Source organism: Macaca fascicularis, chromosome 10 (assembly GCF_037993035.2).
Source record: "Macaca fascicularis isolate 582-1 chromosome 10, T2T-MFA8v1.1".
NCBI classification, from domain to species: domain Eukaryota; kingdom Metazoa; phylum Chordata; class Mammalia; order Primates; family Cercopithecidae; genus Macaca; species Macaca fascicularis.
In genome coordinates this window covers 32077279-32192714 of record NC_088384.1, presented here as the reverse complement: position 1 = coordinate 32192714, position 115436 = coordinate 32077279, and the positions used below count along the sequence as shown (strand labels likewise).

The 115436-nt window shown below is 47.0% G+C and overlaps 1 protein-coding gene, 2 long non-coding RNA genes and 2 pseudogenes across 13 annotated transcripts; 3 read left to right on the top strand and 2 right to left on the bottom strand.

Annotated features, from left to right (window-relative positions):
- Positions 1–1132: 1132 nt before the first annotated feature.
- Positions 1133–21768, bottom strand: LOC102133897 (sphingomyelin phosphodiesterase 4-like). 7 transcript variants are annotated; one of them, XM_074004343.1, is made up of 8 exons: positions 21542–21768; positions 5926–6024; positions 5009–5172; positions 4210–4416; positions 3628–3861; positions 3291–3379; positions 1723–1847; positions 1133–1334 (listed from the first exon to the last, which is right to left on the bottom strand). In XM_074004343.1, exons 4-8 carry the CDS (start codon positions 4234–4236, stop codon positions 1291–1293), a joined length of 519 nt encoding a protein of 172 aa, XP_073860444.1. In that variant the 5' UTR covers positions 4237–4416; positions 5009–5172; positions 5926–6024; positions 21542–21768; the 3' UTR covers positions 1133–1290. The 7 variants fall into 7 exon arrangements, with proteins under 7 accessions (XP_073860444.1, XP_073860446.1, XP_073860445.1 ...); XM_074004345.1 differs by having other exon boundaries at positions 4247–4416; XM_074004344.1 differs by lacking the exon at positions 1723–1847.
- Positions 10290–18497, top strand: LOC107130961 (sodium/hydrogen exchanger 3 pseudogene; annotated as a pseudogene).
- A 287-nt stretch (positions 21769–22055) lies between the features above and the next one.
- Positions 22056–107574, top strand: LOC102131081 (uncharacterized). 3 transcript variants are annotated; one of them, XR_012418983.1, is made up of 3 exons: positions 22056–22214; positions 86910–87176; positions 107405–107574. It is a non-coding gene; the product is annotated as an uncharacterized lncRNA (long non-coding RNA). The 3 variants fall into 3 exon arrangements; XR_012418984.1 differs by lacking the exon at positions 107405–107574 and adding an exon at positions 90082–90562; XR_010578448.2 differs by lacking the exon at positions 107405–107574 and having other exon boundaries at positions 86910–87901.
- LOC141407866 (transmembrane emp24 domain-containing protein 2 pseudogene) lies at positions 63084–63974 on the top strand (annotated as a pseudogene).
- LOC123567218 (uncharacterized) lies at positions 103282–114254 on the bottom strand. Of its 3 annotated transcripts, XR_012418981.1 has the most exons (4): positions 113951–114254; positions 107413–107536; positions 105281–105409; positions 103282–104730 (listed from the first exon to the last, which is right to left on the bottom strand). It is a non-coding gene; the product is annotated as an uncharacterized lncRNA (long non-coding RNA). The 3 variants fall into 3 exon arrangements; XR_012418982.1 differs by lacking the exon at positions 103282–104730 and having other exon boundaries at positions 105331–105463; XR_010578447.2 differs by lacking the exon at positions 103282–104730 and having other exon boundaries at positions 105335–105466.
- Positions 114255–115436: the final 1182 nt, after the last annotated feature.

The window sequence follows — 115436 nt, the reverse complement described above, 5'->3', positions numbered from 1 at the left end:
TGCACCTTGGTTTTGCTGCTGCCATGTCTACTGTGCTCCTGGGCAAGGAAAGCAAAGGAAACCAGAGGGCCAGGCCCATGGACACTGGGGTGAGGGGCCAACCTGGGTGAGGGTGCCCAGCAGCTGTTTCTGCAGCCCCTGCGTGTTCAGGGACCCTGTGTGGGTGAACCGCCTGGATACTGAGCCTAGGCGGTGGAAAACTCAAAAACAAGGGCAGGTTTATTCAGATCCCTGGTGGAGTTACAAACTTGGTTTGGTTTTTGGTCACAGGCCCTAAAATGCCATTATTCTGAGTTTACATAAAAATACAAAGCACTGGCCGGGCGCAGTGGCTCACACTTTGGGAAGCTGAGGTGGGTGGCTCACATGAGGTCAGGAGTTTGAGACCAGCCTGACCAACATGGTGAAACCCCATCTGTACCAAAACTACAAAAATTAGCTGGGCATGGTGGCACATGCCTGTAATCCCAGCTACTCGGGAGGCTGAGGCAGGAGAATTGCTTGAACCTGGGAGGAGGAGCTTGCAGTGAGCCGAGATCGCACCACTGCACTCCAGCCTGGGCGACAGAGCGAGACTCCGTCTCAAAAAACAAAACAAAACAAAAACCAAAATACAAATTACAACATTTAAATTTGAAAATCATTAAAAAGAACCCCACATCAAAAACAAAGGCTTGGTTTGAAAATCACCACTGAGGCCGGGTGCGATGGCTCATGCCTGTAATCCCAGCACTTTGGGAGGCTGAAGCAGGCGGATCACGAGGTTAGGAGATCGAGACCATCCTGGCTAACATGGGGAAAACCCATCTCTACTAAAAATATAAAAAATTAGTCGGGCATGGTGGCACGAGCCTGTAGTCCCAGTTACTTAGGAGGCTGAGGCAGGAGAATCGCTTGAACCTGGGAGGTGGAGGTTGCAGTGAGCCGAGATGGTGCTGCTGCACTCCAGCCTGGGTGACAGAGCAAGACTCCGTCTCAAAAAAAAAAAGAAAAAATCACCACTGAGATGCTGTTCTCCCTGGTGTGTCGTCTGTGGGGTGAATGAAGGTGTGAGAGATCCCATGGTGGCTTCTGTCAGTCAGTCTGTAGTTGTCATTATTTTGAATACTTAAGTATCATCAAACGGTTGCTGTGTCTTTGAGCACTTGATTTTATTGAAGCTACCTTCCCTCCCTTCTCAGTCCCGTTTCCCCCAGATGCCTCCACGACTGCAGGAATCCCCCTGCTCCCAACCAGGAGCCCAAAGATAACCGTGTTCCCACCTGGAGTGGCCTCCCACGTCCAATGCCATTAGGGCTGGTGCAGCTTCCCCAGCTTGGTCAGCAGCGTCCTGGCTGAGGAGTAGAGGACATAGCCCAGAGTAAACAGCAGTGCACAGGTGAGGGGCCCGACGCAGAACAGAGAAGCCACGAAGAAAGCCAGCAGCAGCCAGGGCAGTGTCAGGTAGCTGCCCAGAAAGCACAGGCTGAGCCTGGGGCCGCTGGCCAGCGTGGGCTCTGTGAGGCGGTAGCGACAGAAGCTGCCAAGGGAGTCATCTCAGGAACACAGAGCCGCCATCTGGTCTGCAAACTGAAGCGCAGACAGTGGCACGGGGGTATGGGGTGGTGGCACCACAGGCCTCAGGTGCACCCCACCCCCATAGGCCACCCTGGGACTGCACCCCAGGCAGGAGCACCCAGAACCCTCTCTGAAGAGGCCAGGCCGGCCCTCCTGCCCACTCACTCTGTTTGATGGCACATGACAGCCGGAAGGGTGCTCGAACCAAGCTGGTAATCTCATAGCCCCAGAGGGGACCCCAGCTCCAGGTCCCCCCGATACTCAATTTCAAACCTTTGCAGCCTGTTGATCTAGAAACCCAGGTCGTAGGGTTGGGTCAGAAAACATGGCCCTGACCAGGCGCAGTGGCTCACGCCTATAATCCCAGCACTTTAGGAGGCCCAGACAGGTGAATCACGAGGTCTAGAGTTAGAGACCAGCCTGACGAATATGATGAAACCCTGTCTCTGTTAAAAATACAAAAATTGGCCAGGTGCCGTGGCTCACACCTGTAATCTCAGCACTTTGTGAGGCCGAGGAAGGTGGATCACGAGGTCAGGAGATGGAGACCATCCTGGCTAACACGGTGAAACGCTGTCTCTACTAAAAAATACAAAAAATTGGGCCGGGCGCGGTGGCTCAAGCCTGTAATCCCAGCACTTTGGGAGGCCGAGACGGGCAGATCACGAAGTCAGGAGATCAAGACCATCCTGGCTAACACGGTGAAACCCCGTCTCTACTAAAAAATACAAAAAACTAGCCAGGCGAGGTGGCGGGCGCCTGTAGTCCCAGCTACTCGGGAGGCTGAGGCAGGAGAATGGCGGGAACCCGGGAGGCGGAGCTTGCAGTGAGCTGAGATCCGGCCACAGCACTCCAGCCTGGGCGACAGAGCGAGACTCCGTCTCAAAAAAAAAAAAAAACAAAAAACAAAAAATTGGCTGGGCGTGGTGGCGGGTGCCTATAGTCCCAGCTACTCCAGAGGCAGGAGAATGGCGTGAACCCAGCAGGCTGAGCTTGCAGTGAGCCGAGATTGTGCCACTGCACTCCAGCCTGGGCGACAGAGCGAGACTCTGTCTCAAAAAAAAAAAAAAAAAAAAAAAAAAAGCAGGCCGGGCGCGGTGGCTCAAGCCTGTAATCCCAGCACTTTGGGAGGCCGAGACGGGCGGATCACAAGGTCAAAAGATCGAGACCATCCTGGCTAACACGGCGAAACCCCGTCTCTACTAAAAACACAAAAAATTAGCCGGGCGAGGTGGCGGCGCCTGTGGTCCCAGCTACTCGGGAGGCTGAGGCAGGAGAATGGCGTGAACCCGGGAGGCGGAGCTTGCAGTGAGCTGAGATCTGGCCACTGCACTCCAGCCTGGGTGACAGAGCGAGACTCCGTCTCAAAAAAAAAAAAAAAAAAAAAAAAAAAAAAAAAAAAAAAAGCCAGGCACAGTGGCATGCGCCTATAATCCCAGCTACTTACTCAAGAGGCTGAGGTGGGAAAATCGCTTGAACCCGGGAGGCGGAGGTTGCAGTGAGCTGAGATCTTGCCACTGCACTCCAGCCTGGGCGACAGAGGGAGACTTTGTTTCAAAAAAAAGAAAGAAAAGAAAACATGGCCCCTGCACACAATTCAGAAGAGCCAAGCCATCTCTGCTCACAGCAGAGGAGGGAGCTGGGGACAGGTCAGGGCCCAGCCCATGCAACTCTGGGACTTGGGCCTCTCACCTGGTACTGGCCCAGGGACGTAGGGATGAGTCCATCCTCACCTGCAATGCAGTCGGAGCTGCTGCTTTCCATTCTCATCCTGGATGGTGTCCAAGGCAAGTGTGAACTGTGTGAGCTGCGCTTCACTGAGCTGCCAGAGAGAGAGAAGCGCCTCTGTCCTCAGTGTCAAGGTGAAGGAAGGGACCAGTCTTCACCCCACCAGCTTCTAACGGTGGCGACGAGGGCACCCAGACTCGGGGTGTGGGCCTGCCTCCCACAACACTGGGTTCATCTGCATGGGGCCTGGGACAGGTGCGTGGCAGACCACAGGCTAAGGGGGAGTGGACCCTTCGGGGAAGGGGACCCTAATGGCCGTGGGGTAGGCCCCATTGCTCATACCTGGAATATCTGGCACAGATACTCCAGGGCCTCCTCCAGGCACTCGTCTGTCTTCCGGACGCTGTCCTGCCCCATCTCGTCCAGGTCATTGGCTGAAGAGGAGCCGTTGGTGTCCGTGGGGCCAAAGCCCGGCCACAATAGGAAGGAGCAGCCGGCCGGACTCTCCACACACGGGTCTGAGATGGACTTGGCCATGTGCTTGGCCTGCGTGATGAGCTGAGTGAGGTGCAGGACCTGCAAGGGAGGCAAGAGCAGGTCACTGGCAGGAGAGGCCTGTGCTGCCACCAAGGCAGGCTGACTAGGGGCCCTAAGATGGATGCACAGCCAGATCACTGAGTGACGGGAGGAGCAGCTTCTGCTGGAGGACTTTTAAAGACTAAAGGATGATCTTCTAAATGTGAAATTTCCCAACACTGCCTTCGTTATCAGAAACAAATCAGACTTTACTGAAACAGGGGAAGGAGAAGTGCGTCAACTCTACGCCCAACCTCCCTCCTTCCAGCCAGAACACAGCACTTTCCTGCCTCTGCTCAGCCCCGTGGCTCCAGGGGCCCTGTGGATGGGCACCACCAACCCACTCACCAGGGTGTGGGCCTCAGGCCTGAACATCAGGGTGTACTTGCAGTCCTGGCCCTCCAGGCTGTAGACGTGGCTCTTCACCTTGAAGGAGGTATCAGTGACCACTGGTGGCCACGATGACAGGGAGCCGCTGGCAAATGTGCAGGCTGTGAAGAGTCGGTGCTGGCAGTGGGGGATGACGAGCTCCGGCTCCAGGAACAGCTGCTCAAACTGGAAGGCAGGAGACAAACCTAGCGCCCACTTCCGGAGGCACAGAGTACCTGGTTACTGCCCACAGGTTTTCAGGATGCCTCCGAGGTATCTGGGGAGCCATGACCCAGGGGTGTCCTCCTGAGGCCCTGCCTGGCAGTGTCTCCCATTTAGTAGGTGGCTGACATGGGGAGGGCAAATGAGGGAGCTAGTGGCTCACAGAGCCCCCAGCAGTATCTACAGGAGGGCAAACACCGGGAGGAGCAACAGAAGCCAATGTCCAACCCAGCCAAGACAAACGCACGCCAGAGACCAAGACAGCCTCCCAAGGCTGCTGCCACGAGTTGCCAGGGAGAAATTGTGGTGCCATGGGGCGGCAGCTTGGTCTGTGCAGCCCCCTCTGTGGGTATACCTCCACCCAGTGCCTGGTGCCTGCCAGCCGGTCCCAGCCTTAACTGCGCAGATGTGTCCCAGGAGTCTCCACAGCAACCTTTGCCGAGGCCCACTCTGGACACATGGGTCCCTCTTGAAGAGGTGTCACCCACCAGCTAAGGGCCTGGCTCTGGTCTGGCTGGGTCGGGGTCTGCCAGGCTGGCCTGGGCCGAGGACTTACCGTTCTGGATCATCTTGGCTAGGTTGGACTGGGCAAACACTCTGGCCATTCAGAACACCATGAGCACGTGCTTGGGGCTGACCAGGTCTGTGTGGAGCACGTGGTTCAGGAAGCCCACGAACAGCTTGGTGTACATCAGCAGGTTCTCCTGGACAAAGGGCACCCTGGGGACCGAGGTGGCAGGTTGGGGCCAGCCTTCCCACTGGAGGTGGAGGTGGGGGCTGCGCCCGTCCATGCCCCTAATACCCCTGCTTGTTCCCAGGCTTTCAGACTCTCCCTGGCCAAGGTGACAAAGTGTCATGGATGACAGCTCAGAGGACTGTTGGCAGGCAGGGAGGGCAGGACACAGGCAGGTGAGACCCAGGCCCTCTGAGGATGCTGAATCCTTAGCAGGGCTGAGGCCCCTTTCCAAGAGGACTGAAGCCACCATGGCAGAGGCTGGCCCAGAGCCTGAGGGGGCTGAGGGAGGATCCCCCAGAGGGTCCAAAGGGGAAGGCCTCGGGCAAGGAAGGGAGAGGTCAGTGGCTATGCCAGGTGCCACGGACGCCTGGGAGGTCTGCTGTGAGGATGAAGCAGGAGATAAGGGGAAGGCAGCCACTGGTTTGCTCTGTGCTGGTAAGGAAGGGTCAAGGCACAGTTTGCAGGTCACTATGAAAATCTGTCTGGGCCAGAAGGGAGAGGGGACAGGTCAACCACTGCTTCCATGAGAAACCCATTCTAGGACCTGCAAAGTTGAGCCTAGGAAGGGCTGGTCTGTGCGCCACTCAGCAGGGGCTGGGAGAGGAGCCCAGGAGGCTGCCAGAGCCAGGGCCAGGCTGACCCCAGCATAGGCCGCTGTCCTGGCCTCCACCCACTGGAGCAACATCTGCCCAGGGGAGCCAGTGGCATGGCTGTGAGGAGAGGGGGCCAGGGCTTACCGTTTCTCAGGCACACCAGGGCTGGGAGTCGCTGCTGGGAGCCTGCTTGTCAGCCGCACATCGCCACGGCTGCAGGTAGCTCAGCCACACCTCTAGGACCTGTCGGGGAGGTGTGTGCTGAAGGCCCAGTGGCTGGGGCCAAATCCTCCCGTGGTCTGGAGGCCAGGTCCCCAGGCGGCAGCTACACTGACTCTTCCCACATCCCCCAGAGGGCGCAGGAGAGACACGCACAGCCCTGTGAGGTTTGGCGCTCTCACTGTCGCTTCAGAAGCCAGGGTCATGGGCGGGCTTTTCCCAGCCCACAGGACCCAGTGCTCCCTGGTTGTGTAAGAGTAGAAACCCGTTTGACACCAGACAGATGGCACGGGGCAGGGCTTTGCTGTACCTGAGGGTTGGCTTTGGAAACTGAAACAGAAAGAACAATGTGACCTCCAAGGCCCCTCCTCTCCAAGGTCTCTGTGACAACATTTGTTCTCCTCCTTCATCCACCCCAGGGGACCTCCCTCACTGGGGCACACAGAGGACTCAAGCCCGCATGAGATGGAGCCGACACTCCTAGCTCCAAACAATGGGTCCAGGGGCCAGTGGCCAAAGTAATGCTGCAGAACAGGTAGAGTTTCTGCTGGACGAACCTCGGGACAGCGGCCTGCAGGGGAGGGGAGGGTCCCACTGCTTGCACAGTAAGGTGGCCCTGCCTGGGGCTCCCATTAGCAAGGGTTGGCTCTGCCAGGGGAGAGCACTGGGCACCTCTGAGAGGTAAGAGCTTGTTTCAGCCCCATTTTTCAGAGGAAGAAACCAAGGTTAGGGAACATCCCAAGGACACACCCAGCATGCAGGCGGCCAAGCCATTGCATCCCCTGCACACAGCTTACCTCAGCCCCACACAAAACAGCCCACTCTGCCAGCCCCAGTGGGCCTGGGAGTCAGGACCACCCCAGCCCTTCTCCTGACAGGCGTGGGGAGGAGCAAGTGACGGCAGCGTGATGGGGCCTCTTTGGCCAGTCTGGAGAGAGAGGCTCTGGGAGCCAGAGACCAGCCGGCAGCCCCACCAGGCTAGCTGAGAAGGCACCTGTGTCAACCTCCAGAGGCCTCACAGTGAGCAGGGAAGGATTCCCCTCACCCTGCCCCCCATGCCCTGGGGAGAGGTCGCTGTGGGCAACACCAGAGTGGGGGAAAGAGGACGAGACACTGAACGCCTCCAGGGGGCTGCTGGTATGGGAGTGGCCAAAAGGTGAGGTCTGCTCTGGCTTCAGGCTGTTGGCAAAGGTGTGCAGGTGCTTCAGTGGCAGGCGCACCACCATTATGTGCTCCTTGGTGGGCATGAACGATTCCTCGGTGGAGGAGGAGGGGTCAGGGCCTGGGAAGGGCTGCAGCACGTGGCCTCCAGGTCTGACCACATCCTGCCCTGGGGCAGTTGATCTGCCTCCACACAGGAGGCACGAGCCAGGCAAAGAGTGGGGCCACCACTGTGCCTGGCACCCAGCGGATGTGCCTCGCACTGCTTGGTCTGAACTGCGGCCAGCTTGTGGTAGGGAAGTGCTTGGCCCAGCGCCCGCACAGCCCACCTGAAGAGGACTCGCTGAGACAGACACATCTGCTTCTGCATCGCTGCATACCCGCAGTGGGTGGCACAGGGCCATGGCCCGCCACATTGTGCCCTTGGCCATTGCTGCCTATCTTGATCCTCAGGGCAGGAGGAGGCGGGTGTCACCCCCAAGCTCTGGGTCCAGGGTCTCCCAGGTAAGATGGCTGAGGCCAGGAATTCGAGATTAGCTTGGGCAACATAGGGAGGCTCTGTCTCTACAAAACTTAAAAAGTTAGCTGGGCATGGTGGTGTGTGCCTGTAGTTCTAATTACTCAAGAGGCTAGGGTGGGAGGATCACTTGAGCCCAGGAGTTCTTGGCACAGTGAGCTAGGATCGTGCCACTGCACTCTAGCCTGGGTGACAGAGTAGTACCTTCGCTTTCCTCCCCAATTCCTTCCAACTGCTCCTCATTCTGGACACAGCTAGGTAAGGGCTCAGCCCAGGAGAATCCCTGGATATCAATTCCTCTGTTGCCCACAGACTTGTGGTCAGGAAAATCCCAAGACAAGAACACAGTCAAGCTAACAGGCCAAGCTTTAGATTTACAATGTACAAGCAGGATCCTGGAGACCTACACCCGTGAGGAAAGCCTTTTTGCTGGCCGTGGGCTTTCTCTGGTTGCTCAGCATTGGGAGGGCAGGTGGGAGCATCAAGAGTGGATGAGGACAGGGGAACGGGGCACTGAGTCCGAGTGGACATGCTCACCTCTCCATGCTTACACCCAGCCCTTTGGGCCTCAACCCATCTGTGATGCTGAGGCTGGTGCAGGGCCCGGCCTCTGGGTATATCCTGGGATGCTGCAGACCCCGCATGGACCACTGCTCACATCATTGCCCACTCAAGTCTCCCCGTCAGGAAAATGTCCCCACAGGTCCAGGTGACACACCCCACAGATCAGTGATTGAGGCTGAGAATGGAGCTATAGGGTGGGAGGTATTTTCTTTTTTTTTTTTGAGACAGAGTCTCACTCTGTCACCCAGGCTGGAGTGCAACAGCATGATGTCGGTTCACTGCAACCTCTGCCTCCTGGGCTCAAGGGATCCTCCCATTTCAGCCTCCCGAGTAGCTGAGACCACAGGCACACACCACCACACCCAGCTAATTTTTCTTTTCTTTTTTTGTAGAGGCAGGGGTCTTGCCATGTTTCCCAGGCTGGTCTCAAACTCCTGAGCTCAAGCAGTCTGCATGCCTTGGCCTCCCAAAGTTCTGGGATTACAAGTTTGAGCCACTGTGCCCGGCTATTTTCTTCTATCTAGCTGTATCTTTAAGTCTTTGGGCAATGAATTTGCATTGCCTTGGAAGGAAGGAGAAAACCAGTCCCTATACTACCTGACTAGAAGGGCACCAGCGGGTGGGAAGTCAGACCAGCGTCCTTCTCCTCCAGTCTCACCCCGGCCCTCCCTCCCATCCTGGCCTGGGATCCTGAGCCATGACATGCTCCCTCAACTCACGGGAAGGGACGGCATCCACATGGGAACTGGGAACCTGCCTTCCCTGCGGGTGCACTTACCCAGCCTCACCTGGTCCTTCCAGAGGGTCTGGAGGGGCTGGTGTCGGGCCCTGTCCCTGGCAGTCACATGAAAGCCTCAGGCTATTTTCCCACAGGTTTGCGGAGCCACAGATTTCTCTCAGCTCTGCACCCCTCCTGGGCCACAGTCCCACGTGGAGTCCCTGGCCACAGTCGTACCTGCTTGCTTCTTAAAGATGTGTCCCCAAAGCCCCACATTTCCCACTGGGCCCAGCCTCACAACACCTCAGCTCACCCCTCCAGGACCTCCCTGGTCACCCCTACTGCCATGGGGGTTACTAGATGCTTCCTGGACACTGCCCTCCCTCCCTGACCCAAGTCTTCTCCAGTGGCTTCCGCAGAACAGGGATGCCACCACATGCTGTGGTTGCCACTCATCCCACCGGCACTCAGGCCCCCCATGTTTATCCATCCTGTGCTCAAATTCCCATTCAATCACGTGTGCTCCTTTGCAGGGTGAACGGGGAAGGCCCCTGGCTGTGGGCACGGCTCATCCCCCGGGTTCTCACAGACTCGCTAACTCTGTCGTCTCCGAAATCCCCCATGGGCCTGAACTCTGCTTCACTGACCTCAAATCCATCCATACACTTGTCATTTGTGCCTAGGCAGACCATGACCTCTATGAGGTCGCTACCTATTCTCATCCCCCTCTGGAGGTGTCTACGAGTGGCCGAGGCTCCCTAGGTGAAGGCGGGGCCCAGGCCGGGCCATCAAGGACTGACAGCCTCTGTGGGCTATAGGGCCAAGCTCCAGGTCCTCGCCAACCCCCTGCCTCACACACAGAGTCTCACAGAACCTCCAGCGTGGGTGACAGTTCTGAACAGGGCAGCACCCACATTACTGCAAGTCCCAGGCCTCTGTGTCTTCAGCTCCTTCCTGAGCACCAGGCCCTGCAGAGTGGGGGTGAACTGGGCCACTGCAGAGGCCTCACGACTCCAGCTCTTCAAACCAGGGCCAAGCAAGGAGTCTCAACACCAGAGACCTTGGGACTCCTCCACTGGTGGGGAGCTGGCCAGTCCGGGCCACGTGCCTTGTTCTTCCACACAGCCACACCCCACCCCCACAAACCGGGCCAGTCTGCAAAGCCAAGGGCCAGGCCAGGCTGGAGGCTGATCTCTGCCTCCCGCAACACAGGGGCTTCGCTCTGCCTGAAAGTAGCTTCTGTTACCCGCGGCTGAGCCCAGCCAGCCCCTTGCTTTGCCAGGCACGGACACGCACTCTGGGCAGGGGAAGGGAATCAAGGAGCGCAGCATGTTCTTGGTAGGTGTGGAGGGCCTGGAGGCTGGGCTGCAGGGGGCTGTGGTGGGCACTGGAGACAGAGTCGGTAGTGCAGAACCTCCACCTGAGACGGTGAACAGAGAGAAGCCGGAAGAGGCAGAAGAGGAGAGCATGAGAGGACAGGGTGGGGAAGGGGAAACATGGGACCGGACATAGGAGGGGGAAGTGGAGAAAGCAAGCAATGAGAACGAGCCCAGAAGTGAGGAGAAAAACGACAACAAAAGCGTGGTCAGTGACCATCCAAACAATTGCAGTCCCAGCAGCCGCGGCCAGCGCAGCACCCTCCTCGGCAGCCAGGCCAGGGCTGTGGCGGCACTCTCCTCAGCCTTGGAGGCTGGGGGTGGATTAGACCCTCCAGCTCACCAGGGTGGCCTCTCAGTGTCGCTGAGGCCTAAAGGCCTCACTAGCTCATTGGAAGGGCCCAACTCACCGCCCTTCCAGATAGGACCCGCTCTCCCCAGTGACTCTGAGGCCACACTGTGTGTGCCATGTGCACACCACAGCCCTTCAAGTGCTCAGGGTCTTCTCTGGGACATGCTGTCAGCCACCAAGGCCTCAAGATCCCAAGGCCCAGAAAAGAAACTGTCAAAGCATGTTCCAGCAGAGGGACTCTGCCCAGAGAAGACACATATGTAATTGACTGGATTTCCCTGGGTTGTTTTGAGAAATTTATCAAATTTGCGTATGACATGATCAATTCCTATGTGTCTAAAACCCAAGCAATGTCCCCTCCCTGAGTGGATCTCTCTGAGAGCTGAGGATGACGACAGGTCCCCAAGGGTAGCACAGACAGGAGCACAGGCTCAGGCCCCCAGGTCCTGCCCTCCACACCCCCAAGTCTGGAGGTCAGCCGAGGTGGTGTGTGCATCAGCTCTGACTCTAGGAGGCAGCCTCTCCTAATGCACCAGGAACTCCCACCCTCCAGATATGGAGGGCTCCCAAGGGCAGGAGCCCCCGAGGACCTGGCCACAGCCACACAGACTCAGAGGCAGCAGGAAACAAGCTAAGCTGGCCCCCAGCCAGGACCCTCCAATCTACCGCCCCGCAGCGCTGCAGCATCCAAAGCACCCCTTCAGCCCAGCACAGCCAGAGCTGGCCTGGCGCATATCCTGCCTCATGAGCGCCATGCCTCCTGCCCAAGCAGCACGGCCACTGGGCTCCACACAGGAGAGATCAGGACACACCTGCTAGATGCCACAGCACGCAGAGCAGAGCGGGAAGGAGCAGGGCAGGAAGGTGTCGCCTTCACAGCCTTCCTCTATGCCAGATCTGGGGCTCAGGCAGGAATCAGACACAGTTCTCCAGTGTGTCTCTGTCCTCGCTTAAAGGAACACAGTGGCCTGTGGGGCCGTTGGCCATCTTTACGGCCCACAGGGCCACCAGGGAACAAGCACGCACCTTGGATTCAACTAGTGAGAGCAGGGCAACCCCGGGAGCCTCACTTCCTGCATCTGGAAATAAGGGCTAGCAGGGACGGGCAGGGATTTCTGTATGGCAGGTGCAGCATAGGCCTGGGCAAGCGGCAAGGGGCCTTGGGGGACACGGACCTCCACAGCTGCCTTTCTCTGACTCCTACCCACTCAGTTTTCTCACATTTTGTTTTTTGTCTCAACTGGAAGAGGCAAAAAGTGGAGCATCTCTGGGCACTTCGTCCCACCACTGCAAGTCATTCTGAGCAGGGCTCACCCGACCCAAGGTCTGGCCAAGAGGAAGTGAACATTGGGAAGAAGGGAAAGGCACCTCCTGCCCTCTGCAGGGACAACCCCCTGCCAGTTCCCTTGGCCCGTGAGGACACAGAATCCTCACAGGCAACAGCCCAGAAAAGCCTTTCTGGCTGGCCCTTGAAAGTAGGTGTATTTCCACTCACTCAGTAGGCAGAACCAGCAGACAAGAAGGTGACACAGTGCAGCGGCCCCTGCCCCTGCCAGGTCAAGCCACATGCAAGAGCGCTGAGCAAGCGCCCTAGGGCCCCAGGGAGAAGCGGGGCCCTGGGAACAAACCAGGCCCCCAGGCACCAGCTAGGCACACGCAGCAAGTCTGCTCTGGAAGCAGGAAGGGCACTGCAGGCTCTGTGACTCAGGAGGCCCAAGATGGGGTCCCCAGCTTTTCCTCGTTCTCCTTCCAGGTGATGCCGAGGGTGAGGATTTGGGGGAACCTATGCTCTGAGAGATCCTTCACATGGCAAAGCATGGGGCCACAGAACTGGCTGCAGAGACTGTGGCAGAGGCAGGCCCACAGCTTTTCCCCAGAACCAAAGAAAAAGTGACAGGAGGCTCTTCTGTAGTTTAACTCCATCACCCACAGTTCCTTCATTCTGGAGAAAGCCCTCAAGAATTTTGTCAGCAACAAAGCCAAAGTCTCCCAAGCACACTGATGCACAGACGCCATGGGCACCAGACTACAGGTTGTGTGCCTAGGGCACACTGCCCAGAGAGGGAGCGGGGAGAGGCGAGGCGGAAGGGGAGGAAACAGGCCAGGCTGCATGTAGGAGGGCGCCAGGCCCCCACACACCATGAGTACAGCTGCTTGCTCATGCTCTGGAGGAGGTGGGGGAGTGGGGGGCGGACAGGAGGCTAACTATGGTGCCACTATGCTGGGCATGGGTCTGCCCCGGGCCATCACTTCATGGCAAAACACAAAGGCACTGCTGATGGTGGAGGAGACACCACTATTGTTTAATTGTTCAGTTTCTTTTTTTTATTAAAAGAGATGGGGGGGCTGGGCACAGTGGCTCACGCCTGTAATCCCAGCACTTTGGGAGGCCGAGGCAGGTGCATCATGAAGTCAGAAGTTCAAGACCAGCCTGGCCAAGATGGAGAAGCCCAACTCTACTAAAAATACAAAAATTAGCCAGGTGCAGTGGCAGGTGCCTGTAACCCTAGCTACTCGGGAGGCTGAGGCAGCAGAATCGCTTGAACCTGGGGGACAGAGGTTGCAGTGAGCCGAGATCACATCATTGCACTCCAGCCTGGGCGACAGAACGACACTCTGTTTAAAAAAAGAGAGAGAGAGACAGGGTCTCACTATATTGGCGAGGCTGGTCTCAAACTCCTGGCCTCAAGCAATCTTTCCCACCTCGGCCTCCCAAAGTGCTAGGATTACAGGAGTGAGTTCCCACGCCTCGTCCGGTTCAGATTCAGTTTTGCAAGATTCTGGAGATTGGATGCACAACAACGTGAATGTATTTAACACTACTGACTGTACACTTGGAAATGGTTAAGACAGTACATTTTATGTTATGTATATTTTACAATTACAATTTTTTTCTTAATTAAAAAAACAAGAAGCATTAATGCTTTGGTCCAGGAAACAGCAGAACCTTCCAGTTCTGTCCTGTAAGCCTGTGTCATGGTCTCCTGTCCTCTTCATGGCCAGCACATCCCACTGTCCACACAGCCAAGAGCTGTCTGGGTATCATGGTCCCCTCTGTGAACAGGGGCAATGGTTCCTACCATTCTAGCACCTGAGGCTGCTGTGAAATGGTTTGGAGGCTTCAAAAAGCACAGTACTCCACATACTAGGAGTTATGTCTGAGGTCGGAGACAGAATCCTGTCTTATCTACATACCAGGCATCAACAGCAAGGCTGTGGCTACCAGATCAGTCCTAGGATCCAGTATCAGAAGCAGCACCTGCCAGATCTCTCCAAGGTGTGCTCAGAAGACACAGCCAGGACTCAGGGAGGGAGCCAGCCCACACCGTTGAGAGAGACTGGAGCCTCCTGGGAAAACAAAAGATTCTGTCACCTACTATTTAGATCCCCTGAATCAACAGAAGGCCTGTGGAGGCTGCACAAACCCCTCACCATTCCATGTCACAAAAGTGCTACTGGGGCAGTGCTGAATATCCACATGATGGTAATCATAGGAAACATCTCCAACACCACGAGAGAGGGACACCGAGAGACTCTGCAATGATTATATCACCATGAGCAAAATGAAACAACTCCGACGGAGGGGGGGTCCTGGGATGAAAAACACCATCCATGGCATGTAAGTTAGGTGGGTAGGCAGATTTATTTTCATGTTTTCTAAATGTCATTGCAGAAAAATACCAACAATTTAGAATCAGCCCCAGGCTGAGGGGCCACCTCTGGGACTCTGCCCCACATGGTAGAAGGTGGCTGAATAGTTTCTTTTGAAACAGAAGCTGAGACCAGCTCAGCTCTCACCTGGAGCAGAGTTTCTGACCTCCAGACCTCCTGGGAGGCAGGGTCTGCACTCACAGACGTCTGATGAGAGACGTGTCGCTTCAGGAGGCTAGTGTGTGGAGGCTGTAGGAAGCAAAGGACATGGCTGGTGTCCTGAGGGAGATACGGAAACAGGCCCAAGTTAGGGGCTCCCACTGGCCAAGCCAGAGGCAGTCTGGACATCAAAATCAATGACAGCAGGGACGTATCACAACTTGTTCAATTGCACAATGTGCAAACTTTGCCGCCGCCCCCGATCCACACGGATATACCTCAATAAACAAACATCAAAGAGAAAAGTCTTCCCTACCACAGAATGACCACTGACCCAGTAATCAATACAGGAAGAATGAAGTTAGAGAACCACCACTTGGCAACTGCCCTATTAATAGGTTATTTGGTCAAGAATTAAGTGAGGCCAGGCATGGGACCTGCATGAGGCCAGGTGTGAGATGCCTGAAATCTCAGCACTTTGGGAAACCAAGACAGAAGGATCTCTTGAGGCCAGGCATTTGAGACCAGCCTGGGCAACACAGTGACGCCCCCATCTCTACAAAAACATTAAAACATGAAATAGCTGGGCATGGTGGGGTGTGCCTATGGTCCTAGCTACTTAGAAGGCTGAGGTTGGAGAATGGCTCCCTCCTTGGGCCTGGGAGTTGAGGCTACAGTGACCTATGATGGCGGCACCATCTGCACTCCAGCCTGGGGTGACAGAGCGAGACTCTTTTTCTAAAAAAATAAGATGTCCAGCCTGGGCAGCATGGCAAAACCCTGTCTCTAAAAAAAAAAAAAAAAAAAGTATTCAGGTGTGGTGGTGCACCCCTATAGTCCCAGATACTTGGGGGGGCTGAGGCACGAGGGTCACTTGAGCCTAGGAGATTGAGGCTGTCATGAGCCTAGATCATGCCACTGCACTTCAGTCTTGAGTGAGAGAACAAGATCGTGTCTTTTTTTTTTTTTTTTTTTTTGAGGCGGAGTCTCGCTCTGTCGCCCAGGCTGGAGTGCAGTGGCGCGATCTCGGCTCACTGCAAGCTCCGCCTCCCGGGTTCCCGCCATTCTCCTGCCTCAGCCTCCCGAGTAGCTGGGACTACAGGCGCCGCCACCACGCCCGGCTAATTTTTTTGTATTTTTAGTGGAGACGGGGTTTCATTGTGTTAGCCAGGATGGTCTCGATCTCCTGACCTCGTGATCCGCCGTCTCGGCCTCCCAAAGTGCTGGGATTACAGGCTTGAGCCACCGCACCCGGCCTTTTTTTTTTTTTTTTTTTTTTTTTTGAGACGGAGTCTCACTCTGTCGCCCAGGCTGCCAGGCTGGAGTGCAGTGGCGCAATCTCGGCTCACTGCAAGCTCCGCTTCCCGGGTTCATGCCATTCTCCTGCCTCAGCTTCCCGAGTAGCTGGGACTACAGGCGCCCGCCACCACGCGTGGCTATTTTTTTTTTTTTTTTTAATATTTTTAGTAGAGACGGGGTTTCACCTTGTAAGCCAGGATGGTCTCAATCTCCTGACCCCGTGATCCGTCTGCCTCAGCCTCCCAAAGTGCTGGGATTACAGGCATGAGCCACGGCGCCCGGCCCCAACAAAACTTTATTTGCAAAAATGAGTGGAGCACCACATCTGGCTCATGGGTGGTAGTTTGTTGTCCCTTTCTCTTGATGGAACAGAAAACAATGTGGGAAAACGAGGGCACTGATGACTTTAAGTCAAAAGTGATACAGAAGAACTTTGAACTAAAAAAAAGTTTTAAGAATATCTTACTTTGATGATATTTTATCTGTGTGTACTTATAAAAGTGACATCTGATTAAAAAACAAAACAAGGGGACTGCCATCAGCAACAGCCCCAAAGCCCCGTGGGCTCCTTGCTGGGTTGTGAGTTCAGCAGCCCCAGCGGGGTGCATCAGTCAAGCACAGCTGGGACTCCCCACAACATGTGTGTCCCAGGCTGGCATTGAGACACAGCAGTGATGTTGCTGCGGGGGGCTGCCGATGGCACTGGTGCTGGTGCTGGGGTGGCTGCTATGGGTGAGGGGGTGTCAAGGAGGACCACAGTAGTGTGCATGATGTGAGCCAGAGCTCCCAGGTGGTCGCCTTTGAACGGGCCAATGGCCAAGACCTGTATATGATTGTGCTCTGCATCCTTGAGGCCAACCTGGCCAGGACTGGTTCTACCTGTCCCACAAGGTCACCAGCATGGTCCCTGAGAGCGCCCTGCTCATCATCCTGGGCCTGGTGCCGGGCAGCCCATCTGGGTGGCCAAACACATAGCATCCTTCATGCTGATGTCCCCCATCATGTTAGACACCAGCTACTTCATCCCCAACAGGCTCTTCTTTGGAAACCTGGGCACCATCCTGCTGTACAAGGTCATCAGCACCATGTGGAATACAGCCACCACCATCCTGTCCCTCTATGGCATCTCCCTTAGCAGGCTCATGGGCAACCTGCAGATAGGGCTGCTGGACTGCCTCCTGTTCAGCAGCCTGATCACCACTGTTGACCCGGCAGCTGTCCTGGTTGCATGTGAGGAGGTTCATGTCAATGAGGTCATGTTCACCATCATCTTCAGGGAGTAGCTACTGAATGACTCTATCATTGTGTTTCTGTACAATATGTTTCAATCTTTTGTGACACTGGGTGGTGACAACGTGACCAGCATGGACTCTATGGAAGGTGTAGTCTGTGGTGAGCCTGGGGGGCCCGCTGATGGGGGTGGTCTTTGCCTTTCCGCTGTCACTGGTGACCCACCTCACCAAGCACGTGCACATCATTGAGCCTGGCTTCATGTTCGTCATCTCCTACCTGTCCATCCTGATGTCTGTGAAGCTGTTGCTGGAGGCCATCCTGGCCATCATCTTCTGTGGCATCTGCTGCCATAAGTATGTGAAGGCCAACATCTAGGAGCAGTTGGCCACCACCATGTGCTACACCATTAAGATGCTGGCCAGTGGCACCAATCCCATCTTCATGTCCCTGGGCATCTTAGCCATGCACCTGCTCATCTGGATGTGGAACAGGGCCTTTCTCCTCCTGCACTGCCCTTCACCTTCATGTGCCGACGCCATCAGTGTCATCCAGTCCTGGCTCCTGGACTGCTATTGGACGGTGCGGCTGGAGATCATAGACCAGGTGGTCATGTCCTATGGAGGCCTGCATGGGGCCATGGCCTTTATCCTGGTCATGCTTCTGAATGGAAACAAGGTCAAGGAAAATAACCTGTTTGTCGGCACCACCGTCATCATCTTCAGGGTCATCTTCTGGGGTCTGACCATCAAGCCCCTGGTGCAGTGGCTGAAGGTGAAGAGGAGTGAACATCGGGAGCCCATGCTCCATGAGAAGCTGCACTGCCACGCCTTCGACCACATCCTCTTGGCCATCAAGGACATATCCAGGCATATCAGGCACAATTATCTCAGAGAGATGTGGTCCCACTTTGACAAGAATTTCCTCAGCGGAGTCCTCATGAGAAGGCTGGCCCAGAAGTCTCCAGATGGGATCCTCAATGTCTTCCACAAGCTGAACCTGAAGGATGCCATCAGCTAAGTGACCAAGGGAGAGTGCCTGAGGTCCCTGGCCTTCATCATCTCCCCAAGTGCTAATAATGTGGTAAACGTGGACTTCACACCACGATTGTCCACTATGGTGGCCTCTGTCTCCTACCTCCTGAGGGAGAACATCAGCGCCGTCTGTCTGGACATTCAGTCCCTGGGGCGGCATGGCAGAGCATCTGGTACGGGGAGCACACGGTCATGCACCACATGCTGCAGCAGTACCTGTGCAAGCCGGGGAAGGAGTACATGCATCGCTACAGCCACACCAGCTGAGGACAAGAAGCAGGACTGGGATATCTTCCACAAGTCCATGAGGAAGTGCTTGGAATCCTTCAAGTAGACCAAGCTCGGGATCACCCAGAACAAGAAGGCAGCCAAGCTGTACAAGCCAAAACACGACCAGAAGTGGGGAACTCCCAAAGCTCTGCGCCCACTCCAGTAGAGCCGCACTAATGCCAACCCAGGCCAGGGCCCGGGCCTCAGCGGCCATCCTGTGCTGCTGAACAAAATGAATTTGCAAAAGTGATACCCTAGACAAGGCTCCAGGCCCCTCCCAGCCCAGCGCTTCTCCCCGGGGACGGTGGGGTGCGTCCGCAGTGCCAGGACTCCGGGCGTGACCCTAGAGTGGATGCAGGCCCAGCAAGTAGCCCAGGCTTAAGTGCTATTTTCAGGTCCTTAGCAGTTTGTTGAACTACTGGGTCACCTCGTGGGCTGCAGGTAAACTTGCAGCCCAGCAAGTTTGCTCAGCACTTGTGGGTTTAGACTCCTTGAACCAGCATCTGCCCCCTTTCCCTCCCAGTTTCCATCCTGCCCTCGCCAGCTCTGGAGGTGGCAGCTCTGGGTGGCTGCCATGCAAATGCCTCTTCTGGATCTGGTAGCTCAAGCGGGGATGGAGGGATGAGGCCTGAAGTGACCTTGAGGTCATTTAAATTTTCTAAATTAGACAAAACAATTTTTTTAAAAACCCATATTCCCATGCCTTTTTTTTTTTTTTGAGACAGAGTCTTGCTCTGTCGCCCAGGCTGGAGTGCAGTGGCCGGATCTCAGCTCACTGCAAGCTCCGCCTCCTGGGTCTACGCCATTCTCCTGCCTCAGCCTCCTGAGTAGCCGGGACTACAGGCGCCTGCCACCTCGCCCGGCTAGTTTTTTTTTTTTTTGAGATGGAGTCTCGCTCTGTCGCCCAGGCTGGGGTGCAGTGGCCAGATCTCAGCTCACTGCAAGCTCTGCCTCCCGGGTTCCCGCCATTCTCCTGCCTCAGCCTCCCAAGTAGCTGGGACTACAGGCGCCCGCCACCTCGCCCGGCTAGTTTTTTGTACTTTTTAGTAGAGATGGGGTTTCACCGTGTTAGCCAGGATGGTCTCGATCTCCTGACCTCGTGATCCGCCCGTCTCGGCCTCCCAAAGTGCTAGGATTACAGGCTTGAGCCACTGCGCCCGGCCTCCCATGCCTTTTAAAAATCAAAAACACGTACTGTTTCTTTTCAGTGTAAGCAGTTTTAATTACGTACCAGGGGCAGAGTCTACGATACAAGACAGAACTGCAGATAAAGTCTCTTTCCAACATAGTTAGGAGACATGGCTCACTCCACCTGTTCCAGGTGTCACTTAGAAATCTAATGAATGGCTCTAAACCAGGTAAACTAAACAATTTTCCAAAGTCAAAGAAGCAGTTTATGACATTAAAGCACTTAGCCAATTTAACCTCTGACTTAATTTAGAACAAATGTCTAAACTTTAAAGACTTTTTTTTTACCAATAATTTTAAAACTGTATTTCCCAAAGAATACTTAAGTCATGTGAAATAAAAGGCATGAGAGTGTCTATTTTTCTTTTTTCTTTTTTTTTTTTTTTTGAGACGGAGTCTCGCTCTGTCACCCAGGCTGGAGTGCGGTGGCCGGATCTCTGCTCACTGCAAGCTCCGCCTCCCGGGTTTACGCCATTCTCCTGCCTCAGCCTCCCGAGTAGCTGGGACTACAGGTGCTCACCACCTCGCCCGGCTAGTTTTTTGTATTTTTTAGTAGAGACGGGGTTTCACCGTGTTAGCCAGGATGGTCTCGATCTCCTGACCTCGTGATCCGCCCGTCTCGGCCTCCCAAAGTGCTGGGATTACAGGCTTGAGCCACTGCGCCCGGCCGAGAGTGTCTATTTTTCTGACAAAATATTTAAGAGCTTTCATTTTCCTTTAATCCAATTAATTAGAGCTCCTTCATATACGCATCACACACACTTCTAGACAGGAAAAGATCTAGCAGTTGTAAGTTTTTCTTTCCCATCTTATGACTTTCTGACTTGTCCTGTATTTCTCTCTTTCCTAGTCATTCTACTTTAGGACAAGAATTTGCCATACAAGATGCTCTCTCACATAAAATGTCTTTCCTTCATAACCTATCTTATCATAAATATATCTTCATATCCACAACTTTTTCTTTTTCTTTTTTTCTTTTTTGAGATGGAGTTTTGCTCTTGTTGCCCAGACTGGAGTGCAATGGTGTGATCTCTGCTCACTGCAACCTCTGCCTCCCGGGTTCAAGTAATTCTCCTGCCTCAGCCTCCTGAGTAGCTGGGATTACAGGCATGTGCCACAACACCTGGCTAATTTTGTATTTTTAGTAGAGATGGGGTTTCTCCATGTTGGTCAGGCTGCTCTCGAACTCCTGACCTCAGGTGATTTGCCTACCTCAGCCTCCCAAAGTGCTGGAATTACAGCGCTGTTTCCACAAGTTTCTTTAGATCTCTCTCCTCTACTAATTTCTGATGGCCCCCCAAATCAAAAAGGTCAGATAAGGCAAGGCAAAACAGAGTAGAGCCTTAGATTTTTTTTTCTCTTTTTTTTTTTTTTTTGAGACTGAGTTTCACTCTTGTTGCCCAGGCCACAGTGCAATGGCACCATCTCGTCTCACTGCAACCTCTGCCTCCCAGGTTCAAGCGATTTTCCTGCCTCAGCTTCCCCAGTAGCTGGGATTACAGGCACGCACCACCAAGCCCGGCTAATTTTTTTGTATTTTTAGTACAGACCGGGTTTCACCATGGCCAGGCTGGTCTTGAACTCCTGACCTCAGGTGATCCGCACCCCGGCCTCCCACAGTGCTGGGATTACAGGCATGAGCCACAGGGCCCAGCGGAGCCTCAGATTTTGAGAGGGACCTTTCTGCTTACAGTTCTTGGGGTTCCATGAGGAAAACAGAGAAACAGAGGTTTCTCCTAAAATGGAGTCTGCAGCACCTTCTGTTTTTCCCAGGAGTCCCAGGTTGTCAGAAACTACCTTAGGTCCTCTCATATGAGCATCAAGAGTGGCAAGAAGACAGACTAGGGAAATAATTCAGTCAACTGAGAAGAAAAAGAAAACCTTAGTACTGCTCCCATTGTAAAGATGGATAAACTCAGGCACCATGCATACTGTATGGAACCCGCCCAGGCAATGCAACCCGGGATAGCGTGCCCAACCTGCCCCCGCAGCGAGCAGTGCACTCCCAGATACCACACCTACCCTGCTGCCTTTTCTACCACTCTGGCCACACTCCCGCTGTGGGCTGCCTTCCCAGGCTCTCGCGGCTGCAGTCTCCACGGCCACCACAAACCACAGCAAAGCCAGCCACGCTGTCACAGACTCAAGTCTCCAGCATCCAGCAGGTGTCTTCCTCTTCCCCTTCCCCTTCTCTAAGCTGAGCACCAAGCAGCAGGGCACGAAGACACAGAAGAGCCTGGTAATAGCCTGTCTCCTGACCCCCTCAGCCGGCTTTATATAGGGAGGTTTTGCAACTGAATTCCCAGACTACATGTTCTGATTGGATGAGAGAAAACCTCTAGGCCTACTCTGATTGGACTTTATTATCATGTTCTGATTGGTTGGCTAAAGAATTGCTCTCATCCAATCAGAACGTGATAATAAAGTCCAATCAGAGTAGGCCTAGAGGTTTTTCTCCCATCCAATCAGAACATGTAGTTCAGGACACAGTGGTATAACTTCCGTATATAAAGCATGCTGAGGGGGCGGTCAGGCCATTCCGGATTCTTCTGTGTCTGACGCTCCAGTAGCTCCCGCCTGGCTTAGAGGAAGAAGAGGCCAAAGGAGAGACACCTGCCTTATGCCCGTTTGTGGCAGCGCGGCTCGCCTCGCTGTGATTGGTGGCCACAATGAAGACTGCAACCTGGCCTGAGCGGTAAGGAGAAAACAGTTTTTGGGTAAATAGAGGGGGAAAAGAGGGTGGCAAGTGGAAGGAGTAAAGAGAGTGGTAAAGGGGGTAAAACGGCGGCGAGCGAGAGGGAAAGGTTTTGTGAAAAGACAGTGGGGAGGGAGAAAAGTTTTTGGGTGGATGTAAGGAGAAAAGAGGGTAGCAAGCAGGAGCCGTAAAAGATGGTGGGGAAAAGAGTAGGGGAAAAGTTTTTGGGTAGATGGAGGGGGAAAAGAGGGTGACAAGCAGGAAGGGGGGAAAGGAGGGTTGGGAAAACGACAATGGAAAAATAGTTTTGGGGGTAGATGGAGGGTGAAAAGAGGGTGGTGTGTGGGAGAGGGGCGGGAGTGGGGAAAAGAGGTTGGTGAGCAGGAGCGGGGAGAAGGCTTTGTGAAAAGATGGTTAGGGGGAAAGAAAGTGAGGAAAAATGTTTTTGGGTAGATGGAGGGGGAAAAGAGGGTGGTGAGTAGGAGGGGACAAGAGTGGTGAGCGAGGGAGACAAGGTTTTCCAAAAAGACTGTGGGGGAAAATGTTTTTGGGTAGATGGAGGGGGAAAAGAGAGTGACAAGCGGGAGAAGCAAAAAGAGGGTGGTGAGTGGGAGGGAGAGAAGGTTTTGCGAAAAGATGGAGGGCAGAAAAGAAAGATGGTGCAGAAAGAAAAAAGGTGGGTAAAAAGCTTTTGGGTAGATGGAGGGGGAAAAGAGTGGCAAGTGGGAGGAGAAGAAAGGGTGGTGAGAGGGATGTAGGAAAGAGGATTGGGAAAAAGATGATGGGGAAAATAGTTTTGGGGTAGATGGAGGGCAAAAAAAGGGTGGCAAGCAGGATAGGGGAAAGAAGAGGGCGAGCGGGAAGTGGGAAGGGCTTTGAAAAGACGGAGGGGAAAAATGGGGGTGGATGGAGGGGGAAAGAGGGTGGCGAGAAAAGTGTGGAGAAGGCTTTATGAAAAGACAGTGGGGAAACGTTTTTGGATAGATGAGGAAGGAATAGAGGGTAGCAAGGAGGAGGGTAAAAAAAACGATGGGGAAACAGGTTTTGGGTAGATGGAGGGGGAAAGGGTGGTTAGCAGCAGGAGTAGGAATAGGGCTTTGGGAAATAATGGAGGGAAATGTTTTTGGGATTATGGAGGAGCAAAAGGCTAATGAGAGCGGAAGGGGGTAAAAAGAGGATAGATGAAAACAGTGGGGAAAGTTTTTGGGTAGATGGATAGGGAAGAGAGTTGTGAGCGGGAGAGTAGAGAAGGTGTTAGGAAAAGACGGTGGGTAAAAAGTGGTGGGGAAGAAGTTTTGAGGTAGATGGAGGAAGAAAAAGGATGGCGAGAGGGAGGGGTCTGAAGGGGGTCAGGAAAAGAAGGCGGGGAAATAAATGGTAGGGGACAAACGTTTTGGGTAGATTTTTTTTAATTTTTAAATCAGATTATTTGTATTTTTGCTTTTGAGTAGTTTTTGAGTTCTTTATATATTTTGTATATTAATCCCTTGCTTGATGCATAGTTTGCAGATACTTCCACTCTCTGGATTGTTTCTTCGTTCTATGGATTGCGTCCTCTGCTTTGCAGAAGTTTTGAAGTTTAATGTAATTCCATTTGTCTATTTTTGCCTTTTTTGCTTGTGCTTTTGGTGTCTATTTGAAAATTCCTTGTCCTAACCAATTTCATAAAGCATTTTTCCTATGTTTTCTAATCTAATATTTTCATAGTTTCAGATCCTATATTTAAACCTTTATTTTAAGTTGATTTTCTTACATGGTAAGATAACAGTCTAGATTTATTCTTCTACCTGTGGGTGTTGGGTTTTCCTAGCGCAGTTTATTGAAGAGATTGTCTTTCCCGAATGTGTGTTCTTGGTGCCTTTGTTAAAAATGAGGTGACTGTAAATGTATGGATTCATTTCTCAGTTCTCTATTCTGTTTCAATTGTCTGTGTGTCTGTCATTTGTGTCTCTCTGTCTCTTTGTCTCTCCCTGCCCCCCCCCTTTTTTTTTGCCAGTACCATGCTGTTTTGGTTGCTATAGATTGTAGTGTATTTTGAAATCAGGTAGTGTTATGCCTCCGGCTTTTTTCTTTTTATTCGACATTCTTTTGTCTATCTGAAGATATTTTGCATTTCCATGTGAATTTTAGGATTTTCTTTTTTGTATTTCTATGAAGAACATCTTTTGTAATTTAACATGGATTGCATTGATTTTGTAAATCATATATTGGGTGACATAGATATTCTAACAATATTCTTTCTAGCGCGTGGACATTGGATAACTTTCTTTTGCGTCTTCTTTAATATCTTTTATCAATGTGTTTTATAGTTTTCATTGTGGGATCTTTTGCCTTTTTGGTTAAGTTTATCCCTAGGTATCTTTTTTTGGTGAGTACTGTTAATTAAATAGCTTTCTTGATTTTTCTTAGGTGTTTCACTATTGGCTCATGGGTGTGCTACTCGTTTTTGTATATTGATATTGTGTCTTGCAGTTTTACTAAATTTATTATTTCTAGTAAGATTTTTGTGGAATCTTTAAGGTTCTCTTTTATAGGATCATGTCACCTGAAGACAGAGAAAACTTGACTCCTTTTTTCCCAGTTTGGATGCCCTTTATTGCATTCTCCTGCCTAATTGCTCTAGCTAGGACTTACAATACTATGATGAATAAAAGTGGTAAAAGTAGCCACGCTTGTTCCAGATCTTAGAGGAAGAGCTTTTAAATTTTCCTCATTGATTATGTTAGCGGTGGGTTTGTCATATATGGCCTTTATTGTGCTGAGTAATGTTCCTTTTGTATTCATTTTGTTGAGTTTTTATCACGAAGGAATGTTGAATTTTATTTTTTTCAGCATCCACTGAAATGATTATATGGTTTTTGTTGTTGATTTGCTGAATATGATGTATCACATTTATTTGTGTTTATTGAATCATCCTCATTTTCCTCAGATGAATCTCACTTGATCATAGCAGATTATCTTTTTATTGTATTGTCAAATGCAATTTTCAAGTATTTTGTTGAGGTTTTTTTACATCTGTGTTCATCAGGGATATTTGTGTGTGGTTTTCTTTTTGTGTTGTGTCCTGGTCTAGCTTTTGTGCCAGGGTAATGCTCGCCTTATAGAACAAGTTTGAAAGTATTCCTTCCTGTTCATTTTTTGGGGAATATTTTGAGCAAAATTGGTATTTGTTGTTTTAAAAACGTTTAGTAGAATTCAGCAGTAAGACCATGATTTGTGTGTTTTTCTTCAATTGACAGGAGACTCTTTATTACTGCTTTAATTGCATTACTCATTATTCGTTTGTTCAGGTTTTTTATTTCTCTATCATTCTATCTTGGGACTTGGTTATATGTCCAGAAATTTATTCATTTCTCCTAGATTTTTCAATTTGTATATAGGTGTTTTTAGTAATCTCTTACAATCCTTTGTATTTTTGTGTAATCAACTGAATGTCTCCTTTTTCATCTCTCATTTTATTTCAGTTTCTTTTAGTCTAGTTAAAGCTCGTCAATTTTGACTTTCAAAAAAACCCCAGCTCTTGGTTCCATTTGACTTTTTGTATTTTTTTTAGTTTCTATTTTTTAAATTTTTTATCTAATCTTTATTTTTTTTCTACTAATTTGATTTTTCTTGTTTTTCTCATTACTTAGTGTATTGTCAGGTTGGATATTTGAGATCTTTCTACTTTTATACTGCTGTGTTGACTTGTTTACCCTTATATAATTATCTTTCTAGTTTTTCTTTTTTTGATTTAAAGTCTATTTTATCAGATACAAGTATAGCTACTCCTGCTTTTTTTGTTTCCATTTGTGTGGGATATCTTTTATCATCCCTTCACTTTCAGTCTAGGTATGTCTTTATCGGTGAACTGAGTGTCTTAGGCAGTGTCTAGTTGGGTCTCGTCTTTTAATCCATTCAGCCATTCTGTCTTAGTCGGAGAATTTAATTTATATACAAGGTTATTACTAACAGGTAAAAACATACTATTGCCATTTTTTACTTGTTTTCTGATTGTTTTGCTACGCTTTTTCTTTTGTTCTCTCTTCTTTCTTCTCTCTCTCTCCTTCTTTCTTCCTTTCTTTTCCTTGCTCTTTCCCTTCCTTCCTGTCTTTATTTGTAGTGAGGTAATTTTCTCTGGTAGTGTGTGTTAATTCCTTGCTTTTTATTTTGAGGGTGTCTATTACTGATTTTTGTTTTCTTTTCACCATGAGGCTAAACATAATTATAACAAGTTATTTTTAACTGAAGAAAACTTAACCTTGATTGCAAAGAACAAAAAAGAAACAAAAAAACATTTACCTTGTAACTCTATCCCCCGAAACACACACACGTTTTGTATTTGGATGTCTTTCAGTATGTTTTTATATTCTGTAAACCTTGAAAAATTGTTGGGTTATATTATTATTTTTAACAATTTTGTATTCTAGCCTTTATATGAAAGATACAGGTTGCTTACACATCACAACTACAGTATTATTTTAAATTTATCTGTGTACTTAATTTTATTAAGGAGATTTATACCTTCAGATGGTTTCTTGTTACATGTTAGCATCATTTTCTTTCAGACTGAAGAACTCCATTTAGCATTTCTTTTTTTTTTTTTTTTTTGAGACGGAGTCTCGCTCTGTCACCCAGGCTGGAGTGCAGTGGCCGGATCTCAGCTCACTGCAAGCTCCGCCTCCCGGGTTCACGCCATTCTCCTGGCTCAGCCTCCCGAGTAGCTGGGACTACAGGCGCCCGCCACCTCGCCCGGCTAGTTTTTTTTTTTGTATTTTTAGTAGAAACGGGGTTTCACCGTGTTAGCCAGGATGGTCTCGATCTCCTGACCTCGTGATCCACCCGTCTCGGCCTCCCAAAGTGCTGGGATTACAGGCTTGAGCCACCGTGCCCGGCCTAGCATTTCTTGTAAAACAGGTTTGGTAGTGATGCATTTCCTCAGCTTTTGTCTGGGAAAGTATCTCTTCTTCATTTTTGGAGGATGTATATTTGTTGGGTGTGGTTTTTTTCATTGGTATTGTTTTTCTTAAGCACACTGAATATGTCATCCCACTTCCCCCATGGGAGGGAGGCCCCCAGCCTGTTTAATTTTTGCTGAGAACTCTGTTTCCTGACATATCAAAGGTTCTCCATATGTTGTTTGATTCACTTCTCTTGTTGTTTACAGTATCCTCTTTGTCCTTGACATTTGGAGTTGGATTATTATATGCCTTGGCATAATCTTTTTTTTTTTTTTTTTTTGAGACAGAGTCTCTCACTCTTGTTGCCCAGGCTGGAGTACAGTGGCATGGTCTTGGCTCAGTGCAACCTCAGACCTCCTGGGTTCAAGCGATCCTCTTGCCTCAGCCTCCCAAGTAGCTGGGATTACAGGCACCCACCACCACACCCAGCTAATTTTTGTATTTTAGTAGAGATGGGGTTTCACCATGTTGGCCGGGCTGGTCTCGAACTCCTGACCTCAGTTGATCCGCCCACCTCAGCCTCCCAAAGTGCTTGGGATTACAGGTGTGAGCCACCAAACCTGGCCACCTGGGCATAGTCTTGTTTGGCTTGAATCTACTTGATGATCTTTGGTCTTCATGTACCTGGATATTTATGTATTTCTCTTGAATTGGAAAGCTTTCTGTTATGATCTTTTTGAATAAGCTTTTTTATCTTTCTCTGCTTTCTCTTGAAGACCAATGACTCTTAAATTTGTTCTTCTGATGCTGTCCCATAGATTTCCTAAGTCTTTTTCATTCTTTTTATTCTTTTCTTTTTTCTCCTATTGTGTATTTCAAACGGCCTGGGTGACCTTACTGATTCTTTCTTCTGTTGGATCAGTTCTGCCATTGAGGCCCTCTCATGCATTTTTCAGTTCATCCATTATATTTTTTCAGCTTTGAGGTTTCTGTGGTCTTTTAAAATTATTTCAATCTCTTTGTTAAATGTTTTTGATAAATTTCTGAACTACTTTTTTATATTTTTAAAATTTCATTGAGTTTCCTCAAAACAGCTATTTGTTACTTCCCTCTCTGAAGAGTTTCACATCTTTCTCTCTCCTAAGTCACTGGTGACTTGTTAATTGTTTGGTGCAGTCATACTTCCCTGAATATTTTTAATGCTTTTGGGCCTATGTTCCTGCTTGGGAATTGAGTAAGTCGGTATTTATTCCTGTCTTTGTACTCTGGTCTTGTTTGTACCTGTCCTCCTTTAGATGGTCATCCAGAAATTCCAAGGGTACTGACTGTTGAGTTCCCTAAGCCTGTGGTCACTGAAGCTGTTTCAGCATCAGGGTGCCCTAAGCTCAGGTTCACTGTGACTCTTGCAAGATTGAGGTCCCGGAGGCGCCTAATGGACTTGGAGAAGATAAGAGAGGGGTTCCCTGGGTTCCCAGCCAAAGTGTTTCATTCACTTCCCTCTTCTTCCCATTGGAAGGAGTCTGGGTATTGAACTTTGTGGATCTGGGAGAAGGGTGGTTTGGGTACTCCCATGGCCACTGCAACTGGCACCACATACCCAAAGCCCACAGCCTCTCGGACCAGAGCAGCACTGGGGCTTGTCTGAGTCCTGTGGCCACTATTGCCTGACGGCTGCTGACTTATTTAGGCCATATTAGTCTACTGGTGGTGAAGCTGGCCAGTGTTCAGGCCCATCCCACCAGGGCAGCAGATTCCCTTCTGCCTCCAGGTGGGTCTAGAGGTGCCTGGGAGCTCCTGCCTGGGATCAGGACCACAGTGTTCTGTCTGATACTGTGTCCACTGTGGTGGAGCTGGGACTGGGTTCTCCTCTTTCCTGCATAGGAAGGGAGTTCTCTCTGCACTGCACTACACTGCCTGGAGTTGGGATTAGGGTAACACAGGCAGCCCTGTGCCCACTGTAGCTGATGTCACATATGAAGCCCACAGCCTCCCAGACCATCATTGGTTGCTGGGGCTCACCCAAGGACCACAGTGGCTACGGCCTGCCTGCCACTGAAGTTTATTCAGAGCCTGAGGCCACTTTAATCAGCTGGTGTTGAAGCAAGTTAGGACTCAGGTTTGTCCCACGGGGCCGTGGATTCCCTCCTAGCCCAGGTCATATCTAAATGCTCTGTCTGTGGGCACTGGCCGAATCAAGGACAATGGAGTTCTGTCCAGTGCTGTGTTTTACTGTAGCAGAGATGGTACTGGGCTCCAAGGCAAAGTTTCATGCACGCTTTCTTCTCCCTCCTAGAAGTGGACACATTCTCTCTCTGCACTGCCTGGGGTTGAGGGAGGGCTGGTATAGGCACCGCAAGACTGTCTTCTCCACCCTCTTTAATGTGTCTTTTTTTGTTTCTAGGCTAAAACCAGGTTCTGTGATCTGTCACCTGATTTCTTTGGTTTTTGTGAAGGTATTCATTTGCTTAGATCGTTGGATGGTGGTTCAATTTGATGTTCCTACAGGGAGACAATCACGGAGCGTTCTCTTCTGCCATCTCGCTCCACCTCTTCTCATTTATTTAGTTCTTCTTCAACTTACTTTAACAATATTTTGCAGGTTTCAAAGTATGAGTTTTGCACTGCTCTTGTTAATTTCTAAATTTATTACCTGTTTTGTTGGTATTATACATGGTTTTGTTTCCTTAATACCATTTTAAAACAGTTCATTGATAGTATATAGAAATAAAATTCATTTTGTAGTATTGTATCTATATCTTGAAACTATGTTAAATTTATTTCTAATAGTATTTTACTGAATTTCTTAGAATTATATGAGATCGTGTGATGTGTAAATATTTAAAAATTTATTTTCTTTCCAATAAGAATGTGTTAAATTTTCCGTTCTTCACTACACCTCACTAGAATCTACAGTATAATGTTGAATAGAATTTGTAAGAGTGGACATTCTTGTAACTGATGAGTCATTTACCCTCTCATTGCTGAGTATAATGATAGCTGTGGGTTTCGTAGATAAAATTTTCTTCACTAGTTTCAGGAAGTTATTTTATTGTCCATACATTTGGAGCGTTTTTATGATGAAAAATGTGTGATATTTTCTCAAATGCTTTCTGTCTGAGATGCTCATATATTTTTGTCTTTTATTCTGTTAATGCAGCATTCGCATGCACTAATTTTCAAATAGTAAATCAATGGTGCATTCCTGGGGTAAATCACATCTGCATGTAGCGCATAATCTATCTTATATGTTTCTGGATTCAGTTTGGCAGTATTTTGTTGAAGATTTTCGATTTTATAAAACAATGGGCTGGGTGTGGCGGCTCACGCCTGTGGAATCCCAGCACTTTGGGAGGCCTAGGTGGGCAGATCACCTGAGGTCAGGAGTTCAAGACCAGACTGCCCAACATGGTGAAACCCTTTCTATACTAAAAACACAAAAACTAGCCAGGTGTGGTGCTGCACGCCTGTAATCCCAGCTACTTGGGAGGCTGAGGCAGGAGAATCGCTTGAACCTGGAAGGTGGAGGTCTCAGTGAGTTGAGATTGCACCACTGCACTCCAGCCTGGGCGACAGAGTGAGACTCCATCACACACACACACACACACACACACACACACACACACAAAATGAAAGATACTGGCCTATATTGTTTTGTGATAAAGTTTTTGTGTCAGTAATCCTAGCTTTATAAAATGAGAAGTGTTCTCTTTTATTTTCTGCAACAGTTGGTGAACAATTGACACTAATTTCTCAAGAGTGTTTGATAGATTTCACCTGAGAAGCTACTTGAGATTTTTTATTGTAAGTTTTCAAAATTACAATCCAATCTTTTTACCTTCTTAGATCTATGTAGATTTTCTATTTCTCCTTAGTCGTTTCATCTGTTTTAGTTTGTGTCTTTCTAGGAATTCATCCCTTCTATCTAGGCTATCTAATTTTTTTAGCCTAAGATTTTCATTGCATTGTCTTTTATTTTTATTTTGTAATACTGGCAGTGATGAGTTCTCTTTTATTGCCGATTCCAGCAATGTGAGTCTCTTCTTTTTCTTGCTTAACCTAAGTAAACATTTGCCAACGTTGGTATCTTTTCTTTTTTTTTTTTTTTTTTTTTTGAGACGGAGTCTCGCTCTGTCGCCCAGGCTGGAGTGCAGTGGCCGGATCTCAGCTCACTGCAAGCTCCGCCTCCCGGGTTCACGCCATTCTCCGGCCTCAGCCTCCCGAGTAGCTGGGACTACAGGCGCCCGCCACCTCGCCCGGCTAGTTTTTTGTATTTCTTAATAGAGACGGGGTTTCACCGTGTTAGCCAGGATGGTTTCGATCTCGTGACCTCGTGATCCGCCCGTCTCGGCCTCCCAAAGTGCTGGGATTACAGGCTTGAGCCACCGCGCCCGGCCGCGGTATCTTTTCAAACATCTAATTTTGGTTTATTGATTTTCTGTTTTGTATTCCCTATCTTTCTGTTGGCTTAACTCTTACTATGAATTTTTTTTGTCTTTAAAAACATTGTATTTGGTTAATTAAAATTTAAGTTGATTTTGGAGTATCAGCTGTTCTCTTATATGAAAATAAGAGCATAAATCGGGAAATAATGGGTTCCCAAATATTACAGTGGAAACACATTTTTGGCGGGGGGTACAAAACAAGTATCCATGTACATGCAGTCCTTGGTTCCCCAAGTCATTGAAGTCAACTTTGTCAAAATAAGTAGCCTCTCATTTCTTATCTCATGAGAGTGGTTTTGCCTTGCTTGGAGACATTATAATGAATTTACTTGATGTCGTTACTTTTAAGCATACCAGTTTACTTCATGTCCCGTTTTCAGCCAGTTATCGTACCTGGAATAATTGCTAGTGATTCCATCTCGCACAGGTAAATAAGTAAATTCTGTCATTTACTATCTAAATTAGATATATAATTATTTACACATACATATATTTTACTTGTAATTCAATGAACATAAGGCTTTGTATGCTCTGTGTAAAATATGCTGTCTATATTCTCATAGTAAAGAATAGAATGATGGAATGTATTTACATTTTACTTGTATCTTCCATTTAGTAGCAGAAATAAAATCTTGGTACTTGATTTAGTAAATTTCTCCATTTAAATTAAGATGTTACTTCCCCGAAACAAAATTTATCTTAATGGGATAATTCACTAGTTTACCTCTCATGAGTCTCAGCTAGTATTTAATCTGTTATGAAATTATGCAGCACCAGAATAAAATTAGTTAAAATATATGTCTTGATTTAGACATCAGATGTTTACATTATGAAATCAAGGTATTTTTTGGGTTTTATTTTGTTTTTAGAATATTAGCAAATATTACCAAACGCGAACCATAGTAAAAGTTCTTCAGTAACACTTTACCATTCCATTTTCAAATAACCTGTATTTACATGTCAGGTTGAAAAGCTTTTAGATGAGTGACTTATATTTCTATCTGTATCCAAATATTTGTATATCATGTAGACAAGCCAAGAAAATATGCAGATATGTAAGCCATTGCATAGAATAGTAAAGAATACATTCTTAGAAGAAGGAAGAGAATAAGATGCATTCCCTTAATGCTCCAAATAGGTCTCTAGTATCTCAAATGCAGCATTCACCCACTACTTTCAAACATTATATCAGGGCCGGATGCCATGGCTCATGCACGTAATCTTGGTACTTTGGGAAGTTGAGGTGGGTGGATCACTTGAGGCCAGAAGTTCCAGACCAACCTGGCCAACATAGCAAACCGCTATCTTTACTAAAACTACAAAAAATAAAAATAGCCACAGTGGCACACTGCTATAATCCCAGCTACTCGGGAGACTGAGATACAAGAATCATGTGAACAACACGGGAGGCAGGGGTTGCGGTGAGCCAAGATCATGCCACTGTACACCAGCCTGGGCAACGGAGGGAGACTGTCTCAAAAAAACAAAACCAAAAACATTATATCATGACATGTGATTAATCTGAATTTAAAACATTGTAACATAAACTAGATGAAAAATACTATACAAAATTTTCTTTGTATTTCTGTTTTGAATTTACCAACAATTCAAATCTTGCTGAGAATATTTGCACTATAAATATTTCTGTGATTATTGGTTAATATTCAGATTCACTCTCATTTTCAAAGCAATCTGTATGAAATTATTAAAATTGTACATAGCTTGAAATAATAGTGTGTTGAATATAATTGCTATGTGATACATTTATATTTAATAATTAAAAGCACATTAAAACACTTACACCTAATCTTATTATTACTTAACCCCAGAAACACAGAGTAAATGATAGGAATAATATGGGAGACAAACTGTGAAAAGCCACATATTCTATGTCTCTGTTGTTTTTATTAAACTTTTTTTCCCGCTGCACTTAAAACTAAATTTGTCATGGATCATTATTATAGTAATTATTAATGTAATCTTACTGCACGTATATTCTCTACCATCTTAGGTGAAATAAAATACGTGATTAAAGGCAAAAATGTATGCAAGGAAAATGTAGAATATTTAAGTTACAAAAAGCTATTCTTACTGAATCTCTTGAATTATTGTCTATAGCTAAAGTGTAAAAAGTATTGTAAAAGTTTTCTCCATTTGTAAGTAATTACACATATAAAGGGTCTCCCCATTCAGTAGATCTTATATTTCTTTCAGAAACATATATTAAATATAAAACATTCCGAATTCTAAATTGCACTTAAAATTATTCATCATTGGTTATATTATGTAACTATAAGCAAGTACATTTAATGACTACATACTGCAAACTTTCTTTACCATGTGGCACAAATAGTTAATTTACCTTTTCTTTCTATCTCTGTCTTCTATGTCCTAGGCTATTTCAGTTTTCTCACAAGTAGCCATTATTTTCAGTGAACTACCAAAAATTTATAAGGCAGTCATGCTCAAACAAAGATGTTAGTAATGTAGTATAAAGGTTTTTTTCATTTCTTTATATTCCAAATTGTTAAATAATTGTATTATCCAGTCTTGATGTCTGGAAACATCTTAAAATAGAGAAGTTCACAATATTAGATGCTGTATCTTTCTTCATATAATGACAATAGACTTTAGTTCCTTTCTCAATTTTAGGAAAAGTTTTGCTTTAAGACCAATAAAAACACAAGTTTACATAAGCTGAGAGCATGTGTGTATAGCTACTCTGTGGAAAACATTCTGTTTTAAGAGCTATTAGAAACATCTGAGAATATTCAGGCTATATATGATGCCGTAAATTTATTTTCATGGTTGCTATAACTGGCAAAGCAAGCATATGATATGCTTGAAGCTATCTCGTGATGAGCACATCTCAGGGAATAAAGAAGGGCCTTAACAAGAAGAGGGAGGCACCTGGTACAGTAATGCATCATGAACACCAATGCAGTGGCTCCTGAGAAAGAGTCATTATAACACCTGCATTCTTTGTTTCTATCTCATACGTAATCCAATTTCAAGGAAGTATCAAAGTGTCAGGGATGGGGAGAGTAGATGAACCATTAGCACGAAATCTAAAAAAGTGCAGGCATCCAGCTGCCTGGTGTCTTCTGAGGTCATTCACCCGGATTAACAATACAGGTTAACACAGATACTTAGTTAAATTCTGAGCTGCAGATAATGGGAAAATAAGATCGTGGAAATCAGCTCCGTCTGAATTATTACTCAGGTCTCCCACCTCCTCCTCTTCCAGATGCTGTTCCTACAGTATATTCAAGGTGTCTGATGGCATTGATGAGTAACTGAGGAATCAATTAATCACCAAGTTCTTCATCCTTACTTAAAAATGTAGAGTCACAAAATCATATATGAAAACACACTTTTTTTTTTTTTTTTTTTTTTTTTTTGGAGACAGTCTCGCTCTGTCGCCAGGCTGGAGATACTCTTTTTAATAGAGTATGGAATTCTGTCCACTGTCCTCTTATTCTTTCCAGAGTAGCAAGGTGTCCTTACAGCATACATTTAGCATAAAATTAGATGGGTTCCATTATAAAATAAAATGGAGACAGAATAAAGCAATACTGAATTCTTTGGTAAATCAAGCAAAGTCTTTAAAAATGTTTCTAGAAAATTGATTTATTTTTGTTTTTAGTGTTTTTTTAGTTTTTTTGTTTGCTTTTGCCTCATTGTTCTGCATTGCTAACTCATTAAAATCACAAACTATCTTACTGTATATTGAGTGTGTTTGCAAGAGCTGTTTAGTGTTTTCTTCCCTAGTGAACCAACATAACCGTGATTCTGCTATGAGTCTATGTTACGAAATATGTCTATGTCCTGCTATTCTCAGGCTTCATTTTTGCCTCTAAATCCTCCAGGTACTGTTCTTTTGGGCAATGTAATGGATATTACTTCTTTTGTTCTTTCTGTGCAAGTGTCTTTTTCATATAACTTCTTTTTATCTGGGTATATAAGCAGTAGTGGAATTGCGGATGAAATAGTATTTCTATTTTTAGATCTTTAAGGAATCTCCATACTGTTTTCCATAGTGGTTGTACTAGTTTACATTCCCACCAGCAGTGTAAAAATGTTCCCCTTTACACCATATTCATGCCAACATCTGTTATTTTATTTTATTAATTGTGGCTATTCTTGCAGGAGTAAGGTGATATCTCATTGTGGTTTTGATGTGCATTTCCCTGATAATTAGTGATATTGAGCATGTTTTCATTTGTTTCTTGGCCATTTGTATATCTTCTTTTGAGAATTGTCTAGTCATGTCCTTTGCCCACTTTTTGATGGGATTATTTTTTTTTTTTTTTTTTTTTTTTTTGAGATGGAGTCTCACGCTGTTGCCCAGGCTGGAGTGCAGTGGCGCGATCTCGGCTCACTGCAAGCTCCGCCTCCCGGGTTCCCACCATTCTCCTGCCTCAGCCTCCTGAGTAGCTGGGACTACAGGCGCCCGCCACCGCGCCCGGCTAATTTTTTGTATTTTTAGTAGAGACGGGGTTTCACTGTGGTCTCGATCTCCTGACCTTGTGATCCGCCCGCCTCGGCCTCCCAAAGTGCTGGGATTACAGGCTTGAGCCACCGCGCCCGGCCGGGATTATTTGTTTATTCTTGCTAATTTGTTTGAGTTCCATATAGATTCTGGGTATTAGTCCTTTGTCAGATGCATAGTTTGCAAAATATTTTCTCCTAATCTGTGGGTTGTCTGTTTACTCTGCTGATTATTTCTTTTTCTGTGAAGAAACTTTCCAGCTTAATTTGGTCCTAGCTACTTATCTTTGTTTTTGTTCCATTTGCTTTTGAGTTCTTGGTCATGAAGTCTTTGCCTAAGCCAATGTCTAGAATAGCTTTTTTAATGTTATATTCTAGAATTTTTGTGGTCTCAGGTCTTAGATTTAAGTCTTTCATCCATCTCAATTTTTGTAAAAAGTGAGAGATGAGGATCCAGTTCTTCCTTCTAAACGTGGTTTTCAAATTATCCTAGCACCATTTGTTGAATAGAGTATCCTTTCCCCACTTTGTATTTGCTCTGTCAAAGGTCAGTTGACTATAAGTATTTGGTTTTATTTTTGATTCTCTATTCTGTTCCATTTGTCTATGTGCCTATTTTTATACCAGTACCATGCTGTTTTGGTAACTCTAGGCTTGTCATATAGTTTAAAGTTGGGTAATGTGATGCCCCTAGTTGTTTTTTTTTTTTTTTCCTTAGTCTTACTTTGGCTTTGAGGGCTTTTTTTTTTTTTTTTTTTTTTGGTTCCATATGAATTTTAGGATTTGTTTTGTTTGAGACGGAGTCTTGATCCATTGCCCAGGCTGGAGTGCAGTGGCACTATCTTTGGCTCACTGCAAGCTCTGCCTCCTGGGTTCATGCCGTTCTCCTGCCTCAGCGTCCTGCGTAGCTGGGACTACAGGCGCCTACCACCACGCCCGGCTAATTTTTTGTATTTTTAGTAGAGACTGGGTTTCACCATGTTAGCCAGGATGGTTGTGATCCCCTGACCTTGTGTCTTAATTGTGTGACAAGTGGATCAGGGTAGTTGTCGTCTTTGTCTTCGTAAACTGTCATGGATTTCTCTTGATCTGGATAACAAACCACACATTTGCAATCTTGACTCAACCAGGAGATCAGGAAAACAGTCCTAAGTACTCAGGTGCACAGACACAAGTAGGGCTGGTTTGTTTCTTTTCACAGGGTTTTCTGTGCATGGACAGTCTTAAAATCTGCCCTCACTTGTGTTAGATCCCCCTGAAGCACTTCCTCTGTCCTATTGAGAGGTTCTCTGTCCTATTGAGGGACTCAACCCAGAGCCCAGATTGAGTGGAGAAAGCTCCCGGACCCTGGGTGTCCAGAAGAAAGAGTCAGAGGAAGGGGGGAGGAGGGTGGGAGCCTGAGTCTGGCCCAGCAAAGCTCAGCAGTGACGTTACTGCCATCTTCTGGTGGCTTCAAGGCTTAGTCATCCCTCAGTCCTTCCTGTCTTGCCAGCATTATGTTAAGAGACACTGTTCAGGACAGGTACACATCTATGGGAGAGGATCTCAGTGGAACCGTGATCCTGTGGAACAATCTGTGATTAGAGGTGGAGGATGGGGAAGGCTGAGCCCTGTGTCCTACAAAGACCCTGAGAGCCAGAGCCACAGGTAGGTGAGCTCAGTGGGAGGGAGAAGGGATTCTGGAAGCCAGTCCTCCATGGGATGGTTTTCAGTAACAGATATTCATATGGACCACTAAATATACCCTAAGGAAACATATTTTTGGAAATTCCTGAAGGGACTTACATCTTTTTCTTTCTTTCTTTCATGGCGGAGTCTTGCTATGTGGAAGACACTGGCCTCATCCTGGCTTCAAGCAGTCCTCTTGCCTCAGCCTCAGCCTCCCAAAGTATTGTGATTATAGGCATGAATCACCACACCTGGCACCTAAGAACTTACGCTTTTAGAAATTCCTCCCAAGTCTGTCTGCATAAATCAAGTTATAATTTTTGCTGTGGCTTGAGATTTAAAATCTGTTTCTGAGTATTTGGGGGGTTTTGAATGGGAATTTAGGAGAGTAGGATTATGGAATATTAACCTGACATTATTTTAAACAGAGATCCCTGTGAATAATTTTATAATAATAAAAGTAGGCTCTTCCCAAACATTAACACTAATGAAAAATTTCGTGTACAACTTGTTAAGTACAGGTTATCTGGCACCAACCCAAGATTCAGACTTAGGTGGTTTAGGTTGGAGAACTGCATTTTTAACAAGCTCCCTGAAAATGCTCCCACTTCGGTGATAAATAAAATATTAAGTCAGCCTTCGTGGTCAAATTAATGAATGAGCATATGCCTGTTAATTCTCTTTGAGTAAGAAGTGTCTTCCTGGAGCACGGGGGTCTCTGTGACTCACTGTGAGCTTATATATTTTGTAGATAATTCTCCCTCCACATTATTCTCAGTGGAGAGGAAGCACAGCCATGGAACAGTCACACTGGGGAGGTGAACACACCCGGGGAGAGATTGGGAGAGGCACCTGGCAGTGAACCCCTGCATCAGAGACTGGGGCAAGGAGACTCCTCACCGTGTTGACCATTTCCATCCTCTCACTTTCCCTCCCATTTGTAAGGGCTGAACTGTTGTGAGTATATAAAGAGGTTTTGGTTGCACTTCCTCATAGGTTTAAATCACCGTGGAAATGCCACTACCCATGTAGAGCATACAGTAATAATCAGATTTATCGTCTGTCTGAGCCCCCGTGATGGTGAGGGCAGCTTTGTTCCCAAGGATGGAGCCAGAGAAGCGATCCGGGGACCCCGGAAGGGCGAGTGTTTGTGCTGTAGATGAGCGTGCGTGGAGCCTGGCCTGGGGTCTGCTGGTACCAGCTGGGGTAGTTACTGGTAGAGACTAGGCCAGAGCTCAGGCCACAGGTGAGTGTGACTGTTCCTCCAGAGGACACTGACAATGATGGCTCCTGGGTCACCACAGTCTGAGAATCCACCCCTAAAACCAGCAGGAGAGACAGTTATGATCATGAGGATGAGAGTAACCTGGACCCTGTTTTGTGTGGGCTCCCCCCCCCGCCAAGGATAGAGCCCCTTCCCTAGATAGCCAAAAGGAAAGAAACAAAAGGGAAATGTAGGAAGAAGAAATGCACAGAAAATGCGATCTTGTTTCCTTTTTTTGTGACGGGACACCAAAATAACCATGTACACATGCAAGTAGAAACACGTAGGACTATGGAAAGCTTTAGAGATGTTCCATGGGAATGAAACCAGTGAATCAAAAGAGAAGGTGTCCTGCAGATTTGGAGACAGATCTGAAAAACTATCTATGAAAGCGGTTGTTATCTAACATGTCCAAGAAACTAACACCACTGTGTTTGGAAAAAAAAAAAAAAGACAACAACTCCACCACCACTAATGTCAAAGCTAAAACTGGGTAAAGGCCCTTAATAGACATCTCTAAAAAGATGGCATGAATTGACTAATGAGTCAAAAAGAAGTTGCTCAACTTTATGACTTCTCCCACGAAGGTAAGTACAAACCACAGATCCTCCGGGCTCCTGGAGAATGTGAATTCTGACTCAGTAGGTCTGGAGTGAGCCTGAGATTCTGCATTTCTGAAAGGTTCTTTTCTCCGCAAATCCACATATATGTATTAATATTACCAAGTTAAGAATGGTCAAAAATTATAGGGGAAGCCATTAGCAGATAACTTCAGTCTTCCTCCTCATCCTTCTCCTCCACTGCATGGATTAGAATAGTCCTCAGTGGGCCGGGTGCAGTGGCTCACGCCTGTAATCCCAACACTCTGGGAGGCCGAGGTGGGCAGATCACAAGGTCAGGAGATCACGACCATCCTGACTAACATAGTGAAACCCTGTCTCTACTAAAAATACAAAAAATTAGCTGGGCGTGGTGGTAGGCGCCTGTAGTCCCAGATACTCAGGAGGCTGAGGCAGGAGAACGGTGTGAACCCAGGAGGCAGAGCTTGCAGTGAGCCAAAGATAGTGCCACTGCGCTCCAGCCTGGGTGATGGAGCAAAACTCCGTCTCAAAAAAAAAAGAATAATCCTCGGTGGCCAGGCACGGGGGCTCACGCCTGTAATCCCAGCACTTCAGGAGGCTGAGGCAGGCAGATCACCTGAGGTCGGGAGTTTGAGACTAGCCTGACCAACATGGAGAAACCCCCCTGTCTGTACTAAAAATACGAAATTATCTGTTCTTTGCATAGTCATCACTGTTCTGAGTGGTGTAGGATGGTATCTCGACCTGCTCTTGATTGGCATTTCTCTGTTGATGAGTGGATTTGAGCATGTTTCCCTCTTTGCTGGTCACTTGCACATTGTCCTTTGAGAAGTGTGTGTTCACATCCCTTGCCCATATATTAATGGGATTTTTTGTTTTTTGCTGAATGATTGGCTTACGGTCCTTGAAGATTCTGGACATGAGACCTTGATCAGACGCAGTTTGGGAGCATGTTCTCCCACTCTGCAGGCTGACTGTTATTCTGTCACTAATTTATTTTGTTCTTTGGCAGTTCTTTAGAGTACTAAGTCTGACTTGTCAACTTTTTTGTCATTTCCTTTGGGGACAAAGCCACATAGATTCTTTGCCAAAGCCTATGTGTAGAGAGGTATTTCGTATGTTTTCTTGCAGGATTTTAATAGTTTGAGGTTTTCCATTTAAACCTTTAATTCAGGCCAGGAGTGGTGGCTCACGCCTGTAGTCCTAGCACTTTGGGAGGCCAAGGCAGGCAGATCACAAGGTCAGGAGTTCAAGATCAGCCTGACCAACGTGGTGAAACCCTGTCTCTACTAAAAATACAAAAATTAGCCGGGCGTGATGGTGCATGCCTGTAATCCCAGCTACTTAGGAGGCTGAGGCAGAAGAATCGCTTGAACCTGGGAGGCGGAGGTTGCAGTGAGCTGAGACTGCACCACTGCACCCCAGTCTGGGTGACAGAGCGAGAGTCCGTCTCCAAAAAAAAGAAAAAAAAAAACTTTCATTCATCTGGGGTTTCTTTTTGTGTCTGGTTAGAGGTAGGGGCCCAGTGTTACTCTTCCGCACGTGGCTAGCCACTTATCCCAGCACCGTTGATTGAATAGGGCATCCTTTCCCCCTTGCTTATTTTTGTGGATTCTGTCGAGGGTCAGACGGTTTTTGGTGTGTGGGTTTACTTCTGGGTCCTCCCTTGTGTTCCACTGTGCTATGTGGAAGCAGGTACTCAGTTTTTCCATGAAATTTGAAATCAGTGGGTGAGATGCATCTGATGTGGTCTGGATGTCTCAGGATTGCTTTGGAAGAAATTCAGGGTGATTCATGGTTCCATATGAGTTTTAACATCATGTATTTATATTTATTTAAACAAATTCGCCGAATAGTAAAGGAATACAATGAGAGAGTAGAGTGCGACATTTTGGTCTTTGCATACATTGTGGAATGACGAAATCAGGGTATTTAGCGTCTCTGTTATTTCGTACCATTGTTTATTCTTTTGTAACTAGAAGCTTCTGTATCCTCCTTTCAAGCTATCTAATGCCGTTAACCCTGGTCACCCTGCTGTGAAATAGAAAAACAGGATTTCCTTCCTCTCGTCTGGAACTTTGTACACCTTTCCAATCCCTGCCCATTCCCCTTCTTCCTCCCAACCTCTGGTAACCATGATTATGCTTTCTAGGTCTTTGAGACAGAGTTTCTCAGCTTCTGCGTGAGTGAGAGGATGCAAAGTTTGTTTGTGTCTGCCTGGCTCATTTCATTTACCACCATGTTCTCCAGGTGCAACCGTGTGACTTCCGTGATGGGATTTCGTTGTATTTTTCTGGCTGAAGAGTATTCCAATGTCTACGCAGGGGACAGTTTCCTTATCCCTTCATCTGCGGATGGACAGGCAGGCTGATTTCTCATCTTGGCCATTCTGCATAGTGCTGGATTCCACCTGGGAACGCAGATAATCTCTTCCGTGGCTTGATTTCATGTGCTCTGTGTATACACCTAGTAGTAGAATTGCTGGATGAAATGGTAGTTGTAGTTTTAAGGTTTGGAGGAAACTCCAAGTGGTTTCTTTAGTGTGTATGCTAGTTGATGTTTCCATGAATTGTGGAGGCAAGTTCCCTTTCTGTGGAAATCCACACCATCATTTTTTGTCTTTTAATATTTTTCACCTTTTTTTTTTTTTTGGTATCCATTCCATCTAGCGTGAGATGGAATCTGAGTGGTGGTTTTGATTTTGTGTGTTTGCATGATTAGTTATATTTGCCAAGTTATTGTTAATTTGTTTTTAATTTGATGTGTAAAAGTGGGCAGAGGACCAGAAAACATGAGGTTGATGCACAGGTAAAAGATAAGATTATCAACGTGGCTGATTCACACCAAAACATAAATGAAACCACACTCAGATTCTATCTCACTCCAGTTAGAATGAATTCTCCCAACAGTTGATGGCAGTTTCATTGCTATAGAGTGTATGTATGTAACCAGAGGGTGCAAGGGACGTTTTGATATATACGTAGCATCATGATCAAATCTGGCATCTCTGTGACCTTCCATCGTGATTATTTCTCTGTGGAGAGAACATTCAGAACCATCCTTTCCAGCTGATTTTGAAAAATTCCCTCAGAGGTTGTTGACCCTGGGCACCCTGCTGTGGACTAGAACACCAGAATGGATTCCTCACCTCTGAGTGTCACTCTGTACCCGTTACCAATCCCTGCCCATGCTCCCTCCTCTCTCCAGCCTCTAGTAACACCTATTGAAAGTTCTGCTTCTAGGAGACAGTGTTCTTGGGATTCCATTTGCCTAATGTCATGCAGTGTGTGTGTCTCTCATTTCATTTCACCTAATTGTCTTCAAGGTTTCTCCAGGTGGCTGTGGATCACGTGATTTCCTGGAGTGTTGTGGCTGAAGGCTGAAGTGCGTTCCATCGTGTATATCCAGTTCATTTATCTCTTCATCTGTGGATGGACAGTTAGGTTGATTCCATATCTTGGCTATTGTGACTAGTGCTTCAGGACACATGGGAAGGCAGATACCTCTTCAACACAGGGATTTCGTTTCCTCTAAATGTGTACCCAGTGGTGGGGTTGCTACCTAGAGTGGTAGTTGTACTTTGACCTTTTACTTTTTTAAGAAACCTCCAACAGTTTTGCATAGCGTGTATACTAATTTACATTCCCACAAAGAGCATACAAGCGTTTTCCTTCCTGCAAGTCTACACCAGCCATCACCTTCAACAATTTTGATTTTTGTCTGTTGTCTTTTGTAATATTCATTCTAACTGGAATTATATGGTACCTGACTACAGTTTTGATTGACATTTTTGTGAGGATTAGTGATACTGAGAAACTGTTACCTGTGAGTCAATTTCCTGTCTTCTTTACACACACGTCTATTCATCCTCTTAGCTTGGGTATTTGTTGTTGTTTTTCACTTAATTTATGGTAGGTGTTAAATAACAACTTATTTCAGAGGTAGGACTTTCCATAATTCGCTCCCAGTCTTTAGGATGCATTTTTTGTTTGTTTGTTTCATTGTTTCCTTCCCCCTGTAGAAGTTCTAAAGTGTCACTAGTGTCATATTTGCATATGTTAGCAGTAATTTTTGTATCAAGCCTCTACCCCACAAAACACACACACACACACACACAGAGCCAAGCCATTGCGTTATCTGTGGGGGTATTTCCCCTAATTTTTCCTTTAATGTTATGATCATTTTTTACTTTTTGCAACCTGTGTGCGTGGATACAGGTTTCCCAAAATAAACGCCCAACCTATGTTTTCTTATAGGACCTTTGCAGTTTCAAGATTGAGTTTAGGTCCTTAATTCATTTTGTGTTGATTTTTGTGTACCGTGCAATGTAAAGGTCTTATTTCAGTATTTTGCATGTGAATATTGAGTTTTCTCAAAATCACTTCTTGAACCAGACTCTCTCCCATTGTGTCTTTTTGGTGTTTTGAAAAATATTTCCCTACATACCATGTTGGGTTGAGTATTTGACTGCCTCATTCTGTCCATTGGGTCCTCGTTCTGTGTTTGTGACAGTTGTGGATTGTTTGGATAACTATAGATTGTGTTTTTTCATTTATTATTTTCTTCGCTTCTTTCAATACTCTTTACTCTTATTATTATAGATTAAAGGGTACACATGCAGGTTAGTTACATCTGTTGATTGCATGACACTGAGGCTTGGGGGTGGGGTCCCAGCAACTTCATGACCCAGGCAGTGAGCGGAGGACCTGCAGAGCGGGTCCCTCTCCCTTTTTTGGGTGGGGCATCTGGTAGTCATTCCCAGTGTCTGTTGTTCCCTTCATGTTCAGGTGTATTGGTAGTTTAGCTCCCACTTGTAAATGAGAACATGCGGCATTTGGTTTTCTGTTCGGGGCTTAGTTTGCTTATGATCATGGCCTGCAGCTCCATCCACATTGCTGCCAAGGATGTGACTTTTCTTTTACGGCTGCATGGTGTATAATACATTTTTGTTATCTCATCCACTGTTTTATTTATTTATTTTCTTAAGTTTTTGAGACAGCCTCCCACTCTGTCATCCAGGCTGGAGTGCAAGGGCACAATCATAGCTCACTGCTGTTTCAACCTCCTGGGCTCCGGCGATCCTCCCACCTCAGCCTCCTGATTAGGCAGAACTACAGCCTGGCACTGCATTTGGCTAATTTTTGTATTTTTTATAGAAATGAGATTTTACAAACACTTTGCTCAGGCTGATCTCGAACTTCTGGACTCAAGGGATTCACCTGCCTTGGCCTCCCAAAGTGCTTGGATTGCAGTGTGAGCCACTGTCCCAGCCTCGTGGGGTATCACTTCTATAGCACACTATTAACCACACAAGTCACAGACCTGGCCCGGATTCAGGAGGAGGGGAAATAGACTCTCCCTCTCAGTGACATCTCAGTGGGACCCGTAGCAAAGTATCTTTAGCCATATTTAATTTACCACAGGTACTATTTTCCAGGGCAGAGTATACACCTTAAATCAATGATTGTTATGTAACACCGCTGTGTCTTCACTTGGTGTAAGGGATGGAAAATAGAGATGGCGCCACCTTCCTCATAACTCTCTGTGACTCACTTGAAATTTATGCTCTGGTCCCTGCAACTTCAAGCTCTACAAGTTAAGAAGTCCTGACTTCCAGAAGGAAATTATTTCCATCAGTGGGCATAAGAGTCTCGCTGAACTTTCAGCTACGGCTGCTGCTTGATCACTTTTAGCGCTGGTGCCAAGAAACCATCCAGAAGAGAAAAAAGTCACAACCTGCAGGGAAAATTGACTCTGATTATCAGCGGGAGGTCGGCCTGCTGCCACGTAATACAGCATAGGGAAGAATCTCTTTTGTGCTCATTATCCCAGTGCTTTTCTCAAATGAAACAAACTTCATGTAAAAAGCAAGTTGATCTGTGCAGTGGAAGGAATTTTTATACTGTGGTGCTTTGCCAGCATCCTTTCTTAGAAATGATTTGCCCATAGCCTGACTGCTGGTGGCTCCCAGTTGCACCCCATTCTGTCATCATTGTTCACCATGTTGATGAAGGAAGAATGCCCCACCCTAAATAGCACAAGGTAGCTGAACACATGACACCTTGCGCTGGACAGATGTGATCGACAGCAGCTTATGAGTTACATATACTCATGGCCTGGAGAAGAGGACGCCACGCACCAGGCAGGGCCACACGAGGGGTGCACTCAGGAATAGAGTGAAGCAGAGGGGCGTAGAGGCAGGCTTTGTAGGAACAAGGGGGTGTGGTGGCCTCTGGTGCCTGTGGGAGGATGTGGTTGGCTTGTTTAATGGGCTCACAGGAGATGGAGACACATGAGGTTGAGGATTGATGGGGGACACCAGTTCAGCCAACAGGGGAACAAGCCAGGCAGGGAGCAGGGGAACTCACGTGGCTCCTTTGGGGCCTAGAAGCCTCAAAGATGTTGAAGCACACTGGACAATTTTTCTTGTTCACATTTGAGTTTTGTATGTGGGTGTTTTTAGTATTCACATCCACTCTAATTAAAGGAAGCTTTGCCATTCCAATAAATGCACTCCACAGGGCAGTTCTGGGGAGGAGACCCCTAAAATGAAATGAGCATTGTATTCTTTCTTTAGAGAACTGTAGTTAAAAAGCCACAAAATTGGCTGGGCATGGCAGCTCATGCCTGTAATCCCAGCACTTTGGGAAGCCGAGGTGGGTGGATGAGGTCAGGAGTTCGAGACCAGCCTGGTCATTATGGTGAAACCCTATTTCTACTAAAAATACCAAAAAAAAAAAAAAAAAAAACTAGCTGGGTGTGGTGGTGGATGTCTGTAATTCCAGCTACTCAGGAGGCTGAAGCAGGAGAATCGCTTGAACCTGGGAGGCAGAGGTTGCAGTGAGCCAAGATCTTGCCACTTGCACTCCAGCCTGGGTGACAAAGCAAGACTCCATCTCAAAAAAGAAACATAAATGAAACAAAAAAAAAACTCTCAAAACCAAAAGGAATCTTTCTAGCATGTCACTTTATAACCAGGAAGGAGATTTGGGGTTATGACTATTTAGAAGATGAAGATACATGCAGTAGAAATAGTATTAAAATAATTCATTAAAACCACCTTTACACATTTATCAAGTTCAAAGTTACATTACAGATCGGAATTGGTGAGTTTTGTTTTTTTAAATAATTTTTGGCTTTGGCTGGGCACGGTGGCTCATGCCTGTAATCCCAGCATTTTGAGAGCCAAAGCAGGCAGATCATGAGGTCAAGAGATCGAGACCATCCTGGCCAACATGATGAAACCCTGTCTCTACTAAAAATACAAAAAAGTGTCCAGGTGTGGTCTTGTGCACCTGTAGTCCCAACTACTCGGGAGGCTGAGGCAGGATAATCGCTTGAACCCGAGAGGCGGAGGTTGCAGTAAGCTGAGATCGTGTCCACCGTGGCGACAGAGCAAGACCCCGTCTCAAACAAAACAAAACAACTTCAGGCTTTGTGGGCCATGTGGTCTTTGATTACTCAGTTTTGCTGCTGCTGTTGCACAAAAGCAGCCATGGACAATAGTAAACAAACGGGCATGGTTGTGCTTTAACAAGACTTTATCTACAAAAGCTGATGGCAGGCTGCACTGGGCCCACTGGTATAGTTTGTCAACCGCTGTTACAAAGTATCTGTCCTCAAAAACATATTTCTTAGGTCTGTATATTGCCTTATTTTTTAACCTTCCTTAAGCTGAAATGATCAGCTTATGAGGTATCCAGGCAATATTCTCTCATTTTACAGACAAGAAGCCTGAGGCACAGTAACTTTCCTGGGAATCGCAGTGATGAGCAGCAAGCCAAAATCAGATTTCCCTACTCTTCTCCCACACCCTGTGGCTCAACCCAGCTGATTCACTGGACTCCAGTCACCAACACCAAGTTGCTACCAGATGAGCCAGTTTTAAATCACAGGAAAAAAAACAGAAAAGAAAATTAGGTAACTACTTTGTAGCAAGCTGGATTTTATTCATTGTCAGGTTTACCTTTTCTATGTGTTTATGTCTGTGAATTCTGTTTCAGTAGAAGCTACATTAAGTAAAAACCTACCTTAAGCTTTGACCTGGTGTCTTGGTAATTGACCTATTGATATTTGGATTTGACTGGGAGATTAGATGCTCCAGTAAACACGATGAACAAATAAGGGTAACTTTTTCTCTTCCTGAAAACTTTAAAAACTATTTCCTCACTCAATTCTTTCTTCTTCTGTTCTCATGTTTCATTCACCGTATGAAAGGCTGTGGCCCTGTGTTCCGAGAAGCCCCTTGTCTGAAGCAGCTGCTGCTCCCGAACAGGCAGATCTCATCACAGGAGCCTTGTTTCTAGAGCGCAGCCTTGTCACTGCTGTGAAGGAGAATGTTTAATGCTCAAACCGGGGCCTACTTAGGCTTTCCCAGACTTGGCTTTTCTGAGATACTGTAATTAAATTGAAGAGGTAGTTATTCTGGGATTAAACTAGGAAATCGCATCTTCTTATCTGTATCTGACTTCATTGGGTCCTGCTGTTATTGATCTACATTAATATGGTCTTTCTGCTAAAGCATAGTTTCCCTGGATGCTGAATGTGGAGCCTTACAGTTTTGGGAATGGCTCGGCAGAATTCTTCTTTGGAAATTGGTGAAGATAGGTGAAGTATATATAGATCTAGAAAGGTGGAGGGTTCCCGCAAAAAAAAAAAAAAAATGCCCTCACAGAGAACTATGCACTTAGTGTCATCATATACAATGGGCAGCACACGCAGGCCCCTACTTTTCCTTCATGAAGGACAGGTGGGGAGGATCTCTGGAGGCGGTGCTTGCTCATCCACCGGCCAGCAGCCTCTCCGCTGTCCTCTCCGCCTCCCTTATCATCCACACTCACCTTTGTGGTGCAGGACACGCTGGCTTGCTGGCTTTGTTCTTTGACCTCATTTCATTCTGAATTTTTAAAGCTTGATGTAACTGGTTTTACCCCTTCAATTCGAAAAGTTTATTTTATAAATTGAAATATTTGTTGCCACATTTTTCTCAGATGTTTAAAATGTAGCTGCTTTATTTGTAGACAGTGCATAGAGATAAATGCTGGGGATAAGGATGTTTGTTTTTAACCTTGTGTTTGATCTCTGGGTTCTAGGGGGTGTGGAAAAGGAAAGTGGTATAAATTTAATGACAAGGTTACAGAAGACTTAGACCTAAATGATGAGCCCTGGAGTGCAAATGCTTTGGTGAAGCACATTTTAAATTTAGTTTTCTATAAAATTGGAAGTAGGATTATTTACATTAAAAATAGAATAGGCTATTTTTTTTCTAGTACTGCTGCTCTGGCTATATATAGAACCACGAGTAGGTGGGGGAGGGGAAGCATGCTGTTGAAATGAGTATCAAAGAGAAAGTGATAAATCTAACCTTAAAAGTTTCAGGAGAAGTAGTTGTCCGTTAAAATTTTCAAATTTCCTTTTCACTTACATAGGAGCATAACTAGAGAACATTTTTTTAGCACCTGTACTTTTACCATATTCATGAGTCAGCGTGGCAAAGCAGTCTCTACCTCCAAACCCCCACTCCCAGGACAAAAAATGTATGAGGGAAACTACATCAAAAAACCCAATCACAGTTAGCTGTTTGAAAACCATTTAGCAGAGATCTTAGCATTTCTGAAACCTAATTTTGAAATATTCTAGGGGCATTTCCAAATTTCTGCCTGTACTAGATAAACTATATTCAAGTTCCAGATCATGCCACTGTAGTCATGCGTACAATGGTGGTTAAATAGAGTATCATTGCCAGAAATTATCTAGATTTGGCCAGTCTGCAGAAATTGCCAAACGAAGCCAGGGATGATCCCACCCTGTGCCACAGAACATACTTTTAAATGTTACTTGCCATTTGCTTAAATTTGTCTTCCCTAGGATATTTATCCTCTTTCCCTTACTCTGTTACCAAACAGCTCTTATTTCCTGCCCGTCCTCGCTTATTTCCTGCCCTATCACCCTCCAAATGAGGGATCGATTTTGGTGCCAAACTGAGGTCCCCTGACTTCCAGTCTAAGTGATACCCCAAAAAGATCCTCGTTTTACTTATGCTTTGCATTCAACACATTTAGTGAGTAGTTACTTGCTGGAGTCATGGGCCCTTTGTTTTAGATTGTCAAGACAAGAAAATTTTATTTAGATTTCTCAATGCAGTGCTGTAAAGCAAACACACACTTGTGTACACCAAAGATACGGAATGCCCACGTGCTCTTCCACCAGAGGGGGTGTGATGAGAACTCCCTGGGATCACCAAAGAAGATTCGAGTCAGCTCTGTGTAGCAGAAAGCTGAGGGCCACTCTGTTCCATTGTGAACCCAAAATATGTGAGACAGGTCTCAATAAATTTGGAGACTTTACTTTGCCAAGGTTGTGGATGTGACACACTCAGGAAGTTTTGAGGACGTGCCGAAGGTGGTTGGCTACAGCTTGCTTTTAGACATTTTAGAGAGATGTGAGAGATCAACCAATATATGTAAGATGTCCGTTGATTTTGTCCAGAAAGGCGGTACAACTTGAAGCATGGGAGGGGGCTTCCAGGTCATAAGTAGGTAAGACAAATGGCTGCATTCTTTTGAGTCTCTGATTTGCCTTTTTCTGATTACACAATTTATATGTGAGAGGAGGGGAGAGTAATCTTCACTTACGCCTTAGTCTGGCTTAAGGAAATTCCTTGTGGGCAAATGGTGAGAGGGGAGGTATGGGAGGTATGTAGCCTCTTTGTCTTTGTAGCTATCTTAGTTAGGAATAAACTGGGAGCGGGTTTGCCTGATGCAGTTCCCAGCTTCACTTGCCTTTGGGTTAGTGATTTGGGAGTCCCGAGATTTCTTTCTTTTCACACCACATAACTTGTTTTATGATGTAGTAGGTGATAGTGTGATCTTTGAGAGTGTAGTATTTGGGATTTGAAGATAATTAGCTAAGCTAGGGAGAAATTCTTAAAATAATCCTAAAAAGAAAATAAATCCCTTTTCTTGCTTATTGCTTCCTGGTCTTTAATTCCTTGGCAATAACATACTTTGCATTTAGAAACATGCATGTAAGTTATTTCCTTCTAGAATTGAGATTTTTTAAAATTTACACTTGAGATTCTTTGAAAAATGTTGGCAGCATTTATTGAATTACACTTCACGTCCGAAACAGTACTATGTCAACACTTTCAGAATGTTGTTGCTTTTTTTTTTTTTTGAAACGGAGTCTTGCTCTGTCTCCCATGCTAGAGTGCAATGGTGCAGTCTTGGCTCACTACAACCTCCGCCTCCCAGGTTCAAGCAATTCTCCTGCCTCAGCTTCCCTAGTAGCTGGACTACAGGTGCGTGCCGCCACGCCCGGCTAATTCTTTTTTTTTTTTTTTTTGTATTTTTACTAGAGACGGAGTTTCATCATGTTAGTCAGGATGGTCTCGCTCTCTTGACCTCATGATCCGCCCACCTCGGCCTCCCAAAGTGCTGGGATCACAGGTGTGAGCCACCGCGCCCGGCTAGAATGTTGTCACTTTTTCAAGGTCTTGTCAGTGAATTTGCCTTTAATATATTAAATAAGGAAAGTATATAATTTATTTTTCATGTGAAAAATGTGATTAAATATGGTTTATTAAGTTTGAAAACTTGGTTCAATACTTCACTGTTATAAGACCTTGAATGTGTGGCTCTAAGATGAGTTTATTTCACTATTTAATGGTCGTAATGGTGGAAACAATACCTCACAGTAACACGTAGGAAGAATTCATTTTCCTGCTTACTAAGTTACGGTACTTTTAAATCCCATGTGCCGGCCGGGCGCGGTGGCTCAAGCCTGTAATCCCAGAACTTTGGGAGGCCGAGACGGGCGGATCACGAGGTCAGGAGATCGAGACCATCCTGGCTAACACCGTGAAACCCCGTCTCTACTAAAAATACAAAAAACTAGCTGGGCGAGGTGGCGGGCGCCTGTAGTCCCAGCTACTCCGGAGGCTGAGGCAGGAGAATGGCGTAAACCCGGGAGGCGGAGCTTGCAGTGAGCTGAGATCCGGCCACTGCACTCCAGCCTGGGCTACAGAGCAAGACTCCGTCTCAAAAAAAAAAAAAAAAAAAAAAAAAAATCCCATGTGCCAATTAAGTAAAAATTTGTGTTAAAATTTGTCCTGCAATTTTTAATTTTTTATGTTACTCAGTTCTCCAAACTAATTGGAAGATACTGAATTTTAAAAATTACGTAATTAAAACATTATAATTGTATATACTTAATGAGGCCCAGTTTGATGTTTTGGTACACATACACATTGTATAATGATCAAGCAATTTAAGTCTAACACCCTGTTCATTTGAGTTTGGCAAGTTTTAAAGTTACTAAAACAATAGTCACTTTCTACTAGACAAAGTTTTCTAGTCCTCTTAGGTCAGTTCCATCTTCACCAGCAATTTCATGTCAGTCGTCCCCTTGGTCCCGTGGACCTAATAATGCCCAGCTGTCCATTCTAACCAAGCTGGCTTAAAAAGAAAAGACTATTTGGAGAAAATGCCTGTTTAAATATACCAGTTAAGAACCATGTGAGAAATCCTAAAAGGGAGAATCCAAGTAGACGTCAGAGTGTACCTGGTAGGTCCAGAAGCACTCCCAGTGGCCTTTATCTGGATTAGTTATGCCTCTGGGGCCACATCTTTTCACCCACCTTATCTTACGAATCTTTTATGCCAGGCCACAGAGGTGGCTGCAGAGCTAGTACCATGGAGTGCTAAGGACACAGATGTGAATGTACACTCAAGATTGGCCAGCACCATCACTGAGCTGCTGTATGATGTGAGATGACACCAGACAAGAGAGGCATGGGGAGTGGGGAGTAAGGAAATACATGGCTGAAATTAACTTATTTTACCTGGAGACAAGTGAAGGCTCATAATCATTGGGTAATGACTAATAGAGCAATGATGGCCATTCTTTATTGTGTACCTACTCTGAGCTACGAGCTTTAAACAAGTCTTCAACTCTTAAAATAAAACACTCTCAGAGGGTGACAGGTTGCATTTCCATTTTTTCAGATGAAAAAACAAGTCCAGAAAAGGAAAAGTGAGCATCCAGTGTCACAGAGCACGGATTTAAATTCAGAACTTCTAGCCAGTCTAGGCTTCTTACACTAATCAAAAATGACAAGCAAAGAATATATATATATATATATATATATATATATATATATATATATATATATATGGCTGGATGCAGGGGCTCACACCTGTAATCCCAACACTTTGGGAGGCTGAGGCTGAGGGGGGAGGATTGCTAGAGGCCAGGAGCTGATCAGCCTGGGCAACATAGTAAGGTCCTGTCTGTACAGAAAAAAAAGCCAGTTGTGGTGGAGTGCACCTATACCACCAGCTGCTCCACAGGCTGAGGCAGGCAGGAGTTCAAGGCTGCAGTGAGCTGTGGTCACAACACCACTGCAATCCAGCCTTGAGTGACAGAGTGCGACGCCTCTCAAAAATTTATAGGCGGGGCCCAGTGGCTCACGCCTGTAATCCCAGCACTTTGGCAGGCCAAGGCAGCTAGATCACGAGGTCAGGAGATTGAGACCATCCTGGCTAACATGGTGAAACCCCGTATCTACTAAAAATACAAAAAATTAGCCAGGTGTGGTGGCATGTACCTGTAGTCCCGGCTGCTTGGGAGGCTGAGGCAGGACAATCGCTTCAACCCGGGAGGCGGAGGTTGCAGTGAACTGAGACCACGCCACTGCACCCCAGCCTGGTGACAGAATGAGACTGCATCTCAAATAATAATAACAATTTATATAAAGAAATACAGATGTGGGTGGAGAGGTGGAAGGGAGTATGGGCTGAATCTAGGCAGGAACCAGAACCAAAGGGGCCATGTGTGCTGATTTATTTAAGCTCAGGAGCTGTGAGGGCCACTGAAAGACCTTGTGTGGAGACTGATGTGATCTAATTGGCCTCCTAGCAAAGCCCTAGCTAGCAGGGGTGGAGGGGGATGGGTGGGAGGGAAAGAGAGTAGTTGGAAAACCCATTAGAACAATCTAGGCAGGAGATAGCATGGCCTTGCTGAGGCTTCCGGAGTGAGGATGGAGAAACAGGCAGATTGGGGTGCTGTTTAGAAGGTGAAAAGTGGTGTGAATGCAGACACGCAGTCTTTCGCTGAGGTGGGAACAGGTGGATCAGGTGAGAGAAATGTGAAGAAACCAATAGGACTCGTGTCTCCCTATGCGTGTGGAGTGAGGGAGAGACCCTGGGGATGACTCCTGGGCTTCTGACAGGGAGAGTGGATGACTGATGCCTTTGGCTGAGACACAGGACCTTCTGGAGGAGTAGCAGAGGGTGGGGAAGAAGAGGCAGGGTGAGCCTGGCTTTCTACCTGGTGAGTTCGGTACCTGTGGGTTGTCCAGGGAAGAGAGCTGGGAGGTGGTTTTGTACGTGGACCTGAAGCTCCATCTAAGGCCCAGCAGCCTAGGGGGAACTGATGTGACAGGCCGATGGAGTGTGCACAGTGATGAGAGTGGAGCGCAGGGCTGCTTCATCGGGGAGCACCGTAGCCCAGAGGCTCCTACCTCTGAGCTTTCTGAAGGTCTGAGAGAAGATCAGAAACCTGAGTAGAAACCTCTAGCTTATTAGAAAGAAACCAAAATACCAAGAAAACCAAAATGTAACAATCTTGCAAAATATATTTCAAAAGCAAAATTAGAGAAAGGTATTCAGTCTCTCATCTCCACAGTGAAAATGTTTCGTGGGATGTGGATGCGTTTTAGTATATTTAATACATCTGATGTGATGTAGGCGAGGCGTCTTCCAAAGATTTCGCTCCTAACATCTATGAAAGGAGGTGGGGTGCGAGAAGGCATCTGTTCCTTCACTGGGACCCACACCCTTCATTCCACAGCCACCAGGATGCTCTCCTTTTTTCCGGGGGAGAACTCCCCGTTCTGGCCTTTCCTCCATCCTACCAGGCCCATCACCCTTGCAGAGGGCATACATGTGATGCTGCGTATCAAGTTTGTGGGTTCATAACTGAAGAGCAGTTCCCACAAGATCTGCTCCTGATGAACCCTATCTGGGGTCACCTGCTCCCTCGGGTGTCCCGTTGTGGCCTCCACATGGCTTGATCTGCTCACACAGTCCCACAAGATCTGATGAACCTCATCTGGGGTTGCCTGCTCCCTCGGGTATCCCGCCGTGGCCTGCAAAAGGCTTGATCTGCTCACGCAGTCCCCACAAGATATGATAAAACTCATCTGGGGTCGCCTGCTCCGTCGGATGTCCCACCCTAGCCTCCACACAGCTTGATCTGGTCATGCGGTCCCCACAAGATCTGACGAACCTCACTTGGGGTCGCCTGCTCCCTCGGCTGTCCCACCGTGGCCTCCACACGCCTTGATCTGGTCAGGCGGTCCCTACAAGATCTGGTCACGATGAACCTCATCTGCAGTCACCTGCTCCTTCGAGTGTCCCACCGTGGCCTCCACACGGCTTGATATGGTCACGTGGTCCCAAGATCTGGTCCCGATGACCCTCATCTGGGGTTGCCTGCTCCCTCAAGTATCCCACGGTGGACTGCACACGGCTTGATCTGGTCACGCTGTCCCCACAAGATCTGATGTCAACAAACCTCATCTGGGGTCGCCTGCTCCCTCGGGTGGCCCACCATGGCCTGCACACAGCTTGATCTGCTCATGCGGTCCCCACAAGATCTGACGAACCTCATGTGGGGTCACCTGCTCCCTTGGGTGTCCCACCGTCGCCTCCACACTGCTTGATGTGGTCACGTAGTCCCCACAAGATCTGGTCCTGTGAACCTCATCTGGGGTCGCCTGCTGCTTCGGGTGTCCCACCATGGCCTCCACACAGCTTGATCTGGTCACGCTGTCCCCACAAGACCTAGTCTCAAACCTCATCTGGGGTCTTCAGATGGCCCACCATGGCCTCCACACAGCTTGATCTGCCCAAGCGGTCTCTGCAAGATCTGATGAACCTCATCTGGGGTTGCCTGCTCCCTCGGGTGCCCTATCTTGGCCTCCACACAGCTTGATCTGATCATGCGGTCCCCACAAGATCTGATGAACCTCATCTGGGGTCGCCTGCTCCATCGGGTGTCCCATCATGGCCTCCACACACTTGGTCTGCTCAGGCGGACCCCACAAGATCTGACGAACCTCATCTGGGGTTGCTTGTTCCCTTAGGTGTCCCACCGTGGCCTCCACACGGCTTGATCTGGTCAGGCGGTCCCCACAAGATCTGATGAACCTCATCTGGGGTCTCCTGTTCCATCGGGTGTCCCACCGTGGACTCCACACGGCTTGGTCTGCTCAGGCAGACCCCACAAGATCTGACGAGCCTGAACTGGGGTCACCTGCTCCCTCAAGTGTCCCACCGTGGCCTCCACACGGCTTGATTTGGTCAGGTGGTCCCCACAAGATCTGGTTCGGTAAAACCTCATCTGGGGTCGCCCGCTCCCTTGGGTGTCCCACCGTGGCCTCCACACAGGTTGATCTGCTCATGCAATCCCCACAAGATGTAATAAATCTCATGTGGGGTCACCTGCTCCCTTGGGTGCCCCACTGTGGCCTCCACACGGCGTGATGTGGTCATACAGTCCCCAGAAGATCTGGTCCTGACATACCTCATCTGCGGTCGCCTGTTGCGTTGGGTGTCCCACCTTGAGACACGGCGTGATGTGGTCACACAGTCCCCACAAGATCTGGTCCTGACAAACCTCATCTGCAGTCGCCTGCTACCTCGGGTGTCCCACCTTGGCCTCCACACGGCTTCATCTGGTCAGGCGGTCCCCACAAGATCTGATTGGGTAGAACCTCATCTGGGGTCGCCTGCTGCCTCGGGTGTCCCACTGTGGCCTCCACATGGCTTGATATGGTCAGGCGGTCCCCACAAAATCTGATGAACTTCATCTGGGGTCGCCTGCTCCCTCGGGTGTCCTACCATGGCCTCCACACATCTTCATCTGCTCATGCGGTCCCCACGAGATCTGATGAACCTCATCTGGGGTCACCTGCTCCGTCGAGTGACCCACCATGGCCTCCACGTGGCGTGGTCTGCTCAGGCAGACCCCACAAGATCTGACGAACCTCATCTAGGGTCGTTTGTTCCCTCGGGTGTCCCACCGTGGCCTCCACACGGCGTGATCTGGTCAGGCGGTCCCCACAAGATCTGGTCCAGGTGAACCTCATCTGGGGTCGCTTGCTCCCTCAGGTGTCCCACTGTAGACGCCACATGGCTTGATCTGGTCACACTGTCCCCATAAAATCTGGTCTCAACAAACGTCATCTGGAGTCATCTGCTCCCTCGGGTGGCCCACTGTGGCCTCCATATGGCTTGATGTGGTCACCCAGTCCCCACAAGATCGGATGAGCCTCATGTAGGGTCACCTGCTCCCTCGGGTGTCCCACCTTGGCCTCCACACGGCTTCATCTGGTCAGGCGGTCCCCACAAGATCTGATTGGGTAGAACCTCATTTGGGGTCGCCTGCTGCCTCGGGTGTCCCACCGTGGCCCCCACATGGCTTGATATGGTCAGGCGGTCCCCACAAAATCTGATGGAATTTCATCTGGGTCGCCTGCTCCCTCGGGTGTCCTACCATGGCCTCCACACATCTTCATCTGCTCATGCGGTCCCCACGAGATCTGATGAACCTCATCTGGGGTCGCCTGCTCCGTCGGGTGACCCACCATGGCCTCCACATGGCGTGGTCTGCTCAGGCAGACCCCACAAGATCTGACGAACCTCATCTGGGGTCATTTGTTCCCTCGGGTGTCCCACCGTGGCCTCCACACGGCGTGATCTGGTCTGGCGGTCCCCACAAGATCTGGTGCAGATGAACCTCATCTGGGGTCGCCTGCTCCCTCGGGTGTCCCACTGTGGACTCCACACGGCTTGATCTGGTCACACTGTCCCCACAAGATCTGGTATCAACAAACGTCATCTGGAGTCGTCTGCTCCCTCGGGTGGCCCACTGTGGCCACCACATGACTTGATGTGGTCACGCAGTCCCCACAAGATCTGATGAACCCATGTAGGGTCACCTGCTCCCTCGGGTGTCCCACCGTGGCCTCCACACGGCTTGATCTGCTCAGGCGGTCCCCACAAGATCTGGTACCGATGAATCTCATCTGGGGTCACCTGCTCCCTCGGGTGTCCCACCGTGGCCTCCACACGGTGTGATCTGGTCAGGCGGTTCCCACAATATCTGGTACCAATGAACCTCATGTGGGGTCACCTACTCCCTCGGGTGTCCTACCGTGGACTCCACACGGCTTGATCTGGTCATGCTGTCCCCACAAGATCTGGTCTCAACAAACCTCATCTGGGGTCGCCTGCTCCCTCGGGTGGCCCACCGTGGCCTCCAAACGACTTGATCTGCTCGTGCGGTCCCCACAAGATCTGATGAACCTCATGTGGGGTCACCTGGTCCCTCGGGTATCCCACCATGGCCTCCACATGGCTTGATATGGTCACGCAGTCCCCACAAGATCTGGTCCCGACAAACCGTATCTGGGGTCGCCTGCTACCTCGGGTGTCCCGCCACGGACGCCACACATCTTGATCTGCTCCTGCGGTCCGCACAAGATCTGATGAACCTCATCTGGGGTCGCCTGCTCCATCGGGTGGCCCATCGTGGCCTCCACACGCTTCGTCTGCTCAGGCGGACCCCACAAGATCTGACGAACCTCATCTGGGGTCGCCTGCTCCCTCAGGTGTCCCACCGTGGCCTCCACATGGCTTGATCTGCTCAGGTGGTCCCCATAAGATTTGGTCCTGATGAACTTCATCTGGGATCACCTCCTCCCTCAGATTTCCTACCATGGACTCCACACTGCTTCATCTGGTCACGCAGTCCCCACAAGATCTGGTCCCGATGAACCTCATCTGGAGTCGCCTGCTCGGGTGTCCTACCCTGGCCTTCAAACAGCTTGATCTGCTCATGCGGTCCCCACAAGATCTGATGAACCTCATCCGGGGTCTCTTGTTCCGTCAAGTGTCTCACCGTGGCCTCCACACGGCTTGGTCTGCTCAGGCGGACCCCACAAGATCTGACGAACCTGAACTGGGGTCGCCTGCTCCCTTGAGTGTCCCACCGTGGCCTCCACACGGCTTGATCTGGTCAGGCGGTCCCCACAAGATTTGGTTCAGATGAACCTCATCTGGGGTCACCTGCTCCCTCGGGTGTCCCACCGTGGTCTCCACACGGTGTGATCTGGTCAGGCGGTTCCCACAAGATCTGGTCCTGATGAACCTCATTTGGGGTCACCTATTTCCTCAGGTGTCCCACCGTGGCCTCCACATGGCGTGATCTGATCATGCTGTCCCCACAAGATCTGGTCTCAACAAACCTCATCTGGGGTCGCCTGCTCCCTCAGGTGGCCCACTGTGGCCTCCACACAGCTTGATCTGCTCATACAGTCCCTACAAGATCTGACGAACCTCATGTGGGGTCACCTGCTCCCTCAGGTGTCTCACCATGGGCTCCACACGGCTTGATGTGGTCACACAGTCCCCACAAGATCTGGTCTTGGCGAACCTCATCTGGGTCGCCTGCTGCCTCGGGTGTCCCACCGTGGCCTCCACATGGCTTGATAGTCCCCACAAAATCTGATGAACCTCATCTGGGATCGCCTGCTCCCTCAGGTGTCCCACCGTGGCCTCCACATGGCTTGGTCTTCTCAGGTGGACTCCACAAGATCTGACGAACCTCATGTGGGGTTGCCTATTCCCTCGGGTGTCCCACTGTGGCCTCTACACATGTAATCTGGTCAGACGGTCCCCACAAGATCTGGTCCCAATGAACTTCATGTGGGGTCACCTGCTCCCTCGGGTGTCCTACCACACAGAGCGTGATCTGAGCATGTGGTCCCCACAAGATCTGATGAACCGCATCTGGGGTCGCATGCTCCATCGGGTGTCCCACTGTGGCCTCCACATGGCTTGGTCTGCTCAGGCGGACCCCACAAGATCTGACGAACCTGATGTAGGGTCGCTTGTTCTCTCGGGTGTCCCATTGTGACCTCCACATGGCGTGATCTGGTCAGGAGGTCCCCACAAGATCTGGTCCTGATGAACTTCATCTGGGATCGCCTGCTCCCTTGGATTTCCTGCCATAGACTCCACACTACTTGATCTGGTCATGCGGTCCCCACAACATCTGATGAACCTCATGTGGGGTCACCTGCTCCCTTGGGTGTCCCACCATAGCCTCCACACGGCTTGGTCTGGTCAGGCGGTCCCCACAAGATCTGGTTCGGATGAACTTCATCTGGGGTTGCCTGCTTCCTCAGGTATCCCACCGTGGCCTCCACACGGCGTGATCTGGTCAGGCGGTCCCCACAAGATCTGGTCCCAATGAACCTCATCTGAGGTCGCCTACTCCCTCGGGTGTCCTACTGTGGACTCCACACGGCTTGATCTGGTCATGCTGTCCCCACAAGATTTGGTCTCAACTAACCTCATCTGAGGTTGCCTGCTCCCTCGGGTGGCCCACCGTGGCCTCCAAACGACTTGATCTGCTCATGCGGTAAACACAAGATCTGGTCCCAACGAACCTCATCTGGGGTCGCCGGCTCCCTCAGGTGTCCCACTGTGGCCTCCACATGGCTTGATATAGTCAAGCGGTCCCCACAAGATCTGATGAACCTCATCTGGGATCACCTGCTCCCTTGAGTGTCCCACCGTGGCCTTCACACGGATTGATCCGGTCAGGCGGTCCCCACTAGATCTGGCCCCGATGAACCTCATGTGGGGTCACCTGCTCCCTTGGGTGTCCCACCGTGGCTTCCACACAGCTTGATCTGATCATGCGGTCCCCAGAATATCTGATGAACCTCATCTGGGTTTGCCTGCTCTGTCAGTGTCCCACCGTGGTCTCCACACAGCTTGGCCTGCTCAGGCGGACCCCATAAGATCTTATGAACCTCATGTGGGGTCGCCTGGTCTCTCGGGTGTCCCACCGTGGTCTCCACACAACTTGATCTGGTCAGGCAGTCCCCACAAGATCTGGTCCCAATGAACCTCATGTGGGGTCGCCTGCTCCCTCAGGTGTCCCACCATGGTCTTCTCATGGCTTGATCTGGTCACGTGGTCCCTGCAAGATCTGGTCCCAATGAACGTCATCTGGTGTCGCCTGCTCCCTCACGTGTCCCCTGTGGCCTCCCCACGGCTTGATCTGGTCAGGCGGTCCCCAGAAGATCTGGTCCCAATGAACCTCATCTGGGGTCGCTTGCTCCTTCGGGTGTCCCACCATGGCCTCCACACGGCTTGATCTTGTCACGCGGTCCCCACAAGATCTGGTCCTGATGAACCTCATGTGGCGTCACCTCCTGTCTTGGATGTCCCACCATGGCCTCCACGTGGCTTGATACGGTCACGCGGACCCCACAAAATCTGGTCCCGATGAACCTCATCTGGGTTCGCCTGCCCCCTCGGGTGTCCCACCATCGCCTCCATGCTGCTTGGTCTGGTCTGGAGCACTCTGGGTGCCCTCTTGCTCCCTACCTGCTCCACGCCTTCTGCCGACTCCAGGCAACTGCATCCTTTTCCATCTCCAGGCAACTGTCCTGTGGTACCACCCTTCTGGAGTAGGTCTTGTTTTTATTGCCCATCCACCTCAACCCGCTCCCACTTCTCAGGGTCTTACTTCACACCCCGCCTGCTTCCAGCACTCAACTCACCTGCCTGGGGCTTCTCAGCTCCTGCCTGGTTACTGGAACTGCCCCTGCACATGGCCTGGAAAGGACTCACCACCAAGTGGATGACCCAGGAGGTAATGGACATATGATTGGATCTCATCTTGGCCAATCATTCTCTAAAAGAAATTTTGTAAGGAGTCAGAAATCTCTTCCACTTAAAAGCAGATGTCAAGAATCCAAACTCTGTGTCTGCCTCAAAAAACTGGAGATTTTCTATATGAAAAACATTCTGGTCAATGTGACCAGTATCACCAACACGATAATATAGACAGAATAACTCTTTCCGATTCTAAGTAACGTGGTGACTTTAGAGGTTTTTTAAATATTTATTTGTAAAATACACATAATATAAAACTTAGCATCTTAGGCATTTTTTTTTTTTTTTTTTTTTTTTTTTTTTGGAAACAGAGTCTAGTCTAGCTCTGTCATCCAGGCTGGAGTGCAATGGTGCAATCTCCACTCACTGCAACCTCCGCCTCCTGGGTTCAAGCAATTCTCCTGCCTCAGCCTCCCAAGTAGGTGGGACTACAGGCGTGCACCACCACGCCCAGCTAACAGTTTTGTATTGTTGTAAAGATGGGGTTTCACCATATTGGCCAGGCTGGTCTCGAACTCCTGACTTGTGATCTACCCGCCTCAGCCTTCCCATCTTAGGCATTTTTAAGTACACAAAAGTATATTCACATTGCATGAAACCAGTCTCCAGAACATCTTTGCACGCATGAAACAACTCTGCATTTCCCCGTCCCTCCAGCCTTAGTAGTCCCTATCTTAAGTTTTGTTTTTATGAATGACTGGATACTTCATATAATATCCTTTACTTTAAAAGATTCAAAGGTATCCCTAGGATGGGTGAATTAGCCACCCGATTTAGTGTGCGCGTAAACACTCTTCCCCGCCATACATTCATTCTGACACCATGTGCTGCGGGATGCGTTTGGGTGTTCGGGAGACTGTTGAACGTGTTTTTCTATTGGATTGGTTGCCTATTTATTAGCTTGTTGAAGTTCTTTACTGAGAATCATGTGTGCTACAAATACATTTTCTCTGTTTGTAGCTTGCCTCTTTAGTCTCTTAATGCTGTCTTTTGACACCAAAACTTTAAATGTGGTCAAATATATTAGTGTTTCCCTTTATGGTTATTGCTTCTTAATTGCCATTTATGGCATCTTTTCCTAATTTGATGTCCTGAAGATATATTTCTGTTATCTTCTAGATCAGTGCCATGCAATAAAAATATGAAGTGAGACACATATTGCCTATCTAGACTAAATATTGTCTATCTAGGCTAAATATCTAGTGTCCACATCAGAGAGAAAAAGGAACCTGATAAAGCTAATGTTATATCCAAATTATTTTACTTTCAAAGTTTCAATATAAAAATTGACACATGGCTGGTTATGGTGGCTCATGCCTGTAATCCCAGAACTTTGGGAGGCTGAGGCAGGTAGATCACATGAGGTCAGCAGTTGGAGATCAGCCTGACCAACATGGTGAGACTCTGTCTCTACTAAATACAAAAAATTAGCCTGTCATGGTGGAGCATGTCTGTAATCCCAGCTACTTGGGAGGATGAGGCAGGAGAACTGCTTAAACCCAGGAGGTGGAGGTTGCAGTGAGCCAAGATTGCGTTACTACACTCCAGCCTGGGCAACAAGAGTGAAACTCTGTCTCAAGGAAAAAAAAAAAATTGAGACATTTGACATTGTTCTTTCTACTTAATTTATTTATTTTCTCCTGCCTCAGCCTCCTGAGTAGCTGGGATTACAGGCGCCTGCCACTGCTCCTGGCTAATTTTTTTTTTTTGTGTATTTTTAATAGAGATGGGGTTTCACTGTCTTGGCCAGGCTGGTCTCGAACTCCTGACCTCGTGATCCACCCACCTTGGCCTCCCAAAGTGCTGGGATTACAGGCGTGAACCACCGTACGCAGCCCGTTTTTCCTACTGTTTAAAATTCTAGCGGGGCGGCAGCAGGAGCACCTCTGGAGGCCGCAGTCCAGGTCCTGGCTTCCGCCCCAGCCCCACCATGGTGACCCTTGCTGACCTGCTGGTGCTCCTAGCCGCGCTCCTGGCCATGGTCTCAGGCTACTTTATTAGCATCAACCCACATGCCGAGGAGTGCTTCTTTGAGTGGGTCGCCTCGGGTACCAAGATGGGCCTCATCTCTGAGGTGGTGGAGGGCGGCTTCCTGGACATTAATGTGGAGATAATAGGACCAGATAATAAAGGGATTTACAGAGGAGACGGAGAATCCAGTGGGAAATACACATTTGCTGCTCACATGGATTCCGAAGTTTGTTTTAGTAACCGGATGTCTACCATGACTCCAAAAATAGTGATGTTCACCATTGATACTGGGGAGGCTCCAAAAGGACAAGACATGGAAAAAGCAGCTCACCAGAACAACTTAGAAGAAATGATCAGTGACCTAGCAGTGGCGATGACAGCTGGAAAGCACAAACAGGAATACATGGAAATCGGGAGAGGATACATGGAGCCATCAACAACAACACAAACAGCAGAGTGGTTCTTTGGTCCTTCTTTGAAGCTCTTGTTCTAGTTGCCATGACATTGGGACAGATCTACTACCTGAAGAGCTTTTTTGAAGTCCAGAGGCTTATTTAAGAAGCCTCTTCCTGGCTGGTCATGGTGGCTTACGCCTGTGATCCCAGCGGATCACGAGGTCAGGAGTTCAAGACCAGCCTGACCAACATGGTGAAACCCTGTCTCTACTAAAAATACAAAAATTAGCTGGGCGTGGTGGTGTGAGCCTGTAATCTCAGCTACTCAGGAGGCTGGGGAAAGAGAATCCCTTGAACCCAGGAGGTGGAGGTTGCAGTGAGCCAAGATCACACCACTGTACTCCAGTCTAGGTGACAGAGACTCTGTCTCAAAAAAAAAAAAAAAGCCTCTTCCTGATGATCCTAAACTCTGAATTCACTGTTTGCCATACATCTTGGTCATAATAATATCATTAGTTTCTCCATTTTTATTTTCTGAACTATACATTCACAACTTATATTTCTTTGTGATTAATAGATACTGGGATATTGGGGGGAAAATACCTTTTCAGGAAAGTTATAGTGGAAATTTGACAGTTGATTGGCATAATTTCTTATTTGAATGCTCCCTCCATTAAGTGAAATATGGGGTATAGTTTTTTATTATTTCTTCTTTTTGTTTTCACAATAAAATGCAGTTTGTTCAGGAAGTCAGCACAAAGCCTGTACTGTACTAAAATGACTGCATTCTTTGGACTCCCTCAATTTGTGGTTCAGGTCACTAAGATTTTGTTGAGTCCTTACGAGAAACAACAGTATGAATCTTGATGGTTTCTGCCCATCCTAATGGCAGAGCTCTCTGACTTGGGCGTATGCTGCCAGGCTGGGTACTTTTCTACTTTGTTTTCTTGTTTTGCTTTAAAGCTACAACTCAGCATATATTTTGCCCCATACATTTTTACATTGAACCTTAGGACTCAGTCACCTCCAGTTAAATTGATGACACAAGTAGCTAATAATCATTTTTGGGTTTCTGCCTGACCTTCTAATTGTCTGTTAAAGCTAGTTCCCTGGGTGAGAGAATCGAAATGACTTTCTCTTGTTCTCTGATGATGGGTTTAAAATTGCCAGTGAGTGGTGGCTCTTTTTCTTTCCACACTGGCACATCCACTTCCCTCACTCTTGGCACATAAGAAACATGCATTTACATAATTGGAAAAATCTGGATTTCTGATGCCAAAGGGTTGAAGCCTCTTGGATTTCATTGCAGTGATATATAGCCACCATTTTATTTTTGATCAGCGGTCTTTGTTTCGGGCATCAGTGTCCGCCCCAGGGTTTTTGTTTCGGTCTTTCTTTAGGTCTTTCTTTTTCAGCACATGTAAATTTTGCTTTGTGTAAAATGAAATGACTTTCTCTTGTTCTCCGATGATGGGTTTAAAATTAGAAGAGCCTCTGGTTTTGGTATGGGGACGATCCAGGATTACATTATGACTCATATATATTAGTTGGACATTTTTTTTTTTATCTTTGCAACGGGAAAACTACAAGTAATGACTTTTACATAATTAAGTTTGTTACAGGTTTTCATGTTCAGGATAAACAATTTTTCAACCTTGGGTGAGAACACTTGCAACAGTTTATTGAGAAAGGTGACTTTCACCTCAGGACAACTGTTGTATGCGTGTGTGTGTGTGTGTGTGTGTGTGTGTGTGTGTGTGTGTGTGTGTGTAACACTTCAAAATTGATTTAAAATATGTAAACTTAAAATTGGTTGTATCTAACATGTCTCAGATTTGGTAAATAAATAATTCTTTTTAAAAACAACAACAAAATTCCAGTGTAAGTTCTACACTTAATAGCACGTCTCAAGTGTTCAGTAGCCATGCATGGGCAGAGCAGTGTGGCAGTCCTTCTGCTCTGGATCTGTGGCATTTGTCTGCTTGTCTGTGTTTTCCCCACTCCTACACTATCTTAATTACTATAATTTTCATGATGAGTTCTGATATCTGGTAGGCAAAAATGTCTTAGGAGAATGTGGACTAACCTTGGCTTTTTGCATTTCTGTATAAATTTTAGTTGTCAAATTCTCAAAAATATAGTGAGATTTTAATTGAGATTCTGTTGAATCTAGATATCTAAAGTCCCTGCCATGGTTCTGGAATCCTAGGGTGAATACAAATAAATTCTGGAATAAACAAGACCCGAAAAACATGAACAAAATCAAAACTGAGTCTCGCTCTGTCTCTAGCAGGGGCCTTGTGCCCTGTGAGCTCACAGGGGTAATGGTTCTTGCCCTTACTTTAACCCAGGGCAGGACTTACCCTCCTTGAGAACAGATGAGGTGCTCCCCACTCCTCATTCACCTCTACTTTCTCTGTCTCTGGCCCTGTGGTTTGTTCTGTGGCTACAGACTGAGTTCCATGGAGAAGCCAGGGACAAATGTAGAAGCTTAGGCCATCTGGCTGATCAGGCAGGGAAGGAAAGGAGCAGACTGTTTAGAGAAAGAAAATCAAAGAGGATTAACAAGATGGGAGTGAAGGCAAAATACAGATAGCCGTAGGTGACCAGGACCTGGCCATGGAAAGGGCTCCCGTGACTTACTGAGGCTGAATGCAGGTTTGCCGTTGTCTTGCTTCTCTTTGTCCACCAGGTCAGGCTGCTGAAGCCATGGTCCTGGCCATTCTGAACTGCACCAAAACTGCTCCAGGAGCAGGAAAAACATCTCCAAGATGAGATCTTTGAATCGCCAGCTCTGGTTGCAGGTGGCAGGGCTGGAGGCTGAGTTTTAGAAAGAAGGGCTACGAGGAGGAGTAGGGGGATCGATAGGGGAGTGACAGGAAAAAGTTCAGGGACCACAGCATTCGCAAACAGAGCTAGAAGTAGTAGAGGAATAGATAGAGGAGTCACAGGAAAGAGTTCTGGGACTAGAGTATTGGGAAGTAGTAGGGCTAGGATGAGGAGTACGGGGATAGACAGGGGAGTGACAGGAAGGAATTCTGGGACCACAGCATTGGCAAGCAGGGCTAGGAGGAGGAGTAGGTGGATAGATAGGGGAGTCACAGGAAAGAGCTCTGGAACCACAGCTTTGGCAAGCAGGGCTAAGAGGGCTAGAGGCATAGATAGGGAAGTTGCCAGAAAGAGTTGTGCGACCACGGCATTGGCAAATAGATAGTCTGTGATGAACAGCAGAAGAGCAGGGCAGGAAGAGTTTTAGGGTAGGGTAGTGGGGAGGGCAGGCATGAGCCACAGTGGGATAACAGTGAGAGCAGAAAACTGAAAAATCCACATACTTCTGGAGAGGAGAAAGAGTCTTGGCAGATTGAGGATAAAGCGGGGGTAAGTGGGTTGCCTTAGGAGAGCGGGTTGGATTACAAGGGTGGCGTGGATTAGGAGGGTGCGGAATCAAACTGGGTATCGGGCGGGGTGGAAATTGAGAAATTGGAGGGAGCCTTCTTGTCATTTCTTCATTGAGAATTCTAGTTAATCACTTGTCCCAGTGAGTCCAAATGAGTAACTGGGGTGTTGCCCAGACCTACTCCAGCATTTATCTCATGCCCACCCCTCGCATCATACCATGTCTGAATGCCCATTATGATGCCTATGTGCCCCTCCCTTTTGGCCTAGGGAGAGGATCCCAGTCTCTAGGTTTAAGAGTATCATGGCAAATAGCAAAGAGAAGAAATGGGGGCTGTAATATTAGTCCCCGTTCTGGGGATACCATATAGTTATGCCCCTCAGTAGGCAAAGTTTGATTAAACGGCCAAGAAGGAGTTAGGGGCTTGGGGCCTAGGAGAGTGGTTCTGAAGCAGGACTTGGGAAAATGGGAAGAAGTCAGTGCCCCAGTCTTTCACTTACATTTTTCAAAGTACTTTCACATCATTTATTTACTGTATGAATATATGTGATTAGAGGAGAGATGCTATGTTCACTGTATCAACGAGGACACTGAAGACCAGAGAGGAAGCTGCCATAGGAGGGGGTGACAAAGCAAGTGGGACTAGAACTTGGGCCAAAAGGAGGAGCAGGTGGGAGGGAGCACAAAATAGCCCAGAGTGCTGACCAGCAGCCTCAACTGCTGCTGTCTCTCTGGACAGGGTCCTGCAGGGGGCGCTTCAGAGCACAACTTGACTTTCTGTAGTAACCTCTTGGTCCCTGTTCCCCTGTCCTCTTAACAGGAACCATAAACATAGGGCCAATGCTAGCAGGAGGACTGCCCACTCCTGGACACGTAATGACTAGATTTAGACTTTCTTGCTGAGATATCTGATTCCATGTGGGATGGCTAAGAAGGCCCCTGCACACTTCTCCATTCTTTTGTCTGATGGAGCAACCCTCTCTGCTGAACATTCCTGGTTTCTGTGCTCACTATCCAAACCCTAAGCCCCTTTGTTCTCCCATTCTCTCCTGCACTCTTACCACTATATTCTGAATTCTCTCCCTTGGTCCAGCACCCCTTTCCTCCCACACTGCACAAAACATTCAGTTGTCGTCTCTGGAAGTCCAGCTGTATGACAAGCCAATGTCCTGATTTCCTTTGGCTGCTCTATCTTTGACAGTTCCTTGCATCTCCTGGCTGTAACTGTAACCTGGATTTCCCTTGAGGGCATTGCTTCCCTTGGATGTCAAGTAGAGATTACACATTCTCTCAAACTCCAAAGTACTTAAAGTACTTCAGGTGGGAATGTGGTTTATAGAGTCTCTTTGCTCCTTCCAATTCCTTGGGAATCATTATTTCTCTCCTCCTATTAGAAAATCTCTTGCTCTTAGAAACATGTGCTACCCACCCCCACTGCTAGTTCCCTGGCACTGCCACCTTCAGATCTCTTGGAAATTTTCAGTGAAAACTTTCACACTTTTCCTAAAGTCTTATACTTGAGTTCATCCTGACTGACTTGAATGTCCTTATGGCCTGATTTAATTCTATGGCCTCTGCTTTTCCTAATTTTTGTTTGTTTGTTTACTTTTAAGAAGTTTTCCATATTTTAGAAGTTTTATTTTAATTGATATGTGATAATTGTGGATATTTATAGGATACAGTGTGATGTTTCTGTACATGTGTGCATTGAGCAATAGTCAAATCAGGGTATTTAGAAGATCTATCACCTCAGCACTTAGCATTTCTTTGTAGTGAAAACCTAAGTTTTTCCTTGGAGTTACTGTGAAAGTTTTTTCACATATTCTGAACATTAACTCTCTTTGTTGTATGCATAGTTTGCATTTTGTCACCAAAGTCCATCACCTGCATTCTAGTCCTTTTCATTACCCAAGAATTATCCCACTTACATGCTGTTCTGGCCACTGCCTCCTGTCCTTTTTTTCTTTTCTTTTCTTTTCTTTTCTTTTTTCTTTCATAACAGGGTCTCACTTTGTCACCCAGGCTGGAGTGCACTAGTGCAATTTCAGCTCACTGTAGCTTCGACCTCCTGGGCTCAAGTGATCCCCTCCCACCTCAGCCCTCCAAGTAGCTGGGTCTACAGGCCCCTGCCACCACACCTGGCTAATTTTTGTATTTTTAGTAGAGACGGGGTTTCACCATATTTCCTAGGCTGGTTTCAAACTCCTGAGCTCAAGCAATCTTCCTGCCTCAGTCTCCCAAAGTGCTGGGATTACAGGCATGAGCCACCACACCGAGCCTAACCACACTGACTCTTTCCTTTATTTTACTCTTCTGAAGAGAAAAACCCAACCTGGTTGATTCCAAGTATTTGCCTTCCCTGTGGTGCTGAATGCTGCTGGACAAAATTTCATACAACCTGAAAATTTTCACAGGTACTGGAAGATTGATACTAGATTAGTTATCTAACCTTTATACTCTATCCTAAATAATATCCACAATACTCAATACCTATGAGAATTTTCATAGAAATACTGTGTATTAAAATAGAAAAAACAATCCGAAAGCTTATAAATAAGGGTTTAAGTAAATTATCATGCAGCCATACCATACAATGTGAAAAGAAAATTTACAAATACAAAAAATAAATAGAAGTAGATAGTTGAGGTGATATTGTGGCAGTCGAGGATGGGGGTGGGTGAATTATTAAAGTTGATAGTTGCTAGCAGCTTAAGTTTTTCTGCCTATCTAGATGCAACTAAAAAACTATTCTCACAGAAGAGGTCTCTAGAATCTGGATTTTTCTTAAATTAAAGTTTATCTTACCAAATTGAAACCCTGGAAATACATCTTGCCATGGTTTTGAGTCCAAAATTTAAATTACTTAGTGTGGAAAACTACAGGTGACAATTTAAATTGGTTCCAGGACAGTGTCAACTCAGGTGTTAGGAGGATGCACAGTGTATCACTCTGTAGGAGCATAGCTATAACCTAGGCCCCACAACTTCCCACAGAAAAGCCCCACTTAAGATGACTTCACAATCCACAATTACAAAACACATGAGTAAACAAGTCCCATGAGGGATGGTCAGCGGATACACAAAAGAACAGATTGACACATAACCCACCAAGAGTGTTATATAAGTAAAGGCAAATATAAGGATTTAAAGTTAAAAAAAAAAAAAAAAAGATTCTGAAGAACAGATGGCAAAAAAAAAAATGCAGAATGAGCCGGGCGCGGTGGCTCACGCCTGTAATCCCAGCATTTTGGGAGGCTGAGGCAGGCAGGTCACCTGAGGTCAGGAGTTCGAGACCAGCCTGACCAACATGGAGAAACCCTGTCTCTACTAAAAATTCAAAATTAGCTGGGCGTGGTGGCACATGCCTGTAATTCCAGCTACTCAGGAGGCTGAGGCAGGAGAATCACTTGAACCCAGGAGGCAGAGGTTGTGGTGAGCTGAGATCGCACCATTACACTCCAGCCTGGGCAATAAGAGCAAAACTCCATCTAAAAAAATAATAATAATAATAACCCACACAATAGAAGAAAGAGAAGAAATTTGATCCCAGGAAGAAGAAAATGCAAGAAGCAAGGCTAGAGAGCAAGGGATTCTGAGCTCACATTGGTAAGTAGAAAGCCCCACTCCAGAGTGTCAGCAAAACTTGTTGCGGGGTGCATGCACACTGCTGCCAATAGGACTAAGAAGACAAGAATGGGAGAACACAGGAACCGGAAAGAGAAGCCACTTTCCTCTGCAGTGAACCTGTTTCCCCTTCCTGACCTAGTATAACGTGGCATTGTATCAGCTGGTAAAGGAGAAATCCAAGTACACAGGATCCAGCTCCAGTATCACTACACAAGACAACCAAGCTGAGTTTGGGAGCTGAGAGGCAGTAAATTCATAACTGGCATAGCAGTGGGTAAAGAAACTGGTAAACACAGGTAAATCTGAATAAGCACCTTAGGAGTATAACCAACTTGGGCAATAGATAACCAACTTGGGCAATAGAAAAACTGAGGTGAAAATAAAATGCTGGACAATAGTAACAGGAAAGAGGAGGAGGTGATTAGTGGTAAATTACTCTTTCTGGCTGGGCATGGTGACTCACACCTGTAATCACAGTACTTGGGAAGGCTGAGGCAGGAGGACTGCTTGAGGCCAGGAGTTTGAGACCAGCCTGAGCAACACGGAAAAACCCTGTCCCTACTAAAAATAAAAAAATAAAATAAAATAAAAAAAGTAACCATGCGGCCGGGTGCGGTGGCTCAAGCCTGTAATCCCAGCACTTTGGGAGGCCGAGGCGGGCGGATCACGAGGTCAGGAGATCGAGACCATCCTGGCTGACACGGTGAAACCCCGTCTCTACTAAAAAATACAAAAAAAACTAGCCGGGCGAGGTGGCGGGCGCCTGTAGTCCCAGCTACTGGGGAGGCTGAGGCAGGAGAATTGCGTGAACCCGGGAGGCGGAGCCTGCAGTGAGCTGAGATCCGGCCACTGCACTCCAGCCTGGGCGGCAGAGCGAGACTCCGTCTCAAAAAAAAAAAAAAAAAAGTAACCATGCATGGTGGCACATGCCTGTAATCCCAGCTTCTTGGGAGGCTGAGGCATGAGAATTGCTTGAACCTGGGAGGCAGAGGTTGCAGTGAGCCAAGATCATCACACTACTGCACTCCAGCTTGAGCCCCCGAGCAAAACTCTGTGTCAAAAAAAAAAAAAAATACTTTGAAAATTTCTTACACTTTGCTATAAGTGAATCAGCTTCCAAGATGCCTCATCCCATGGCCATTGGTGAGAAGACTCAGCTCGTTGTTGATTGGTTGTGGAAGACCTCACTCTCTTACTATGTGGACCTCTTTCCAATTATTTTTAAAAAGCCATAACAGGCTGGGCACGGTGGCTCATGCCTGTAATCCCAGCACTTTGGGAGGCCAAGGCGGGCGGATCACGAGGTCAGCAGATCGAGACCATCCTGGCTAACACGGTGAAACCCCATCTCTTCTAAAAATAGAAAAAATTAACCGGGCATGGTGGCACCTGTAGTCCCAGCTACTCTGGAGGCTGAGGCAGGAGAATCACTTGAACCAGAGAGGCAGAGGTTGCAGTGAGCTGAGATCGTGCCATTGCACTACAGGCTGGTCGAAAGAGCGAGACTTTGTCTCAAAATAAAGAAAATGAACCCTTCAGTCTTCCCAATGAGCCATGGAAGCTGACATGGAGCGGAGGCAAATTTGCCCCACCTAGCTCTACCCAGTCTTAGGACAAAAATTTTACTAAAATATGGGTAAATTTTCTAACAAGAGCCATGGACTTCAGACAATCTATGCAATAAAGTAAGGGTAGGTTCTTTTTTTGATGATAAACATTATCCTTGGATAAAATGAATGCCCTCTTTCAAAAATGCAGTACCAAAGATACAGTAATCAAGATATGCCCAAGTAATTAAATGTGAGAATCAGGCAAGTGCTTGGGCATGGGACCAGGATTTTCTTGGGAAAAATCTTGCATTTACCTTAACACATGAACAAATAATCAGTGTGTGGCTCAGGGCTCTATAAAGCATAATATTAACATATTGTCACTGGAAATCAAGTTTGGTTTGGGGCATGTAAAAGGGCTTCATAAACAAACTCTATACTAATGCAGAGTGATGTCATTGCCATTACTTTTAATATGATCATTATTCTCTTGGAGATTGGCTGGGGTTTACAAAATCATTTCACTTGTCCTGCTTCCTTGTACAAGTATTTTCAAATGAGGGGTTTATCATTATTAATAATAGTATGAAAATCAGGAGTAAAAATATTAAGAACTGCACTAGGAGTCTTCTTGAGATCTTCCCTTAATTATGGCCTGCCTTCTAATAGTTTTGCTTTAAGTAATTGGTAGAAATGACTAACACATGAACAATAATCATTTTATGTAGTATTCTTTTTTCCTATAGAATTCACTGTATTGAGAATTTCAATTCACTGTTTAGAAGTTAAAGTCTATTAAAAAGTTCATACGCTAAGAATAGGGAATAAATTCAAGTTAGAAAAGAGTATATACATTCATTTAAGCAAAAACATGTTTTCGTTTTTACAAAATGTACCTTTTTTTTTTTTTTGAGACGGAGTCTCGCTCTGTCACCCAGGCTGGAGTGCAGTGGCGTGATCTCCACTCACTGCAAGCTCCGCCTCCCGGGTTTACGCCATTCTCCTGCCTCAGCCTCTCGAGTAGCTGGGACTACAGGCGCCTGCCACCTCGCCCGGCTAGTTTTTTGTATTTTTTAGTAGAGACAGGGTTTCACCGTGTTAGCCAGGGTGGTCTCAATCTCCTGACCTAGTGATCCGCCCGTCTCAGCCTCCCAAAGTGCTGGGATTACAGGCTTGAGCCACCGCACCCAGCCTTTGTTTTTTTGTTTTTTTGTTTTTATTTTTATTTTTATTTTTTTTTTTGAGACGGAGTCTCGCTCTGTCGCCCAGGCTGGAGTGCAGTGGCGGGATCTCGGCTCACTGCAAGCTCCGCCTCCCGGGTTCACGCCATTCTCCTGCCTCAGCCTCCCGAGTAGCTGGGACTACAGGCGCCCACAACCGCGCCCGGCTAATTTTTTGTATTTTTAGTAGAGACGGGGTTTCACCGTGGTCTCCATCTCCTGACCTTGTGATCCGCCCGCCTCGGCCTCCCAAAGTGCTGGGATTACAGGCGTGAGCCACCGCGCCCTGCCTGTTTTTTTGTTTTTAAAGACTGAGTCTGCTCTGTTGTCCAGGCTGGAGTGCAGTGGCACGATCTCGGCTAACTGCAACCTCTGCCTCCCAGGTTCAAGAGATTCTCCTACCTCAGCCTCCCAAGTAGCTAGGATTACAGGCACCTGCCACCAGGCCCAGCTAATTTTTGTACTTTTAGTAGAGACGGGGTTTCACCATGTTGGCCAGGCTGATCTTGAACTCCTGACCTTAGGTGATCTGCCCACCTGGGCCTCCCACAGTGCTGGGATTGCAGGTTTGAGCCACTGCACCTAGCCTGAGATGTACTAACTTTTTATGTTTAACTTGCCAGAGTAGAAACTCAGTTTCTGGGCCGGGCATAGCTGGCCATGCCTGTAATCCCAGCACTTTGGGAGGCTGAGGCGGGCGGATCACGAGGTCAGGAGTTCAAGACCAGCCTGGCCAACATAGCAAAACCCTGTCTCTGCTAAAAATACAAAAATTAGCCTGGCATGGTGGTGTGCACCTGTAGTCCCAGCTACTCGGGAGGCTGAGGCAGGACAATCGCTTGAACCTGGGAGGTGGAAGTTGTGGTGAGCCGAGATCGTGCCACTGCACTCCAGTGGGACTCCGTCTCAAAAAAAAAAAAAAAAAGAAAAAAAGAAAAGAAAAAAAAAACTCAGTTTCTGGTTACATCTGAGCTTCATTTTTTTATATATCACCTAAGCTATAAAGTTACATTCCTTCTTTGTGATCTTAAAAGAAGGACTCCAGGAAACTTGAAATATTCATATATCTAAACTGGGACATATGTTTATATTTTTAAAAGTAGCCTGAGGGCTTGGCAACTAAAGTTGTATGTTGAATGATAATTTCTCAGAGTTCCATTTTATGGTCTTTCTGTTGTTCCGTAAAATGAGGGCATGGATAGATACAAAGTGCCTGGTGTCCATGATTTTGTGAAATCCCTTCCTCTTCAATGTGAGTGGGACCTGTGACTTTCTTCTAACCCAGAGAATACAGCAAAAGTGATGTGATTCCTCTGATTCCATTGATTATATTGTCTAAGACTCCCTTGACCACATTATTTAGGACTGCATCGTAGGAGACTGGGGCACATATCCTCTTTGCTGGCTTGATGTAGTAAACTGCTAAGTTGAGGATGCCCACGTGGCAAGGAACTGTGGGCAGCTTTCAGCCAACAGGCAGCAAAAGCTGAGCTGCTTGGAACTACAGCCTCAAGGAAGTTACTTCTGCTAACAACCTGAAAAAGCCTGGAAGTGAGTTTCTCTCTAGTAGAATTTTCAGGGAAGAGCATGGCCCAGGCAAGATCTTTTTTTTTTTTTTTTTTTTTTTTTTTTTTTTTTTTTGAGACGGAGTCTCGCTCTGCCGCCCAGGCTGGAGTGCAGTGGCCGGATCTCAGCTCACTGCAAGCTCCGCCTCCCGGGTTCACGCCATTCTCCTGCCTCAGCCTCCCAAGTAGTTGGGACTACAGGCGCCTGCCACCGCGCCCGGCTAGTTTTTTGTATTTTTTAGTAGAGACGGGGTTTCACCGTATTAGCCAGGATGGTCTCGATCTCCTGACCTTGTGATCCTCCCGTCTCGGCCTCCCAAAGTGCTGGGATTACAGGTTTGAGCCACCGCGCCCGGCCCCAGGCAAGATCTTGACTGAGCCTTGCGAGACCCTGAGTGTAGGACACACGAAACTGTGCCACACAGGAACTGAGAGATCATAAATACTTGTTGTTTAAGCCAGTACATTTGTGGTGGTTACACATCCACAGAAAACTAATACAGGGTACAGTCTCTCCTATGATTTCTGAGATAAATAATGTAAGTGGAAAAACCTGTCAACAATAAAGGTTTTAAAAGAAAAAAAACTTAAAATGTAGAAAGTAACTACCAGGACAAAAACAAAAAAGAATATAAGGCCTCAGGAAGGTAAAGATTGACATTTACTCCCAAACTATTCATATATGTCCACCCACCTTTCTTGTAGCAAAATCTTAACTTGATGTTTGTTTCAAATAGTTATTAAATTTAGTTATAATGTCCTGGCCCAAAATATAGTAGAGGTAAATGTCCAAGGTACTGGCTTGAGGCCACTTACCCTATATCTAAAAGGGAAGGGAGACCATCAGGGGAGGGAGGGTAAGAAAGGGAAGAAGAGGGCAAACAAGCTATCAAAAAACAACAGTAGGCAGGGCACTATGGTTCATGCTTGTAATCCAGTTGGGCAAATTGCTTGCACTCAGAGTTCAAGACCAGTCTGGACAACAAGGCAAAAACCTCCTCTCTACAAAAAATCAGCCAGACCTGGTGGTGTGTGCCTGTAATCCCAGCTACTTGGGAGGCTGAGGTAGGAGGATCACTTGAGCCTGGGAGGCAGAGATTGCAGTCAGCTGACATCATGCCACTGCACTTCAGCCTGAATGACAGAGTAAGACCCTTCTCAAAAACAAACACACCAGTTACTCATACGTCAGAGTAAGGACAAAACATTTTTAAGTAACTGGCAAAGGACATCACTATATTTCAGAGTAAAACAAATAGGAAGTGCTTAATCATTTGACGTGTTTTTAAACATTGTATCTGAAAAGTGAAAGAAATGAATGTGCTTATGATTAAATCGACTTTGTTACTTGGTAAACTTGTAGCTTTAGACCTATCTCTCAGCACCACCAAGCCTCAGTCTTTTCATCTATAAAATGGACATGGTGATGCCGGCCTTGCTATGTTTATAGGTCACTTAGGAATGAGGTATGTATGGTATTGACCATGGTTTCTGGCAAGTGGCATATATTCATTATACCATAGCTCTTTTTAGAAAGCTAAGTCACCACGTATATGTTAATGCAACCTGCTGAAAATAGGCATGGAAAAACTAGACAAGAAAATCACTGAAGAAGATTTTCTTTAAAAAAATATGTACTTTAGTGTTTTAGTCATGAAGTCCTTGCCCATGCCTATGTCCTGAATGGTATTGCCTAGGTTTTTGCTTCTAGGATTTTTATGGTTTTAGGTCTCACATTTAAGTCATTAGTCCATCTTGAATTAATTTTTGTGTAAGGTGTGAGGAAGGGATCCAGTTTCAGCTTTCTACATATGGCTAGCCAGTCTAGTTCATGTCCTTTGTAGCAACATGGATGAAACTGGAAACCATCATTCTGAGCAAACTATCGCAAGGACAGAAAACCAGACACCGCATGTTCTCACTTATAGGTGGGAATTGAACAATGAGAACACTTGGACACAGGGCGGGGAACATCACACACTGGGGCCTGTTGTGGGGTGGAGGGATGGGGGAGGGATAGCATTAGAATAAATACTTAATGTAAATGAAGAGTTAATGGGTGCAGCAAACCAACACAGCACATGTATACACATGTAACAAATCTGCACGTTGTGCACATGTACCCTAGAACTTATAGTTTAAAAAATAAATATATATACACACACACACACACACACACACACACACACACACACACACACACACATTTTATCCATGCATCTGTTGATAGATACTTAGGTTGTTCCCTATCTTGGCTGTTGTGAATAATGCTGCAGTAAATATGGGGGTGTAGGTATCTCTTTGGACATACTGATTTCAGTTTCCTTAGATATATAGCCAGAAGTAGGATTGCTGGGTCATGTGGTAATTTTTTTTTTTCCCGAGAGAAAGTATTGCTTTGTTGCCCAGGCTGGAATGCAGTGGCATGATCTCGGCTCACTGCAGCGTCCACCTCATGGGCTCAAGCAGTCCTCCAAACTCAGCCTCCCGAAGTGCTGGGAGTAAAGGTGTGAGCCACTGCACCTGACCTCATGTGGTAATTCTATTTTTAGTTTTTTGATTAATTTTCATGCTGTTTTTCATAATGCCTGTACTAATTTACATTCACTCCAACAGTGTACTAGGGTTCCATTTTCTCCACATCCTCCTCAACACTTGTTACCTTTCATTTTTTTAATATTAGTCATTCTAACAGATGTAAAGTGATACTGTTGTGGTTTTAATTTGCATTTCCCTAATGATTAGTGCTGCTGGGCATTTTTTTAAAAGAAGGAAATTGTGTCATTTGCAACCACATGAATAAACCTGGAGAACATTACCCTAAGTGAAATAAGCCAGACAGGAAAGATAAGTACCACATGATCTCATGTATATGTGGAATCTAAAAAAGCCAAATTTATAGAAATAACGGGTAGAAAAGAGGTTATGAGAGGCTGTGGTGTGTTGGGGGGTAAAGCAGACAGGGAGATGCCGTTCAAAGGGTACAAAGTTTTCCTTAGGAGGAATAAATTCATGACGTCATGTCATTTGCAAAAACAGACAAACCTGGAAGACATTACATTAAATGAAATCGACTAGGCAGAGAAAGACAAACACTACATGGGCGCACTTACATGGAATCCAAAAAACTTTACCTTCAAGCAGAAGGTACAGCAGTGGTTTCCTGAGGAGAGGGGAAGGAGGGGGATAGGAGGGATTGGTTATGGAAACAAAGTTACAGTGCGTTTGGAGAAACACATTCTGGTTTTCTATACCACAGCTTGGTAACTCTGGTTAACAAAATACTGTATTTTTCAAAGAACTAGAAGGGAGCAATTTGAATGTACTCACAACAAAGAAATAGTACCTCAATGAGGGAACAGTCATGCTAAGTACCCTGATTTGATCATTACTCAAAATATACATGTATCAAAATGTCCCCAAAGATAAAAACATGTCCCAGCATAACCTCTAATTGTGTACTTTATTATACACCAAAAATTTAAGAAATATTATATAAAATGCTAATATTCACCTGGAACCACTAATGACCCTGAACATCTAAGGAATCCTGAAAAATACAAAGTTGGGGAACTCACAATCCCTGATAGCAAATTACATTGCAAAGCTGTAGGTAACCAATATACATGTCCCTGTGATGTGCCACTGCGTGCCAGCCTGGGTGAGAGAATGAGACTCTGTCTCAAAAAAAAAAAAAAAGGAAAAAAAGAAAATCTAAGGGAATCGTGTAAGTGATAACTGGTTATCAAACATGTACACAGAAAAAAACAACGCAAGGTAGCGTAAAAATACATAACCAAACCAAAACAAAGAACCTGAGTAGACATCTCTGCAAAGATGACACAAAATTGACCAACACGTAAGAAAAAGTCCTCGGCCGGGCGCAGTGGCTCACGCCTGTAATCCTAGAACTTTGGGAGGCTGAGGCGGGCAGATCACAAGGTCAGGAGATCGAGACCATCCTGGCTAACACGGTGAAACCCCGTCTCTACTTTAAAATACAAAAAAATTAGCCAGGCGTGGTGGCGGGCGCCTGTAGTCACAGCTGCTTGGGAGGCTGAGGCAGGAGAATGGCGTGAACCCAGGAGGTGGAGCTTGCGGTGAGCTGAGATCATGCCACTGTACTCCAGCCTGGGCGACAGAGCGAGACTCCGTCTCAAAAAAACAAACAAAAAAAATGTACCTCAAAACCACATTCAGATACCGTTTTACTCTTACTGAAATAAATGTTACTAAAAAGATCTTTTTTTAATTTTTTGAGACAGGGACTCACTGTGTCACCCAAGCTGAAGTGCAGTGTCGTGATCCCAGCTCACTGCAGCTTTGACCTCCCTAGCTCAAGTGATCATCCCACTTCAGCCTCCCGAGTATATGGGACTACAGGCGCGCACCACCTCGCCTCATCCTCCCAAAGCGCTGGGACTATAGGGGCACACCACCTCGCCTCATCCTCCCAAAGTGCTGGGACTACAAGCGCGCACCACCTCGCCTCATCCTCCCAAAGTGCTGGGACTACAGACGCGCACCACCTCCCCTAATCCTCCCAAAGTGCTGGGACTACAGGCGCACACCACCTCCCCTCATCCTCCCAAAGTGCTGGGACTACAGGCGCCTGCCACCACGCTTCATCCTCCCAAAGTGCTGGGACTACAGGCGCGCACCACTTCCCCTCATCCTCCCAAAGTGCTGGGACTACAGGCGCACACCACCTCGCCCATCCTCCCAAAGTGCTGGGATTACAGGCGCGCACCACCTCGCCTTATCCTCCCAAAGCGCTGGGACTATAGGCATGAACCACTGTTCCTGGCCATAAAATTTTAAAAAGAATGCTGGTATGGAATTGGAGAAAAGGGAACTCTTATACCCTGTTGATGGGAAGATAAATTAGTACATATTGTATGGTAAAGAGTTGGAAGTTACTATTTTCAAAAAACTGAAAATACAGCTACCAGGAGGTCAGTGTGGGCAGATTGCTTGAGCTCAGGAGTTTGAGGCCAGCCTGGGCAACATGGCAAAACCGTGTCTCTACAAAGAAATAAAAAACTTAGCCAGGCATGGTGGTGTGTGCCTGTGATCTCAGCTACTGGAGGCTGAGGTGGGAGGGCTGATTGGGCTTTGGAGGTAGAGGCCACAGTGAGCCGTGATTGCACCACTGCACTGCAGCCTGGGTGACAGAAGAAACCCTGTCTCAAAGAAAATGACAGAAAATACAACTACGGTAAGAGCTAGCAATCCCACTACTGGGTATACCTCCTGAGCAAAAGAAATCAGCACCAGACATCAGAAAGACACAAGGGGCACAGGAGAGTTTCTTCATGAAATGATTTTGAGGAAACTGATATCCATATGCAAAAAAAAAAAAAAAAAAGAAATAGAACCCTTCTGTTACACAATACACAAAAAATTTTTTTCTTTTTTTCTTTTTTTTTTTTTTTGAGACGGAGTCTCGCTCTGTCACCCAGGCTGGAGTGCAGTGGCCGGATCTCAGCTCACTGCAAGCTCCGCCTCCCGGGTTCCCGCCATTCTCCTGCCTCAGCCTCCCGAGTAGCTGGGACTACAGGCGCCTGCCACCTCGCCCGCCTAAGTTTTTGTATTTTTAGTAGAGACGGGGTTTCACTGTGTTACCCAGGATGGTCTCGATCTCCTGACCTCGTGATCCGCCCGTCTCGGCCTCCCAAAGTGCTGGGATTACAGGCTTGAGCCACCGCGCCCGGCCTTTTCTTTTTTTTTTTTGAGATGGAGTCTCGCTCTGCCGCCCAGGCTGGAGTGCAGTGGCGTGATCTCGGCTCACTGCAAGCTCCACCTCCCGGGCTCATGCCATTCTCCTGCCTCAGCCTCCGGAGCAGCTGGGACTACAGGCGCCTGCCACCGCGCCCGGCTAATTTTTTTTTTTTTTGTATTTTTAGTAGAGACGGGGTTTCACCGTGGTCTCGATCTCCTGACCTTGTGATCCGCCCGCCTCGGCCTCCCAAAGTGCTGGGATTACAGGCGTGAGCCAACAAAAAATCAACTCAAAATGGATTAAAGACCTGAACACAAAACCTGAAACCACAAAAAATTATAAAATTCCTGTAAGAAAAGACAGGGGGAGCTTACTTTCAGGACAACTTGAATCCATGCTTATCGGTTGGAAAGAGTTTAAAAAAGAAAAAGAGGAATACACAAGGGGTAAAAACCTCATGGAGGATGGAATGGTTTGTGAATGATTTTTCTTTAATTGAGCACCAAAGTCACATGCAAGGAAAGCAAGAACAACCACGTGGGCTACAGCAAACTGAAAAGCTTCTGCACCACAAAGGAAAAAATGAGCCCAAAGTTTGGACGACAGTTTTGGGGAATCATGTATCTGGTAAGGGGTTCTTACCGAAAATATACAACACATTAACAGTACTACATAGCAATTTAAAACAACAAATCATGCACCCCAAACTGGGCAGAGGCCCCAAATTAGACATTTCTGCAAAGAGGACAGAAAACCCACACCGAGGAGTCCCTCGCCTCTGGTGAGGCGGCCACAATGGGAGGGACACGAGAGGACACGCGCTGCCCAAAAGTGAAGAAAAGTGACCCCTGTGTCCTGATGGCAGGAACTCAGATTTTAAAATTCAGCAAAGCCCAACACAGATCCTCCCTCTGAGGCTTGGACACGAGGCAGCCAGCCAGATCTGGGCCTGGCCCTGACCCTGACTCCAACCTGAGCGGGGCGTCCCTCTCTCTCCCTCTACACGGGGGAGGTTCCCTCAGAAAAAGTCTTAAACTCCTAAAAATACCACAGCCTGCTACACGTGATGCCCTCAAAAGCCTTCAGAGACTGAATACCACTGTAAAATAAATACTAAAATACTACAAGAGAAAGAGGAAAACTAGGGAGAACAGGAAAGGAATGAACAGAACATGCCAGAAAACTAAAGCTTCTGTACTCAGCATGTAGGAAAAATGCCAGGGAAAAGTGCATGGCAGCTCCCTCCTCAGCAGTCAGGGCCCAGACAGGAGCGGTTTTCTCCCCAAGACACGACTCCAAGTCGTCCAGAAGCGTCCGTGGTGCCCCCTCCAGAACTACAAAGATATGATGCCCTCCCAAGATGCACTGTCCCCTTAAAATCTTATGCATCCTTCAAAACCCACCTCAAAAGGATGCTGTCTTTCCCCAGCCGAGCAGACCTCTCCTATATGCCCACAAGTGGGCACCGTTCGTTCCTCTCTCAAAGTTCCTGTCCCCGAACACTGCACAAAAACCTGTGTACAGGTCTGTTTCTTCTACCAGACTGTGGCTATCATGAAGACATAAGACTGGTGTATCATTCAGCTCTGAACACAGTGCACAGCTTACTTAAGACATGCAGTAGAAGTCTGATGAATGAATATGTTGGTCAGTATATATGGGTGGTTGGGGGTGGAGAGGGTAGAAATCAAATTTGGAATTAAATTAGAATTCTAGCTTTGCCACTCATAGGCTGTGACTCTGGATTATTTACTTAACCTCTCTACGCATTTATAAAATAGGAATATAAGTATTTCTCTCACTGGGTTGTTAGGTTAGCAGAGTGCCTGCCACACAGTAGGCACTCAGGAAACGGAAGGATGGACGGATGGATGGATGCATAGATGGTATAATTTGACTTTAAACAGACTGGAATTTGAATCTGAGGTCTATCATTACAAGATGTGTGACTCTAAGAAGTACTTGTGCCAAATATCATCTCCTTACCTCTCCCGATCCACACTCCATACTCCCCCAACCTGTTATCTCCCTGAGAAGTTGGCCTCTACTGACTGCATCAGTAAGCTGGCTCGCTTACTCAGCTTCGTGTTAAGATCAGCCAAAAGACAACAACAACAGAAGATGAAAGTGAGAAAGTGGCCGGGCGCGGTGGCTCATGCCTGTAATCTTTGGGATCTTTGCCATCACTTTGGGAGGCCGAGGCATGCAGATCACGAGGTCAGGAGTTTGAGAGCAGCCTGGTCAACATAGTGAAACCCCGTCGCTACTAAAACTACAAAAATTAGCTGGGTGTGGTGGCATGCACCTGTAATCCCAGCTACTCAGGAGGCTGATGCAGGAGAATTGCTTGAACCTGGGAGGTGGAGATTATAGTGAGCCAAGACCTCGCCATTGCACTCAAGCCTGGGTGACAGAGCAAAACTCCATCTCAAAAAAGAAAGGAGAAGGCCGGGTGTGGTGGCTCATGCCTGTAATCCCAGCACTTTGGGAGGCTGAGGCAGGTGGATTACCTGAGGTCAGGAGTTCGAGACAAGCTTGGCCAACATGACGAAACCCTGTCTCTACCAAAAATACAAAAAATTAGCCAGGCGTGGTGGTGGGCACCTGTAATCCCAGTAACTTGGGAGGCTGAGGCAGGAGAATCCCTTGAACCAGGAGGTGGAGGTCGCAGTGAGCAAAGATCACGCCATTGCACTCCAGCCTGGGCAACAAGAGCAAAACTCTGTTACAAAAAAAAAAAAAAAAAAAAGGAAACTGAGGTCAGGCTATTTATTTTTCTAGCTCCCTCTTTGCCAAGTAACTGTGGACTAGCTGTATCCTTCAACCAAAGGACGCAGCATCTTCCTGGAGACCCTCTTCCCACAGCCTTCTGTGTCTCTCAGCTCCTCATCTATTCTCGACTAGGGCTTGTAATCAAGTCCCGCTACTGCTATTCCCAGGGAGCTGCAGTATTCTTGGTGGTTTCCTGCTTCCTCTCTCTGTGTTGCAGAATACTAAACTGGCTGCCAAGATTCTTGCTCCCCTGGTGAACACACCCTGCATAATGCCCTCCCCTTGAGTGTGGGCTGGACTTGTAAATATGATAGCATTTCACACTCTTATTAGGTTGATTTGAGTTCATCAAGAGGAAGATTATCCTGGGTGGGCGTGGCCTAATCAGGTGACCCTTAGAAGTCAAAGAGAGTTGAAGAGTGAGAGACAGCCACCTGCTGGCCTTGAAGGAGAAAACATCCATGCTGTGAATTGCCTATGGACTTTGAGTGTGGTCTCTAAAAGATAAAAGCAGCTCCTGGACAACCACCAGCAAGAAAGCCGGGGCTTCAGTCCTACAACCGCAACGAACTGAATTCTGCCAACAACTGGAAAAAGTTTGAAAGAGAACTCTGAACCTCAGATGAGATCACAGCTTCAGCAACACCTTAACTTTAAACTTGTGACACATTGAGAAGAAAATCAGGCCATTCCTGGCCTGTTAACTTACAGAACTATGACCTAATGGAGGGGTGTTGTTTAAAGCCACTAAGTTTGTGGTTATTTGTTATGGAGCAATAGAAAACCAATATACTGCCGGGCACAGTGGCTCATGCCTATAATCCCAGCACTTTGGGAGGCCAAGGCGGGCGGATCACCTGAGGCCAGGAGTTCAAGACCAGCCTGGCCAACAAGGTGAAACCCCATCCTTACTAAATCAGCCAGGTGTGGTGGCAGGTGCCTGTAATCCCAGCTACTCAGGAGGCTGAGGCAGGGGGATCACTTGAACCTGGAAGCTGGAGGTTGTAGTGAGCCGAAATTGAGCCATAGCACTCCAGACTGGGTGACAGAGTAAGACTCCATCTCAACAACAACAACAAAAATACACTGTCAGCATCTCTGTAAATGGTACCTTTATTAAACTCTTCATAAGGCCGGGCGCAGTGGCTCATGCCTGTAATCCCAGCACTTTGGGAGGCCGAGGCGGGCGGATCACGAGGTCAGGAGATCGAGACCATCCTGGCTAACACCGTGAAACCCCGTCTCTACTAAAAATACAAAAAATTAGCCGGGCGAGGTGGCGGGCGCCTGTAGTCTCAGCTACTCAGGAGACTGAGGCAGGAGAATGGCGTGAACCTGGGAGGTGGAGCTTGCAGTAAGCACTCCAGCCTGGGCGACTGAGCGAGACTCCGTCTCAAAAAAAAAAAAAAATTAAACTCTTCTTAAACCAGACTAATATAACTGTACCATCTATCTGCTTGGCTCTGATAGGTGCATCATTTAACCTCTGCATACCTCAATTTCCTCAATTGTAACAGGAGATAATGGTTGCAAAACTCTTGTGAGGATGCCTTGTGGCCAGGCACGGTGGCTCATGCCTGTAATCCCAACATTTTGGGAAGCCGAGGAGGTCAGATCACCTGAGGTCAGTTCAAGACCAGCCTGGCCAACATGGTGAAACCTCGTCTCTACTAAAAACACAAAATTAGCCAGGCATGGTGGCGAATGCCTGTAATCCCAGCTGCTGAGGAGACTGAGGCAGGAGAATCGCTTGAACCAGGGAGGCAGTGAACTGAGATCATACCATTGCACTCCAGCCTGGACAACAAGAGCAAAATTCTGCCTCAAAAAAACAAAACAAAACAAAACAAAACCCTTGCACTTTTATTTATTTATTTAGAGACTGAGTCTCAGACGAGTGCAGTGGCACGATCTCGGCTCATTGGAATCTCTGCCTGCTGGGTTTATGCCATTCTTCTGCCTCAGCCTCCTGAGTAGCTGGGATTACAGGCATGCGCCACCATACCCGGCTAATTTTTGTGTTTTTAGTAGAGACAGGGTTTCACCATGTTGGCCAGGATGGTCTCGATCTCCTGATCTCATGAGCTGCCTGCCTCAGCCTCCCGCCTTGCACTTTTTACGGGTCCACAACATAAAGAATGAGAAGGATGGAGTCCTCCCTGAGGTCTTGTGGTCTTGTCATTGTGGCTGGAAAGTCAAAGCCCTGAATGTGGGTAGTCCCACCCCTCCCTAATTTTCAGATGCCCAGTGCCTTTGGGATGAATACACCACCTTCATGCTCTGTTTTGACTGAAGATTAGGGGGATCTTAGTGCTCCTGGGGTGTAAAGAGCCATTGTGAATGGTTTGTGCATAACCCAGTTTCCAACAGAAGGGCTCATTCTATGGAGAAGCCCATTTAAACGACCTCAGCACTGCTCCCTTCAATGTCTGGTGGCTGAAAGGAGAAGGGGAGAAATGGGAAGCTCCTCTCCTTAACCAAATGTCTCAGGAGGGCTTGTACCAGGGGACCAAGTTTGTTAAGAGGCTGATCTCAGAGCAGTGGAGAAACAGCTCAGAGCAGAAGGAGCTGGACTGCTGGCACTCATCATCCACGATTGTCAACCAGAAGTGGCTCTGCAGGCTTTCTTACTATGACATGCTGCTTTAAATCTCTCTTCCACCCTGGTATCAGTGTACCTCATTGAACCAGGGAGGCAGAGGGCCACATCCCCTGTTCAGAGATGATCTTAAAAGACTCACTTATTTACTCAGGCTCTGCATGAGGGATATTGCAAATAAAACAGACACTATTCCTGCCTTCAGGGAGAGAACAGCCAGTGGATGCTACAAAATGGTAGGAGAGGCATAAAAAAAACACTGGATGTATAATATTAGTATAGAAATATTAAGAGGAAATGTTGGCAAGCTCCCTGAGCGGTAAACCTTGTAAAAACAGGTGTACAAAATATATAGAGGGAGGAATCTGTGTTCAAGTAACTTTGATAAACTGGTTCGGTGAAATGATGTGTGGGTGTCATTATTACAGGACTTTCCAGTGCCTTTAATGTGATGATGTGCCTTGTGAATCTCTTAAGTTTGACCAGTTGTCAGAATCCTCCTAGAAGCTTCTCAGAAGGACAAATACACCACAGGCATATGGAATCAGAATCCTCGGAAGTCAGGCTTGTGGGAAACTGCAGTGTTAAAAGACCTGCTAGGATGATTTCTGATGGTCAACTAACTTAACCTGGAGATTACAATTTATGATTATGGGAATTTCTCAAGCTTCTCTGACTCCTGAATATGTCTGTTGGTACCTGCTGAAACTCTTCAGCATGCGTCAGTCTGGATACTGAACAGTAGTTCCTAATTATATTTATTTATCTATCTGTTGTCCTCCACTCCCCATTAGGAAATCTGCTGTGGGAATATCAATTCAATCCAGATGTGTACATTAAAAGGAGCCTGGTGCACCCTTCACCACAAGCAGCCCAGTGTGAGGAGACAAGTATCCCTGAGTGCTCCAAAGAAGATCATGCACCTCCGTCCACTGGGATTTCTCCATTGCAGAGCCTCTGTTGGAAGATCTGGTTTTGTTCTGGGTTTTCCCAAGGATGGAAGGCCATGCAGAGAACCCACTAAGGAGATGTTTCCAGTGGCTGGAGCTGGGGCTATCTAGGTGGGTCCTGGGAGTCCTGAAGCAATCAGAAAGCAGTGTGTGAGTTCTAGAAAGAGATGGTCTTAAAAGGTGGGGGAGACATGGCTATGTCTCAACTCTTGGTTCTGTCTGTACTCTACAAGATTTCAAGAGGCTGACTGCCAACGTACTAGTCGCCTTCCTCTTAGGGTCCCCACTGGCTACCTCATTATGTTTCAACAGGCTCATGCTGATATCTACAACAAAGTAGCACACATTTTAAGAGGCAATATGGGGCCGGGTGTGGTGGCTCACACCTGTAATCCCAGCACTTTGGGAGGCCAAGGCGGGTGGATCACCTGAGGTCAGGAGTTCGAGACCAGCCTGACCAACATGGTGAAACCCCATCTCTACTAAAAATACAAAATTAGCTGAGTGTGGTGGCACATGCTTGTAATCCCAGCTACTCAGGAGGCTGAGTCAGGAGACTCGCTTGAACCTGGGTTGCAGTGAGCCAAGATCATGCCACTGCACTCCAGCCCAGGCAACAGTGCGAGACTCTGCCTCAAAAAAAGAAAAAAAGGGCAACATGAGGTGCCTGACAATCATGGAATTTGTTAAAATAATTAAATACAATCCCCATTCTTCTCTAGACAAGTTATTCAATGTATCTGAGCCTCAGTTTCCTTATCTGTAAACTAATAGAATAAAATCTACCTTCTGGCATGGTAAACATTAAATAAATGACATCCCAAAGTACCAGCTCATAGTAGGTCTTCAACAGATATGAGTGATTTTTTCTTCCTTGTTTCTTTCTTGCCCCAAAGAACTTTACGTTTGAGAGTCAGCAGAGAGAGGATGGTTCCTCACTGGCCTGCAGTGTGACATTGGACATCTCTCAGGCTTTAAATTCCTTGGGATTAAATTCCTTGGGATACTTTTGGCTGAAAGTAACAGACTCACTCAGATTAACTCAAGCGGTGAAGGGGTGAGGGGAGATCCGATGCAGCCAGGTTTTGGGAGGGGCCTGTGAAGAGGACCAGCCCCTCCACACCTGTGGGTATTTCTCATCAGGTGGGACGAGAGACTGAGAAAAGAAATTAGACCCAGAGACAAAGTATAGAGAAAGAACAGTGGGCCCAGGAGACCGGCACTCAGCATACGGAGGACCCGCACCGGCTCCAGTCTCTGGGTTCCCTCAGTATTTATTGATTACTATTTTCACTATCTCGGCAAGGGGAATGCGGCAGGAGAACAGGGTGATAGTGGGGGGGAGGTCAGCAGGAAAACATGTGAGCAAAGGAATCTGTGTCACAAGTTCAAGGGAAGGTTCTGTGCCCGGATGTGCACGTAGGCCAGATTTATGCTTCCTTCCACCCAAACATCTCAGTGTAGCAAAGAGTAACAGAGCAGCATTGCCGCCAGCGTATCTCGCCTCCAGCCACAGGGTTGTTTTCTCCTATCTCAGAGTAAAACTGAATGTACCATCGGGTTTTACACCGAGACATGCTGTTCCCAGGGATATGCAAGAGACAGCCTTCCTCTTTCACTAATCGTCCTCAGCACACACCCTTTACGGCTAGGGGGCGGTCAGGTCTTTCCCTTCCCATGAGGTCAAATCTCAGGCTGTCTCGGGGTGGGGGGGGGACCTTGGACCATACCCAGCTTTCTTGGGCAGCGGTCCCTGCGGCTTCCACAGTGCATTGTGCCCCTGCTTAATTGAAAATGGAGAATTATTGTTAGCAGGGCACATCGTGCACAGCCCTAGATCTCTTAAACCTTGATTTCATACAGCATATGTTTGTGTGAGCACAGTGTTGGGGCTAAAGTTACAGATTAACAGCATCTCAAGGCAAAACAATTTTTCTTAGTACAAATCAAAATGGAGTTTCTTATGTCTTCCTTTTTGTCAGCAACTCCTCTAAATACTTAAGCTGGGTCAGTAGGATTCCTTTTCTTAAACTTAATTCCAAAATCTTGAGGAAGAGCTCCACTGGTCCAGCTTGGGTTGGACCCTACCCACAGTCCAATCAACAATATCCATGAGTGGGGCCGTGAGGCTTTCAGTGGCTTAGCTTAAGATGGGCTCTGCCTCTAGTCCAGTCAACAGCAGCCATTGGTAGGGCCATGTTGCACAAATATGGTGGCTCCTACTGTAGCTATGTGGATGGAGAAAGTAAAGGACAGTCTCCAGAGAAGGAGAGTTGGGTATGCCAAGCAACAGGTGACTTGCTAAGAGCAATGACAAATAATACCTGCCCTCAAGGAGCTTATAGTTTCATGAGGGATTCAGACCCAGAGACACACAAACACCATTCCTACTCAGAAGATACTATGACATTGACATGACTCAGAGACGTCCACATAACCAGAGTTTGATGACAGAAGTTGCACCAACTGCTGCCCCAAAGCCATCCTGGGAATCTGATCAGCTAATTAGTCACAATTATTATTGATGGCAGTGCCAATCCACCTGTTCGTGTTACAAGACAGTTATTGCTGGGTGAGGTGGCTCACACCTGTAATCCCAGTATTTTGGAAGGCCAAGGTGGGAGGACCACTTGAGCCCAGGAGTTCAAGACCAGCCTGGGCAACATAATGAGAGCCCATCTCTACTAAAAATAAAAACTAAAAAATTAGCCAGGCATGACTGTGGTGTGCCTGTGGTCCCAGCCCAGGAGGTCGAGCCTGCAGTGAGCCATGTTCACGCCACTGCACTCCAGCCTGGGTGACAGAGCAAGACCCTGTCTCAAAAAAAAAAAAAAAAAATGTGCTCAAAACTAATAAACTCAAACATTACAGGAGGGTATGCCATGAAAAGTGAAAGCCGCCTTCCTCCGAATTATTATGAATGTTTTACTTGTTTTTTATTTTAAGGTATATTCTAGAGTTTTTCCATTAACATTGAATGTTGATTTGAAAGATTCTTTTTTTCTTTTTTTTTTAGACAGAGTTTCACTCTTGTCGCCCAGTCTGGAGTGCAATGTGCAATGGCGTGATCTCGCCTCACCACAACCCACACCTCCCGGGTTCAAGCGATTCTCCTGCCTCAGCCTCCCGAGTAGCTGGGATTACAGGCATGCACCACCACACCCAGCTAATGTTTGCATTTTTAGTAGAGGTGGGGTTTCTCCATGCTGGTGAAGCTGGTGTTGAACTCCTGACCTCACGTGATCCACCCACCTTGGCCTCCCAAAGTGCTGGGATTACAGGCGTGAGCCACCACGCCCAGCCAGATTTTTTTAAACATTAAAAAAACTCTATTAATCTAAAGTCTAAGACTTTTAATGAGAAATCAATATTGAAATACGGCTATTGAAGAGCATCGTGATTTTCATCTTCGACTATTTCTATTGTTTAGATTAATAAACCTAATATTATCGAATCATTCAACCATTCCCAGAATAAAACACTTAGCCATGGCATTTTATTCTCTGCCTGCACAGTGAAACCTTTTGTATTCATGTTTTATTAATTTTTTAACCTATATTCTCAAATGAGGAGTAGTCTATAGTTAGTCTGTGGTCTTAACTTTTGTATATTATTCTTGGAATATTGTAGTATTAGAGTTATGATCAAGTTTTAGGAAAAAATATAAACCCTCCTATCTTGTGTTCAAGAATGTGTTAGAGGGCCAGGCACAGTGGCTCACACCTGTAATCCCAGCATTTTGGGAGGCCAAGGCGGGCGGATCACGAGGTCAGGAGATCGAGACCATCCTGGCTAACACAGTGAAACCCCGTCTCTACTGAAAATACAAAAAAATTAGCCAGGTGTGGCCGCGGGCACCTGTAGTCCCAGCTACTTGGGAGGCTGAGGCAGGAGAATAGCATGAACACGGGAGGCAGAGCTTGCAGTGAGCCGAGATCACACCACTGCACTCCAGCCTGGACAACACAGCAAGACTCCGTTTCAAAAAAAAAAAAATTCTACCCCAGTATTCCATGTCACACCCTCAACTGTCCTCCATTTAGATATTTAAATAGTAGACGAAATCATGTATGAAAATGTCATTGTTCCCTTTTGGGGGTGTCTTGAATTTTTCATTTGTTGAAACTTTTATTTGTGTAGTCAGTATTAATAAAAGTGATAGTAATTAGTAATAAAGTTTCAAATACATTAAAAAGTAGAGTCTAGAAAAATGAACCCCAAGTTCCAACAATTACCAACTCATAATCACCAACTCATAATCAGTCATATTTCACTCTTACCCCTTTTCCAAAAAAGGATTATTTTGGAAACACCAGACATTTGTCATCTCATTTTTAAATATTTCACTATACCTCAAGAAGATAAGGGCTTTCTTTAAAAACATAGCCATAATAATATGACTTTGAAAAAACAGTAATTTGCCGGGCGCGGTGGCTCACGCCTGTAATCCCAGCACTTTGGGAGGCCGAGGCGGGCGGATCACAAGGTCAGGAGATCGAGACCACGGTGAAACCCCGTCTCTACTAAAAATACAAAAAATTAGCCGGGCGCGGTTGTGGGCGCCTGTAGTCCCAGCTACTCGGGAGGCTGAGGCAGGAGAATGGCGTGAACCCGGGAGGCGGAGCTTGCAGTGAGCCGAGATCGCGCCACTGCACTCCAGCCTGGGCGACAGAGCAAGACTCCGTCTCAAAAAAAAAAAACAAACAAAAAAAAACAGTAATTTTTCAAAATCATCAAATGTTCAGTGTTTGTTTAAATTTCTTCATTTAAAAAGTTGACTTGTTTTGGGCGGGCACAGTGGCTCATGCCTGTAGTCCCAGCACTTTGGGAGGCTGAGGCGGGCAGATCACAAGGTCAGGAGTTCGAGACCAGCCTGGCCAACATGATGAAACCCCATCTCTACTAAAAATACAAAAATTAGCCAGGGGTGGTGGCCAGTGCCTTTAATTCCAGGTGCTGAGGGGAGGAGAATCACTTGAGCCCAGGAGGCGGAGGTTGCAGTGAGCCGAGGTCACACTATTGCACTCCAGCCTGGGCAACAGAGCAAGACTCAATTGACTTGTTTTATAGGAGCCAAAACAGAGTCTGCACATGGCATTTGGATAGCACACTTCCTAAATCTTTTAATCTATAGGCTCTTTCTCCCTCCTTTTTTCCTGTTTGCAACTTGTTTGTGGAAGAAACAGAGCATTTGTCCTGTCTTGCTCAAACGTTTTAACTGGTTTCTAGTGTTCTAGCTGGACAAAGTTGGAAGTTGACAAATCATTTCTGTACTATTGGTCCAGTATGTTTTGTGGGGAAAAAAACTATTTGAGGATTGATGTAAAAAAATAGGTATGTGAGGACTAAACTCCTGATTTTTTTTTTTTTTTTTTTTTTTTTGAGACAGTCTTGCTCTGTTGCCCAGGCTGGAGTGCAGTGGCGGGATCTCAGCTCACTGCAAGCTCCACCTCTCGAGTTCGCACCATTCTCCTGCCTCAGCCTGCCGAGTAGCTGGTACTACAGGCACCTGCCACCACACCAGGCTAATTTTTTTGTGTTTAAGGGATGGAGTTTCACCATGTTAGCCAGGACGATCTCAATCTCCTGACCTCGTGATGTGCCCGCCTTGGCCTCCCAAAGTGCTGGGATTACAGGCATGAGCCACCATACTCAGCCCTAAACTCTGATATTTTATCTTGCCCAAATTTCTAAGGGGTCTGGGGAGTCATCCCCTACAAATCAGAAATTCTCATAAGATGGGTTTTATTTAACCCTGTGTATTGTGATTTACTTTCCAACCTGACTCTGGCATAACATTACAAGACAAAGAAGAAAATCAAAATATTTTGCCCCAAAACACGTTTCTTTGCCGTATTTTGAAATGGCCCTGCAAAGCTGTTTTATTGTGGGGGAAAATCTGTATGTGTAAAGAATCTCTATTAACATAGCTAGATCTTTTTCTTCCAGACCCTCCCAACACTAAAGAGATTAATTAAGATCTGCATAGAAAACATTTATTTTTGGCTTTTTTTTTTTGAGTTCCACTCTTGTCACCCAGGCTGGAGTGCAGTGGCGTGATCTCAGCTCACTGCAACTTCCACCTCCCAGGTTAAAGCAATTCTCCTGCCTCAGCCTCCCGAGTAGCTGGGATTACAGGTGCCTGCCACCACACCCAGCTAATTTTTTGTATTTTTTGTAGAGACGGGGTTTCGCCATGTTGCGCAGACTGGTCTCAAACTCCTAACCTTAGGTGATCCGCCCACCTCAGCCTCCCAAAGTGCTGGGATTACAGGCCTGAGCCACCACACCTGGCCGGAAACATTTATTATCTGTTGTCTCTAAGAGTGGCCATTATAAGACATCAGAAGAACTTTGGTTTCCATAATCTTTATTTTAACCTGAACATTCCCTTACTATCAATCCCAAGTCTTTAGACAAACTCCACCAATTGTCACCCAGAACATGTTTAAATTCACCTACAGCCTGGAAGCCCCCATGCTTTGAGTTGTCCGCCTTTCCAAACCAAACCAATATATTTCTTAAATGTATTTGATTGATGTCTCATACCTTCCTAAAATGTATAATACCAAGCATGCCCTGACCACCTCTGGCATGTTCTCAGGACCTCCTGAGGGCTGTGTCACGGGCCATGGTCACTCATATTTGGCTCAGAGTAAGTCTCTTCAAAATATTTCACAGAGTTTGACTCTTTTGGCCAGGCACGGTGGCTCACACTTGTAATCCCAGCACTTTGGGAGGCCAAGGTGGGCAGAATACGAGGTCAGGAGTTCGAGACCATCCTGGCCAACATAGTGAAACCCCGTCTCTACTAAAAATACAAAAATTAGCCGGGCATGGTGGTGGGCACCTGTAGTTCCAGCTACTTGGGAGGCTGAGGCAGGTGAATCGCTTGAACCCAGGAGGTGGAGGCTGCAGTGAGCCGAGATCACCCCACTGCACACCAGCCCAGGCGACAGTGTGAGACTTCGTCTCAAAAAACAAACAAAAAAAACAGAGTTTGGCTCCTTTTGTCGACATATGACTGATTTCATTTCAAATGTTTTCATGGTCAGGTATATTGTAGTCAGCACCTGGCGAGGCATGAGGCCCGAGTGTGTGCCCAATGAGGGGGTGCGAAGAGGCTGACAAGTGGGTTACTGCCTCCCTTCTCAGCGCTCATGGGTGAGGACGAGAGGCTGATTTCAGATTCATCATTCTGAGACAGCGGAGGGGGATCAGGAGAAGTGAATGAAATGTGTGTTGCTTCTCCAGGCCTTCATGTCAGAAACACCCACGACTTCCCTGAAGGCCCAAGGAAGTGGCCTGGCCCCGCACTGCCAGCTCCTAGAGTTGCTTGCTGGCTGAGAGAAGCACAGGCTTGTAGCATTTTTCTTACAAAAAAGCACGTAACGGAAGGCGGGTCTTCTATAACATAGTAGTTCCTCACCGGTGACACTTCAGAGTTGACGTTAGTGAGGACTCAACTTTTTTTTTTTTTTTGAGAGGGAGTCTCGCTCTGTCGCCCAGGCTGGAGTGCAGTGGCTGGATCTCAGCTCACTGCAAGCTCCGCCTCCCGGGTTTACGCCATTCTCCTGCCTCAGCCTCCCGAGTAGCTGGGACTACAGGCGCCCGCCAACTCACCTGGCTAGTTTTTTGTATTTTTAGTAGAGGCGGGGTTTCACCCTGTTAGCCAGGATGGTCTGGATCTCCTGACCTCGTGATCCGCCCGCCTCGGCCTCCCAAAGTGCTGGGATTACAGGCTTGAGCCACTGCGCCCAGCAGGACTCAACTTTTTAAAATGTGATATTGAGCTTTTGGTTTTTTAATTGAACTTAAGAAAATTACTTGGTACTTGTCCATCTCTGTGAGCGATGTTGTATTTGCCGGTACATCCAGCCCTTTAGTTTTTTTCCCTAATTCAGCTCTTAAAAATCCAGCTGTCAAAAATCAATCTTAGGCAATCTACCTACAAATCTGGCCAACGGAGGCTGTGCTTGTGACCTGGTAGGAGCTCAAGGCAATTTCCCGCTGACAGCATTAAGGGAAAGAGGTGAAGAGAAAGGACTAAGTGTGTGTGTGAATACCAAGTTCATCTGAAATCAGAAATCACCAGACATTCTGGAAAAGTACAATTTTCTAAGCAAGTAACACGTGTAATACAAATATTTTATCTTCTTTACTCCAGTGCTTGTTAAGGAGAAGCACTTTTTTTTTTTTTTTTTTGAGACGGAGTCTCGCTCTGTCGCCCAGGCTGGAGTGCAGTGACCGGATCTCAGCTCACTGCAAGCTCCGCCTCCCAGGTTTACGCCATTCTCCTGCCTCAGCCTCTCGAGTAGCTGGGACTACAGGCGCCCGCCACCTCGCCCGGCTAGTTTTTTTTTGTATTTTTTTAGTAGAGACGGGGTTTCACTGTATTAGCCAGGATGGTCTCGATCTCCTGACCTTGTGATCCGCCCGTCTCGGCCTCCCAAAGTGCTGGGATTACAGGCTTGAGCCACCACGCCCAGCCAAAGGAGAAGCACTTTTGACAAGTCTTTTGACTTGTGGAAGGAAATGTGGACTACACAGAGCTAGATGCCTTCTTCAAAATGTTAAACATTTGCCAGTGTTTCCGTAAAGGTTTGATGATTATTTGGAAAGCTCTTCTCATTTGTTGTTTTTGGTGTCTCATCTCTAGGGACCTGATGGGAATGTTAGCTTCCCAACTTACCAAGGGCTATATGAAATCAGTAACATATTAAACAATCTTATATAAAAACATGCTTCCTTCCTATTTATTAATTTATTTATTTTGAGGATGGTAGGCTAAAGATAAAAGACACAGAAGCACACTGAGCCTCTTTCTCAACTTGGTGCCTGGGTCAAGTTCTTTGTATTTCATTTCCTTTATGCTGGCATTTTTATATTACTGAAAAAATATCAAGCACAGAGGGGTTTTTAACTTGAAAAAGAAAAGAGTAACTTAGGCCGGGCATGGTGGCTCACACCTGTAATTGCAGCACTTTGGGAGGCTGAGCTGGAAGGATAGCTTGAACCCAGGAGTTTGAGACCAACCTGGGCAACATAGTGAAACCCTGTCTCTACTAAAAATAAAAATATTAGCCAGTCATGGTGGTGTGCGCCTGTGGCCTCCGCTACTCAGGAGGCTGAGGTGGGAGGATCACCTGAGCCCAGGGCAATCAAAGCCGCAGTGAGCCGTGATCGCACCACTGCACTCCAACCAGGGCAACGGAATGAGACCCTGTCTCAAAAAATAAATCACTAACTCAGAAATGCGTCAGTCCAGTTTGATAATGTAACATGCCATTGGAGGTGGACAGTGTGGCACCCAATCGGACAAATTTAATTGTTGAGGCTCAAATAAATAGCACTTAAAATGAGTAAACCAGGGGCTGGGCATGGTGGCTCACGCCTATAATCCTAGCACTTTAGGAGGCTGAGGCGGGCAGATCACCCGAGGTCGGTAGTTCAAGACCAGACTGACCAACATGAAGAAACCCCATCTCTACTAAAAATACAAAATTAGCCGGGTGTGGTGGCACATGCCTGTAATCCCAGCTACTCGGGAGGCTGAGGCAGGAGAATTGCTTGAACTGGGGAGGCAGAGGTGGTGGTGAGTCAAGATCTCACCATTGCACTCCAGCCTGGCAAACAAGCGCGAAACTGTCCCCCCACCAAAAAAAAAAAAAGTAAAGCCATTGTTATCCAAAATCCAAAATATTTCTGCTTCTCAAACTTTCTAGTTTTTTTGTTTTCTTTGTTTTTGTTTTTGTTTTGAGACAGTGTTTCGCTCTTGTTGCCCAGGCTGGAGTGCAATGGCACAATGTTAGCTCACTGCACCCTCCACCTCCCAGGTTCAAGGGATTCTCCTGCCTCAGCCTCCTGAGTAGCTGGGATTACAGGTGCCCGCCACTATGCCCAGCTAATTTTTGGTATTTTTAGTAGAGACGGGGTTTCACCATATTGGCCAGGCTGGTCTAAAACTCCTGACCTCAGGTGATCTGCCTGCCTCAGCCTCCCAAAGTACTGGGATTATAGGCATAAGCCACCATGCCCGGCCTCTTGCATCTTTTTTAAAAGAACTAGATTCGGCCGGGTGCGGTGGCTCAAACCTGTAATCCCAGCACTTTGGGAGACCGAGACAGGCGGATCACAAGGTCAGGAAATCGAGACCATCCTGGCTAACACGGTGAAACCCCGTCTCTACTAAAAAAAAAAAATACAAAAAACTAGCCGGGCGAGGTGGCGGGCGCCTGTGGTCCCAGCTACTCGGGAGGCTGAGGCAGGAAAATGGCGTGAACCCGGGAGGCGGAGCTTGCAGTGAGCTGAGATCCGGCCACTGCACTCCAGCCTGGGCAAAAGAACGAGACTCCACCTCAAAAAAAAAAAAAAAAAGAACTAGATTCTTCCATACATTCAGAAGTGTTTTAAACCGGTATCGTTTCTACCTTAGGCTCAATGGCCGTGAGAAGGCTTTGATACCATGCCAGGCACGCCATTCAGAGATGAGTGACCAGTGGTCACTCCTGTCAGGCAAGGCGAGGCAGGGTGGCCACTCCACACTTCTACTTCCAGGAAGGAATGTGAGTGCCTCACTCTGGGGGAAGCTTGCTTGGTAGTTCTTCCTTCGGTTCAGGAGCAGCCACCTTGAAAGTCAGTTAAATACTGGAATTCATGGATGGTTTGCTATTGCTATTTTGAATATCATTGTCTTTTTGTTTTGAGACAAGGTCTTACTCTATTGCCCAGACTGGAGTACAGTGATTTCCTCACAGTTCACTGCAGCCTCAGCCTCCTGAGCTCAAGTGATCCTCCCACCTCAGCCTCCTGACTAGCTGGGACTAAAGCACCTGCCACCACGCCCAGCTAATTTTTGTATATTTGGCAGAGACTGAGTTTCACCTTGTTGGTCAGGCTGGTCTCAAACTCCTGGACTCAAGTGATCCACCCACCTCGGTCTCAAAAAATGCGTGTGGCTCATGCCTGTAATCCCAGCACTTTGGGAGTCTGAGGTGGGTGGATCACCTGAGGTCAGGAGTTCAAGACCAGCCTGGCCAACATGGTGAAACCCCATCTCTACTAAAAATACAAAAAAAAAAAACCAAAAAACAGAAAACAACAAAAAAAGGCATGGTGGTGTGTGCCTGTAGTCCCAACTGCTTGGGAGGCAGAGGTTGCAGTGAACCACGATGGTGCCCTGCACTCCAGTCTGGGTGAAAGTGAGACTCCGTCTTTAAATATATATATATATTTTATATATATATATATATAAAAGATATATAAATATATATTGTTATATATTTTTATATATATATATATTAAATGTTGGGATTACAGGCATGAGCCACCACACCCAGGCTGTTTTCCTTCTTATATTCATGTCTGGTCACTGGGGCTGCAATCTAGCATTTCTTTAGCCTTAGTTGTCTGGTGTTGGATTAGGTTCTAAAAGGTTCATATAACTATTAATAGCAATAGTTTGGGTTTTTTTTCCTACCAGAGACATATTTATTCCTCATGCAAAAATATAGAACTAGTCACTAAATAAGGTAAAATCTTGAAAGAATTTTGGGTAAGAAATTTCCCATAAAAATGTTTACTTTTAATCATTTTTCTTTTGTTGTTGTTGTTAAATGAGTTTTTTTGTTTGTTTGTTTGTTTTTTTGAGACGGAGTCTTGCGCTGTGTCACCCAGGCTGGAGTGCAGTGGCGCGATCTCGGCTCACTGCAAGCTCCGCCTCCCAGGTTCATGCCAATTCTCCTGCCTCAGCCTCCGAGTAGCTGGGACTACAGGCGCCCGCCACCACGCCCGGCTAGTTTTTTGTATTTTTAGTAGAGACGGGGTTTCACCATGTTAGCCAGGATGGTCTCGATCTCCTGACCTCGTGATCCACCCGCCTCGGCCTCCCAAAGTGCTGGGATTACAGGCTTGAGCCACCACGCCCGGCCTAAATGAGTTATTTTTAAACCACTATCAGTTAGCATGTTACAATTAATGAAAGAAGTTCCAGTGCAAAATATTTTCATATAAAGTTGTCAAATATACAGTTATTAGAATTATCTATCACTTATAAAAATCAGTACATCACATTATTCTATAAAATAAAAACACAAATCACACATTGACAATAACCGCTGCAGCCCAAGAATACCCTGCCAAGAGTACAAATTACAAACACATTTTTTAAAACCCTGATATGGGCCGGGCGCAATGGCTCAAGCCTGTAATCCCAGCACTTTGGTAGGCCGAGGCGGGTGGATCATGAGGTCAGGAGATCGAGACCATCCTGGCTAACACGGTGAAACCCATCTCTACTAAAAATACAAAATATTAGCCGGATGTGGTGGCGGGCACCTGTAGTCCCAGCTACTCGGGAGACTGAGGCAGGAGAATGGCGTGAACCTGGGAGGCGGAGCTTGCAATGAGCCGAAATCATGCCACTGCACTCCAGCCTGGGAAACAGAGTGAGACTCTTGTCTCAAAAAAAAATAAATAAATAAAATAAAAAATAAAACCCTGATATGGTCTGGCTCTGTCCTCACCCAGATCTCATCTCCAATTGTAATCCATATAATCCCCATGTGTTTAGAGTGGGACCTGGTGGGAGGTGATTAGATTATGGGGGTGTTTCCCCCATACTGTTCTCATAAAAGTGAGTGAGTTCTCACAAGATCTGATGGTTTCATAAGGGTCTCTTCTGCCTTAGCTCATTCATTCTCTCTCGTCTGCCACCATGTAAGATGTGCCTCTTCTTCTTCTGCCATGACTGTAAGTTTCCTGAGGCCTCCCCAGCCCCGTGGAACTGTGAGTCAATTAAATCACTTTATAAATTACCCAGTCTGGGGTCTCTAGAGCAGTATGAAAACTAATACAAACCCTAAAGACACATGCATTTAAACCAAAGTAACTGTGACTAGACTAAATGCATTCATTCATCAAGTTCAATAAAAAAATTTAGCACCGCTGCTTATAGTCACTAATAACACAATTTTAGGTACAATTTCACATGCTTTCATAAATCTTCCAGTACAGTTCCCATAGTAAAGCGACATGGTGCACACCATTTTCATTTATTTGTAGGTGCATCACACGTTATACTTAAGACTATTTCACTTCACAGACTGTTTATATCTATCATAAGTGAACACCAGGTAAAAAAAATTAACCTCAATGATGACAAAACTTAAAAATGAAAGAAAATTCCTGAAAATATATGCCAATTTAATTGCCTAAATACTATTTCCACTTAGAAGCTGTTGGAATAAGTAATGAATATTGAAATATTAACTCAAAAAAAGATAGAGGATCCAAACTGTCCTAAAATATTAACACGTTTTTAAAGTAATAATATAATCACTTCCTAAGTCAAAAGTAACTTCCTATTCATTGCCAAATTTAAAACACCAGTGATGTGAAAAGAAGATTGAGGCCTAAAATTGTGCTAAATTGTAAAATACAGGAAAGAGTGTGCAGCTAATTTGCTTGTGAATATGTAATAGAATCACTTTCACAGGATTGTTATGTTAAACACTACTTTTATTTTTATTTCTGTATGTATTTATTATTTATTTGAGACAGAGTCTCACTCTGTTACCCAGGCTGGAGTGCAGTGGCATGATCTCAGCTCACTGCAGCCTCTGCCTCCTGAGTTCAAGTGACTCTCCTACCTCAGCCTCCTGAGTAGCTGGGACTACAGGCGCCTGCCACCACACCCAGCTAACTTTTGTATTTCTGGCAGAGACTGAGTTTCACCATGTTGGCCAGTCTGGTCTCGAACTCCTGACCTCAAGTGATCTGCCCGCCTCAGCCTCCCAAAGTCCTGGGATTACAGGTGGAAGCCACCACACCCAGCCATGTTAAACACTACTTTAAATGCACAGTCTAGGCCGGCGCGGTGGCTCACGCCTGTAATCCCAGCACTTTGGGAGGCTGAAGCGGGCAGATCATGAGGTCAGGAGATTGAGACCATCCTGGCTAATACAGTGAAACCCCATCTCTACTAAAAATAAAAATAAAAATAAAAATCAGCCAGTCATGGTGGCGGGCGCCTGTGGACCCAGCTACTCAGGACACTAAGGCAGGAGAATGGCGTGAACCCAGGAGGCAGAGCTTGCAGTGAGCTGAGATTGCACCACTGCACTCCAGCCTGGGCAACAGAGTGAGACTCTGTCTCAAAAATAAATAAATAAATAAATAAATAAATAAATAAATGGACAGTCTAAATAAACTTACCTTTACCAGCAAGGAAAGTGAAAAATTAAGACTTTTTTACACTATCTGCAACTATTAATATTACCCAAACTTAAAAGTCAAATATAGGTTACAAGACTGCAAAATATTACTTCTAAGATCTCTAACATATTGTTAGTTGCTTCCTCTCAACTCCATACTTACGTTATTTAGATGCACATTTTTCTATATCTCTATCTTAATTAAGCCCCCATCCCACCCCAAACTAGACAGAATGCTGAAAATGGTTAGGGCCTTATCTGTTTGGTTCACAGCTGTATACTGGGAAGCTAAAAATGCTTGGCACATGCTGTAAATTAAATACGTATTTTTGAATGAACTAAGAACCCTGGCCTTCAAAGACAACCCAACTTGTTTTCCCAAAGCATTAATAGATCATTGTTACCTCTTTAACCAGATGATTATTATTATTATTATTATTATTATTATTATTATTTTGAGACAGAGTCTCACTCTGTTGCCCAGGCTGGAGTGCAGTGGCACAATCTTGGCTCACTGCAACCTCTGACTTCTGGGTTTAAGTGATTCTCCTGCCTCAGTCTCCCGAGTAGCTGGGATTACAAGCACACACCACCACACCTGGCTAATTTTTAGTAGAGAGGGGGTTTTGCCACATTGGCCAGGTTGGTCTTGAACCCCTGACCTCAGGTGATCTGCCTGCCCTGGCCTCCCAAAGTGCTGGGATTACAGGCATGAGCCACTGTGCCTGGCCAGATTGACAGTTATTAAGAAGAAATTGATGTCTTGTAGGCTATGAAAACATCATAGGATGTAATAGAAAGGATAACTGAGGCTAGGCGCAATGGCTCGTGCCTGTAATCCCAGCACTTTGGGAGGCTGACGCAGGCCAATTGCTTGAGCACAGAGCCTGGGCAACAATGGTGAAACCCTATCTCTACAAAAAAATTACAAAAATTATCCCAGCGTGGTAACCCACGTGCCTGTGGGCCCAGCAAGTTGGGAGTATGAGGTGGGAAGACTGCTTGAACCCAGGAGGCAGAGGTTGCAGTAAGCGGAGATCGTGTGCCATTGAAATCCAGCCTAGGTGACAAGAGCGGGACTCTGACTTTAAAAAAAAAAAAAAAAAAGTAAATACTTTATTAAACTATTATACAATTTAAATTTTTATTAGAGGAATGCATTATTCACATCCACAACTTTTTTTTTATTTTTTGAGACGGAGGCTTGCTCTGTCAGCTAGGCTAGACTGCAGTGGCGTGATCTCAGTTCACTGCAACCTCTGCCTCCCGGGTTCAACTGATTCTCCTGCCTCAGCCTCCAGAGCAGCTGGAATTACAGGTACCCACCACTGCGCCCGGCTAATTTTTGTATTTTTAGTAGAGATGGGGTTTCACCATCTTGGCCAGGCTAGTCTTGAACTCCTGACCTCGTGATCCACCCGCCTCTGTCTCCCAAAGCACAACTCTTAAAGTCCTTTTAAAATGAGTATATTCCATAATAAATACACTAAAATCATTACTTATGTTTCATAGGGAAAAAAAAAACTATGAGAATCCTATTAACCCAAGCTATCTCCTTATTATGCTTATTTCTTAAACATTTGCATGTTCAGATACGCTTGGTGAATAGTGATCATTCATCCCAATAGTGGTAAATTTCAGCATAACCTTTTTTTTTTTTTTTTTTTTGAGACGGAGTCTCGCTCTATCGCCCAGGCTAGAGTGCAATGGCACGATCGTGGCTCACTGCAACCTCCACCTCCTGGGTTCAAGCGATTGTCCTGCCTCAGCCTCTTGAGTAACTGGGATTACAGGCGCATGCCACCATGCCTGGCTAATTTTTGTATTTTCAGTAAAGACAGGGTTTCATCGTGTTGGTTAGGCTGGTCTCGAACTCCTGACCTCGTGATCCGCCCATCTCAGCCTCCCAAAGTGCTGGGATTACAGGCATGAGCCACCATGCTCGGTCAATTTCAGCATACTCTGAAGTGACTGGAGGGGATAGTAAAACAGTCACAGGTAGATTACATGAGCAGATATTTATTCTGGTATATGTAAACTTACTTATAAAGCAACATAAAATGAGCATTGCATAACAGTGATAACAAAATGTAAACAATTAAATGTTCATCCCTTCCCTGAAAAACAAAAGATAAAAGTGCTTCTTGTTTTATTGAAACGTGACATGATCTATTGTATCAAAAAGGTAAGACATTGATTTTACAAAATTATATTTCCAAACACAGATAAAGAAAATCTGGAACAGTTAATTCAGACTTTATTGAGCTAAAATGTGCAAAACTCTGATAAGACTGAAGCTTCTTCAATTCACTGTATATAGACTGATACCATCTTAACACAAAAATGCCTCTTGTTAAGATTCAAAATAGTGTTTAATTATCTGAGTTCAGTCCATACTGTAAAAGTAAAACTAAAACTTTTCTGATTATTATGACTTGAAATTCATTCCATTAAAAAAAAGTATAGCCAACATTCATTAGAAAAATTAGAAGTCCCTATGAAAATTACACTTAAAAGACACAATTCTAAGTTAAAATCAAATTTTCTGTAAAAAATGCACATTAATTTTTAAGTTATTCAGGTTTAATATATTTACTAAGCATAGAGTTCATAGGTCATTTGGTACTTCTGTTTGGACTCAATTATTTGCAAAGTACCCCCAGAGAGAGTTGGGAAGGTAAGATAAACATAAAATTGTGATACTTTTCTCCACACCACAACAAAGGCACTTGGATTTGTGTAACTCTAGAAGAAAAGGAGGAGAAACAATTCACAACTCCAAAACATTTTCCAAAACAGGTGGATTTTGCCTTAAAGGTGAAAATATGGACAGGTGTAAGAGAAGTAACTGACCACATGGATGCCAGACTGTGGCAGGGTGCACGGTGATCAAGAAAGTGCTGCTTCTGGAATTGGATGGCTGGGTTCGAGTCCTGACCCTGCCTCGCGCTCTGTCTTTCTGGGAAGAGATGACCTAACCCATCTCTAGGAGCTTCCCAGGGCTGCTGTAACCAACTGCCACAAACTGGGGGGCTTAAACAACAGATTTTTCTCTCACAGCTCTGGAAGTCAGAAGTCCAAAGTCAGGGCATCAGCTGGGCCACCCCCCTCACAGGCTCAGGGGATCCTTCCATGCCTCTCAGCTTCTGGGGCTGCTAGCGATGCTTGGCACTCCTTAGTGTTGGCTGCATTACTCCAGTCTCTGCCTCCATCTCCACATGGCTGTTTATTCCCCTGTCTCTGTCTCTGTGCCTAAGTTCTCTCTTTTTAGAAGGACACCAGTCTTGGAGTTAGGGCCACCCTATTCTAGCCTGTGCCCTTAACTTGCTTACACCTGTAAAGACCCTATTTCCAAATAAGGTCAGTCACAGATTCCAAGTGGACATGAATTTTGTTGGGGACAGTATTCAACCTGGTACACTGTCCACAGCAACCTGGCTCAGTTCTCTCATCTGTAAAATGTAAATAACAGAATTACTCTCAAAAGAGTCAATGTGGACAGGAAGAGCAGTGTAAACTGCCTGATCAGAGGACATTATTGTCACAAATGCCACAGGGCTTATCCAGGACTGCTGTGAGAGTCCAGGGAGACCTCTGGCACTTTTTTTTACATGGAGTTTCGCTCTTGTTGCCCAGGCTGGATTGGAGTGCAATGGTGTGATTTCGGCTCACTGTAACCTCCGCCTCTCAGGTTCAAGCAATTCTCCTGCCTCAGCCTCTCAAGTAGCTGGGACTACAGGTGCGTGCCACCACGCCCAGCTAATTTTTTGTATTTTTGGTAGAGATGGGGTCTCACCATGTTGGCCAGGCTGGTCTCAAAACTCCTGGCCTCAAGTGATCCACTCGCCTTGGCCTCTCAAAGTGCTGGGATTACAAGCATGAGCCACTGCACCCGGCCAACCTCTGGTACGTTTAAGACCAGCATTGTCTTGGAGAATGTCTTGTGTCCCCCTAGCTGCCCCGTGGCTCCTGCTGCGTGGACAGGTGGAGCTCAGGACTCACCCATCTCATGCACACGTATCCTGCACATGGGCTACAGCTGGCGCTAAACAGCACACTGGAGCGTGCCCATCAGTTGCTCTCAATAGGTGAACCTTGGCTTTGACCAGATGTCTGTAGTGATGGTATTTGCTGTAATACATATTGAAGTGTATACTGTTACATGTTGCTTCACGATGGGGACACCTGCTGGGAAAAGCATTGTTACGTGATTTTTGTCATTGTCCAAACATTACAGAGTGTACTTCAGAAACCCAGATGGCAAAGCCTACTGCACACCTAGGCTCTATGGTACAGACTCTTGCTCCTAGACCACAAATCTGCACAGCATGTGACTGTGCTGAATACTGTAGGCAGTTGTAGCACACTGGTAAGTATATGTTTATCTAAACATAGAAAAGGTACAGTAAAAATACAGCATTATAATCTTATGAGACCACTATTGTATATGTTGTCCATCAATGGCTGAGACAATGTTATCTGGTGCATGACCATATTTGTTCATTATAAACATCCATATCAATCACTTCCCAAAACTTTACAGATTTTTTTTGGAGACGGAGTCTCGCTCTGTCGCCCAGGCTGGAGTGCAGTGACGTGATCTGGGCTCACTGCAAGCTCCGCCTCCCCGGTTCACGCCATTCTCCTGCCTCAGCCTCCCGAGTAGCTGGGACTACAGGTGCCCGCCACCACGCCCGGCTAATTTTTTTTTTTGTATTTTTTTAGTAGAGACGGGGTTTCACCGTGTTAGCCAGGATGGTCTCAATCTCCTGACCTCGTGATCCGCCCGTCTCGGCCTCCCAAAGTGCTGGGATTACAGGCTTGAGCCACCGCGCCCGGCCTACAGATATTATTTTTAAAAGTAAACTTTTTAAAAAAGTATCACTTAGTACAACACCCCAAATTTTTGTATAGTTGATAAGACTGATTAGACTTGGCCGGGCGCGGTGGCTCAAGCCTGTAATCCCAGCACTTTGGGAGGCCGAGACGGGTGGATCATGAGGTCAGGAGATCGAGACCATCCTGGCTAACACAGTGAAACCCCGTCTCTACTAAAAAAATACAAAAAAAAAAACTAGCCGGGTGAGGTGGCGGGCGCCTGTAGTCCCAGCTACTCGGGAGGCTGAGGCAGGAGAATGGCGTGGACCCGGGAGGCGGAGCTTGCAGTGAGCTGAGATCCGGCCACTGCACTCCAGCCTGGGAGACAGAGCAAGACTCCGTCTAAAAAAAAAAAAAAAAGGCCGGGCGCGGTGGCTCAAGCCTGTAATCCCAGCACTTTGGGAGGCCGAGGCGGGCGGATCACAAGGTCAGGAGATCGAGACCACGGTGAAACCCCGTCTCTACTAAAAATACAAAAAATTAGCCGGGCGCGGTGGCGGGCGCCTGTAGTCCCAGCTACTCAGGAGGCTGAGGCAGGAGAATGGCGGGAACCCGGGAGGCGGAGCTTGCAGTGAGCCGAGATCCCGCCACTGCACTCCAGCCTGGGCAACAGCGTGAGACTCCGTCTCAAAAAAAAAAAAAAAAAAAAAAAAAAAAAAAAAGACTGATTAGACTAAATTGTTGATTTTACTTTTTTTTTTTTTTTAAGACAGAATCTCACTCTGTTGCCCAGGGTGGAGTGCAGTGGCATGATCTCGGCTCACTGCAACCTCCACCTCCCGGGTTCAAGCAGTTCTCCTGTCTCAGCCTCCTGAGTGGCTGGGAACACGCCACCACATCCGGCTAATTTTTGTATTTTTAGTAGAGACGGGGTTTCACCATATTGGTCAGGCTGGTCTTGAACTCCTGGCCTCAGGTGATCCACCCATCTCAGCCTCCCAAAGTGCTGGGATTACAGGTGTGAGCCACCACGCCCAGCCTAATTTTACTTTTTTATTTATAGCTAAACCCTTTAAAGGTATGGTGAAAGAAATGCAGCTTCATCAAGATGACTTAGAAATAATCAAATAGAAGAGGTAATTTTTGTGAGGTAAGAGGAACTTCATATTAACTTTGCCTAAATTGTCAAACACTAACAGCTCCCATTTCACCTTTTTATGGACCTATACGTTGATTTTGGGATGAGGTAATTAGTATCATTTGGAAAGTCTTTTTTCTTATCTTTCTTTTTTTTATTTTTTGAGAAAGGGTCTCACCATGTTGCCCAGGCTGGCCTTGAACTCTTTGACTGAAGGGATCGTCCTGCCTCGGACTCCTGAGGAGCTGAGACTACAGGCACGTGCCACTGCCCCAGGCTGGAGACCTCTTGATAGAGAAAATCTGAAAGACAGAATAAAGAAAGGGAAAAAATACCAAAAGCTCATGACTGGTGATTACCCTGAATATCGTGGGGACAAAAAGTTTCTTACAGATGTAGTTTTTAAAAATCTGTATGTTAACTGAATTTTGGCATCTTCTGGGCTTTTCTAAAAAAAATGCAAGGAGGGTTAAATAACTGCTGTGCTTAAGATTTGTAGCTTGCTCACCATTGACACCTGTGTGGTTGAGTGTGACTGGCTTTGCATTAGGAAGGAGGGCAGGCCATATCGAGTGCAGCTGGAGAGGCCCATGGCACGGTGCAGCCTTTACTTACAAGCCTCCATTTCCAGCGCCCTCTCCACAGACTTGCCTTGGCCTCATAGGGCAGTACTGACAAGACCAAGGGAGAGGTCAGGCTCCTTCAGCGGCCCTAGGACCACCTAGGTGGTTTGACAGTGACTCACCAGAAGAGCTTTGTTGCTTCCTTTTTTTTTTTTTTTTTTTTTGAACACAAGAGTATTATTTATACAGGCAAATACACACATAGACAATATTATTGGCAATAGACATATGGCTGATTCATATTTGAATTTTGACACAAATTGTCTTTTTATAAAATCTATTTTTTTTCTTTGACTTTTATTTTAAGTTCTGGGATACCTGTGCATGGTGTGCAGGTTTGTACATGAGCTTTGCATCTTAAACTGTAAGTATATTAGCACCTATGCGGAGGTTTGATCTAAGCTTTCCTTGGCTGAGAAATTGAGCATGTTGGTTACTGAGGAAAAATTAAACAATAAAATGCCCTGTATCTCATCACAGCAGCGGGTGTGCTCTGCCTAGGGCGAACCTACTGGACATGACTACAATGTGCTACAAAGTGTGAGATGGCATTTTCTGTGCAGGATGTATGTTTTCCAGGGTGCAGAGATGAAAGAAAGCAAATCAGTACTTTAAGCAGACAGCCCCACCTCTTTTAGCACCATCCCTGTGAGTGACTCTCATTAGAGGGATGGGGGAAGGGAAGGGAGAGCAGCTCCTCCAAGGCCTGTCCCAGGGTGACTGGGGCTCTAGATGTATCTCAGTACAGACCCTGGATCGAGCCCTCATCAGCCAAGTTCAATTTACTATGGGCTGCGATGGAACAGAGAGCTGTTTAAATTTTTTTTTAAATACATGTAAAATGCATAGATCTAAGTGTACAGTTTGAGTTTTAACAAATGTCTACACCTGTGTAACCAGCACCACAGTCAATATAGAGTATTTCTGCCCCCTAGAAAGTTCCCTCTTGTATCTTTTCAGACTCTGTCCAGACCCTCCCCTCATACCCAGGCAACAACTCTTTGCCACCAACAAGGAAGTTTTTATTTAAAGGTGCAATAGGAAAAAATTGATTTCTGCATAAAATTTAAAACCTCTAAGTAGGCCCGGCATGGTGGCTCACACCTGTAATCCCAACACTTTGGGAGGCCGAGGTAGGCGGATCACAAGGTCAGGAGATCAAGACCATCCTGGCCAACATGGTGAAACGCCATCTCTACTAAAAATACAAAAATAAGCTGGGCGTGGTGATTCATGCCTGTAGTCCCAGCTACTTGGGAGGCCAAGGCAGGAGAATGGCTTGAAGCTGGGAGGTGGAGGTTGCAGTGAGCCGAGATCGCGCCACTGCATTCCAGCCTGGCAACAGAGCGAGACTCCTTCTCAAAAAAAAACCTTTGGGAGGCCGAGGCGGGTGGATCACAAGGTCAGGAAATCGAGACCATCCTGGCTAACACGGTGAAACCCAGTCTCTACTAAAAATACAAAAAAATTAGGCCGGGCGTGGTGGCTCAAGCCTGTAATCCCAGCACTTTGGGAGGCCGAGACAGGCAGATCACCAGGTCAGGAGATCGAGACCATCCTGGCTAACATGGTGAAACCCCGTCTCTACTAAAAAATACAAAAAACTAGCCGGGCGAGGTGGCGGGCGCCTGTAGTCCCAGCTACTCGGGAGGCTGAGGCAGGAGAATGGCGTGAACCCGGGAGGTGGAGCTTGCAGTGAGCTGAGATCCAGCCACTGCACTCCAGCCTGGGCAACAGAGCGAGACTCCGTCTCAAAAAAAATTTTAAAAAAAATTTTAAAAATTAGCTGGGCGTGGTGGCGGCCGCGTGTAGTTCCAGCTACTCAGGAAGCTGAGGCAGGAGAATGACGTTAACCTGGGAGGCGGAGTTTGCAGTGAGCCGAGATGGCACCACTGCACTCCAGCCTGGGTGACAGAGGAAGACTCTATCTCAAAAAAAAGAAAAAACCTCTAAAAAAAAACCCTCTAATTGATAAATGGGTTATTTGATGATGTAAAGTTGTTTAGTGAAAAGAGAAAGCCTTTTAAAAGTAAAGCCAAGGCTGGGCACAGTGACTCACGCCTGTAATCCCAGCACTCTGGGAGGTCGAGTCAGGCGGATCACTTGAAGTCAGGAGTTCAAGACTAGCCTGGCCAACACAGTGAAACTCCGTCTCTACTTTAAAAAATACAAAAATTAGCCGGGTGTAGCGGTGCATGCCTGTAATCCCAGCTACTCGGGAGGCTGAGGCAGGAGGATCGGTTGAACCTGGGAGGTGGGTGTTGCAGTGAGCCGAGATTGTGCCACTGCACTCCAACCTGGGTGACAGAGTGAGACTCTGTCTCAAAAAAAAAAAAAAAGTAAAGCCAGATTGCATTCACTGCATACTGTGATTGCCTGTCTACCTGTAGCATGAACTGTGCCAGGTGTGGGGACCTGGGAGATGAGCAGGGTCCAGACCAAACACAGCTCTGCAACCATGGCTGTGCTTTCCACAGTGCAGTTAGGAGAGAGGAAGAGGCACATCAGGGCAGGGATGACTAAGGGAAAATGAAAGAGTGAGAGAGAAAATTGTTTTGTTTTGAGTCAGCATATTGCTCTGTGGTCCAGGCTGAAGTGCAGTGGCTCCATCATGGCTCACTGCAACCTCAACCTCCAGGGCTCAAGTGATCTTCCTGTCTCAGCCGCCTAAGTAGCTTGGACTATAGGCATGTGCCATCATGCCTAACTTTTTTTTATTTTTTGTACAGACAGGGTCTCACTATGTTGCTCAGACTAGTCTCAAACTCCTGGGCTCAAGTGACCCTCCTTACCTCAGTCCCCCGAGTAGCTGGAACTACAGGCACAAGTCATTGCACCCAGTTCTCAGCATCATGTTTAATACTTAAAGTGCAAACCTAGCTGCCCCCAGCACAGCAGTGCCTCTCCATTTTTCACTGATGATAGTTATGATTACTAGAATGGCTTCATGTATGCAGAAGGATTTACAGGTCATGAACATTCTGAGCTACATCCTTCTCGCTTTCTCCTCATACCCTTGGGAAGGAAGGAAAATAACATTTGAATGAACTAGTCTTGTATGAGAAAACCAGAGCTTGAGGTTGAGTAAATCCAAGGTCCTTCAGTAATAAGGAGGCAAAGTCAAGCTGAAGGAGTCTAACCCTGAGTCTGTTGTTATTTCCATCACATGCCCCTAAAAAACCACCGCTGGAGAGCTTCAAGTCAGTAGAAACAACAGTCAAGTCCCTCAGCTATAGAACTATGGCCACACTGACACTCACACGGGCAGCTGATATTTACCAGTAGAGGGCTGGGCTGCTGCAGGTGAGGAAACGCTGTAGCAGCCTCCAGTGGAGAGGCAAAAGTGGCCACTGTGAAAAACAAAGACGAAATCTCGACATCTACAACACAACAGAATCATTTTATTTTTCAGAGACAAGGTCTCACTCTGTCACCCAGGCTAGAGTGCGGCGGCACAATCATAGCTCACTGTAACCTCAGACTCCTGGGCTCAAGCGATCCTCCCACCTCAGCCTCCTGAGCAGCAAGGACTACAAGTGTAAACCAACACACCCGGCAAATTTTCTGTTTTTGTAGAGATGGGGTGTCACTATGTTGCCCAGTCTGGTTTAGAATTCTGGCCTCAGGCAATCCTCCCACCTCAGCCTCCCAAAGTGCTGGGAGTGCTGGTATAAGCCACTGTACTTATCCCTAACAGAATATTACATAGTTTCACAATGCCCAGGAAAACATTTGTGTAACTCAACACACACACTACACTGCCCATGTATTTTTTATTTTTTATTTTTTTAGAGACAGAGTCTTGCTCTGTTACCCAGTCTAGAATGCAGTGGCATGATCTCAGCTCACTGCAACCTCAAACTCCTGGGCTCACGTGATCTTCCTGCCTCAGCCTCCCAAGTAGCTGCAATGCAACCGCATGATCATGGCTCACTGCAGCCTCAACCTGGGCTGAAGTGATCCTCCCACCTCAGCCTCCTTAGTAGCTGGGACTACAAGTGCATGCCACCATGCCCAGCTAATTGTGTGTGTGTGTGTGTGTGTGTGTGTGTAGAGATGAGGTGTTGCTGTGTTCCCTAGGCTGGTCTCAAACTCCTAGGCTCAAGCAATCCTCCCGCCTCAGCCTCCCAAAGTGCTAGGATTGCAGGCATGAGTCACTGTGCCTGACTAGCAGTTCCCATGTTTTATAGAAACACCATTCTCATGTAGCCCACAGTGAGCAGCTTCAGAGCCAAGTTTGTGGTGGTGAATCCTTGGTAATGCTTGTACAGCACTTGCTGTATGCCAGGACATACTCTGCTCTAAGAAGCAGGAGAGCTCTAAGGACTCTCCATATATTTCCTCATTTCATCCTCAGTGGTAGGCAGAATTCTAAAGACAGCCGCCCAAGATTCCTGTCCCCTGGTTCTTCAAACACTCATCTGGGTACTGCCGTAAAGGCATTCTGCAGATACAATTAGAGTCCTAAGTTAGTGGACCTTAAGTTACAGAGCCGTCCCCAGCCAGCAAGGAAACAGAGACCTTAGTTCTACAACTCCAAGCAACTGGATTCTGCCAGCAACCTAAATAAGCCTGGAAGCAGCTTCTTCCTTCCCTAGAGCTTCTAGGTAAGAGCAAAGCTGCCAACACCTTGATTCCAGCCTTGTGATGCGCAGCCAGGCCTGCCTGGACTTCAGACTACATAACTATGAGATAATAAATGGGTACTGGTTTAAGCTGCTAAATTTGTCAAACAAGAATAGAAAAACCATCTTCAAATACAGATGTAACAAAGTGCAGGTCAGTACAGACGACGGAGAGGCAGAAAGGGAATAAGTCACTTAGCCCCACCCAGCTAGTAAATGGCAGAACCAAGATTCAAATACAAAGACGGCCTCACAGATCTGAGATGAGGGCAAATCCCCTCCATACTATTGGGTTATGTTGTTTGGTGAGAAGAAAGAAAGCCTCTTAAAAGTAAAGCCAGATGTACTCTATGTAAATCTGTCCTCTACATAATGAATGCAGGGGAAGTGCAAGCTCCACCAAGGGAGCCTTTGAATGAATGAACCATCAGAAAACTAGGATCAGCTCTCCAGATTCCTACCTCTCCGCCCACCCAGGTCAGAAGTGAAAAATGCTGAGACCTAGACTGCGCAGAGAGGAAGTCTCCCAAGTCCCACTGGTGGGCTAGTGACAGCTTTCATGGCCCAGCTCTGCCCGCTGCACAAGTAAAGGCACAGGGGTGGCACCTGGCAATCTATGTGGAGGAAGAGAGGCTGGGTGTAAGGAGGCTGCATAGACATTTGGGAGGGGTGAGAGGAGACAGGAATCTCTGCCACTTGGCAATAAGAACACCTCTCAGGTTTTAAGCTACTTATCAAGTTCAGAGTTAAGGAAAACCTAAAACACTTCACTCCTGACGCACTCTGTCAAGAAAACACTGTGCACTACAGAATGATAAAAGCAGCACAACATTGGAGACTGTTTAAGTGCAGAGCTTTCTCTGCTCTGAAGTGAGAGCATCTCTGCTCTGAAGTGAGAGCATCTCTGCTCAGAGGAAGCTTTCATAGGCAGCGACTGAAAGACTGAGGCCCAGAGGAATTTCCGGGAAATTTCCGAGAGGAAATTCCGACCCGGGAGTTTCCAAGAGAGGTCGGTGTCTCCTACAGCCATTCTCTGACCCTGCCATGGCCACGCTCCCGCATCACACCCCTCTGTCATGCACCAAGCGTCCGCTTCATCTCGCCTCTTCAACACACACTTTCTTCAGGAGCTGCTTCGGAACCCGTTTAGAACCCGTTTTGGAGTTTCCTCCGAGAGCGACAGCCCTCAGGCAACGCCAATCATTCCAAGTAAATCCTGCCACTGCCAAGACCTCCCCTGAGCAGCAGCAGCAGCCCAATTGTCCTGTCAATTGGGAATCGGGACCTTCCTATCACAGATGAGGAAACCAAGGCTTGGAGAAGTCAAGCATCCAGTGTGAAGGGTGGAGCTGGGACCCACACCCGCTCATCCTCCCACAGCACCTGTTGAGCCGAAGGCTCAACTTCAACACGAAGCTCTCCTCCCCTCAATTCTTTCAGCGAATGTTAACCTTTAAGGAGCACCTACCGAAACAGTGTAGGAGCCGCGCGGGAAAGTGGCACAAAGGCGTGGCCAAAGGGGGCCGTCATGAGGACTCAACTGCGGCCCTCGCCTCCCAAGCCCGCCCAGTCGGGGCAGAGTGGCCGAGGACGGCCGGAGTCCCAGGACCCGCGGAGGAACGGAGACGGCCACGGCAGGGGCTCGGGGAAGCCGCCGGGGCGCAGGACCCTCTCACGCGCGTCCCCCGCCGCACACCTGTGGGACCCACAGTGTTGCCCGCCTCGGAGCTGGAAGCCGCTATTCGGCCACCTGGTGCCGAAATGTCATCATCAAGCTGCGCTGGGCGTCACGCGGGAAAAGCGCCTCTGCCTCTTTAGGAGGCTACATCGAAAGGCGCGTGTGCAAAGCGAAGGCCGGCCAGGTGGCGGAGGGGAGGTGGCGAGGGAGGAGGGCGGCGGGGAGGGTGGGCAGCCACTGAATGCGCCTGCGCAGTGGCGTCCTCTTCCCTTACCATTACGTGCAAGCACCTTCTCTCCAGCAAGGAGTGAGCGTGCGCCTAAGCAGGGCGCTTAGTGCCGCCTTGGAGCGCCCCCTAGTGGGACACCGGCGCGGATAAGACAATTGTACGCTTTCTTGCAACAGGCAAATTTTACTGAGCGTTCAATGAATGCCTGGCACTGGGTTGGGTGCTGCCACCTAAGCAAGTATGACCAATGCTCGGCCAGGGCCTCCCTAGGCCCTGACCACCAAGGAGCGGGCCCCTGCGGTCAGCCACTGCCGCCTGGGAGGCCGGGCACTGGCGCTGCAGGGAGAGGGCTGCAGGCGCAACTGCTAGGGGGTACGGTGGGAGCGCCGGCGCAGGGCGCAGTGCCTGGGCTGGGGCGCGCGGCGCCCCCGGGGCTGGAGGTTGCCCGGCAGAAGCTCTCACTGCAGCGGAAGAAGGCGCTGAGCGCTGAGGAGATGGAGCTGTAAGAGCTAGAGCAGGTGGTGGGCGGCACCATCGACCCCGAGGTGTTCAAGTGAGCTGGACGGACGGCGGCCGCGCGCCCCCCGACGCCCCGACCTGTGCTCTCCCTGTCAGTCCGGGCTCGCTGGTCGGGAGGAGGCTCTCGCCCTTGTCGGGTCTTCAGGGAGGGGCCCGGGTCCGCGCTGGGCGGACAGGGCTCACCGGCCCGGCGTCTGTCCCTGCCGGGACCCTGGTGGACCTGCTGAAGTTGAACATGGCCCCCTGGCCGTCTTCCAGATGCTCAAGTCGATGTGTGCCTGGCAGAGGTTGGCGAGCGAGCCCCAGGACTCTGCGGCCTTGTCTCTGCTCACGTCGAGCGTGCCCGAGACCCTAAGTCAGAGCCGGGCCCGTCATCCCTGCCCCAGTGGCCGGGGAAGGAGGGGGGCGGAGCGGGGAGGGGTAGGCGCGGCGCAGCGGAGGCTTAGCCCTGAATGATCACGCCTGTCTCGGTCTCAGCCGAGCCCCTACAGGGCCCATCCGTGGGCTCTGCTCCCTGGCCTCGCTGCT

Bases quoted from the DNA above. Each gene is read 5' to 3' on its own strand.
- LOC102133897 (XM_074004341.1), bottom strand. From the start codon at position 4,236: ATGTTCAGGCCTGAGGCCCACACCCTG. The intron at 3,862-4,209 runs GTGAGTGGGTTG...CCTCCCTTGCAG, and splicing joins GGCCTGAGGCCCACACCCTG to GTCCTGCACCTCACTCAGCT. The intron at 3,380-3,627 runs GTATGAGCAATG...TCTCTCTGGCAG, and splicing joins ATCTGTGCCAGATATTCCAG to CTCAGTGAAGCGCAGCTCAC.